At 40.8% G+C, this 111332-nt stretch overlaps 6 protein-coding genes and 1 long non-coding RNA gene across 17 annotated transcripts; 3 read left to right on the forward strand and 4 right to left on the reverse strand.

Annotated features, from left to right (window-relative positions):
* Nucleotides 1–11914: 11914 nt before the first annotated feature.
* On the reverse strand, nt 11915–40084 carry LOC139612616 (threonine--tRNA ligase 1, cytoplasmic-like). 6 transcript variants are annotated; one of them, XM_071468327.1, is made up of 18 exons: nt 27684–27885; nt 21155–21336; nt 20940–21054; nt 20450–20571; nt 19934–20042; nt 19010–19074; nt 18821–18899; nt 18060–18206; nt 17835–17933; nt 15997–16166; nt 15748–15910; nt 15008–15145; nt 14345–14422; nt 13508–13608; nt 12803–12904; nt 12618–12690; nt 12362–12476; nt 11915–12183 (listed from the first exon to the last, which is right to left on the reverse strand). In XM_071468327.1, the coding sequence occupies exons 1-18, from the start codon at nt 27735–27737 to the stop codon at nt 12041–12043; spliced, it is 2055 nt and encodes a 684-aa protein (XP_071324428.1). In that variant the 5' UTR covers nt 27738–27885; the 3' UTR covers nt 11915–12040. The 6 variants fall into 6 exon arrangements, 4 of the variants coding, with proteins under 4 accessions (XP_071324428.1, XP_071324427.1, XP_071324426.1 ...); XM_071468326.1 differs by lacking the exon at nt 27684–27885 and adding an exon at nt 22697–22883 and having other exon boundaries at nt 21155–21330; XM_071468325.1 differs by lacking the exon at nt 27684–27885 and adding an exon at nt 22697–22883.
* Nucleotides 40085–40249: 165 nt separating this feature from the next.
* Nucleotides 40250–47926, reverse strand: prpf3 (PRP3 pre-mRNA processing factor 3 homolog (yeast)). Of its 2 annotated transcripts, none has more exons than XM_071468328.1 (17): nt 47785–47926; nt 47187–47334; nt 46562–46692; nt 45874–46041; nt 45688–45774; nt 45292–45578; nt 45047–45165; nt 44772–44959; nt 44462–44628; nt 44213–44295; nt 43019–43162; nt 42831–42930; nt 42572–42685; nt 42343–42461; nt 41373–41450; nt 41224–41279; nt 40250–41118 (listed from the first exon to the last, which is right to left on the reverse strand). In XM_071468328.1, the coding sequence occupies exons 2-17, from the start codon at nt 47329–47331 to the stop codon at nt 40969–40971; spliced, it is 2136 nt and encodes a 711-aa protein (XP_071324429.1). In that variant the 5' UTR covers nt 47332–47334; nt 47785–47926; the 3' UTR covers nt 40250–40968. The 2 variants fall into 2 exon arrangements, with proteins under 2 accessions (XP_071324429.1, XP_071324430.1); XM_071468329.1 differs by having other exon boundaries at nt 47187–47331; nt 47785–47925.
* A 6688-nt stretch (nt 47927–54614) lies between these two features.
* Nucleotides 54615–60666, reverse strand: LOC139613467 (uncharacterized). The gene is made up of 6 exons (XM_071470133.1): nt 60492–60666; nt 58294–58646; nt 58050–58125; nt 57594–57672; nt 57031–57214; nt 54615–56911 (listed from the first exon to the last, which is right to left on the reverse strand). Exons 2-6 carry the CDS (start codon nt 58642–58644, stop codon nt 56294–56296), a joined length of 1308 nt encoding a protein of 435 aa, XP_071326234.1. The 5' UTR covers nt 58645–58646; nt 60492–60666; the 3' UTR covers nt 54615–56293.
* Nucleotides 60667–63878: 3212 nt separating this feature from the next.
* On the reverse strand, nt 63879–81609 carry LOC139613579 (uncharacterized). Of its 2 annotated transcripts, none has more exons than XR_011686781.1 (3): nt 81362–81609; nt 80828–80887; nt 63879–66954 (listed from the first exon to the last, which is right to left on the reverse strand). It is a non-coding gene; the product is annotated as an uncharacterized lncRNA (long non-coding RNA). The 2 variants fall into 2 exon arrangements; XR_011686782.1 differs by lacking the exon at nt 63879–66954 and adding an exon at nt 80023–80286.
* ca14 (carbonic anhydrase XIV) lies at nt 67182–80024 on the forward strand. 4 transcript variants are annotated; one of them, XM_071470352.1, is made up of 13 exons: nt 67182–67548; nt 67888–67911; nt 71277–71456; nt 71722–71867; nt 73226–73321; nt 73432–73498; nt 73876–74033; nt 75088–75214; nt 76121–76144; nt 76306–76390; nt 76591–76632; nt 77908–77961; nt 79104–80024. In XM_071470352.1, the coding sequence occupies exons 1-13, from the start codon at nt 67488–67490 to the stop codon at nt 79201–79203; spliced, it is 1164 nt and encodes a 387-aa protein (XP_071326453.1). In that variant the 5' UTR covers nt 67182–67487; the 3' UTR covers nt 79204–80024. The 4 variants fall into 4 exon arrangements, with proteins under 4 accessions (XP_071326453.1, XP_071326456.1, XP_071326454.1 ...); XM_071470355.1 differs by having other exon boundaries at nt 76591–76624; XM_071470353.1 differs by lacking the exon at nt 76591–76632.
* Nucleotides 81610–82233: 624 nt separating the features above from the next.
* LOC139613631 (uncharacterized) lies at nt 82234–83383 on the forward strand. The gene is made up of 2 exons (XM_071470434.1): nt 82234–82367; nt 82644–83383. Exon 2 carries the CDS (start codon nt 82656–82658, stop codon nt 83235–83237), a length of 582 nt encoding a protein of 193 aa, XP_071326535.1. The 5' UTR covers nt 82234–82367; nt 82644–82655; the 3' UTR covers nt 83238–83383.
* Nucleotides 83384–92704: 9321 nt separating this feature from the next.
* Nucleotides 92705–100131, forward strand: crabp2a (cellular retinoic acid binding protein 2, a). The gene is made up of 5 exons (XM_071470393.1): nt 92705–92956; nt 92987–93077; nt 97216–97394; nt 98004–98120; nt 99410–100131. Exons 2-5 carry the CDS (start codon nt 92996–92998, stop codon nt 99458–99460), a joined length of 429 nt encoding a protein of 142 aa, XP_071326494.1. The 5' UTR covers nt 92705–92956; nt 92987–92995; the 3' UTR covers nt 99461–100131.
* Nucleotides 100132–111332: the final 11201 nt, after the last annotated feature.

Genomic DNA, 111332 nt, shown 5'->3' on the forward strand with positions numbered 1-111332 from the left:
CATAACCGTTTAATCACAGTTGAACATTTTATATGATTTATATGATATAAACATGCTGTGTTTTGTCATAACTGTTTAATCACAGTTGCCAGACATGCTCCACCAATTTGGAGCTGGAGTAAGTGCACCCCAGAGACGTGCCACTTCTGAGCAGGAATTAAGTCTTTGTGTGTGTGTGTGTAGATGTTTGTGTGTGTGTGCGTGTACTTGTACTTGCTACATAGTAAGGACCAAAAAAAGTATTTTACTAACAGAGTGAGGACATTTTGGGAAAGTGAGGACATTTTGGCTGGTCCTCACTTTTTGAGACACCTTCAAATCACATTTTGAGGGTTAAGACTTGGTTTTAGAGTTATGGTTAGAATTAGGTTTAGGTTAAGGTTTGGGTCAGGGTCAGGGTTAGGCACTCAGTTGTGATGGTTAAGGTTAGGGTAAGGGGCTAGGGAATGCATTATGTCAATGAGTGTCCTCACAAAGATAGAAGTACAAGTATGTGTGTGTGTGTGTGTGTGTGTGTGTGTGTGCGCGTGTGTGTGCGTGTGGTCTGAAGCAGATGTGAAAAGGGCTGGATACCAACTTGTTTACACTAAGTTTATTTGGTTGTAATTCACTGATCTTCCCAGTCCGTCAGCATGGTTTTCTATAACTGAACATGGTAAAACAGCCCACAGGGGACAGAGTGACACAGAGGTGGGGAGGAGAAGAATGAATAGTTCTCTGTGGCATAAAGTCTATCACTCAATTTTTGAGGGAGCTGATACACAGCCATGATTTCTGATGTTTGAAACCATTTAGAGTAAGTTTTCATTCACGTTTGAAGAAAAATGGTTTGAAATAATTGGATCAGACCCACACTTATGGCCACCAACAGGATGCATTTTAACAATGCTTATCACAAAGATCTTAAGTTGCATAAATAAGAGCTGGTTTTCATCCTCTATCCATTGAGGTTGACAGACTCAATAACATTACAGAGGAAAATAGATTGCGTGAGAAAGAGTCACATTGTCTTCTGTATTGTACATCCTCTCATGATTTGACTGTCAGTTTTTAAAAACAGGAAATATTCTTATGGACAAATGACACGAACCAAAGTGGTTACTTAATTTTGATGTGTTTAAGTTTGCTAACTTTGTATGGGAAAAAGAAGAGTTAAGAAGACGGGTTATTTATACTTGATTTTGATTTCTTTTGATTCTAATAAATAATTTATGAACTTTGTTGAAGACATGAAAGTCAGTTATGACAGTTATGTGATTTGGTTTTCTTTATTTTCTTTGACTATTTGTAGAGTTGTCCAAAAATGTATGTGCTGTATTCTGGGTCTGGTTTATATGAATTTGTGGTTTAAGTCCCTTGAGGACTCAGCACAGTTGCATGCATGGCACAGTAATAAAAAACATCATCATCTCCATCATAGAAAAACAAGAAGAGGGGAGAGTTGATTCAGGGCTGATACAGAAGGCAGAGCTGGAGAGTCAAAGCAAAAATGAGGGAGAAGGGAGGGACAGAAAAACTAATGTGATACTAAAAACATTGTTTACTACTGATCCTCCGAGCCCAGCTCATTGACATAACAGCACCTCCAGAGGTGTCTCATTCAAGGACATTTCCAATCCTGTTCTTGAACCTCTTCCTTCACATTTCCCACCCTGCTGCCACTGCGAGGAGAGGAGAGGCGAGATGGCGGAAATGTGAGCGCGAGATCATGAGTGGAAGGGAGGGCGAGTACGTAGTGAGTTATGGTCTTACACATATTAACACACCCAGGGCTAGAGATGTCCCAGGGCCAGGCTGCTGCTTTTCTTGGACCGGCATCCTACAGCATGGGCGCAGTGATGGTGACGGAGATTAGCGACTTCAAAGCGCACTGCGAGCCAACAACTTAAGACTTAACCACATTACAGAAGAGGTTTAAGATTTGATCTGTCAAAATAAAAAAAAAAAGTTAATGTTAAAAGCGTAGCAGGAATGAAAAGGGTAGATTCCACAGGGTCGTACACATGCATAGACACATATGCAGTAGCTCAGGGTGTGTTTCGTGTGTGATTAGTGAAATGGATATCTATGTACTTCTAAGCAGCATGTCTATCAGTAACCACAATTAGCCAGAGGTCATTGCCATGGCCACCAGTGGTCCGTGACCACTTATAGCCCTCTGCCCCCCTCCTCTCTCTCTCTTTCCCTCTATCTGCCTCTTTCTTCTCCTTCTTTCCCCATCTCTCTTTCTCGCAATCCTTGACAAGCAATAACTTACATGTTGGCCTGTGGTATGCGCCACCAACCACAGAACTCTGATTAGCTAAATGTCTGTATCAACTAGTCACCACAACAAACAGATGTGGTGTGTGTGCCTGTGTGTGTGTGTGTGTGTGTGTTCAGGGAGGTCCGTATGTAGCGGTAGATCTGTTATTTGTCTCGGATGGCCGATCTTAGTAATAACACTGCAGATCAGAGTAGCTGGGCCCTCTGGGGGTGATAAATCACTCGAAAAACTTCTTGCATGTACACACACCCTATCTCCAGAAGGCACACATGCAGACCCCAGCCTCAGGCCCAGACACAGTAGGCCCGCAACCCCTTCATTGTTAAAGTTAACGAGGCCTCCAGGCTTCTTCAGGCCAGCAGAAGGTCGGGGCTCAGGGTTGGACCACTGCAGGCTGCCTCCCGTGAAGGCATCAGCGAGACAGAATGACTTAAATAGGCCAAAGAGGGGGAAGTACCATGAAGACCTGTCTGATGGTTATCATTAACCATTTTCAGACCACAGACTATCCCTGTTCATCTAGCTCAGCTCCAGTACTGATGACAGAAGAGCTCAGCTCAAAGTCACATAGAGAGAGGGAGCTGAAAGAAGGGTCAGCAAAGATGTATGTAATCATCTTAGTGCAGGTGGAAGGAGACTGTGTTTTTTCAAGGGACAGCAATGTTGGTTGGTTTGTTGGTCAGTCCAACAATTTGACTGAAATATCTCAACAACTCTGGAATAGATTGCCATTACGGTTGTACAGACATTTGCAGGGCTAAGACGTCAAATCTGACTGACTTTTTATCTCATCAATTTGTCCAATACTTGGAACAACAACAAGAACAGTTTGCTTGGACTCTTGTGGTTGTAACATGTTTCTCCATAGGCAATTGTGAAAATATGTTGGAGACTTCTGCATGAATGTTTATTTCATACTTACATGTATATAATCCATAGTGGAAGTCCAGTGCATAAAAACACACATTAACCAAGTATCCATCAAAATTCAACCAAATCATTCATATACCAAACCTTTTGTTATATTGCATGTTTCTATTTGATTTTGAGGTGTTTTCAGAGTTTTATGTGCAAATTGAAAATACACATAAAAAAGGTGGACAGAAATGCATCTATTGACCAGCTGGAACCAAAAGGTGAAAAATTTAAGGCTGGACTTTTTCTGTTTCCGTGTAGTCTGGTTTTGTAGATGAGGCAGCTGGCTGCAGCACATATGAATATTACATGAAAGTATGTTGGCATAAGCCTTCATGAAAGTCTCCACTCTTCACACAGTATTCTCAAGGTCTAAGGCAGTAGCACATAGTCCAACATACAGGTAATTTGAAATCAAAACTAGCTTTACACTGAGATTCTAAAGTCATGGATTCATTTCTGTGAAGGCATCTAATTCAGCTGAGAGGAGGAGGAGAGGCCTGACCTATCAGTACTGACAGCCTGAGAAGCCTGGAGAAGGGCACAGGGAGAGAGGGAGAGAGAGAGAGAGAGAGAGAGAGAGAGAGAGGGGGACACAAAGAGAGTGAAAGAAAGGCAGCAGCAGAGAGGGGATGAAAGGGAATTTGAGAGAAAGAGGTAATGGCAGATTAGACGGGAACTGAGCAAGTGTAAAGGCGAGTGAAAGAGAAAGAACGCAGGAAGGGGGAGCGATTTGTCTGGCTCAGATGGAGTCAATATTTGCTCCATTCCACCAATCCTGTGCCAGGGTCCGGATCAAAGCAGGGCGTGTGTCCTCTGGAAAGGCTGCAGAGAGCCAGAGAAGAAAACAGCTGAGATCTTTACCGTCTGGTCTGGATGTGGCTGAGATCACCAACAGAGATAACTTTTCCACTAAGACCATTTTAGTTTGAACTCAACCTCTGAGAATTCATAAGCACAAGTCCAAATACGAGCCATCGATGAACCTCGGATGGAAAATCTTGTTAAAAGAGAAAAAAGAGAAACTGTTCAAAAATGGTAGAGGAGGGAGGTAAGACGATTGACGGGTGGAGTGCTCTAATGAGGAGTCTTCACTGGTGAAACAAGGACATGAGAGGGAGGGGGAGAGAGAGAGGTCAGCTCAGTTGGACCCTAATTGGCTGACGAAACTGCTGAAATAACCTTGTTCCAATTATTCACACAAAGAACAATTGTTGCTCATTCAGAGAAGCCACTGGGCCACATATGTACACACCACAACAACAACAAACAACAAACTTTATGTCTGTGTGAATGGGCACGTATGGTATGGCTTGGCACAGGAGACACTGGGTCACAAGAGATAGAGCGGAACGACGCTGCTGGGTAATAAGAGCTTCGGTATGTTTACAGTCGATTGGTTTTAGAGTACTGTGTGTTGTATCACAGCCTGCAGTTCAGTTGAATTCCTGCCCGGTTCACTCATGGAGATCTTGGTCACTGATGACAGATCCAATGGCCATAAGTAATTTATTGTCATTATTTTCACATTACTGTGCTATATTTGACACGTCAAAGTTTTTGATCTCCAGAGTCTTCAAGTCTACAGCCAAGCTAGCAGCTCTGTGAGGCTGCAAGGCTTACTGTAGAGAAAAGCAAACCTTTACATGGATAAACCAAAATTTCACCTCCTCTGGGAAACATGAATATCTGTGCCAGTACATCCTTTAAATGTATTTCACTCAATAACTGCAAACTTTGACCTGTTGGTAGCACTAGAGAAAAAATCAGTGGGTCAACAAAGTGAATAGGCCTCATCTTCTGGGAACCATTACTGTCTGTACAAAATTTCATGGTAATCCATCCAATAGTTGTTGAGATATTTCAGCCTGGGCCAAAGTCATGGACTGACCAACCGTCAGCCAATGCCATCCTTGAAGCCGTACCGCCACAATGGCCAAAAATAATGGCAGAATGGATTTTATTTTCTTCATCTAACAAAAATGAGAAACAGGGTTTCATCAATAATAATGTATTTTTTTTGGCAGGTTCAGAGCAATTTCATTCATCATTTTCGGCACTTTTACTGCATGTGCCCCAAAGAAGAAGCCAACTGGTATAAGGAATTGCTACTCCCAGAACCACTACTACCAGTAATAGTCGTCATTGTAATCCAAATGTTTTGAGGTAGGGGAAAGTTGGAAAGGGAGAAGTGTTTCAAGACCCTATTTGGCATTTTAAAATGCCTTTATTCAATCTAGATATTCATTAGTATAGAAATCCCCCAAAGTGTCTTAAAAAGATCCTTTCTAGCTATTTACCTATGCATGTAAATCCTGAGCAGATTAATCCACTGTGGCAGACCCATGATACAAACGTACCATGACCCCACCCAACTGTTGAGTGAAGGGGCCCAGATACAACAGAAACGCAAGACTGGCTAATAATGCAGGACTCTGAGAGAGGCCCCTATCAGTTCAGTTGACACTGTGCCTGAATGTTGCATATTCCCACACAAATTTACATTTAATCAAATTGTCACATAACAAATGAAACAGGAGGAATTTGGGGAATACAGGGCCCCCAGGCATTTGGGGCCTTTGGGCAGTATACAGCCATGCCTGAATTGTAATCCAACCTCGATAGAAACAACTCTCGTTAAATATTATGTGAGGTCAAAACAATGTGGGAAACTCTTAATAAAAAGAATAAAAAAAACTATAGGGATATAAGTCTATGTCCCAATGCTAAACTATCTCTTTAATTTACTGGGCCATCAGATTTAATTTCAATTTTTTGATACATTTTTTATTTCATTGTAATTTTTCATTCTTTTTTATCCATCTGTCATGTACTTGCAAACCACACACAATATGTCTGGATACTAATGGGATAAAACTTTCTCTTTTAGAATATGCCATGAAGATACATAAAGTATTTTGTTACTGCTGTTACAATACATGCAGTCACTCACAACAACTCATACACATGCATGTACAAACACAAATCAAGCAGCTGGTTAAGCTGGTTTTATGCAAATTGCCAGTAATCACTCATATATCGATGTAAAGGTGTTGAAAATAAATGATTATACCACTACCATACACATAAATAGTTATGAAATAGTAATTGAGTTTCACAATAAACCCCTGCAACATTTTGAGTATGTGCTAAGCCACATCAAAGATTTGGCGGTGCGCTGCAGCACGCTCCCTTCCTTTAGCCCTGTATGAACTGACCGGCCCATCTCTCCTTCCCTCAGCCAGGTTTAAGTTACCCTCCAAAAGCAGGAATCTTGAAAACAACCTGAGGTCAAAGTCTGAGGTCAGCTTCTCCTCCTCTTACTCCCCAAGGCTTCACCAGTTTCTGCAGTGCACACTGAGACGAGGAGTGGGGAGTGAAAGTTTATACTGGATATGTTGCACACACAGTAGATCACGTAGAGCTGAATTTCTGAATGAATACCATCTGGTTAAAAAACAGGTTTACACCGTGCCTTCAATCACAGCTTCAGCATAGCTGGAAAAGAAGCAATTTTGTTTTTAATTACTTGATCTACTGTTGAATTTTATCGCAGAAATGTACTTGAATCAAGTGTCTGCAGTAAATGTTATCTTTAATAATATTTAATAATATTTATTTCATGACTGTGCAGTGAGAGATGAACAGGCCTGCGACGTTCCAGAAAATATCCCATCATTTTGATCTCCCTCACATCCAAAATGTTGTGCTTTTTGTTACATAAGCAAAAATAAATCAACTTGCAGCTATCTGTTTTCAGTTTTGAACGGTTGACTTGCAACTTGGAGGTCATTGAGTTTAGATTTATGTCCCACCCTCAGGTTTTCTTCTTTACTGCCCCTTGGTTTCTTAAGTCTGCCTTGGTTCTTTTGAGTCCTGTAAGATTTGAAACAACACTAGCTGTAGTATGGGATAGCAGAGGATGGGCGTCTTCCACGTGGGTTGGCACAAAGTCATGCAAGCAAATTCAAAACTGATGCCTGCCTTCCGAGCCTTTCCTTTCTTCACTGCTCCTCATAAAAAAATGTAAGAATTTACAGTGAGTTGCTGCGGGAGGAGAATGACAACTGTAAATATTTGTAAATTTACCTAGGGGCTGTTTTATTCTCCTCGCTTACTAAACTGGCCTGAGAGTCAACATGACCTCTGACCTTCCCCCGAACCCATAAACTCCTCCCTTCTGAGAGCGATTCCACAGGTTGGCTAGAACAATAAACCAAATGCCTCTTTCACTCAGGCTTTTGATTGGAGAAAGCTTCTTTCCCTGGCCTCTGTCTGCTCCCTCTCCTCTCTAGGTATCCTACTCTGATGAGAGCAGGATAGAAAATCAGGTCAGCAGTGTGTTGAGCATAGCAGACATACTTGGGAGCAGGCTGAGGCCAAGCTGAGACTGTACACTACTGTGCTGAGTTATGGGTTATCTGTGTGTCTTTGTGAGTGTGACTTCCCCGGCCTTGGCAGAGCCGCCATCTCAGCATGAGTGTGTGCATGCAGGAGCATCCATTACTTTGAAATTAAGGTAAAGCCAAGTGCAAGCATACGTCTACATGAAAGGCGTGAACTGTGGATTAGAGCACAGACTGGCTGACGGGTTCAGAGAGCAGCCAGATCAAATAAGCAGAAACATACCCAGAAACCCGGTTTGGAGAGTTGAGACTGAGCTGAGTTACTGGACCCTGAAGAGTGAAAGAGAGGAAAGGAGAGAGAGAGAGAGCTGGTGAAAGGGAATAGGAGCCGAGCCCGTTCGGCCAGGCAGTGCGGGTGGGCTGAGGTTTTGGAGTCAGAGAAGAAAGCTCTCTGACGACTTCATTCTGCTGTCTTAGATTTAAACCAAAGAATTTTTTTGTTTGATTGTTGCACAACATGGTACACAAGCAAACACGGCCCCACCCAGCTGCATAACGCTTCGCTGTGTGTTTGCATGCGTGCACTAGTGCTGCAGTGCTGTCATATATTTGCATGAAAAACATTTACCCCCGGCACACCTGTCCAACAGAGTAAACTTTCCAAATGATCCAGTGATATTCCCTCAGGTGGTAATTTACAAGCCCCTATCCAAACATTACTGACTCAAACACACACATACAACAGGGGTGAACACGTGCACACAAGCAGATGAGGTGAAATCATGTAGCCTGAATATTGGAGGGAGAGGCACCATTACTGCAGGCATGCTAGAATCCAAATCAGTGTGTGTGTGTGTGTGTGTGTTTGTTAAGAAGGGGTCAGCAGAGGGTTTTTACCACTGGGTCCCTGTCACTGTTTGGTTTTAAGCCTCACAGACCTCCTGTTATTGTTTTCAGTGGCTTCACTTTCTGAGGCTGCCTTGGTAGTGATCACATTTCTTTCTCTTCTCTGCTCACACACAGTCTTTGTTTCTTGCCCCTACTTTAAAATACACACACACACACACACACACACACACACACACATAAAATGCATGAACACTGGGCACACACACACACACACACACATGCAGACAGAGGGGTTATTTATAACATGGTGGAAGGGAAAGGCAGCCCGGCCTCACAGGGCCTATTTTGGGAGGTTCAGCCTTCAATCAGTCAGGCTGACAGCTTTTCAGTGATAGCAGGAGAACAATACAGAGCAGCCAGTTTATCTTCCTCTTCCCATGCGGGCCTCTGCCTCCCTGCCTGGGTCACCCTGCCTCCCTCCAGGAAAACTTGACTTCCAGGACAACAGTGATCTCAAAATCTGTCATTGTTGGGCTCCAAATATTTTCTCTAATCAGTTTTCTGCAGCCACTGTCATTATTGAACTCTTTGTCAAGGTGGTGATGTTCTATTTCTATTTCTATATAACAGTGATATTCTAAAAACGCAAAAATGAAAAGTAAAAATAACATCTTCAGGTATTATCCATTAAGAGTTAAGATTAGTCAATCTGCAACTAATGAGATAATTGACTAATCATTTAAGTCATTTTTTTAAGCAAATATGCCTCAAACATGAGGAGTTTATGTTTTTCTTCATCATATGTTATACTAAATTGAATATCTTTGGGTAGGCAAAACTACTAAGAAAACTACTAAGAAAATCATAAAATAATGAATATTGCAAATAATTGGCAGTTGTGGCCTGATTTGACACTGATTGCACAATCAGAACAAACAGATTCAGATTCAGATGTTGTTAAATCCTAAACACCTTTTTCCCAGCTGTGATCGGCTCACTTCAAACCAGGGACCAAAACAAAGAGAAAGTCGAGGTTCAGAAGTTTGGAATGTGAAATTAACCAAACTATTGTGACTTTAGAAGAAAATAGTATGTTGATATAGAGTCCCATAACTCATAAGAAAGAAGCTGATTTAGAAAATATGTTTTCAGGGCCTTTAACTTTAGCCTAGGACTTCATTCTTCTCATATCCTGCTATAGGAATCCATCTGTGCCTCCCTGAATTAATTCTCTTCATCGTCTCACTCTATACTTTAGTAAAAAGCTTTTGTCACTGCCCCAACAGCAGCTGTGTTTTTAAGTAAACCCCTTTAGCTAAAAATAATTTCCTATGAACTCTGTGCGACTCCAGATGAAGGATTGCTTTGCGTGTGTGTATAGCAGGGAAGAGATAGTCGGGTAGAGGGTGGGTGCAGTGGGCTAGTGAGGAGGGTGAAGGGAGCCTGATATTGTTATCTGTTCAGTAAGGATTTCAGGAGTGTTTACTGGAGCTAATGGCCTATGTCATCGCTATGCAACTACTGTGCAATGCTGGCTGGTTGCGTTGTTGTCTGAGGCTTATTTTATCTCTACACTGCACAAAGTTTTCACAAGTCAAAGCACAGGTTTAGATTATGACTATAGACATCATAGTCGTTTTCGTTAACAATTAATCTGTCCATTATTTTTTTCCATTTGATTTATTAATCATTTTCATCTGTCTATAAAAGCCTGAGTCCAAGGCGATGTCTTCTGTCCAACCAACAGTCCAAAACTAGAAGATTTTCAGTTTAAAGACATAGAAGACAAAGAAAACCAGCAAATACACATCAACAGTTGAGAAGTCCTTATCAGTAGATTTCTGGCACTTTTGCTTAAAAAGTGACAGTGATTTAATAATCCACATAATGGTGGATTAGTTTTCTGTCAACTGACTCAGTCCCTCAGTGATAATGATAATCAAGGATAAAGTAAGAAATAACTCATTCTCAGGGAAAAATATTTTCTTAAAGGGTCAATTCATCCAAATTAAAAAACATTCTTTCTTACCCCTCCAGCGACAAAGACGTTTTTAGTTTTACTTTCCAGTGTTTCAAAGTAACTTCTGCTGCATGCAAGAGAAGTGGATTGAATTTTATTTCTGAGGCTCTTTGCACTGAAAAATTACATTTTAAAAATTCGACAGTAACATCTCAGTCAGTGTCCACATTTCTGTGGATAATCCACAGCTATAACTGTGAACAGAAAAGAGAAACTCCCACTGAAAACTGAGGCGTGTGGATTATCAACTGTAACAGGGACACACTTTTCTAGCATCGGTGGTCGGTCCACCACTTTGGTCCACACTGAAATATCTTAACAACTATCTGATGGATTGCCATGAAATTTTGCACTGACATTCTTGGTTCCACGAAGATGAAGACCACTTCCTCCGGCTCAACCAGCAGGTTTAAAATTATGGTTCAAGACAAATATCTCAACAACAATTGGATGGGTTATCATGACGTTTGGTATAGACATAAATACCCCCCTCAGGATGAACAATGACAACTTCGGCCTCTTTGCCCTCCTGACTTTTCACCTACCCCCACACCTGCTATACTAATGACTTTTTCCCATCAGCCTCAGTTGTGTTTTGTCCCAATGGTGGAACAAGTGAACATTCAACATGAGATGATGATAGCATTTAACTATTACAGTCTCACAGAGTCACTACCATGGCTGTGGACTCTTAGTCTTGTTTCAGTGTAATTTTTCAGTACTGTTAGTCCAAAGCAAAATTCATTCATCATCGTTGTATTAGAGTAGCGCCAGAAGATGGATATGTCAAAACTTTGCAACACAAAATGTGAAAACATCTAAAATTGCTTTATACAACTTCTCCTCTACACAAGCTCCAACCTTCCGACCGCGGGTGACCTGAGATCAACTAACAGCGGATACTTCATCACGAACCTGCCTCACCTTTCCTCTCTGGCCCACTGAATTAACTCCGGAACAAGTAAACACACAATCCACACCAGCTCTTTCACAATCAGCTTTGTTGAAGCGGCTGCTTTTGTCCATTTGACTCAGTTTATTCTCACTGAGCCGACACCTCCCTTGCTCCCTCGCCCTCTGTGTCACTGTTGTGACTTATGTCTTTTCCATCCTGCTGCCCTCTCTCAATTAAAAAGGAAAAACTTCCAATCCCTTTGACCTTTACCTTGACTTGGCTGTTTCCACTAAATACACATGAAAACACACAGCCCTGACATGGCTGTTCCCTCTCCTATTTTAGTCAAATCCCCCTCCGTATCCTCCCTTTCTTCCAGTCTTTTAAAGGTATGCCTGGTTTTCCATTCTGATATCATGACACAGCCTTACATAAGCAAGACGTTTGCATATTAAATGGCTTTCAGTGAACAAACTGCATCTGTAGCTGAGTAATGCTTATACTAGACTGATAGTGATCTTAGAATAACCTGAAATCTCGTCTCTGTAGTTTTTAGAGCCCACACTTTCCAGCGAATGCCATTAATGAACAAATCAACAATGAGTGAAGAACATGGACACAAGTGAGTTATATGCTTTTATTACAAATTGTAGCAGCCACTTCCTGAGACAAAGCTGAAGTATAACAGCTTGAACATGTAAAACAAACATTAATTAAATGAGTGACTCATTATTTCCTGGATCCTTTCCTCAAAACTCGTCTTGGTTGCTCCTGGTGTCTCGTAGCTGTGTGAGGGATGTCAGCACCTCCTCTGTCGGTCTCCTCCCCAGCTGTTTACCCTGTCTGCTCCTCACATTCACTGTTCCACTTTCACTCTCCTTATCCCCCACCACTGGGAAAGGAATAACACACACACAGATGCCTGATAAATGCCTGATAGTCATAATCAATTATGGTTATGTTTAAAGTGATGACTGAGGAGTTTAAGATTGTGTAGTAAATTACAAAACAACTGTGACAAGCTTTAGTATATTATGTAGCCTCAGTCATCTTTGGTTATTCATCTTTACCAAATATGTAGTTGTACTGCGCCAGTTGAGCAGAGCGAATCTTCTTATTTAAGGTCGCTCCCTGATCGTCATTTAAATCTGCCATGAAGCCAGCTTCACGGAACTGCTGGACCACCTTAAGAAGAGAGAGGCACTTCTTTTATCTCTGTAATGTGCTTCTCACTTTAACAAGCAAATGAAAAATGACAGAAGGAAAAAAGGTCAGAAAGAAAGTTTGGTCTGCTGATGTACCTCAAGAAAATCACCATAGACTGACCTGCTTGGCATATGACTCACTGTTGCCCCCCACAGGAATAATCATGATCTGCGCCGGAGACAACCACAGCGGCCTAGACGAGTTAAAGATGGAGAGGCGATGTGTTATGGTACAGAGACAGCATCATAAGAGCCTGATAAAATGCATCTGACTTCATGTTCATGTGATAATTGTCGTCTTCGCACCATTTCCCTCCAAAGTTTTCAGCCAGTATCGCAATCATTCTCTCCAGTGACCCCAGCACTGCTCTGTGGATCATCACTGGCCTGTGCAACTGCCCGTCTTGCCTGAGAGGAAGCAAAAAAAGATTTATCCACAGAGTGATGGTTGGGTGATAGAACAGTATAAAGTTGACTTCTGTTTATACTGTGGTAACCATCCTTTAGTATCTCTGAGATTATAAAGTTATTGTTGCGAGTCAATGAGCCAGGTTGTTTTATTCATTTGTGCATAAACCAAAATCACTCCTTTCTGTCTGGTTATTTTATGCATGAATGTTTCTCAGTTGCTTCTCCAGAAAATGTAGTATCTCATGACATATATTAATGTTGAGATATAAAATTACATATATCGTGATAGAGGGTTTTATCCCCAGTTATCCTCCTAAACTGTGCTGTCAAAACTCTTATATAAGCAGACTATGAGACAAGTAGGAGAGGCAAAAAGAGGTTTAAGGCAGAAATGGGGAGCGTGCTTGTCTCAACTGATAAATTCAATAGAGGGCAAATCTTTCATGATCAAATTAGGTCCCTGTGCCTTTTTAACTTGAATAACAAGCATGAGGGATTATCAAACACACAAGCGAGTGGTACTAAAGTTCAGGTCTAAAGCACTGCAGATGTAGGAATGTTTAAAAGACTGAGAGCCAAATGCAGATATTTATGACTCACCCGACATACTGAAGATCAAATCTGATTGGCAGCTGAAAGTCCAACTGGATTGTGGCACACTGGTGTTGTCTGCCAATGGCATCTTTGATCTGTATGTCAATCTATGAAGAAACATGTAGAAGTGTTTGGTATCAGGATTTGCTTTTCTTTTCCAGCCAAGATCTACAAATGTCAGAGCTCTGAGACACTGCTGGTGGTAAACTGCATTTTTGTGGGCAGACATGGTTACAAATGAATCGCCAAGACAAGCTGCCAATAGCTGACAGTGGCTAAGACCCCCTAGCTAGACAACTTTGAGGAATGTTTGTTTGTTTCATGGAGCATGTTCATGTGTGTCTAACCCCACCCTGACTTGACCTATCTCCACTCTCTGTGACTCCACACGAGCTTGATCAGGGAATGTCTGCCTGAAGCTGAGCTCCTCTTCATGCTTATGGACTTCTTGTATGACTTAATGTGAAAATGAAATTAACAAAATGAAGAAAGTTAAACCAATTTCGCTCAGCAAAGAAATAAGTTGGCAGATAACCCATCATTTTCCACTTGATTTTTACGTATGCTAAGTTAACCACTGACCACCATACGGTGATAAACAGACAGGTATGACAGTGGTTTCAATCTTCTCATCTGACTCTCAACAAGACAGCTGGGGTAGCTCCCAAAATGTTGAACTATGTACTGCTTTAAAGTAACTTTTGGCATAAAGGACGACAGTGAAAGTGAATAAAGTGAGTGGAAGACCAAAGATGTTTTGGCTGTAGGTATTGTGCTAAAAAATAATATTTACTTATGTGTGGAAATCAGTTTTCTTTCCTGCATGTTGCCCTTCCCACTGACCTTTGGTCCATAGAAGGCTCCGTCTCCAGGGTTCAACTCCCAACGTTCACCAAACTGCTGCAGACTCCTCTCCAACTGCTGCTCTCACACACACACACACACACACACACACACACACACACACACACACACACACACACACACACACACACACACACACACACACACACACACACACACACACACACACACACACACACACACACACACACACACACACACACACAGAGCACAGCAAGTACGTAAGTAGGCCTAGTAGTGAATCTGAGCACATTACTGTACATAATGTTTGTGTTTGTGTGTGTGTCTGAAGGTGCTGTGGGAGCCTGGAACCATAATGTTCAATTACACTCAATTGAATCAGCTTAAATTGCCGCTGTGCCTATTTAAAAGGCGTCCGTGGAGATTTAGAGATATATATCTACCCAGCAGCCCGACTCGGAGCCGCACTCTATTGGAAAGTACCACTCACATGATTGGTTAAGTGGATATCATTATACCATGTTATTTTGTTTAAATAAGATTTTTTTTCCTGTAGCTGTGATTTACTGACTCCAGCTTACAGTGTATACACATTCAAACACCTGGCCTTGTCTGGGACCATGTCTGCTTTTTGGCATACCACAAGATAGAAAAGCATGTCTGAATGTTGTGTGTGTTTACCTGCTCAGCATTATCCCACTGTTCAGGCTCCCCTAGACACGGTGTAGGACGTGTAGACAGGAGGCAGTGGAAAGAAAACCCAAACACTTGATACACACTCCTCACAAAGTCCAAACAAGCCACAATCTCTTCTTCCAGCTGGGAAAGAGCGAAAAACAAAACAAAACAAAAAAAAGCTGAGGACAAGTATGACATGAGGACTTCATAATATAAATAACAGGCTCAATGAAGGTGAGAGACTAAGCACAGGAGTTCAGAGTTTTAAATTCCAACCAAGGTGGAAAAAGAAAAACAGCATATGTATTTACTGAAAAGCCTTGACCACTCCAAAGATTGAATTAGTATTTCAGACACTAACATAATAATGATTATCATGTGACTGTTATCTTGGTGAATGAACAGGATGCAAACACAGGGGCTGCAGGTCTACAATCAGGATCATGGGAATGTTCCAGGTCTCTCTGTAGGGCATCCCGATTACACAGACTGTACAGCCACATAGATGCACATATGGAGGTCTAATGTTTGAACAGCACAAAGACCTTCATTCATCTGGGCTAAGGCCTCCTGGAATGTCTCAAGTTATTTGTACAGCCTATCTGATCACTATAATATGCTTCCACGTGTGTCCCATTTACACTTTCTGTCCCAGTTACTGCACCTTAACAACTAGGCTGTCGTCTAGAAAAGGTGAATCTGTTACAAAACAATGTCTACATGATAATATGTGTCATGTGTACCTGCTCAGGGGTGCAGAAGATGTGAGCGTCGTCCTGGCAGAATCTGCGAACACGGGTGAGACCTCCCAGCGCTCCGGAGAGCTCATTACGATGCAGTGCCCCGAAATCGGCCCATCGCAAGGGAAGCTCCTTCCACGAGCGAACACGCTGCTCAAACATAAGACTAAACAAAAAAAAAAGAAGAGTCGGACACTGCTAAGCATTTGTAATAACACTTGGATACAGGAATGTGTGTGTGTGTGTATTCACCAGTGTGCAGGGCAGTTCATGGGTTTGAGAGCGTAGGTCTGAGAGCCCTCTGAAGTGACAGTAAACATGTTCTCGCTGTAGTGCTCCCAGTGGCCTGAGCGCTCCCACAATGCAGTGCTGTACAGAGTTGGGGTCACGACCTCGTTGAAACCTCGCCTTTGGTATTCACTCTGTAATACATCAGGAAGGAAGCATGTGTGTGACACTGAGCGCAGGGCAGGGTCAGACTGTCACAACAGTGCAGTAATTGAAGGCTAACACGAGCAATATCCTGACGACTGACATGAACATGTATATCCTCAGGACACAATCAGCGCAGCACATTTTAATACACGTTTGTGTGTCTGAGATTATGTTTACATGGATGTTATTACCTCTGCCAAAGAGGGTATGTTTTCATCTGTGTCTGTTTGTTTGTTGGTTTCTTTGTTTATCAGCAGGATTCAGCAAAAAGTACCAAACTGATCTGAAACCAAACTTGGTGGAGGAACGGGCCAGGGAAGAACCCATTAAATTTTGGAGCAGATCCAGATTATTTACTATGAATTTCATCTTTTTTTCTCTGAAGTCTAGTGTATGTTGTTTGATTTTGGCCTTGGGGGAGGTCTTGGCTCTGTGACTGCACCTACTGATTGACGACGTGGGTGCAGCCACCAAAAACCAGAGAGGCTGCTCACTGCAGTGCCAATAAATCTTACACTGGAACACATTATCTCACCCTTTCCAAACTAAATAAGTCTGGGTCACACACCTGCACTGCAGTAACTGAATGGGGACTCGAGGCTTCACTGTGAGCGGCCACCAATAGCCGGGATATGAGGCATATAGGGAACATCAGTAAATTGTAGCATCTAACAATAGACTGCATATGAACCATTCAGGGGGTAACTGTGGCAACAGGTAATAACCTTGGTTATAGTCTCTCCCTCTAAAACGCATGAGTCTCTGCACGCACATTGTCACATGCTGCACCACCCACCACAACAACTGAATCCTTAACCTCTGGGAAACACTGTAAAAAAATGCCATTGCCAAGAATGAAGTTGGGGTCAATGTTTCAGAATCATTCTTCCAGGATTGGGCGGAACAGGAGCATTTTTGTGAGAGTGGGATGGGACAGGAGTGAAAATCCCATTTCTTGTCACCCTCCAAATGAATTGTAAAAAATTACACTGGCTCAAAGTTGGAGTTTGCATAATCAAAATAAGACAGGGGACAGGGGATATTTCAGTTATATATTTCATATATATATATATATATATATATCATACTGTTTCATCATTTGCAGCCCTGTCTTCCAAAGGTATAGTACCAACAAACTGTGTCTGTGTGGCCATCATATGAGTGTTTCTGTTTGAAGTTCGATATTTTTTCCTAGAGCTGCCAAACAAAAAGTTGGTGTGTGGGTTCGTGTTTGAGAATCGGAGGGAAAGTCTGACATTGTAATGGAATATAGAGGTAGAGTCTTCAGACATTAATCAAGCTACAATCCGCTGCAGGTAATGAATGGAATAGTTCAATAAACCCAGAAATCATCTGATATTTAGAGAATGTAAAGGAAGAGTTATTCCAAATAAGAGAGGAATAGTTGAAGTTTAAAGCTTTTACAACTGAGAAATCAACTGGTATACCTGGTACTTATTCCATACTGTTTGTGACCACCACGGCTACCTGGTGTTTCAAAGTAAAGCTGAAGGCTTGTAACTGCATATATCTGCCTCTTTACGGAGTAACTCTACTCTTGTGTTCTTCTGTTGAACAATGTATTCCGTATATTGCAGGCCATTTACAGCACATGTAGTTAGTGACTGAGTGTGCAGTGAGTGCTGTTTGTTCACCTTAATGAAGTCAGTGAGTGTGTTGTAGATGTGGGCTCCTTTAGGCAGGAAGAAGCAACTGCCTGGACTCACATCATTGAAGAAGAACAGCTCCTGGTCCTGTGCACAAACATGTACACGTCGCATTTACAACCAGAAAACACATCTTTCAACATTAGATTTTCACCTGCTTCTTTCTATCTGATCTTGATTTATGCACATCTTCTAATTTAGATTTCGTCTTACTGTCCCGATGCGTCTGTGGTCCCTCCTCCTTGCCTCCTCCTGCTCCCTCTCCCACTCGTTTTTGTCCTTCTCTGCTGGAAAGGCAACACCGAACAGACGCATCAAATGTGACGACTCTGTCTGATTGGCCAATGTCACGGTCGACAGCTGTGATGTTACAGAGAGGGAGAGAAAGTAATGAGTGAACAAAAAGCTGGAAAGAGAGAGTGACTGTCAGCGAGAAGAGGAAAGGTGAAGCGATGAGAGCAACAGCACGTCTGATGGATGGCAGTGTGTTTGTAAGAGCCTAGAACAGGAAAATGGCCTCTGACAAAGACAACATCCTGCTGCTGGTATTTCCAGCCTGGCTGTCATGAAATTCCAGTCTTCCCAGTCAAAGCCCAGTATGGAAACCCCTCCCTCTCCCTGGATCAATAAAGACAAGGAAAATTCCATTTGCCCAGCATGTGCAACACACTATGGACGGTGCCAAATGAGTCCAAATAAAACATGTATTTAGAGATTAGATAAGATTCACCCAAAATTCATCTTTGATTATTGTATAGGTTATGTTTCAGTCTGTTACAAAAAAAAAAAGGTTATTACAAAAGCAAACTGGTACTGGCTATCAAGCCACAAGCTGAAAATGGATAAAAGAGCTGATGCACAATGTGAATTTGGGAGCGGTTGTGCAATAAAAATTCAAGGAAACAAGAGGAGAGAACAGAAGTAAAACCACAAAGAGGCAAACAGAGAACAGGACAGAACAGAAACACACACACCTGGAGCATCTTGAAGACCTTGAGGAGGCCAGTGTGTGGGAGGAGGGGGCCGTCGCAGACCCCTACGCTGTCTCCACACCTGAATCAGACAGAAAGGATGAAACACATTGAATCTCTTTCTGAGAGTTTAGAAGACACTGGTAGGTTAAGTCAACATCAGATACTGTCTCTGTGTGTATAAATACATGCCTGTATACTGTAACAGTGGGGCCATTCATCTGCTCCTCAACAAGCTTCAGTCTCAACTCATTCCTCTATAACAAGAACACCCACAAAACACACAGAAAATTCATATATCATCACATTTCATTATGGACAGCAGGGGTACAGGAAGGGACCTGACCTGAGTAAGTAAACACTGTGACAATAGAACATATCACCAGCACACCATTAACAGGAACCACTCCTACACAGTGAGAAATATCACTGTTACTCACATAATCAAGGGCAACATATATAAAGGGTGAGTGTTCAGAATCATTCTTCCAGTGTTTCCAAGGGTTTTTTCATTGCTGTAACATATTATTCTCTTAATTTTTATCAAAATCAAATCAGGTTTACTGTCACAACATAATTAATACAATAAGAAATTGTGAAATTGTTGGGTAGGAGCTGGTTTCACACAAAAAATTAAAAAAGTAATAGTAAGGTGCAATTTTAACATAAAGTATAAAACATATATATATATATATAAAAAAAAAAAGAAATAAATTGTTTCACTGTGATTTACAAAGATAGTTATGCTTGTCTAGAAGAAATTCACCTGCCCTATATGAAGATTTATTGGCTATAAGTGACATATAAATGCCAGAGAGCAGCAATACTAATCAACTATTCAATGTCTTCTCATTGATTAATAATATTGTCAGAATAAGTCTATTCCAAGGCAGACATTTCACATGTCATTGCAGCAAAAGCACAGGTGTAGTTAGTAACATTAATACTGGCAGGAGTCCATTCAGTTTCAACATTTCCAGGAACCTGGTTTAGGCATTTTACTGAGCAGTTTGAGCAAAAGTGTTGCTAGTCACTGTGCTGCTCCTGCTATGTTAACTCAGAATATCCACTGAGAAACTGGTGTATTGGTACAGCAGAGACATTGGTGTTACTGACCTGAAAGAGCTCTCGCACTTCTTCTATGCTCAGCTCCAGTTTGGACAGAGGAAGACTGAGGGCTGCAGCTTCCTTACACCTGTCCTCTACATCATTTAAAGACAAGGCACTGTGGGTAAAGACAGAAAAACAGAAAAATTAGCAGCAGACACGTCTAAGGGTATGAAGAAAGAATCACAAGCTTCAAGATGATTATGGGGGAAGAAAAGAGATCAGGGACTCTGTATATATTGTGAGTTGAGGAACAGGGGTCATTATAACAGCATAGAATAATGTATAGATAATGATTAAACACAGATGTGTCATTAAAAAAGAAAAAATATAATGTCAACAAAGGGGGGATAAATGTAGAGAGGCAAATCAAAACAAAGTCAGGATGGACCCTCTTCAAGAAAGAGAAGCCTAGAAACCACCACAAAATTTTATTTAAAAATATTCACTTTTTGTGTGGGTCACATTTTCAACACACATTATACTTGTGATCCTAAATCACCAACGGTTACATGAATATTTTACCTGTTATCCAACAGATGGTCACAGTAAAGCCCAAGGTCTGACGCTCCTTCTCTGCACACCTCGGCACCAAAGACCCCCTCCAACACTCTGCCAAGGACACACGCTCCTGTCCTCCATGCTGCCTAAGAAAGGGAGGGTGGTACAGAGTAGGTTAGAAGTAGTAAAAAAAGCGAGCAGCACTCAAGGTAACAGCTAGTGGAACTGTGCAAATTCCTTTACCACCTCCTTTGGCCAAGGAAGGAATTAAAGGATGAACAATATTCAGGTGTCAATTCATTTCAAATCTCTTAGCGGCATTACTGATGTTAAATTTTAAGTTTACCCCACCCATCTTTACCTGGACATTTTCCACTGAGGCCAATACAAAATGATTAGGGAAAGAAAGATGATGTAATCCTTTAGAATTTCAAATTCTACCTTAAAAGAAAACTGCTAAATTTAAGACATCTTGAACTATCTCAAAAGAGATTTAAAGGAAATGTGTAATTACCTGTTTTCCCTCTACTGTGTCAAACCCCAAAAGTTGTAGTTCACAGTCTGCCTCTAGTGGTTGTCCAAGCTCCCACAGCTCCCCATTCACCTTACTCACCAGTGCTCCCTTTGCCCTGCAATAACACATACAATAACACTGTTATGGCACTAAAGTTAAAACAGTTAAAAGAAACACAATAAAATAAAACATTTCTCTATGAATTATATATTTACCGAACACTCTGAGCAACAAAGAGAGGTGTGGTCACACCAGCGGTTCCTTTCACTGTCCGGCCATCAACCAGCCGGATGCTGAGAGGAGTCTCTGAAGTTTCAACTCTCTTCTTACTGCTTCGTTTCTCCCTGAGTGACTCAAAGACTCGCAGTCGCTCAGATAAAAGTGGGGACACCTGCAGCTGGACACGAAAGACAGAGATAAGCGTCGCATGAGGTGAAAAGGAAGAGAGGGTGATGGAAGTGAAATGCTATAAAGTAGCAGACAGAGGAGATTCTGTATCATGGTAGCATGATGGCATAGTTTTTAACTATTTTACAGTTCTGGAAGAGTGGATCCCTCACCTCTAGTTTATATTACATAGAATCCCCATTGATATTTAGGGAGGAAATGAGTATTCAATGAATCTGTCATTTTTAATGTTCATTTCAAAATGAGTCCTCCAAAACTTGAATTGACACCTCTATGAAAATGTTTAAGCAAAAACTAAACTGCAACCTTCATGAAGGTAGGAATTATTGCAGGACTGTTGTATTAGACTTCATACCTAATAAACTGGAAACTGAAGTGTATAACTAATACACCGACATCAACAGTCTACTGAAACAATGTGTTGAAGCTTCAGTTTTATCTTTTCCTCATCTTTATGGCCTCCTTATAATAAATGATACACATTCATAAGTTTAAGTACTGTTACATCTGCACAAATGAAATAACTAATTGAAGCACAGATAAATAAATGAAATGACTCCGCATCAGTCTGATGATTTTCTTCTATTTTTTCACTCATTCCTATTTAACATTGATTTGAATATGTAATACTGATGTGCTTATCCCAAATTACAAATGTAGAGGCATTCAGCTGATTTTTAAAAAATATTTTAGTATTAAGGGAGTCACAGGGAGGTGGAAGGTATGGATAGGTACAGTTGTTTTCATTATTTATTTATCTACCAGTTACTGTCTCAACTGAAGGATTATTTGTTTTGTCCAGACAGGATTTCAAATTTGTGAAGAATGTCTCTCTCTGTTTCCTAGAGTTCAAGGTGACATCTTCTAGGCTCTTGATTTGTTTAATAAACAGCCCAAAACCCAAGATTTTTAAGCTACAATGATATAAAACAGAGAAAGGCAACATCTCTTCACATTTCAGGAGCTGGAACCAGCTAATTCTTGCCATTTCTGCTTGAAAAGTAAATCAAATGACTACTGATCACCAAAATAGTTTCAGATTAGTTTTCTGTCAATTGACTTATGACTAATAATTCCAGCTGTAGCTACTGTATGTACCCCAAGTATACAACTGGTTTTTTTTTCAGACCCTGTCCAATGTAACTGAAAGTGTCAGATGAAAGCTGAAGAGAAATAAGGTGGACAGGCACTTTAGTAATCACAGCACAAAACAGCTTTATCTCCACAATGGACAAACAACAGCTGCAGCACTGCACACTGACAAAACACACACACACACACACACACACACACACACAGGCTAACGTTAGCTGTAGTTACTGTGCTGCAGTAAGGACAAGCTGGCGCACCTTGCTGTAACCCCTGTGTACTCGGAGATGAGCTGCCGGCCGACAGACAACCAGCCGGAACAGCTGTGTCACCGCCATCCTAAGCACACCCGCCTAAACACCCGCTCATTCCCAAATATCCCACATTACTGTCCCCTTCTCTGCGAGCGGCCATTAAACCGGAAGCACGAATTAGGACAGCAGCGGTGACGTCGCGGGCGGAAAACTGTGACGCTGCCCGTTAAACAGCGTGCGCGTTCCCGAGCGTCGGCACATGGGCGCGCTTCCACAGAGGAACTGCGCATACCGTTCAAGAGCGGGACATCTGCAGTTGTTAGAGAGGACAGCAAGTAATAACCCGATGGTAACACCTCCAGCCATGCAGCCAGGCCAGGTATTTCAGACTGGATTAAATATATACAGGTTGTTTTTTTTTTTTTTTAACTAAACAGTTCACACTTTAGGAGTTTGGGTGCAGCGCAACACAAACCCATCCACATGGGCAGGAGATGAGATTAAAAAAAAAACAAAAAAAAAAAAAACACCTGCCGTCCTGGTTGCAACCCCAAAGTAACTTCACACGCAGAGCTACCGACCTCAAGACTGAACTGCGGAGTCGGTGACCTCATTATGCAGCTGCGCACTCAGACTGAAGAGCCTACAGGTGTTACAGCTGCATTCAAGGTCTACTGGTTTACTGCCCGAAGCATTGGCATCTTTAAAATCTGTAGTAGAAAAAAAATAATCTAACCGAATACAATTACTTTACTCTCTAGGAAAAGCATCTTCACTGTAGCTAAATTTGTATAATACTATAATGTATAATAACTGACACAGTTTAAAGCCAACCCTGAGGAAAGTATTACAATAAACACAAAATACGTGAAGTTCTGAAATGTTAAACTTAACGCCTAAATGCAGCGGCCCCCGAATAAACTTGTTAACAGACAATAACCTAGAAATTGGCTGCTATGCCCCCGGAACAAAACTCAGAAGAAAAACTCAGTTCATTCTGACCAAGGGCGTGATTATGTTTTGGTTTTCACCATTTTCAGAAGTCAACAGTTGTACAGTAATAACAGTAAAACAAGACCTAACAACTGAAGCTACCACTGAACTGCCACTTGGGGGAGCTACAACACTTTCAGAAAGAGTAATGTCCGCCAACATAGTAAAGAGAGAAGACTGATTTCAATAATACAAGACATTTAAGCCTCTACTGGTATAAATACTGTGCATTGAGCCAGCGTCAAATATGTTTTCATGTCACCAATTCTAACTGTCCAAATCTTTTTACTGTGGCTGGACCCAACTGTATGGATTTTAAAATGTGGGATTAACCTTCATTATCTGCTCTCTCACTTCACCACGTCCATTGCAGAATGAAGTGGAAAGCACACATGTATGTGGGAGCTTGAAGTATAAACATGCTACATGTTTTTAAATTAAGAGGTGCTGTTGGCCTTTGTCAGAGAACTGCAGTGTAAGTGTTCAACAACGAGGACAGTTTAGCTGTACAATTAACAACACTACACTGCTCACTGTAGAATAATGGCCTGGACGCCATAATGAAACATTTCCCTTTGAATGTCTAATGTAGCAGAAAAGTTGTTGATACAACATGACTCCATTAAGTTAATTCATTGTTATATTAACTGAATGACACTATGTAAAAAAGCTTATCATCATTTACTGATAACTGCACAGCCATAGCTTATAGTTATTCTGTAAAGTTGTGACTGAGGTTACGGCTGCTGATTTCTAATGTGGCCTATGTAATAACTGTCAGTACCAAGCTGTAAAGCCAACATCTGTAGAGTTGCAATGATTTTAAGTTACAGTCCTAAAATATGGCTTTCCATCAACAGTGTGCATTGTAGTGTGCAAATGTTAAGTGGAAACAAAAAAGAGAAACAAAAAACAGTCTTCTCAAGGAGGTAATGAGAGAAAAGTGTGAGTTCAGGTCTTTGCAGAGGAAAAAAAGTTATAGAAAACAGCAAATCACCTCCCATGTTAGATTAAGACAGTGCACCGACTACTTACAGTCAGTGTTTCAACCACAAAATGAGATATATTAAATGTGTGAGGAAGATTGATGCAAGTCACTCCATGAAAGCATTTACAAAAAAGTCTTCCTGATAAAACTGTAATATGCACTGTAAAAAATTATAATGATGTATGCATATATTCACTGTGTCAAATAACTGCTGTAGCATGTGTGCATCACACCAGAAAGGATTGGACACTCAAAGACCAGTGATATAGCATCATTGATGAGAACAGCAGTAATAGCAATTGAACTTATCAAATACAGACCATCAACTTTGTCACTTCTTCAGTCATTTTCAAACTCATATAGTCAAAGTTGTCATGAGGTGAAGGGAAACGAAGAGAGGTTATTTACAGGGACAAGTAAAGTGTTGAACTTGGTAGGTGCTTAGTGAGCATGAATTTGTTAAACAATTAATCTAGCTTTCTGTGATCACACCAAACGGATTTGGGTTGATTATTAGCTGTTTGATTGTGTGACTGCAGAGATGACAGACATACAGTTTACAGAGAGTGGTAACAGACGTGTATAACATTCAGAACATCAGAACTCTGATGATGTGCTAACACTGTAGTGACAAATATCCTCTTCGTTGTTACATTTCTACAATGTATCTCAATGTGTCTTCATGTCCTGTACTTTCAAGGCAACTTGTAAATGAGCACAAGAGATAGCACACACTCCATGATCAGACAAACACAGGAGACATGAGGCTTTGACACCAACACTCAGCCTGCACCCCTCACTATGTGGATACACTACATCAGTGTGGGACAGGGGGCAGCATAATGGCAACAACTCCTGTACAAGAGAGAGGACTGCTGCCATTGTGTTGACCATGTTTTAACCCCCAGAAGTGTTGAGAGGTGCCAAAGTGTTTTTAAATGAAGCCATGTAAGCACAAGGGGGCTCGAGGGCGAAAGCATGAAATTAGCAAAGAAACAAAACAGAGGATGGGGCCAAAACAACCAGAGTATTTAAATAAACAATTTTCGAAACAATCATAATTGGCTCAAGTCTCTTCACCCCCCTGATATCATCTGTGGGTGCTGCTGCGGCTGGAAATGGAAAATTGCCACATCTATCTAATTGAAAAATACAGCGCAAAAAAAAAAAAAGAATCATTAAATGTTAATGCTATATGGAAATGGCAGCAGCTGTGCAGGTAAATGAAAACAGTTTCTCTGAAAACAGGCTGAAAATACAGCTGAACAGCGCAAATAAATTTAAACAGCGCAGTTTAAGTGATAAATAGTGACCAAATAAAATACCTCCCCCCCAGTTGAATTGAAACTCTGGATTTTATTCAAGTCAGTACATGTTGAAGCCTAGCAAGAGTGTGGTTCAAACTGAAATGCCTCCCCCCACCCACCATCGTCTACTGAGTATCTTCATGACTGAAGTCTAACTTGAAGCGCGCACAGGCAGACATTTAAGTTAGAAATTAAAATACATAGTTATCTTCACCCTCCTCTTCTGCGTGGTGGTTTCAAAAGGAGGACAGAAAGGTGCGACAGATACTGCAGAGAAATTCTTCTGGAGCTAAAGCTTATCCAAGGCCTCATTCACAGTAAAGACGGGGTGCGTGAGTGACCATTATTGTCCTCAGTAACAGAAACAAGAGCTTGAAGAGAAAAAGCTGTATCATCTCAGTTTTTTTTATATTTACAAGCTTAGAAATATACAGTGGGAGGGATAGAAAGGTGAAAAAGGTTGAGCAAGAGAAGAATATTATTTACAGCAAGTACTCCAGAAATATGATGTTAAATGTTAACCTCAGCTGCAACACAAATCTAAGCACTTCATGTGAGATATACCTTCTTAGGGCACAAAACACACACACACACACTCCTGGAAGAAGAGATTACTCTAGAACCTACTTTCATCAGTTACATGTTTTTTTAAGCAATAGTTTGACATTTTTGTAAATTTTGTCTGTTAAATATGAAACTGGTGATAGGGGATGGTTAGCTTAGCATAAAGACTGTAAATGGGTAAAAGGCTAACCTGGATCTGTCTAAGGGTAATAACATCAATATGCGTTCTGTAGCTGGGAACAGTAACTTCCTGGAGTCCTGATGTTGCTGTGAGGTTTGTCAGGCAACATCAACTCAGTGAAGTCACTGCACCCAGCCACAAAACTATCCCCTGTAAAACCACAATTTTTACACTTTTATATGCATTAAACAAACAAGAGAAACCAGCTTTAGAGGTGCTGGTACATTCATTTTTTTATAATTAAATCTTTTTTTTTTTTAACCTTTGAACAGAGTCAGGCCAGACATGTTTACAATCTTTATGCTAAGCTATGTTAATTTGCTGCTGCTTGTAGCTTCATATTTAGCAGACAGACTGATCTTCTCATCCAACTCTCAGCAAGGAAACAAGTATGCTTATTTCCCCAAATATCAAACTACTTCTTTTTTTTCTTTTCCTATGTATCCCATGATACCCACACCCTGCTGTTTGGCTCTCCTGCTGTCTCTCTCTCTCTCTCTCTCTCTCTCTCTCTCTCTCTCTCTCTCTCTCTCTCTCTCTCTCTCTCTCTCTCTCTCTCTCTCTCTCTCTCTCTCTCTCTCTCTCTCTCTCTCTCTCTCTCTCTCTCTCTCTCTCAGGTAGAGTAACTGAACAATCACACAGGTAGGCAAACTCAAAATAAAAGTATAGTTTCATTTCTGCTTTAACTATGTTTCCTCTCTATGGTTATGTCACTCTTGAAACAGACCTAGTGAAACTTCTTTTCTACTGTGTATGGAGAAATGGACAAAGGGACAGATTGATGGTTGTTACACAACACTCTGCACTATGTAACTGATAACCTCTTAGCTGTACTGTACAGTGTTAGATGACTGGCTGGCTACCTACCTCAAGCATGAAGATTTAATCAGCTATTTACACACGACTCAAGGTAGTTTTAATTCAAGCTAATTAACAGAGTAAAGATATCTGGGCTCATACCAGTGGGGCTAACACACACACTGCGATGCTAGATGTGTGGCTTGCACTTCTCATTCAGCTTGTCATAGATGACCACTTCAGTAGCGTGGGGGTAGGAAGGGTCTCTTCTGCGCATGATGGAATGGACCACCTGTGAATGGAGGACCGGGCCTCTTGCCCCCACGAAACCCGCCCATGAGGGGATCTTGGTTAAGCTGCTGAGACGGGGTTCGGCCTCGCAGCAGAGGTCTCTGTGAGATGGGGACTGAGAGGATTGGGGGCCGAGGAGCAGGCAAGTTGAGGAGAGGAACAGGGTTAGAGGTTTGGGTGCGGGGTTGAGCTGGAGGACTAGTGGGGGGTTTCTGGAGAGAAGGGGCAGCGGATTGAGCAGAGAGGCGAGCGGGTGCAGAGTCGACTGCAGGGGAATTAGGCGTGGAGGGAGAGGGTGTGGAGGATGTGGGAGAGGGAGAGGGGGATGGAAGAGGTAGATTCAGAGGCTCCTTCACTCTGCCCAGTAAAGGTGGAGGAACACCAGGTGTACCTGGGCGGTGGAGAGGGGGTGCATGACGTGGGACAAAAGGCTCTTTAACTGTGCCAGGACGGGGCAGCTGAGGGGGCTCGCCTAGCAACGATGTCATGAGGGGTGGAGGGGCCACTTTGTTTCCTCTGGGCCCCATTCCACCTCGCTCAACACCCTCAGGTCTGATTGGGGGAGGAAGAGATAGAGGACGGTCAACAGGGACCAACACTCCTCCCACCATGACTGCAGAGGGCACAGCAGGGTGGGTAGGTGGAGGGGAAGGGCGTTGTGGTATGGGGGGTGGAGGGGGTCGGGGGATTGGAGGAGGACCACTGAAGAAAGGGGATGTAGGAGGAGGATGCTGGTGGAGGTGTGATGGAGGAGGGGTCTGGATGTTCTCTGTGTGATAGGGCATTGGGAACTGAGCTTGGGGAGGGGGATGTGAATGAGGATGGGACGGAGGAGGGTGGAGGTGAGGGAGGAGGAGTTGTGGGTGAGGAGGAGGCATGGAGGGGGTCATGTCCTCAGTGCCTCCATGGCCAATGTTAAGAGGAGGGGGAACAGCATGGGGTGAGGGAGGCTGAGCTTCCATGTATTCCTCTTCTTCGTACCACATCATTCCCCCTGGCCGACTGCCAGCCCCTGCCCCTCGCCGGGAGCCTCGGCCAATCACGCGGATGCTCTCCACCGTCTTGATGCGTTCTCCAGATAGAGGCCGGTTCGAGTAGCCTAAAGTTTGAATGGGTGCGCCTTCAGTGCAGGGCGACACTAGTGTCTCAATACGATGGTACTGACCCTCCTTCCCATCCCCACGTGGAGACTCTTGACTTCTCCCCTTGTCCTCTCTTCTTCCACTCAGACCTCCGTCATCTGAGCCAGTGCTTGCCTTACGAGAGCCTGCTGAGAGTCTTCTCTCTCCCATCGCTCTGTTGATGCCTACCATCCTTAACTGGCTGTGTTGTCCATCTTTCCTACCCTTCATGTCATTACTGGGGGAAGAGGAGACCTGCCTCCTTACATTCATTGCTTCATCTTCCTTTAATTTTGTGCTGTTCTTTTTCCCAGCTCCATATCGTGAAGAAGAGGAGCCCAGAAAGTCTCCATCGCTGTTACTTCCTGATGGGGTGATCACAGCATCCCAGGGTTCGCTCCGGTAGGCTGTGGGTGAGAGGTTATGACCTCCAGAAGACCCAAGAGATTCCGGCACACTCCCAGGTGTGTCCATGATCTCATCCTGGGTAGGTGTGCCAGCAGCCTCATCTCTCACTGGGGTCCCATCCACCCCATCAGGACTGACGTCACCTAAAGCAAGACTAAAACCTGGATTACCCTGCAAGAAACTGTTGATTTTTGATTCTAGGCTGGGGGGAGAGACAGAAAGAGCTGGAGCTGAGGTACGAGGAGGGGGTGGAGGAGGAGGGGACAGCTGTATCTCTTTCTCCCAGTCTCTGGTTCTCCCAGGGGTGTCTCGTTTGAGGTTGTTCCCCAGATTGGGTTTTGTTTTTGGGGTGATTGGGGTGATTGGGGTTTTCACTGTGGATGATTCTGGGGAGGTTCGGGTGGGAGGAGCGGAAGCAGTGTTTGTCACACTTTGCAGGAGAGAGGACAAACCTGCACCAAGACAGAAACAAATTGGGGTAGAAAAAAGGAATACAAATATGAGACAAATAAGATCCTTGTATATCATTCATTAAACGTAATACTTCATAAATGCAACTTGTAATTAAAAATACAAGCAGTGTTTGTGTGTCTTACCTGGTGTGTTTGTTTTAGACAGAGCATTGAGAATGCCTTCAGGTGTGATGTCAACACGTGACAGGATGCTGGCCAGGGCAGGGCTTGGAGGGTTTGCTTTGGAGGCTGTCGATTGGGCAGAGGGGGTGGTGGGAGTCCCAGGTGATGGCCGAGGTGATGGACTAGCCGCTGAAAGGCACGCAAGGGCAGAGAGATGGGAAGATCAAAGCCATAGCACAAATCTCAGAAATGACTCAAGTGCATTAAATCAATCCAAAGCTCTTAAGTAAAATCCTGCACTTGTTACATCATGCAGTGCAGGTATACATTTTTTCAGGTCAAGTAAGAATTTCTTCTTATAAAAGAATAAAAAGCAGGTTTGACCAGAATTCTCACATTTAACATTATTTAAAGTTCATATACCTGTTCAATAAATAAATAAAATCATTTGAAACTTAAGTTGTGAAGGTTAACAAAATATCATAGCAGATAGAAATCACATTTAGTCTTTATTTATCCATCTAAAGCTAGTATTTCAAAATGTGCCTCAGGATTAGCCACGCCAGTGGTTAAAGTCATTTTACTACTATAGATGCTGCTATTCTAGTACATTGGGTTGTTACAGAAAAGTAATCCCATAAGTGTCATTACAGCAACATTTCAAATCCCTTGATGCTACAGTAAGGACAAAATCAAGTTTCAGCAGATAACACAACTGTTGTTACTTCTGGCTCATAAAAAGTTAAATTATTGTGATATTTCTCAAAAAATAAATTACTTACTTGTACTTAAAGCAATGTCTCAGTGCCTATTTGTCAGAATGAGGCCATGTATTTAATTTTGTTTCAAGATGACTTTGACAATCTCAGGAAAATTCTTAAATACATTGCTCCAACAGGCCTTGATCATTAATGCACCATTTTCTCCCAACCCCAAACACACCTGTATTCTTCATGGCCGATGTAAGGGAGCTGAGAATGGAGCTGATCTTTCCCAAGTCCACCTTTGCCAGGTTGACTCCCAGCGGGGTGGTTGGAGTACTTTGAGTAGTAGCAGAGGTGGGAGTCACCGGAGCAGATGTGGCAACAATGGAAGCATTTGTCTTAGAAGCTTTCGTAGGAGTAGTTGGAAGCTTTGACGCTGCATCAGACTTTGGAGCCTTGGAAACAGCAGTGGACGCCTTGTCTTTCTTCTCATCTGCTAGTGAAAATAATTCAAAGAGCTGATACATTTTCAAATCTGAATCACAACTCCACAATTGGGCAGCCTGATATGGATCTATATGGAGAAGAAAATTTTAAATACAGCGCAACCATAGATGTACAACACTCTGTAGCCACTAACCCTGAGCTGCGGCAGCGTCACCCTCTTCATCAGACATATCCATGTCCTCCATGTCTCTGTTGTCACTAGGTATTTCTCCTTCATCCATAGCCTTGCCATCCAGTTCCGGATCCACCTGGGCTCTGCTAGTCCCCAGTCCCATGAAGGGTGAGTCAGAGCCAGTTGGGGAGGGGGCATCTTCGGAGGGCGATGGGATTGGGGAGTCCTCAGGTCCAGGTAGAGTCGACTTGAGGGAATCCAATTTTCTTTTAAGACTGGCCACACGGCTGGCAAATGCATTATATGCCTGTGCAGAAAGAAGTCACAAAATAAAATGGGAGATAGAAGAAAATAAAAATGTCATTCCAACTTGTATCTATTGTTACAAAGGAGATGTATTGTTACAGTGAATGTCTAGGTCATCATTCTTTTTTACAGATTTCTTAGAAATAGAGAAACAATGACATTTCACATTAATTAACAAGTACCAAATAACATAACTGTCTACTAAATCATTTTAAATTCCTCTCTTCAAAAACAAATTCTCAAGATCTTTATGTCTTTGCATTTTAACATTGCACCCTGTGAGCATTACCAGGGAAAGTGACAATGCAATGATTTGATCCAACACTCACATTGGCCACAATCTTAACCTCCTTGTACTGCATCTCGTAAAAAATGTCTGCGTTTCCCAAAGCTTCCAGTAGAGGAGGCCCTGTTTTCAACTCCTTCTCCAGGAAGCTGACAAATTCCTGCAGCTTCAAACTGCCATCCTCAAAGTCCTTAGCAAACTTGTTCCCTCCTGCCTTGTCTAGAGGATGAGACAATTCACAAACAAGCAAAAACGTCAAATACAAGGCTCTTCTGTACATCTAAAATTTATTCTATTGATAATATTGTTCCATTTAACTTGTATAACCTCATCCATGGTCTATCCATTTAACTTTCTACTGATTACTATGTAAAATAAAGCAGTAATGTGTACTTTTTATGGATAATGATGATTGTCTCCCAGCTAGTATTGGACCTAAATGTTAATTTATTTGTCAAGTAAAATAAACCCTAAACATTCACATGATATTTGTAACTCAGTGTTCCCATGGTTTACAGCAGAATATATGTACTGAATCAACAGCATCAGTTAAAAAAAAATATTTTATTCAGGATAATACCAGACATTACTGTCATTTCAAAAATACTTTCTACTGAAGAAACATTAACAGAAATAGTATGTGGACCTCTCTCTTGTACCCACATCTACCCTCCACAAAGAGGGTACAGATAAAGAGTAGAGTATGTTTTAGGTCTAAGATATAAAGTGCACAGGATAATAAGTGTGAGATGATGCAGAAATAAGCTCAGTGACATCTGACCTTTAAGTCTCTTGAGGGCCTCTGTGCTGCAGACATCCACCCTGAGAGCTGCCAGCTGCTTCTCCCTGAACTCTTCTTCTGCAACTGCTCTCTTATACCTCGACAACTGTTCAATGAGGGAGTGAGGCTGGAAAAGAAACAGAGTGCAGATGAACATTTACATCACTGATGGCACTATCTGAGACAGATGTTTACATCACAAGACATGCAAGACAAAGCTAACACAACACAAACAATACTTACTGTGAACTCTGCTACAATCTTGGACTTGAGGGCAGCTTTGGTGTTGATTGGAGCTACAGAATAAAAGTCAAATATAAAGTTAATACGTACACTTACCACTGCATCAGGAAATAATGTGTAATCTATGATAATCTATTAATTGGCTGTAATTTAAGAAATCTATTGACTTTTATATTTAATAAACACAACTAGTTGCAAGCTGACCTTTTGTAGGTGGCATCTCCTTTTCTTTCTCCTTTTCTTTTTCCTTGTGCTTCTCTCGCTCCTTTTCCTTTTTGTTGAAGCTGGCTTTGAACTGGGCGATGACCTCCTCGGGATACACACTTCTCTCCTCCCAAATTGAAAAGATTCTCTCCACTGACTTGCGTACCTTTCCATCTCTGACATTGAAAAATGACATCAGAACATGCTACACTTCTTCGTTTTCTCATTAAAAAAAAACAAACAGTAATAGCCATGTATACTGAAACAAGAAACACATCTAATATTGCCCCAATACTACAGGTGAACACCAACACTGAGTACCCACTTGATGAGCAGGATAGCATTAGGAAGGACCTCTGCGAAGGCTGAACGAAAGACAATGGCGTTCTTCCTTTTGCAGTTTTGTATCACATCATTGGCAAGGTAGAAGAGATTCAAGCGATGATTGTTGTCAGCTGGAAAAAAAAAAAACAGACAAAGAAGACAGGATAAGATTAAGAGTATACATTACTCTGGGATGTCCTGATAACAAAGTGGTTAAGGCAAATATGACAAGCCAGGTCTGTCTGTCTGTCTGTCTGTCTCTCTCTCTCTCTCTCATATTCCTATGGGCACAAGATGTAAGTGATGGTTCAGGGCTAGAGAGAAAATGATAAATGGATATAGGCCAATAGTGGATTATCACAGATATATCATATTGGTGTATATGTCAGCTGATAAGCAACAGGAAGTGTATAACATCGTTTCCCCATTAGAGAGAACTGACAAGCTAATTTTCTTCTTAGTATGCATATTAGTCACAATTCTTCAAAAGAAAGAATGAAAGAAAGGAAGGAAGAAAGAAAGAAAGATTTTGAAATGCAAAACATCACAATACTCCTCTGGCTTTTTTAAACTCTCAAAAATAAATACTCATGTATGTAATATGCAGGCATTTGGGAATAATATATTCTGACAACTATACACACTTCAACTTGCATTTTTACAAGACTCATTCACTAACACGTGATCAGCTGTGATATGCCACCTTGCAAACCTGCTGTGCTACGTAATATCAACAATAATTGAATATATGGACAAAATCTTGCAAATGGTTGCAATGTTTCTAAATTGACATAAGGTATACATTCTGTATTATGTATTGTGTTTATTTCATTTATTTATTTTTTGTTTGTTGTGTGGGCATCATATACACTGATACAAATATATCTATTTTAAGTCAATATCAGCCAATAATAATGGTCTTTGTCTTTGTGTGAGTTGGGTCTCATCCAAAATCCTTTAAGGCATTAAGATTGCTGAAGTTACTGTAACAAAACAGCTATGATTAAACAGAAGGCTGAAGACTGTGCTTGCTTTTACTGTTTTAGTTCAATCATAAATCTGGAAATCTATTTCCATGATCACCTAACTTTAGTATTCATCCATCATCCATTTCCATAAGAAATACAATATCGACAAGGACACCAGAAACATTTCTACTGCTTCCTACAATAGATAATTTAGTAACCTGATTTTTATCAGAGTTAAATTACAGCCAGTAAACACAAGATTTAGCTAATGTTCTCTGCATTTCAGGAAGAATATACTGTTTTTAAATTTCTCTATTATGTCACATTTTGTCGCATTCCAGCAGCAGTTTAACATAATAGTAAACAAAAAACGAAACGACAAAGTGGTATAGGTGAGGCCAAAAAACAGATTAATTGAGATAATTTTTCAAACACTGTAAAATGTATGAATTCTTTTACTCCTAAATAATCAGTAATAATGTTAACCCCAAAATACATCAGGATTTTAAAGTAAACACACAATAAAAAGGATTCACTAAACACTTGGCTGACATTATAGTATTTTTTTTTAACCAAACAGATTCACACTAATACCTGAAATGAAATGAGAATATGGGAGGTGTATCTACATAGCATTGAACAACAAACGACAATTACCTATTAAGTCAAAATGCAAGTGCATAGACAAACACACAACAGTTATGACCACCAAACCACCAAAGCAATTACAATCTCCATTGAGAAGATGCGTCAAAAACCATAAAAGCATATCTGCATCCCCACCTGAACAGCAAGAGGTCACAGAAGAAACACAGCCTCTAAATGGCATTCAAAGCAGATAAAGAGACATCAGACGCATGAAAAGTTTAAAATATCCACCAACTCTACAGTACCAAAGTACTATTAAATATCTCAAATATGACATCTAATTTGTGAATGACCATTATGCTTTTGAAACATTACAAAACTTCTGCTTGTTCCTCACCTCCCCCCTTGTACAAGACAAGTTGAAAAACCTCTAAAAATCAGTTTCTGTGATTTTTATTTTGCAAATGTGAAATGTCATAGAAAAGATACTGCCTTTGGACAGCCTTTATAAATATAAATGACACGTGCATAACGAAGACTGTAAAATTATGTTTGATGTATGCTTCCCTTCAGTACACTAAAAAGAAACAAATAATAATCAGTCAACTGAAAACCTACTGAGTTGAAATAATCAACACATACAATCTCTGGAGTCAAGTAAAATTTCTAATATAGAGCCTGCAGCAATAAAATTAACAAATAACAGACCTCTTCTCGAACCCAAAACAATATCTTTCTATTACTTGAATTTTTTTTTACCTTATGAAAACTGATTTACACTTGATTTAATGAAGACCAGTCACAAACACAAGGACTATCTGATGGCTAGCATTAATTCAAATAACAATTAAACTGATCAGTTTTGCTATTGTGTATGTGTCAATTCTGTTAAAAATGTCCTTAAACATAACACGACTATAAAGTGATAATGCAAGTCACACATGAAATTATGCTTTACCTTAAAAGGGTAGGTTCTGTGTGTTTATCATCTTGTCTTAACGTAAAACAAACTAGTCACATTACTTAGGTAAAACTAGAACCTGCTTAATATCCCAACATTGCATTAATAAACATTGCAGCACTTTAAAGTACCAATCAAACAAGCTGATTGACCAAACACTCATACGGATACAACAGCTAAGACTGGTGCACAAACATAACCTATGCTACAAAAATGGCATGTTAGCTCTGAGACATGAAGGCATATTGCAGGAATTTAGATCACTCACAACACTCCTCCACTCATGACAAGCTTGTCAGTCTCTTTTCTCAACTGCAAATACTTGAAATAAAATAAAAGATGACATAACGTGGTGAAACAAATGTAAACTAATGTTTACCTGCAAGCTAGGGGAAAAGAAAAGTCTGCTTTGGAAACTGGCTGACATGGATTGTTCTGAAGTAAAATGCATCAACTTTATACCTTTTAGGATATTTATAGGTCATTTTCTGAGACAAGACCACACATCATAGTCTAGAACAAACAATAAGTGATGATTGGTAGACTCCCTCTTGGCACGGCTCTCAATCAGAGAACAGTGGCTCAGCCAGGGCACAGCAGTTCATTGTGTGTTGTCAGCATAAACTTTTATCATGCGTTCCTCTGATGCAGGTTGTTTTTTTTTTTTTTTTTAATGGCTGCATGATAGTTTGACGAACACTGGTGATTCAACTAGAAACTCCCTGATGTATAATTTAAATCTGCTTATTCTAGGGCTGAAGCCTAGAAAAGATCTGGCAAATCTTTTGGAGCAGAATATATGCATTTGTTGGTGTTGTTTCGGCAGCCAAATTTGCAAGACACTGTACTAGAAATTGAGCTTTTAAGAAACAAAGATTTCCCTCTAGTAAGGATTCCATTTCTTGTTCCAATGTGTATTATTTCTTTGGCTTGCACAATTTATATTGATATTTTTAAACACTTATAAGTTATATGTTTAATTTTTTGTCTTAAACATTTTCAATCAACACTTCCATGCTGAAAAAGATGAATGTTCTCAGCATAATTTTCTTAATGTAGCTTTCATGTAAATTTTCTTATGTTTTTAAATATACACACATTGTACTGGCTTCCATATATAATGACAGCAAATGCAGTCCAATACATCTGTTACATCCTGCTTCATAAACTTGAATAACACATATATTAAATGGTATTAAGCTGCTTCTAGGGTCTTCACTTCATGTTAATGGGCCCTAAATCTGCATACAAATCAAACAATGTTTGACATTTGGCATTTCTTTCCAAAGATGGGAAACTAAACCAATGCTCAGTGATGAGCAAATAGAAAAAGACTTCTCTTGTATAAAATAGTGTATAAACAGAAACATATACATAAACAGTGAATATCTTTCTGTGTGTGTGTGTACATATGATTTTTTTTAAAGCGTGTTTAAAAAAGCAAGTGTTTAAATCATAATGATCAACCAGCACACAAAATGTACAACATCTGTTTTGTGAATGCTTCCAACTTCCCTCTCCACTTATAAACAACATAAAAACTTACTAGCATATCCATTATATTCCATCATCTATTCATCAATATCCATGGCTAAAGAACAAAATATTATCAGGTAAAATATGTGGGATACCCCATTTCCTTCTGTTCTTCCCACATTCCACTAAAAACTGCATGAAATTGGTGTAAATCTACTCAAGTATTTATCACTCCAAGTTATAAATCCTCTTGGTTTCCACAAACTGTCTTACATCAGAGACCGTGTACATTTCTGAATCCTGTGTATTTTGTGTCCTGCACTATAAGACAGATAAATTCATACTGTGGTACAAAATACTAACATCAAAAATACCACATACAACTGGCCAAAATAACAGACAAGTTGACTTATGATTTCACAATGTGTGAAGTGAAGACATAAACAATATAAGTGGATGATATTGCAATCAATGATGCCAGTGAATTGCTCCAACCTCTGTGTACAGCTCGTTTAAAAGTGAAGCTGCACAACACCTCTTATCACTAATTGCAGTATTTCAAGTGCTGTGTGCAGGACTCACAAAACCTTATTGACTGTGGCTGGGAGTCATGTCCAAAGTGCTGTGCTGTAATTACAGCTTTGACGATCAGTACATTAATTGATTAGTCTGAAGCATTTAATCTGCAACTACTTTAATAATCATTTTAGCAATTATTTTAAGGGAAAAACGACAAAGGCAAACTTTCTCTGTTTCCAGCTTCTCAAATGTAATTTGATGCTTTTATTTGTCAAACACAATGTAAACTGAATATTTTGGGGTTCTGGACTGTTGGTTGGACACAACAAGCCATCTCAGGACATAACCTAAGACTCTATGAAACGATGGTTAGTTGCAGTCTGTTGGTGCTAATATATACTGTGTCAGCACATGTCAACGGCTCAACTGGGAGTTCCAACATTCAGCAATACAATAAGGATGACTCTGAACAGATTAGTGAATTAATGCAGAAGACCCCATGATGTAGAAATTAGGTTTAACACCGCAAAGACTATTAGGTGTCACTCTGTACTTGTGATGCCTCACCAATAATTCAACAATCCAAAATTTCTTCTTCTGTTTTTTTTTTAAATACATATAACCAACCCAGATTACCAACCAGGTTTAAATTACTTGAATACTTGTTTCTAAGTGATTAAAATTGCAATAACTTATGAAGTTATACTGCTTCCATTCTCACCAGTGGTCAAAGTGTTCAAATCTTTTGATGACATAAATGTAGAAATACCAGTGTGGAAATACTGCTTTCAAAGTTTCAAAGTACAAAAGTACAAAAGTATTAACATCAAAATATATTTGATGTGCCAAAAGCCTAAGTACTCAGTAAGCAGAATGGTCTATTTCAGCAAATATATATTACTGTATTATAGTTCATGTGTAAATCACTTAAGTGTTGCAGCTGGTAAAGATGGGGTTAATTTTAATTACTTTATATACCACCAAGTAACTTAAACATTTCCCTGCGAAAAAGTCTCATCTTATAAATGATGCATTATAATTTATTTGATGAATGGGTGAATGCGTTACATATTACTACTCTGAATCTGCAAATAACTACAGTAATCAAATAAATGTAGTGGAATTAAAAGTATGAACTTTGGTACAGTTTAAGTACAGAATGTAAATCTAATGTTAATAAAGTAAAAGTACATCAAAATTGAACATAAGCACAATACTTGAGTGATTATACTTTTAAAAAGGTAAATATACATATTTTCAGAATTGCTGCAAAGTGCATCAGCAAATTACAACATCAAACGGTCGCTCGGTTAAAACTGGTATTCTCCTGTTTTCTTAACATAAGTGTACTTTTTCAATCATAGGATGGGCTCTTACATTATGCTTTCGGTGGACTTTCCCTTTACTTTGTCCTCTATAAAATTAGCAAATTCACCACAAAATGAATCCTGCATGTCAGACCACAACAGCACTTACACACAGATCAAACTGCAAAGCAATAAAACTGTGACTAAATCTAGTAGAATAGGTTGTAACCACCTTTATCTCAAGAGTTCATGCTTTGAGATAAGCAGTGAGGTGCATGGTAATTCTTCGTAAAAAAGCACAATCATATATTTCCAGACCGTGAACCCCGGGAGGCCCAACCGTAAACAGTGCTAGCAGGGAGGCGTTAGCGTTAGCTTAGATGGTATTAGCGGCTAATTGTAAGAAGTGATAACAACGTCAATGTTACTTTTCAAAGGTGCAGGTGACTGAAGAATAAAATTCCCGCTGGTAATGAATCCGCATTTTTTTTCTGGTGCACTGACTCGCCTTGCACTCCACCGAAACCTACCACTAGTAGCTACAATAGTTTTACAACATGGTCAGAAATGTAGGCTATTTGAATTAGCTAAAGTGGGCTAGCTAGCGTGTTAGCTTCAGCAGCAAGCTAGCTACTCACATTTCTTGAGCCACTTCATCCAGTAGCGCACGATAAGGCCGTGTTGCTTCTTATTTTCAATGCACCAGGTCGAAAGTCCCTGTATTGACTCCATAGTGTTGGATACTCCTTGAAACCGCCGGTCCAGAGACGCTTCCAGAGCAGCAGTAGAGCTGCGGGCTCCGTGGCCGCTTGCAGCCCCAGAACCGGCCGCCATCTTTCCAGCTCTGTCTGCTGTTCGCTCACTGCAGACGGGTATGAAGGGGCCAGTGTAATGAGAAAACACGCCCCCGTGTTTTACTTTCTCATAAACACATAACTGTACAGTCTAAAACCATACGTGATAAAAGTGCTTCACAGCTTCTAATGTTTGAACAAGTCAAATATCGCAGTCATATCCAGATAACGGAAAAAAGCGGACACAGGTTGGTTAGATTTTGTTGTTTATTTAAGGCTGTGACTGTAATATTACAGAGAAATGTAGCTAGAGGCGAGTCAAAGATTTGCTTCTCTCAAGAAAGAAAAAAAACAAACATTTGGGACCTTTAAGTTCTGTGAAATGCACCTGGAATAATGTATTAAAACAATGTTGTAGCATTATCCACCTGTCTTTCAAGGTAGTTCTCCGTAGACTGTTTATAAAAAGGTGTACTCTAAATGTGTTAGCAGTCTTCAATGATGGGAGATTTTATTACCTGCTTGACTCACACAGGGATTATTATCAGTGTACATGGGGATTTCATCACAAAACGTCAGTCACAACATAATCTTACAGTTTCTCCTCATCACATAAAGCCTTGGGTAAGTGATTTGCATACTGTTATCTATACAATAACAGATAACAATATCTAACAGAAGAGCCTACCACCAAAGAGTTGAACACTGATGCAGGCGCACACACACACCAATACTGTCCTACACACGCCCTGATCTGTCACACATTCTCACAAAGACATCCACACAGGTTTATTGTTCCTCCTTTTTCTATGTTCAAGTCTCTTGATTAAGTTTCTGTCCCCAGTTGAGGGCAGCCAGCTAGCAGTGACAGTAAGCTGGCTGTGAGGCTGTTGGTCTGGGGGGGTTGTACGAGAGGTGGGGGTAGGTGGGTGGTCTGACGCTGACTGAAACTATGTGCTCTCCTGGCAGATTTCAGTCATCTGTGGTGTCCAGGACACTCTGGCTGAGAGCGAGGTCCCAATAGTGTTCTGTGCCGTGCTTCTTGAAGTGTTCTCTGGCCATGCTCTCTGTGGGGCACTGCTTAAACTTCATGTCCCCAAAACTACGCTCTTTAGCTGTTCCCTGAAGAACCAAAATGAATTATTAGACTTGAATAAGATCACAAATAAAAACATAATCCAAATTAATTCTAAAATATTTTTGAAAGCAGAATGTGCGAAGACTCACCTCCCAAATCAACCAACATTTGTTGTTTCTCTTTGTATCATCGTCACCATCTGGATCTAATAAAGAATAAATGGTAGAGTTTAGTATTCCTGAAATAAGCACAAACGCATGATAACTGTGGCAGGACACAAGAGACAAGCCACTCTTACCATCTCTTTTACTGTTGTGTTCCTCCCATTTGATTCTGTGCATCATCAGCCTCTTGAACTTTTTCTGAGATTTGGGGCCTAAAACAGAATAAAAGTAATTCAGATACAAAATACTACCACAATGAGTATATTTCTCTACAACTTTAATTCATCAAGGGGTAGCTGAGAGGTTAAATTGAATGGTGTTACAGTCCTCTATCCGTAAATAGATGTATCTATGCAATTTTTGAACAAGACCCACTATCAATTTGTCTTTCATGTTGTTATCAGCTGTTTACTCAAATTTGAATAATTACCTCATCACTTTATTTGTACATTGGGCTATCCTTAACACAACAATGTCACATAGGAGCCTGAAAAGCATATTGTGCACTAGGTTTTTTTCTTTTTCCTGATACTGCACACTTGCCAGAAGCCCAGTAATTTCCCTAATATTTTGTGTTCTATTGCAATCCTATTCCTTGAGGGTTTCTGGACCCTCATCCTCTATTACAAGCCCACAGTGACAGTGGTTTATTAGTTCTAAGACTAAGAATCTAACCAATGCAAATCTATCAAAATAAATGGATAAAAACATGTTGTACAAGGTTTAGAAGGAATAATTTTGGGGGATAAAGCACACAGGGGACAACATTATAACATCCAAAAATTGGTGTAATAAACAAAGTGGTTTAGGACAGAAAAAGTTCAGTCAAGTAGCCCACTAAGAAAATGTACTATATATAATGTACTATATACATTTTATTATCACTTTTTCAGGAAATTATGAATATGAAATAAAAAAAGAATGATGATTGGCAAAGTATGTCAACAATAGAGATTTTCTCTTGACAGTACCAAACATATATTACAAAGCTACTGTCAACTGTGGTATAGGAGAGAGAGAAGAAAATATTTAACTCGAAGAACCAACTGGAACTGGCAAAATACTGATGCTACTGTGAGCCTGAGACTCATTTTCCTCCCTTACCTCCCTCCACTACAACGAGGTTGACATCTTTGTGCAGAACTACTGTGCCCGTCAGGTACAGCTGGTTGGCATTAGCCTCCACTTTAAACTTCTTAGCAGGATTTTGCAGGTTACGGATCCTGTACAGGGAAGTAAAGGTGCTTAAATTAGACACATCTAGATTGCAAGACATAAACGCTTCACTATATATTTGCGCTGCAGTGTTTGCTCTCTTCCTACAAATACACACCTGTACACTGCAATGTGAACACCATCAGTGATGTCTTCTTTCAACTTCTTGACTTTCTTCTCCTTCCTCTGCTCTGCTGTGAGTTTGCGAGCGGCGTTGGCCTCTTCATGAGCCCTGCAGGGAGGAAAACAGAATTAGGAAAACCTTAAGGCTTTTCTTCTTCAAAGATTATAACACATTATATTATTCTGAATGGTGCATGAAATAAGGAGATGATAAATAAGGGACAAACAGTGTATAGGGTAATTGTGATACTAACTTCTGTCTTTTGGCCATCTGTGCTCTGACATGGGCCTCTACTTTTGTTGGGTCTTGAACAGCCTCCGTCCCCAGCACTCTCATCAGATTGGAGATGCGTACTGAGAAAATGAAACCAATCATCAGCTACATTCTGTTTAATCTAGTACTGAAGTAATTTTTAAATTGTAGAAATTTATGTGTGGGTACCTTTGGGTTCTGGTGGAGGCATTAGTCCCAGACGAACCTTCTCTTGCACTTCTTTTTGCCCCTCCCTTCGTGTCTGTCTTCTCAGTTTCTTCTGTTCTTTCTTTGTCAGGTAAACGCCCAATGTGACCGGCTTATCTGTGTCAACTGAGGAACCCACCCCCCCACAAAATATTGTAACCATTCCAGCAAATTGTTATGGTGTTAATGAAATAAATACCATTGAGACAGTTTATAGGTTGTGCCATGGCTTGTAGAAAGGGTAATGATGTATAATTGCCTTCAGAAATGAGAGCATGCACATCCAACATATTACTCAGGTGCAGAACAGACACAGAGTCAAAATCAGAAAATCTGCACATTGTTAAACCTGCTTTACAAATGCCAAATAATCAATTCAGACTTGTTAAAAAGAATGACAGAGTGCATGAGCTCATGGGTAACAAAACTTGGGATCAAGGTCTGATCCCAAGGCCCTCTAAACCTGAACTCCACATGATTTAATCAAGCATGCTCAACTTGCTCAATCTGTATTCAACACACACCAGGTTATGGAATTGCCTGTGCATCATCCATCTATTTTTTGTCTATTTGCATTGCATCTATTTGCATTTATGTATTTCTTCATTTACTCATTTATCCATTTTATGCAGTCTCAGCTAATTTAAAATTTTTTATATAATTAATATTAATACTTACAATTAACATTAACATCAACAGTGTGCAGATTTGATATGAGGCTATGAATTACCCAAGGCATTTGAGGCGCAATATTTATTTATTAATCTGATACAAGATGATAGTCAACATGAAGACCAATATCTTGTTCCAGTTGTATTGGCAGTGACCAAGAAGGCAATCACAAGGAGATGGTGTAAAGAAGATGCCCCTACTCTAAGGCACTAGAGGGACATTGAAGAGGTACATACAGATATGGAAAGAATTGTGTTCTGAGGATTCAACATTTAAAGAATAATGTGTAAATCAAAGAAAAATAGACTGCTTTTAACTCCCATATCAAAGATGAGATTAGTAAAAACATTTATATAAAGACTGAGATATCTTAAGTTATACCAGTGAGTTGTATACCTCACTGACAACACGTTTGTTTGTTTGTTCTGTAATAATAGAATGAAAATCAATAAAAAGTTAAGTTTAAGAAATGTTAGCAAACCACATTTAACCTCAAACACTTACCAGGAGGCTGGATTTGGGCAGGATGTTCTACCAAGTTAGTCACACCAAAGAGCTCCAGCTGTTCAAATTTTGTGTCAAGGGTTCTGTCAGGGAGGAAAACATGTCAGTTAACTATAGTATGTTGAGGAACTACAAACTACTACTACTACAAATTTGTGCTTAGTTTACTACAGAGAGGCACTGAAATGGGACAAAGGACATTTAACCTCACACAATATTAAAGTTCCTGGGTTAGCTGTGGTTTCTTACATGTCTATGTTTGAGGGCAGGATGAAAGAATCCCACCACTCAATGTTGGGCACCTCCCCTTCTCCAACCTCTTTCTTAGGAGCAATCAGGGCCAGTTTGGTGGATGCCTGGATTCCTGTCTTCTTCGCTGCCTGGGCAATCTCACACTGCAACCTTTCCAACTGGGCCTGATTGAGGTAAAGATCAGTGCAGGAGGGACAAAAGTCAAGTTATTGTGTGAACCACATTTCAACAGTTGCAAAATATTCCAAATAACCAAGCTCAGAGTTGACATCTGCTGACACTGAACATTTCAGGAGTTAAATCCAACCTTAGTTCTAATCCTCTGAGCAATCTTTTCAAAGCGCCCCTGGTCATGGAATTTGAAGCTCCTGCGAGGTCTTTGAGCTGGTGTTATAAACACACGTTGGTCAAAGTAGGACGTGGACTCCAAGTCCTCCCCTGGTTTCTCCTTCAGCTGCTGACGGAACTGCTCCCTCTTAACAGCTCGAATGTTAGCTAAACATTGAAAGGAAAATTAATTGAGAAACGCTCACACAAGAAAATAAGATTGTGTATGTGCGTATTGGGCCACTGTATGCATACCTTTCAGTGTGGGCATGCGATGTGTGAGTTCAACCTCTTTGCCGCTTGCATCCACAGTTCTTCCCTTCTCATCCAGAATAAGAGGTGTTGGCTTGTTCACCTCCTTGACTTCCACTTTCCTATAAAAAAGAAACACAAATAGAAAACAGTCTATTTTCACACTGCTACATCAACAAATAGACTTTACTACAATGTTTTTTCCTTTTTAGATTTGAAAATCCTTTAACTACTTTGGCATAACTCACGGTGGAGCAATTCCCATGGCATGTAGATTAGCTAGTGCCACTAAATTGTGAGGCCCAGTGTTCCCCAAGGCTCCGAGGATACCAGGTTTCATGGCTAACTGAGACTGGATGCGCGCTTGTAGCTCAGCAGCCTTGCGGGCCTTCTCGATAGCATCATTCATAAAGCTGGCAGCCTGGGAAGGGGCAATAGATGAGGCACCACCAGCAGCTGCATTAGTGGAACTGCCAAGAAGCCGTGATACTGGAGAGGCTTCCATTTGTGACTGTGGTGTAGGAAGGGGCAACCGCTAAAGTCAGGGAGAAATAAGAACAGTATTATACTGAATGTACTGCCTGAAAGGGCTCATATGTTGTGTTCAGTATGAGTTTTTTTGTGAGGAAAAAAAAAAATCTTACTGGTGAAGCAGGGACTGAAGAGCCAAAACTCAGTTGTTTTTTCCTCTCTTCAATCTGTCTTGTGGCTGCCTCCATCATCTGTTTAATCTATTAATGCAGAGAAAGGTTTAGTAAATGTAGAAAGTTTATCATAAAAACACATCTTTTGCTATAACCTTAATTGACACTGAGGGAACAGTATCATACCTGCATTTTGGTAAGCATGCCAGGGCTCTCAGATGGAGGTCCGGGTATGACCTCAGGCTCCTCCACCTCCTCAAAGCGAGGTACTCGTTTCCGCTTTGCTGCCGTCCCATCTCCTGCCTCCTGAGTTTCTCGCATTGCACCTGCATCAGCTTCATCACCAAACACATCCTGAGACCAACCAGTCAGAAAAACAAAATACCAATAAAATTTGATTATTACTGAGTAATGCCATATTACCATTAAACCAAATTTGAGAGTGTTTACACTTGGTACACTTACATGATTATTTTCTGCTTTTGTCAATAATCTGGTTTCATAAATTTTTGCATAAACATTAAACCCAGTTTCCATTCCATGGTCTCAGTCAGGGGCTGCTAGGTATGTCTGAGATAATAGAAAAATGTATGCAGGGGGTAAAGGCAGGGTTCTGATGACTCACTAACCTGTATCAACTGGGGTTGAAGTAATCAGACTACGGTCACCCAGAAAATGTATGCATTTAAGGCAATGTCTAATTTCTTGACTTTTCATGATCACTTTTGTCTGTCAGTATGTTATGTAGTCACTATAATTACTGGTTAATAAATGGAGTAGTTTTAGGTCTAATTATTTAGTTGTACCGTGATATAAAATATTATTAAAATACATATAATATAAAATACAAATATCCGCTAAGGTGATTGTCTACCTTCAGGTCTCTCTTGCGGTTCTTTTCTCCTGCTCCTTTGTTGCCACGGGCACTGCGGCTTTCCTCCAGTGCTTCAAAGAGACGCTCCACAAAACCTCCAGCAGAGTCATCAAGGAATGGACGCAGCTGGTCTGAGGGGAAAATGAATGTCAAACAATAAACACAAATCCAGTACTCCTGTGATCACTGTCATGATAAAATGACATGATCACAGAGTGCCTTTACACTCACACAGAGAAACATGATCAGTGTGAAAAAACTAAAATAAAGTTGATGTTTTAACTACAACATTTACATGATTCACCCCAACCTGACAACATAAACAGCTATTTTAGCAGTCAGTGCATGACAGTTGAGTCGAGATGGATGTGAAATACACTACGGCCAATTACCTTGTCAGTGCTGTAAAACAAAATAAGGGAGCTAAAGTAACAGGTGCTCAGGGACATTAGTAACCGTTTACGATCACTAATGTCTTTCTTACCTTCCTAGTTGATTCATTGGTTAGTATATCGTCATAATCGTGTGATGCTAAGAGCAAAGCGCATTTGGTCTTAACTCCATCTTAACTAGATGTTTACGTATCTTGAAAAAACAAAACGTCCCAGATAGCAAGAACAGTTACCTATGGTCTTCCTTTTGTCCAGTCCCTTTCCAACACAGTGCAAAGCTGCAGTGACCACAGTGGGCTCTGAGAAACCAAGCACCTTCTTCACAGTGCGCTCCACCCATGGCCTCAATTCCTCCACCTCCCGCTTTGGAAGAGACATCTTCTGATCCAGCAGAGAAAAATTACAATTACAACACATAAATTAACGCTAATTACCCAGATTATCATCAACTATGTCACCATGAATTTAAACCTCGTCATAGTTTGTCTCATCCCCTTTAAGTGAGAGTCCCAAATGGGGCATGTACACAAACCACCTCTGTCACCCCCCCCCCCCCCCCCCCCCCCCCCATGCACTTAGCTACCGCCGCGAAAACACAAACGTTCATCAGTTATTTACTCTTCAAAACACGCACACATTCAGTCCACACTGCTCGTCATCTGGTAGCTGTAATATTAGACTGACTAGCAAATGTGCTAGCCAGGAGCAACATACAAGCTAAAATCCATTACATCCGCCAAAACTCCCCGGCTGCCTGCTAACTAAGGTTAGCATGCTGCTGTCTGCCAGCTATCAACATCAGCGAATAACTGCTTAGTGAAGCGTACAAACCCTTCTATTCTGCCTTTATCTTCTGTCAGACCGCTTACGCTGTAAAAGTCAAACAGAAATCATCAAGTCTCAGACGCATAAAACACTCAAAAAGCTAAGTTTTCTGTGAAACTTTCTGCTTAGTCGCGCCGTTCACACAACGTTTCGGATCCAAGACCCGGAACAGGAAACATACGCTTCTTCTTCTACTCCTCCTAATTCCTCCGTAGCTTCTTCTTCTTCTTCGTGACCATTTTATTGCAGTCGTTTAGCTCAGCTGTTCAGCGTTACCACCCAGCAGCGTCGGAAGGGAGCCGTCACATTTATCTCTCCGTCTTTTAAAGTTTGTATTTCACCAAAAGAACATTTACTTACAAATGTATGAAAGAAGAAACCGTGGCGTCGTGACAGAACCGGGTAAAACAAAACGAGTTTTTTTTAACCATAGTTAAATAGAACCCTAAAACCAGCGCCATAGTGTTTCATGTTTATGAGGCGTATTTTGAATAGCGTCTTATCACAAACCAATTTCATTGAAATGTTGACCGAAAACAGTGGTGAAAAAGTGTTCAGTGTTCTTTTAATACTGTCGTCTGAAATGTAGTAGCATAAATTGGTATAGTTGTACAATACTTGATGACTCAGTGAATATATATACCACGGTAACATATACTACACAACAGGAGCAGACGAAGCATTTTATTTTTTATCACATACTGTTGAAAGTAATGAGCTAACTTCAATGGTAAAGTTAAAAAACATGTAAAACATGTAAAATTCAGTTCATAATGTGGTATGTTTTATGCCTCTAGATAAAGAGCTAACATCAGTATTATTTGTTCTTTGTTTCCTTGCCTCTATCACAAAGTCAATGTGTAATAAAGCATTCAAATTATAAACCAGAACATGTGGATCAGGGTTTGGTTTACATCATAAACCTCAACCTATCCATTATCTCCCTTTATCACTACTCAGTCTAGAGTGAAACATTGCCCAGCTATTGCCTAACTAACCACAGAGCTGTGAACCCAGTACCCGGGTGAAAACATGGGATTATCAGGTGATCTCCAATTCCTCCTTTGTAGGCCCGCCCCCTCATTTTTTTTTCTATCTTTGCATGATGTGGGTCAACTGAGTGCAGTTGTAGTAGTGTGAGCATGAATGCGGTAGTGAGCCTGAAGCTACACCAGTCTGCCAGATCACCCCCTCCCTCTACAACATTCCACATCCACAGTTTCACTCACATTGCTAATGTTGTCTATAAAGTGTATATAGTTTGCCAGACATGCTCTTTATGCAGAGTTATAACAATCACCATCATGTCAGCCATTCATTACGGCTACATGCAGTTACTCCGACTGAACAGCGCACTTCCATCAACAACACCCTCATCTGCTGATTCATCAAGGATACATGATTCACAATTTTACCTTCTGGCTTTCACTCACTCACTTTACCCAGTCTGTTTACATCCAGGTTTACATGCAGCCTGGTTTATGTGCATTTTGAATGGTTTGCAGTACCCAATTTTGGTATCTGGTGATATCTGGTAGCTTAAAGGGAACTCTTATTAACACTACAGAATAAAAGATTTGAATTTGAGAAACTTTCATTGTATATATTTTGTATACATTGTATATATGCTGAAACGTCAGCTTCCTTCACCACCACAAGCACCTTTGTGTATATAAATACAAAACTGGATCCAGTTCACTCTGTGGCCTTTCTGTTTTATATACAGAATCAAAACACCATAAGAAAAACTAAGGTGTATATTGTGCAAATGACAAAACAGGGCTGCATCAGTATCAGTTGTTTGGATAAATCTGTCTTTTTTCTTTTCTCAATCCATTCTTTTGATCTTGTGAAATGTTACAAATTGCGAAAAAATTTCCATCACAATTTCCTACAGCCCATGCTGATGTCTAAAGCTGAAACGATTCATTGTTTCATTTTTATGTATTTTTTAAGGAAAACTGAAAACAATCACAGATATCAGCTTCTTGAATGTGAGCAATTTCTACTTCGCCCCTGAACTTTTTGGGGTTTTCTAACTGTTGGTGTGGACTAATAAGAAATTTTATAACATTACAATGCTGACATTCTGTAGACCCAACGATTAATTGATAAGTTAAAAAAATAGGTTAATCAAGAATGAAAATTTTGGTTAGTTGCGGCCCTAGTGACATCAGATCGATTTTTTTCATTCTACCAGCCATCCGTAATCAAATAAATAAATAAATAAATCACAGTAGACATAGAATACAGAAATATAGCAAATCCTCACATCAAAAAGGTAGAACCACAAAATGTCTGGTATTTTCCCAAATAAATAAACAATTCTTGAATAGTTGTCGGCTAATTTTCTGTTGATCAACATGATGAATTACTTGTGTCAGCCCAATATCAGACAGTTATTTGCAAGATGAATATATAAGGCTGGTGTGTCAGTCGGGTAATTCTCACTCTAATTTTGCCCTTAATTTTCTTAAAACAATCTGATTAAATATGTGCATGACATTTACAAGGGTAATGCTTTAATCTGGTTGTAATCAAATGCTCAGCAGGCCGGTAAACAACACAAACACATACTCACATTTAACCACCCAGGAACCTCCACCACCACCCGTGATCAACCTGAATTCCTTGTTGGTACCTCACATGTGCTGTCTGCCACACTCCCACCCAACTCTATTATGTAATACAATACTACAGATATTTCTATACAACTACACACAGAAAAACAAAACACACACACACACACACACTCGCTTACACACTGGCAAACACAATGACTTGTACTTGCTACTAAAGCAAGCATAATACAGCATCATAGGACCCTTTGGTGAGAGTTGTATGAATTAATCTATTATATTACTGGAATGCCAAGCATTTAGTGTGCAGTTAATCTGAGTCCAAAATCTGCAAAGCACTAATTGTTGAGTCTTTCACATGCATCTCCTTTCATTTGAACATGAACAATTTTGCACAACGTGATGTCAGCTGAGTGTATTATGGTGCCTTATTGCTATGATATAAATATTACATAAGAGCATAATTTATGACTTTAGTTGAGATATTCTGTTGTTCCTTCACACGGATTTTTGATTCATCAAGTGTGCGGTTATGGTATATTTCATCATGCTGACCCACTTTTATTTCATTGTATCTGACAGGGGCTGTAAATCATCGTGGAAGATACAATCTCAGGGGATTCTGCCGTCTTTACACAGGACTTCAGTGTGTGTATCAGTGTGTGTGCACGTGCATTTACTAAATCCCAAGTTGTCTACTAAGAGTGTAAGCTTTTATCTCTCATTTTTTCCTCATTCATAACCTGCTCTGTTTGCCATCTCTGCCTCCTTTAAGCACCTCTTTTTTCTGTCCTCTGTATATTCTATCTGGTGATTCCCTTTCACTCACTACGCTTGAATAATTGAGTAGTCGTGTAAGATGGCGTCATCACGAGCAGACTCCCGAGAACACATTCAGGCCAAAGAAACTGATGGGGATGTTATTTGCCTGTAGCTCGGGTGTGCCCCAAATATCACACACAATGTCATGGGATACACGTGCGTCCTTGAAAATCTAGTCCTTGAATCTCCATCTTTACCATTGCCCCTGTTTTGTCATCATGTTGATGGGGACCACAGATGGTGGGCAGCACAGCTTCTTCAAACCCGCAAACGAAGGCCCGTCATTGCTGTGAGCTCTAGCAAGGCAGAAATTACTTCGAAATAGCTCTGATTTCCATTGCAGGGCTGCCCACTGTGCAATTTTAATGAGCATTGAGGCTGTTTTGGGACTGGTCGGCACTAAAACCCCCTGAGGATTTGGGGTGAGTAAGAGCATGTGTGCGAGTGTGTGCTCCAACTATAACGTTGCGTTTGTGTGTGGTTGTAAAGTCACAGTGTGGCTTCACCTCGTGAATTTTACTGGAGTGCAGTGAGTGAATAATGGGGGAGGGGATTTTGGAATAAGTGAATAAGTGCCTCATTGTGTCATTCCCTTCATTACACAGACAACACATATAGCAGGCAACTGGACAGACACCCTTTAATCATTAACTTGTTAAAACCAATAACGGGATGTGGACCCACAATTAAAACCTACACAACAAGGGATAAGAGGAACAGTAAGTTCATTATGTGCAATCCTATTGATGCACGGACACACATGCTCAATTAATCCAGCACATGCTTGTACTCAGAAGTGAAAACAACTGAGCACAGTAGTGATCCAATAACAATAAAGGATGTTTTTCTCAACCTTACACTAAATACATTTGTTAAAATACAGCATGCTATAATGAAATAAAACTTTTTTTCAAAATGAAATTGTAGAAGACAAAGAGAAAACACATAAACACAACATAAATTGGTGGAGCTAATAAATTATTATTAGAAATAAGTGAGAAAAACAATAAATGTCCTTCATGCTTCCCAAAACTGAAGTGATGTTGGGTCTCCTCCCTGTGCCCTCCACACATCCTCTTTCTGTCCTTCTCCTCTTGCCCCTCGTTTTCATCCTCCAGAGGAGAAAGGGGGGGTGGAGGGCAAGAGCTTCTCTGCTAAAAACTGCATGGATACAAGGGGGGGCCGAGAGGGAGGGAGACAGAGGGGAGGAAGGAGGGAGGGCGGTCTCTGTTGTTGTAACGTAGCACAGTCAGTGTGTCAGAGACAGGCCCATCACAAAATCAGCCAGTCAGTGTGTCAGGGTGTGTGGTGGGGAGGGGCGCACGCGTTTGTATCTGTGTTTTTAACTCTGGGTATGTTTGTGTGTGTGTGTGTGTGTACATGCAGCATAGCTGATTTCATCCCATCTGAGCAGGGAGAAATCAAACCACACCCTCTTAAAATATGCCACTCTCGTGCCCATGTGCACACAGTATCCATGGATGTGATGCTGGTGTTTTTACATTTTATTTATTTTATAAAGAATTTATTAATTAATCAAGAAAATAATTGCAGATTAATCAAGGAAAATAGCTGTTAATTGTTGCAATGGCGATGATTGATTTTCATGTCCAACCCACAGCCTAGAAACTAGTTCAATATACAATGATATAAAACAGAAATGTAGCAAATCTTCGCATTTAAAAAGCTGATACCAGACAATGTTCCAGATATTTTTGCTGGAAAATTGGTTTAATAATTAACAAAATTGCTCTGTTGATCAGCAAATCAATTAATTAATCATTTCAGCCCCATATGAGACACTTATTTGCCAGATTTATATATAACACAATGTGTTTGAGTTAGCAGCAAATTTGGGTTCTTCTTCAATCATGTTACAAGGTTATACTGTACAGTGAAATCACTCCTTATGTTATGAATAGACTCCGGCAACGTATTTATGTAGTTTCATGAACTTTCACACAGGAACACAGTTAATGTTTGACTTTCACCCTTTCATTTTTTCACCATGCCCGGAAGCAGAGATCAGGTTGAAGCAGCCCATGTTTGACTCCTCTATTTCAGCACCTGGGTTACAAGACTGACACAACCACGCCAGACTCCTCTCTACTCCCCGTAAGCGACATTTAGTCACTTACTCATTGTGATCTCATGAAATAAACAACCAACCCACATGAACACACATAAAAGCGTCAGTGGTGTTTGGGCTCTGTAGTAGCAGCTGGTTAGAGGATCAGCCAGCCCCCCCCCCCACTACTACCAGTCAGATTACCGAGGCTGTAGTCTCACACCCTGTCACCCCGCCTTCTCGCTACCCTCTCCTTCCTCCCTTCATCACCACCACTCCCCCACCACCCCACCCACACACGCACACTTCAAAATGTACAGTCTCTAAATCTGCACCCCATTGAGTCACACATCTGTTTTGTGAGACAGGCTTTCCAAAACCCGGACCTGCTCACATCATTTCATAGCAAGGAGAAACAACAACACAGATATGAAAATGTATGAGTGCATATACATGTGTAAACACTGTCATAGTGGGCACAAAATACAGGCAGACAGTTCAGCTTTCAAAAATGTGTCATTTATTAAAAGATTTCTTCCTTTTGTATCATTGAAAAAGTAGCCAGAAGAGTAATATCATGTAAAGATGGGGTGAGAGAAAGACAGAGTTTAGTTTAGAAAGAAAAGATACTAACGGGGTTGAGGGAGATGAAGGAGGGCAGGAGCAGACGAATGCAGCAGAGTGGGGGAGGGGAGCAAGGGGTAACTACAGTCAGCTTTTACAATGTAAGAAGAAGAGGGCAGCTAAAATAAACAGGACATATTATTTCTGACCAGTCAGCAGTGGTCGGTCGCTGCAGTAGAAAACATACATGAAAAAAAAGGAAACAATGAAAGATAAGTGCAATTGGTTTGTCTTTCTTACCACAACCGTATAAAAACAGGAGTTGGGTGGAGGACACCCCCAGCCTCTGATCGAGAGTCAGCGTCTGGAGCATCTTGCTGTCATTTTTAAAGAGAGAATGGGACAGAGACAATCTGACTCTGGGTCTGTGACTGAGGGGTTGAACACACCGTACTCCAAAAACATAGGCAGTAACATGGAGGCTGCCAGTGGCTCTGTGTTCACACATGGTGCTTTTTTGGAGAAGCCCCCCCCCCCCCCCCCCCCCCCCCCCGATTAATGTTAATAGCATATGAACCACTCATATCCACTCATACTCAATTTAAAAATACATTAGTCTAAATATTTACAATTCTTTTGCATTATATGTAAATCCAATCACATCGCTAAATCCCCTCCTACATTTATAAGAATATTGTGAGCAGATTTCCAAATAAAGAGAGAGCCTCCTATCAAACATCTAAATTAGAACTGGAATTAGAATAACAGTAGCAGCAGTAGAGGGTTACATTTATATTTTCTGCTTTTTTTTTTCAAGTTTTCCAGAGCACCAGCGATTAGTGCAGTTCAGTCTGTTCCTCTGTTGATCCGAACCAAACGAAAAGCCCCAAAGGTAGGCTACACTTTAATACAACATGACAAATAGTAGCCACTGCTGTTGGTGTGTGTAAAAGCTGAAGAGGATGAAGGCAGTTTGGATTAACTGTAGATGTCAGAATACTGGAGCTGGACACCGGTTATAAAGCAGTTGATAGTTGATGAAACTGTTGGTTTTGATGCTGTGTATAACTTCAGAAGCTAGATGAAATTGACTGCATGTCGGCTTTCATGATTGAATGTGTACTTGGTTTGTGTGAAATACAAGCAAACAATCAAAACGCAGTATGAGTGCACTAAAAGCACCAAAATGCTTTTTTTCTGAACACATCCTATTTGGTAAAAAGGCACAGTAGTCCAATAGTCCAATCGTAAGATTTCACTTCCTTCAGTTTTTTTTTTTCCTCATGATAGTAATAAAAACCACAAACAAACTGTCAACAGCATCTTCCCAATCGCCTCAAAAAACACAAACAAAAAAAAAAACTCTAGGCCAAACTATGCAAGCGCACAGGATGCGATACTCAGCTGCCCAATAAATAAATACAAACAATAAATAAAAGCAGTGTCAGATCAACACATGAATAAATTAACCGTGGGACTCCAGAGTCACATGTCCTTGAGTGGTCCTTATTTTTCCCCAGGCTGGTCTTTTAAAAGTCTTTCTTGGATTTTCATGACACTGATTACCTGTCGGTGACAAGAAAAGTCATGTGACCTCTGATCGCTGTGATGTCACTCCTCTCTCGATGCCTTGCCGCCGATCTGCCAGCCAAGTGCCCGAACAGTTCTTGGATTACATTCGTGAGTTGATGACATCATTCTTTCCACAAGTGTCCAATGACTCCAACACACCACACGTACAGTACAATGCTGCGTTCTGTACACTGTATTTCTCACATTTCTCACATCACTAGCTACAAGGTTTTCAAATGACTCCGATGTCATTTTCCTTCTGCAAGCCAGACACCTCAGTTCTATCTACAAGTGGATGTAAAGTCAACGTTTCCTCCTGCCGTAAGACTAGAATCAAATCCAACTCACTCTAGACCACGTCCTCGCTGGACTTACTTCATCAAGTAAAACCTTGGAAACTTTCATTCTGAACGTTGACATCAGTTTTTCTATTTTCTGATGGAGTATATCCCTCAAGTTGGATGTCCGCTGAGACAGTCATCTCTGAATATAGTATACCGATGAGGAACTTTTGTTGAGCAAAATTCTTCCAAATCTCTCCTATTGGTCATTAACTCATTAACCTGTAAAATAGCCATTAAGCTTTAGGAGTTCTTCCCTGTCCCCCTCAACCACAACCACTTTGTGCACTTTTTCATGGAATTGTGATTAACGGCTAGATTTGATTTCTTGAAATACACTATGACCTGTTGTTTGAAATAACTGTTGTAATTTTGGTGTTGACGATGGATTGTGTATCATCTATCATTTGTCATCAACATCTAAGCACCTACAATTCTTTCCTCCCTTTCCTCTCTTTAATGTATCTATAATGACAGGCCTTCAGCCTCTTCCCTTCTTCCTCTCACAGCAGCTTTTAGCTCGGTGATGTAACAAAGCGAGGCTGCCGGCTCTTTGCTTCTTCAATGCATCAGGTCTCTAAGGGGGTGGGGCACACCCTGGGCAAAGGCTTAAGTGTGACATGAGGAGATTGGCTTTGACCCTGGCAGGCCTTGATGGTCTCACTCTCACTCTGTTGTCCAGCAACAGGCTGGCTTTGGCACCGGGTAGGCTTCTTCAAATTTTTGGAGTGCTTTAAGGGTGTGGTAGATGAGACGGAGCTGTCTTGCGTAGCAGGGCTGCCCCTCCTGCTGGGTGGGAGGATGGCAGTGACAGGCTGGTTTTCATTGTTACCCGTCACGGTTGTGCTCTCGTGTGAGGGGCAGGCCTTTCGTGGGGACAGGATGGGGGCAACGTGAACCCACGTCAGGCTCGGCTCAGAGCTTTGACCTGCTTTGTACTTTGATAACTTGCCTAGTTCCTCGCTATCACTGTCCTTTCCCTTTGTGTCCTCACTTGGCTGGCCGTTACCTGCCACTTCTGGTGAGTTTTGACTGGCATCAGATGCCAATGATGGAGGAGGAGGAAGGTCGTCCCTTTCATCTTGATCTTGCTTCACCCTCTTCTCTTCGTTACCGATACGAGGGCACTTGAGAAGCACCGCTGAGGGCGTTGGAGCATCCGTGCCTGTCCAGCTGAGTCTGCGCTTCTGGAAAATGAGCAGGAGAGTTATTTGCAAGTGAATATAGAACTCTGGTGCTGGCGGTGGGGTTTGTTTGTGTGCGCACAAGTAGGCTGTTGCACACACAGGAATGCGTTTGTTCTCACCTTGACGGGAATATGTAACTGATCCCTGTGCTTGTGTGGCGGGGTGGAGCTGGAAGTGTCTTGGAGAGAGCGGGCAGGGGATGTGGCAACGCTGGAGGCTGCAGAGACAGGCTGAGTGGGGATCTGAGGAAACCAAAGCTTTAACATCATCTCCACCTGGAGCAGAGTGTTCAGGTATTTCTCCCTAGAAAAACAGACAGTGAAAAGGGGGAGATATAAATTTAAAGTGAAGAACAGATGGTGATGCAATTGTGTTACTGCTCAAGAAAACATCTGGATGTTTATTATGTTCCTGCATATAGATCTAGATAAAATGTCCTCTGAAGTTTGGTGTTTCTCTGCACCGCCAGTGGATGCTGTAACTCTACCTACCCCAAGGACTGTTCAATAAAACATGGAACAGGAGATTAGACTTGAAATAGAAGACCTCCACACTGGTCCCCTCTTGTTATAACTATAATTTAATAATCCAATCCAATCCAACTAAGATGTCATGTCTAATGATACACAAATTATTAGAAACACTGAGGGTGTATTTTGGGACGATGTGGATGGCATCTCACCCGCTGTTGGGTCTCTGTAAAACCCCCACGATCCTCTGGATTCGATCCATGGCAACGCTCTGCTGGAAACTACTCAAACCTGTCAATCAAAAACATATTCCTCCAGTCAGCCATTTACACTCTGAGACTCCGCAGTCACAGAAAACACATGCACATTTAGACGCTCAGTCTCTCTCTCTCTCACACATGCGCACACGCACCACTTTCACTTGTGAGATCAGTAAACTCCCGTGAGCTGATGAGTCAGCCCCAAGACTGTCGCTTCACACATGCTGCACTTTGGACTACATCAATAGACTGCGTCAATACAGACTGCTGCACATAAGAACACGTGCTTTATTGCAATAAATGGAGGCCAATCAGATCGTATAAATGTGTGCTCAGCATGTACACGTTCAGCTGCCAGTCTGCACATGTGCTCATCTGGAGACAGTGACGTGAGGTAAGGGTGCTTACCGCGGTCGAATCGACCCCTCTTCAGTCCATTCAGCAGCTCCAGCAGGGGCCTGACAAAACCCTGTAGCTCAGCACACTGACAGGAAGAGGGAGAGAAGATAGATTACTACAGAGTTTGGGTTAGGACTTGCTGTCTGAATCAGTCTGCTTGGCTTGTCTCTGCACACACACATTGCTCTGTCATCCCTTTCCCTCTCCTCATCACTCTCTTTTTCCGGGCCCTGCACCAGGACTAGCCCCTTACCTTTTGAGCAAACAGCAGATCTCCCTCTGATTTTGGGATTTGACTTGTAGGATCCGTCTCGTCCAAGCCGATGTGAGCTGCCTTGCCACCACTCTCCAACCTGTATGACTCCTCTTCTTCCTCTTTATCAGTGAAGCCATCGCATGTCCACTGGGACCCGGGACTTTCCGATCCCCCGTCTCCATTGGCTATAGGCCGACCTGCCCCGCCAATAATGACAGAGGATGAGCTGTCTGTCAGGAAGACGTCTGTGTCGTCTTCTGCCTGCTCCGAGTCGCTGAACAAGAGGCTGTCACTGGAGCTCAGGGAATCGAAAGAGGGCTGAGAGGAAGTGCTGCCCTGGGATTGCATCGCTGTTGGGGCAGTAGCGGGAGAGGGTTAGGGTTATTATGACAGTCACTTTGGCTTAGAAAGAAACAAAACAAAGCTTGACTGAAAACTCAAAACAAGCCTGTTTTTGACTGTGAGAGACGGGGCACGTGAAGACAGACAAGAAGTGAAAGGCACATTAACAAAAATGATTGCAAAAGAACTGATTTCCATTTGGCAAAACTCTTTTTTTTTTTTTACCTATCTCTCTCCCAAAAAAATAACCCCAATTACTCAAAATGGTGGAAATATCAGTGCCCTAGTTTAACATGGTGCAGAGGGGGACTGGGGCTAGGCAGTAGGCACACAATGGTAGTGCATGTCTGGCTCCCATTGAGGAGATTGGAGACTGGAGAGGAGAGTAAAATGTGAGGGGGATGGGAGATTGTAGAGTAGTGAAATCAGAATAGGCAGTCTCTCTCTCTCTCTCTCTCTCTCTCTCTCTCTCTCTCTCTCTCTCTCTCCCCCCCCCGTCTCCAGTGCTCTCTCTAGCCCCTCCTCTCTGTCTCGGGCTTGCTCTCCATCCCCCCTTGGATTCTCACACATACACACACACACACACACAAACACACAAACCTCTCTCTTTCCTCTCCGGCTGCATTTCTGTATGCCTCTCATCTCTCTCTGCTCTGCCTTCAGCTCATCCTGTTCGTTGTGCACACACACACAAACCCAGTGCTCCTCTTCCTTTCCTCTTCCACAGACCAGCCCTCCTCCTCCTCCTCCTCCTCCTCTTCCTCTCTAACTCACATTTTACATTCTGTATCTCTGGCCATGTGCCTTTCTCTCACCTCTCTTTTCCTTTCTTTCTCTCGCTCTCTGTAATCTCTGAGTGCCTGCTGGTCTCTGATCCCACCAACACAGCGGGGGAAAATTAGAGGGGTCAGAGGAATACTCTCAGCTGCTACACACACCAACACAGCTTTTATCAATGTGACAAAAATATAGTCCAAACACACAGACAAAGAAGAGCGATGCTGTTTTTTTTTTGGTTTTTTTTGTAGTGTGCCCACACAGACAAAAAGAGCAAGAATCACTCAGAGTCCACACTTCTCCCTTTCAAGAGTATAGAAAGATACAACCAATCCTGTTCAGCTTTTACAACAGACAAATGCTTTGCCATTCACATTTTATGTGTGCCTGATAGCTGGCTACCCTTCAGGCTGGTTGTTTTCTCTTAAAACCAAATGTCACGTTGTTTATACGCAGAGTCAACTGAAACAAATAGTGGAAGAAAACAGTAATTAAATTCGGTCCTGATTCCTATTTTTTTATTTTATTTTATTTTTTTTTTTTTAACGCCCTCTCTGATTTGGTCCATAGCCCAGAGTAGCTGGGATGGGGATGGAGACGGGGTGGGGTGGTGCATATGTCGTTCCAGCCTGCACAGGTAGGCATGGACCATGAGGCTGCGTCTCAGGTGTTGGCTGCCTGTCTGTGTCTGCCCACCACGATGCCCACAACAGGAACTAACACACCGCACACTTTCACACAAAATGTTCTGTACCTTTTGAACAAACCCAACATATTTTAAATATCTGAAATCAATCCGAGCGACGTGCCAACATAGCAAATGTCACACATATAAGCTGAAATATGATTTTTCATGATATTGTTCTGGCAATATAAAAGTCCTGTGCACTGTGAGGGTTACTTAATAAAAGATGGTTGGCAATAAAAGCTACATGAGGAAAAAAAAATATATATATATAGCTTTTGGCTTTCTCAATAAATTGTACACACAGGATACAGCGGGACAGGAAATTCCTTTAGGCTGCCATACGAACTTCGGGAAAAGGTTAAGAGACAAAACAAAAGAAAATACTCACCCTCAGTAATGTGAGATACAAACAGCAGCTGCCAGAAACCAGCGTTTACGGCTCTCTCCCCTACTTTGAAAAACCAGGTCCGTCAGTACACAGTCCGTAGCTGGAGCTGCATCGGGGCGCCCAGCCTCAGCTCTCTCTCTCTCTCTCTCCGCCCGGCAGGTCCTCGGTGTGTCTTGTTCTCTCTCTCTCTCTCTCTCTATCTCTCTTTCTCTCGTCACTTTACGAGCGTCAACATGTGCGAGGATCCACGTGCCCACGTTTTGCGAGCATCCTATTGGCTGCCGGCCCTGCGGCGGCGCACGCCATTGGTTGACCCGTCCAGCCAGTGATTGCTTTACTGGGCGCTGATTGGACGGCGGCCCGGGCACTCACGGTCCTACCCACTCATGTGTAGGCCGTGTGTATGGTGTCGGGCAGGGCTGCGCTACTACCGTGAGCGGGTGTAAACACATGCACGCAATACGCACGGCGTTGATCGGCGTTGGGAAACGCACTATATGTTCTATGCATCTGATACACACAGTATTGATGACCCCGCCCCCCCCCCCAATCACACCCAGAGCATAAAAACACACGCACTGTGTGAATGCGCAAGAAAATAAAAAAAATCTTATGCAACCGGGCGCCGATCACACTGATTTGGTTTAATGTAATAGATGCAGAACTAACAAGCACCAGAAAAACATCTTCCTCCTCATCTTCCGTGAGGATGATGCATGATGATGAAGAAGCCTGTAGTTCACAGTGGGAAATACATAAGGATATTGGTCTGGACTGTTGGTTGCTGGGGTGTAAAATCAGAAAAAAGTAAACACTTCCATAGCTCCCTGTTCTTTTCTTCACCTTTTCTATTAAGGCTCCCCGGGAATAAAGTCAGTCATCAATAGGGTTACGCTGTGTGTTTGACAGTTCTACAGGAGCAAATACCAATAAGATGTGACATTTCTGGTAACAAAAGAAACAGAAATATCACATTTTTAATGACTGGGGTTATGCAACATTGCCAGGAATAGGCCAATCTTTTTTTCATACATAATTTGTCTACCTCATCTGAGATATCTTGGATAATATAACTATTCTTCTAAATGTATTGTTGTATTTTTATGATATTCTTGCAGTTTTGCAATGGCAGATATGACTTTTCTGTATTCTCTTCAATTGTCTTGTAAGTTTAACTGACAGTTGATTTCATGTCACAAATATCCCTAAACATATAATAAATTAAAAAAATGTGTTATTATTCAGGCGGTACAACTGGAAAACAAGGCTCAAAATAGGAGTTAAAAAATGTATGAAAAATGTGATGTTTAATTTCATTTTATTAATAAATATGTTTTATTTTGTATTGTTTGGCTGTATTGTTAAATTGACATCAATAATATATCAAATGAAATGAAGCTTTGACCATAGTGCAGCAAATCAGGGTCTAGGTCCATGATTTATGGCAAAGAAGCAGCAAACCTCCCCCTCTGCTTAGGTTACTACATAGTGAACTCAGTGACCCCCCACTTGAAACATGCAGTGCAGTATACCAGCATGTATAGACCTCACACACACATACATCATCATCATCAGTCCCACACTCATCAGATGTATTAGTATTTTCTCTCCTCCTAAGGCTTTAACTGCAGGTCAGTTATTATACTGGCTTTTACTGGTATTTTTAGATGTGAAATACCAGGTTGAGCATGAGGAGTGGTGGATGCCTTTAAGCTCCTTGCATGTCAGGGACGAAGGGGCTACCCTTCCCCCACTATACATACAGCATACACATGAACCCACTGACCCTCTCCTCAACATGCACACAACAAGCTGTGTCCTTGTTTGATTGACAATACCTGTCTTTTAGCATTGTAACTATTTACAATCACTCAGTAACTTCAACACCAGGTGAGAAAACCACCCCCCTTGTTGTCCAAACACTATAATGGATAACCTTTGGTAATAGTAAACCAAGGGAAAGGTTGCTGCTTGTGTATACGTAACAGAGACCAGGTCAACAGAAAAAAAAAAAAAAAAGCTTTCCATCGCCAATAGCATTCCTCTGCAGCACATGAACCCAATGAACCTCCTCTGAGTTCATGGGAGCTGAAGACCACCCCCATCATTTCCATCTCCCATCCCCCTCATTCCCATCCCCCAACTGGTGTGTGTGTTTTTTCTCTCCATCGTCTTCTCATTACTGTCCCTTGTATTGACATGCTTGAGAATTCAATAGGAATGACCATGTTAAGCCTAGGCCTATAGATAGTGCTTTTGTCGATGAAGTGGGTCAAGGGGCTATGCATCAAATGGGACCCTAATATGGCAAATAGAGCCTTTCTCAGGCAGGTTACTCAAGGCAAAAATTGAGTTACACACATCTGGAATAAAATCAGTCATGTCGCCTCTGAAGTTACAATACAGTATAAAGGATTTGTAGATCTACTGCTCCAGCTTGTGTCCTCAAATGACATGTTGGCCAGTGCTGCAGATGATCTTGTGGTTCATGTCAGGATGAGGCTGAAAGAGATCAATGACAGCATATTCTTTCATACTGAATATCATAATGTTAATATGCCTTTACCTTTAAGTCTTAGTCATTGTGAAAGCGCACAGGCATCCAGGCAGTGAAAGCATGCAGGAGTTTCTTTAAGGCCAAATGCACAAACAGGTGTGGTCAGAGCCAGACACCACAACAGATACCCGATCTGCCTGAGGGAAGACAAAGGCCTAAAGAGAGACTAAACTGTAAACTGTCCCCCCACTCTCGTTGCAGAGGCCGAACAACATATCACGTTTCACCTGGAAACCAGGACAGCTGGGGAACAATTACACACTGCTGCTGCGTCCTCTCTGCACTGCACCTGTCTGCCAGCCTGTCTGTCTGTCTTCACCCTTTTCTACATTAAAGGAATTTAAATGATCATTGGCATATCACAGTTGGACACATTTTGACAAAGGACCAAGAGGAAATTATGTGCGTGGCTGCCTTGACAGTGCAGTTCATATTTCAGGGCATGACAAGCAGAAGCAGTACTACTAAATCATTATTATTATTATTATTCTTTTTCCAATTTAAAGCATTAATAATTTGGTATGAAACAGCCTAGCACAAAGTGATCACTTAGCTCCGCATAATTATTGACCCCTGTCTCTCTTTCAGTCATACAGATGGATTCTGCATTGGCATTTGGTAGAACAGCCAGTACCTCATCAGATCTTATGGATGTAAGTCCGCTCTACGTAAGTAGTTGTTCAACCATATTTATCTTCACCTAAAATCTCACAGCAAACGACTACATGAGCTCTTCTCCTCTTTTTACATGAGCTGTAAAAAGAACAAAAACATTGACGTGTATTCAAAACCAGTCAGACTTCATCCTTGTGCCAAAGCTGCACCGTCTCTCCCTGCTCACATTTGCGGAGCGGAGACATGTGTTCAACGGTATAAACAGAGGGATCTTCACATGTCGGGAGACGGTCCGCTGGTAGATTTGTGAATGAAATCAACCGACACGCCCCATGAGAAGGCTCGGCCAATGGCGTATGAATATATTCTGGCCACGCCCCCTCCATGGAACGCTGAGCGACCAATGGGAGGCCGGCGAAGGTTACCGCTGTTGCATAATTTGGCTGAAGCGCTTCACGTTTGAGCGGACTGGTACACAGTGTGAAAAGATGGAGCAGGAGACGCAGACAGAGGAGGGGGGCGTGAGTTCATGTGAAAAATATTCATCACCAATGAAACAAATTACTCTCAACAACATATACAAACCAGTTATTATTATTATTTTAACGTTATTTTGAAATTTCCTTGGTGATGTGATGACAATACCACATCCAGACAGTTATACCGATGCTGGCGAGCTCACGCATTTCTGAGCCCTTAGCTCACAGATGGAAAACAATAATCTATGGAAGTTTGTTGTCGGGTTTTCTAGTAAGGACGAGACCCAAAATCACAGAAACAACTGTAATCGATACTTTATTTGATTAATTAAGAGATTACTCATTAGAATAGGAAAGTTAAAATAATGAATCACTGGGTAAGTAACGGGCAAAACAGTTTTCCACTGGCTAAATCGTCTAGATGGATGATCAAGGTAGTGGCTCTTCCAGACTAGCCACTCACTGTGCAGTAAGTGATGTAACCTTTGCAGTTTTATTTTAATAGTTTTAAATTTATCCTTGACTCCACAATGTGATGTAATCCAGATCAAAAGACTCTTGGCTGGATTGCCACTGATTTTAAAGGGAACTCCACCCTGAAAACGCAATTGAAATTTATAGCCTATTCCAGTGATGAAGAACAAAAAAAGTGAAATGTTCAATTTAAAAAAACTTAAATTGGGAGTTTTTCCACTGATGATGAAAATATCGATGGAGTCACCAACGGCTCACAAACCAATCCTTACAATATAAAATGAATTAACGACACGGTGCTAATTTTGTTTTAGGGTGGATTTTCCGTTTAAGGAATCAGACCAATATGTCACATGGAGAGGGCTCCCTCTTGTGTTTAAATTGCAACAAGTCAATATAGTTTGTGAACAGCATGTTTATTTATGTAACCCTAATAGAGACATACTGTAAAATAGAAATACATTTTTTTAAAATATGTATTTCAGAGCCAGTCTTTGTTCAGGATACAAAAACAAACATATATAAAAAAATAAATCCTTTTGCTCTACACAGAATGATGCAAGTTTCTCTAATCCTAACACATAAATGCTGAACACTTACTAAAAAGGCTACACTGCATATCAATTTAAGGACTTGTGATATAGTTGGTTATATAGAGGACTGAAGATAAAAATAACAACAGGCCTCTTTTATTATTCAAGTATTAAAAGGCATATGGCAAACCATGACAGTGAGTATATTTACATACACAATGGTGTCCTGGTTTTGATCTTATCTGGAATATGCTGGATGGGAAATGTGTCATTCTAAGGCTCCAGGTTTGTGATCATCTGTGTGCTGTTGTGTCTTGATCCCTCACTATCTCAGCGTCTTTCTACTTTTTCAGAAACCTGGATGAGGTGTTTACATGCCACAGTATCCTGGTTTCCATTGGTGTCTTCCAGGTAGCATATCCAGGTTTCTCAAAACCAGGAGAAGATATTTACATGTGCCACACAGCTGGGATACTCCAAAAACCCAATCATGACCAGACAATGAGCTAGACTGCACAATACCAGGGCCTCAAAATGTACATTTACATTTCAAAACAAGGATATGGACCCCCCTTATTCAAAACAAAACTCTGTATGCAAAAATCATACAAATTTAATACATATTTCATACATTACATTTAGAGCTGCATCAATGATTGAATTAATAGATCAGCCGATCATCATCATTATCAGCAACTATTTTGATACTTGGTTTATTAGTTCAGTCACATTCTCTGGTTTCAACTTCTTAAACAGTATTTCACCCTCTTTAATAGCACATTTTACTTTTTTGTGATATCTAATAGGCAAAACAATTATTTGACTAACAAAAGTAATAATAATAATAATAATAAAAGAAAATAATTGGCAGATTTACTGATAATAAAAATAACTGTTAATTGCAGCCCATTGGTATTATTTTTATACTGTATGCTTCATATGTATTGCCACATGTAGCATTCATACCTTTATATAAATGAAAATGAAACAGAGGACACATCAAATATTGTTTATATATGTATGCAGTACTAAATTGGCAAAACACAGAGTATAAGTATTATTTTGCATATACGTTGTCTATGGGAACCTGAAAATAAAGATAAGGTCTGTAAACAGAGACTTGCCTACATATAACACAATTACAGATTCATTCATTTAAAATGGCCGTTTCCAACCTGGGGATCAGGCCCCACAAGGGATTTTTTGAGATGAAAGGAGGGAGTCACGAGATGACTACTGAGGTGGGAGAAACGGGATTATTTTTCAGACAAATGCTATGTAGTTTCACCTCTTCAGGCCTCTATAAATATTCAAGTTTACTGTCATCGTTATAGGATCAGTAGGAATCTATACAATACAATTGTTTTACCAAGGCACTTTTAGACAGCAATTAAAAACCAAAAAAATGGTATAACTATACAATACAGTATATTCAGAATATTTAAGATGTACAGTATAGAAAAGATGTCCCTCACATACAGTGTAGATTATATATAATACACATCTATATGAAAGATGTGTAGACTGAAGTGCAACAGCATAACATTATTTCAGTGGACGGTATGAGCAGCAAATCAAAAACAATGTGCAAAAGGAAAATCATCGGGAACGTGTGGTGAGGGGTCCAAAGTACTGGACTCCTTGGATTAGCAACAAATACTGTACCAGCCAGGATGATACATCCTCGTCCTCTCTTCTTCTCAAGCACAGTATTTACCGCACCAGAAATGAGGATGAATAAGATCAGGCGAAGTTTGCTGTCGAACTGAAGCAGCCTCCTCTCACCCAGCAGAATTTCTGCAACACTTTGTCCATTTTAGAAAGTTTGACAAGTCAGTCACCTCTTCTCAGATTCACACATTTCCCTTTCTCCTCTGTTGTGATCTGAGTATTTTTGCATCCTATGGCCCCTGTCTTTCTTTCTCTTTTATTCTCTTTTCTTTACCCCATCCCTATTTTTACACCCTGTTGTTCCCCTGCAGTAACCTCCTCCTCTCAGCCCTGCATTCTCTCCCTCTCACCCTCCTTTTAGTAACTAACACTGAATTCATTCTCACTCGCTGGTCTGTTTGTAGGCTCGTCTCTCTCTTTTCTTTTCATACCTTCTTTCTCTTCATCTGTCTCTTGCTCCGGTGCCCTGTATGCTAGAGTGGATTCAGCATGTAACATCCACACTCTGGCCGTTACACAGAGCTGTGGCAGGTGGGATTGCTGGACCCAGTCAGTCTCCCCTCCTTCTCTCTCTCTCTCTCTCTCTCTCCCTCTTTCCCTCTCTCACTTGCTCCTCATTTCTCTGTCCACTTTTATTCATTTCTGTGTATGGGCAAGGAGGGCTAACATGGGTCTTTTTATCCTTCTAATGCTTCTGTGCTTCCAGTGGACAGCTGCCTCTGCTGCTGGTAAGATCCTCATTAACATAATAATCAATCATCATGCGAGATTTTCTTTTGCTTTGATATTGGTGTGTTAGATTGTTTGGGTGTTTCAGTGTGAGCTGTAGTAGTGGAGCAGTAGTAAAATCCAGGAATAACAATCGGATTTGAGCACTATTTGAGGACTACAGTAGTATTGTAGTTAGGAATTGTATTGGAATGATATTAAGCAGCAGCGGCTTTAGATTAGTAGTGGTGAAAACGTAACATATGACAGAGTTAAGTGAAAGAGAGAATGATGTGAACTTGAAGAATGAAAATTGGCTAAAAAAGTTTTACATGTTTTTCTCTTTCATTCTTTTTCAGAGGAGATTACCTGGACCTACACTGGTAAGTTCATGTTCAAGTTTATTTGTAAAGCAAACCTCCCATGCAAAAACAATATTAACTATTGTAAAGAGTGATTTAAAAAAAAGTAGTAAATAAGACATAAAATGATTTGGATATGTTGTATGTATGTCAGATATGATGCATATTCTGACCAAGAGCAAAACCCTTATTCAGTTCTGTAATAAATGTGTAACAAGTGGTATTTGAGAAGTGGAATTTTTTGGTCCTGTCACAATATGAGCAGCTGTCTAATACAGAATGATTAGCATGGAGAAGTGGACACATTTTAAAAGAAAATAACTGCAACTGTCTGACCGACTGAAACTACTCAAACGTTTCCCTCTGACTTCAGTGTGGATGTTATTAAACCTGTATCGCCAAAACATTAGAACTATCATAAAAGCTTGTGTAAATTGGTTAGTATTTGTGCTTTTTTTCCCCCTTCATATCTCCCACCCCTTGTCCCTCTGTTTTCCTCTCCTTCCCCCTCTGTCTGTATTAGTTACAGTTCAACAAGCTGGCATGAGCACAGCAGTCACACAGAGATGATGAAGGGGTGGAGGGAGACAGAGAGGAAGAAAGTAGGAAAAGGGCTTAGAGAGAGGCTGGAGGAGGGAGGCAGGTGCACAGGGATGAAGCAGGCGAGAGAGGAGAGAGGGTGGTGGACAGAGCGAGGGAGATGGGACGGGATGAGGCAAAAGCATACCAGATCGTGCCCTGTATTGTTGCAGCGCACAAAAACCTATGTGTTTATTGTTCTGTGGATGCACACTGGCTGCCTTTGCCGTGGACAATGACATTGTGGGAATGAATGGGGCACACAGACTACCACTCTCTGCGTGTATTCAGGAGACCAACACCAATGTACAGTACATACAGAATGCACAGCAATCTGTAGGGGCCGTGCCTGGAGCAAACTGGTATCTATACATTGTCTATTTTGGCATTATTATAATAGATACAGAGGCAAGAATACTGTGCAGAACGTGTGGCGGAATCTCAGAGTGGCAGCTTGCATGTTGAGTGATATGTTTCCTGAAGTTTTATAGAAGTTATATTGATTCACCTTCAGTCCATACAGAGCTTGGATGAGTGAGAGTGTGTGTGAGAGATGCTGTGTGACACAGCATTGCATGAGGTGGCTGTTACTGAGCTGCTAGCTGAAGTGGAAAGTCAGTTTTGTTATGCACAACATTTTGTCACACGAAAGAGCAGAATTACATGGTTTGAGAGAAGCTTCTTTCCACGAGAGACGGGGAGTTATGTAAAGTAATCAAGGGAAAGTCAGTCTCACGTTCCATCATTGTCCTCATCATGCTCTGAGTGAGTGAGTGAATCTGCATATGTGTGTGTGTGTGTGTGTGTGTGTGTGTCTTTGTTCCTGGCTGGATTCAGGACAGCAATATCATGCTAGGAGAGGTAGAACAGGCGCACGGGGGTCAGAATTTTCGGCCTCCCGTTACCATGGAGACCTCCATGACGACCAGTAGCAGGGCTGTCGGACACACTTTTGAAGTTGAGTCGTGGTGTGGTGCTTTGCCGTGGAGAGCAAGTGAGGGGTCGGGGGGTGAGGTTGGGGGAGAGAACAGATTAGAAATGTAAGGTGGGGGTTGCAGGCACTGGGAGAGGAGATGTGGTATGTGTTTACATCACTAATATAGAGTCCCCTCCTCACATTGTACATGTGAGTGAAAGGAAGAGGGGATGAGGATGAACACTGGGCCCACTGTATTCACTGTATGCACGTAGATGAGGTTGTTAATATGACTGTGTTACAACCACACCACGATCTATCACGAATGTGACACAGTAATTGGGCTACATTCTGTCTTACCTTCTTCTTCAACTTTTATATATAAACATGCTTGTCACTAACATCTTGGATGCTTGATTTTGCACACCACTGACACATCTTTTGTGGATAAAATGTGTCAGTGGTATGCTAGTTTTCTAAAGCATTCCTTTCTTTGCAATTGAAATTCAGATTCCTCGGCTCACATGTCACTCTCTTTTTCATTCAGACTCCTTTTTCTAACTTTCTTTTATTATGCAATTGGGGAGACCAGTTTTTTTTTCCCTCTGTGTACCAAGGCCTCTATCACTTTATCCCCCCAACACTTAGCTTCCTAATATTTCTCTGTCCAACTTTTAATTAAATTCTTAATTTTTCAGTGTTTCAGTTGTTGTATGTGGATGAAAGAAGTGCTAATTAATGTGAAAACAGGTTGTTACATCTCGTCAGTTTTCAGCTTATGTTGGGTGCTGCTTTCTAAAATTAACATTTAACACAGGATTAATCAAAGGCTGAATTTCTCATTTGGAAATTAAAGTTGCCATTTTAATTTTTTTTCTGTTATTTCCTGATGATTTTTAAGGTATTTGAGAACTACATAAAACTGCAGTTGGTAGTTAATCCTCTCTGTTAAGACCACAAAAACATATTAAAAATGTTTTTGCTTTTTCTTGCCAGGAAAATAAATAAATAAATTTACGCATTAATATTCAGGCATAAATCTTTAAATCTGTGGTACTTCTGTTTGCAATGTAGCAGTGAGAATGTATTTATAACAAGACTACTGTTATATGCTAAAAAGCAAATCATTTGATTTGGACATTTGATTCAACAATGATCATAGTTCACAGTATTCATATAGAATTTTTTTTTTAATTATATCATCTGAATGTCAGGCTTTTTCAGAGAAGAAAAACATACTATTACTTAATGCAAGATTACATATTTTTTATTGTGTGACCACTGCTGATTTAGTATGTGTTCTAATGACTTAACAGCGTTTTAGTTTTACTATTATTCTCGACACCTTTCAGATCTATGTCTTCTGAGGCTTATCAATTGTAGGGCTTTTATGTTGTGGTTGTGACATTAGTTATTCAGTTAAAGTGCCTGAATTAGCTGCTTTTGTCAGCATATTATAGATATCACTGTGATTTTCTTTACTCCTCCATGCGTGTTCCTACGGAGACCAGTGTTGCTGGACAAAATGCAAATATATGAATCAATTCTGAATCACAATAAAAAGATAGCACCTTCTACCAGTAAAGATGCAGCTGATGTTAATTAATGGCCAGTGGAATTTCTATTTAGTGAAAAATCTATCAAGTTTTTTATTGTTTAAAAACATGTGAGTGTCTCAGTGTGTTTTGTTTGTTTGGTTTTTTTGTTTCATTTTTTTTTATCTTGGTCAAATTTACCACTGTGATGCGGCGAACTTAAAGAGAACGTCGAGGAATAATTGTCCTGCATAATTAGGGACTGATGAAGGGAGGCTTTTCACCAGAAAACTCAGAGTCAGTGAGCTGTATGATTGAGTGACATCATTTTTCTCCTATCTGTTCTCCTGTCAAAGGCTTGGTGGGTCAGTCTCAGTGGTCCGAGTATTTCCCTGACTGCAGTGGTACATCTCAGTCCCCTATTGATGTGGTAACCACCCAAACGAAATATGACCCCAGTTTGATCCCTCTGACCCCGCTGGGCTACAGTCAGCACGGCAACAAGCCCTTCACTCTGTACAATAACGGACACACAGGTAACTATAGCAGCTGATTTCCAGCTCCTAACATAACCCTCTCCCAGGTATCCCAGCAGCTTTACGGTTGATCTGTTTATACTGCACCATCTTCAAACATATCCTAGCAGTAAACTTTTTATTGCGCAAGGATAAATTCAGTAGATTAGTTTAAAAAAAAAAAAAAGAAAGAACCACTTTGTCAGAAAATATTGCAGTTTCTCATCAGAAAAACCAGTTAGAAAGAAGAAGTCAGCTGTTTTGTATCAATCCTTCTCTCTATCAGCTGTGATTGAGCTGCCAGAGTGGATGGGACTGGGGGGCCTGCCATGGCTCTTTACAGCTGCACAAATGCACCTCCACTGGGGCAGCGGCGGCCCGAGCCACGGGGGCAGTGAACACACCATCAACGGACTGAGTGCAGATGCGGAGGTACGTTTTAACACAGCCAACTGTCAACAGTAAAATCCACAGACAAACTACAAGACGAGTCACAGCCAGAGTCATGACCAGGAGTAAATGGCAGCGAAGGTCATGTGGTGTGATACCAGTGGTTTTCTAACAACGTCAAGATTTTATACAAAAGAATGAACTGTGCCCAGTTTCTCCTGGGAATTGTTTTTTTTTTTTTGGTTTTATTTTTTTAAATATAATCAAACAAAAAATAATTATGACGCCAAGACCTGCAATATAATCTATATAACTCTGTATATCAACAGAAAATTAATTATCAACCTTTATAATGAACTGATTAGCCATTTTGGCCATTTTTGAAATGTGCTGATTTGCAGTTTTTCTCTGTCATATAAGACAGTAAACAGAACAACTTGAGCTTTTAGAATGACAGGAGTAGTAAACTGAAGACATTACTGTGGAGAAGGTGATACTCTGAGAATTGTTTTTGCCACTGTTTTTAATCGAAGAAATAATCATCAGACGATTAAGGAGTTATGGCTCTAGTGACTCCTGTTGTTTGTGTGATTGAGTAGGAAGAAATGGGCACTCCACAGACAGGACAGCTGCAAAGCACTGAGAGATGAACTAACACATATTTGGCTTTTGTCTTTTTACAACATGGGCTTAGGTTCTGTCTTAAGGAGATTTGATCTTTCTTTCTTTCTCTCTCACTATTACCTTCTTTACACCTCATACTTTCTGTCCCTCTTTCCCACACAAATCTGTTACAGCTGAGTCAGCTTGGATCCCTGTTCTGGTTTACTGTGGGATAAAGGATGGCCTTTAGAGCAGGCTTACAGAGCAGTGCAGAGACAGAAGAGCAACAGACAAGAAAGTTTTGGGACAGACAGACAAAAAACCACAAAAAAAAAACCCCACCAAAAAACAAAGAGAGGAATAGATAAGATGTGTAAGTAATTGATTAACCTTTTTAGGAAGGACACAAGATGGAGAAATAGTGGAGCAAGGAGGGAAGGTTAGCTGTGTCAGCACCTCAGTTCCTGTCCATCTGTCACTGGTCAGGTATGCCAACGCACCACAGGTGTGAGGGTATTTAAGAAGACTGAAGATTAACATTATGCAGAAATTAAGAAATAATAAGAAAAAATACAAACAATAAATACGAGTGGTCTTATTACATAATGAGACAATTAAGTAATTTCTCATTCACATAAGTCTTTCCTAATTGTTTTTCATTTTTCTGCAGTCATTCTCACAGCCTTTCCTCTCTCTCGCTCTTTCCTATTTTTAACACTCAGGATGAGTCTCTCTGTCCTTCCTTTGTCACCTTCTCATCAGAGTGACTAAATTAGCTGTGCTCTTCCTCCCTCCAGCTTCACGTGGTTCACTACAACTCTGAACTCTACCCTAACATGTCTGCAGCAATGACACAGACAGGCGGCCTGGCTGTTTTAGGAATTCTCATCGTGGTAATAAAACCATAACAATGAAGAATTATGAAAGAATAAGAGGAGTTATTTTACACTTTAGTATTTTGAGAAATGTAATAAACATTCAAGACTGACTTTTGGTTTTCTAGACAGGTGAAGAGACGAACCCGGCATTTAACAACATCCTGAACTACCTAAGCCGCATCAGACATGCAGGTAACACCAGGATTAGATAGTTTTCACTCACTACTTTGTAATTTGCAGTTTACATTTCCATTTTTAGACTGATTAAATCAACAGTCACATACTGAACAGATATGATGACGACTATGTGTCAGAAAAGATGAGAATAATATGATAAAATATTTTCTTCAAAAGCAAACCATAAGAAGAAACATGTTGCTTCAGGTATTTAAAGATATTGCTGGAGAAACAATGATAACACAGTTATCAGTTGTTTTTCCTCCTGTGTCCTCCTACAACCACTCTTTCTTACAGTGTTTGGATGATACGTGACTCCAGAGGCAGTATACTGTATATAAGACCTCGCACACTCTTCTATTCTTCTTTTTCCTCCTTTCATCCACTATTAGACCAGAAAGCGTTCATCCCAGCCTTTGACATCCAATCCCTGCTCCCTAAGGACCTGGGACGCTACTATCGTTACAATGGCTCCCTAACAACGCCGCCCTGCTATCAGAGTGTGATCTGGACGGTGTTCCATGAGAGGGTTCAGATCTCAAAGGAACAGGTGAGGCTGGGACATAGACACAGCTCACCTGAAGTGTACAGAAACAGATCTTACTTGCCTCGACTCAACGATCACCTTTTATTCAGGCACTGATAACATTTTGATTCATGGTGGATCTTTTTTTAAAGCAAATTCCACTATGATCCAGCATGGATCGAAATGAAGACTAAGCCTAAATGTGCTTTATTATCACAGACCGATGACATATATTAAAACCTCATCTAGAAGTTTTATATTTTTTGTCTGTTTCAACCTACAGTTGCTAATTATTGGCCTCAGAAATTATATTCTGCAGTTCTTCTGCAGCATATAATTTTCCCAGCAATTACTCGATTGAATAATCCTATACTGTTATAAGAAGTAAAGAAAATGAGTCATCATCTCCTGGAGTGTAACTCAACTGCAGCAGATATTCAGTACATTAATGTGCATTAGTGTGAATTACTGTAAACTAAAAATTTTCTTCTTTGCTCCCTTGCACTGGTGGATTTACTGCAGTGTTTGCTGTTGAAATTGATTGATGCAATTTGTCTTCAAGTGGAGTATTTCATCTTACAAAAACTACATGTGTTAATGCATAAACTAAGTAGAAATTATATCTGAGTATTACGAATACTATGCATTTGAGTTACCTCTTCAGAAACAGGATTAATTTACTGGATTGAGTTATTATTTGAAATTATTTGTATTCCTAGTTATGATCAAAATGAAACTATTGATAACCATGGTAAAAATGAGCCTGAACACAACTCCAATACACTGTTTGTGTATTAGATTAGATAAAAAGTCTCCACCTCTTGCATTTCCAATCTCACAGAGTAGTAATTTTGTATTTAAATTGTCCTTATTTCAATGTTTGCTCACTGAATCGACTTACTAAGTGACTTTTACTATACTGATAAACTCTGATTGGACTATTCAGTTTAACGTCAGTCAGTTACTTGAGTTTTCGCTGCTACATCAGTCTATGAACTTACTTCCTGTTGTAAGCTGACTGCCTCAGGACCTCAGGACTTCTCACCATCTCTCTCCTCTCTTAATGTCTCCACTCCAGCTGCTGAAGATGGAAACAATACTTTACTCCAGTAAAGCTGATAATCCTGACAGGATGCTGCTGCAGGACAACTACCGTGCAACACAGTCACTCAACCACAGGGTTGTCTTCACTTCCTTCTCTGCAGGTTAGACAGACAGAGCGTGCATGAGGAGATATTCATGATGTGAAAAAATGAAATGCACTCCTACATGTTGACAGCTGGCACAAAAGACAAGCACATTCTGTGTTAGAAGTCAACTACTTTTTTTTTTGGTTTTACAAATATTACCTGATTAGTTTGATTTATAATGAGTATATTATCAGAGTTTTTCCTTTCAGATTGCACAAATGTAAAAGGTCTAAAAGGTCAAAGCCAATCTGCTTTGAACTCCAGTGTTTTACCCTAACAACACTAATACACTTGTGGATTGTGCTGCCAGCCGGCTGCTCATAATGCAAACCACAACAACAAGGCAGAGGGTGGCCATGTAGACTAAAGCTAGCAATTAGCACAATCCACGCAGAGAGTGAAAAGTGGAATGTGGGGAAAAATGTGGGAATATTAAGGATTACCAGTGACTTTGTCTGAGAGACTTAGGAAGGCAGGAGTAGAGAGAGAATGACAGAAAAAAGAGAGAGAGAGAGAGAGAGAGAGAGAGAGGCAGGGAGCAGTGTTTGTTTGCGAGCTGATTAGAGAAAAGGATTTTCGAAAACTAAACACTGACTCCATTGTTATCTCGTAAATCTAACTGAGAAATGGGGAGAGAAAAAAGAGACAGAGGAGTGAACGGGGGAGACAGAGTGTTAGACAAAGACAAAGGAGAAAGAATTTGTGTAAAGTGCTCTTTGTAGAGAGTGACTGAACTGGAAGGCCTGTGATATCAGCACTGCTGTCAAAGGCAGCAAGACTGACTAGACACAACATTTCCAAACAGCTGAACAGCAAATTCTGCTGAGATAAATCAACAATTCATTGTTTAATGACCTGTGTGACAGAAACAAAAACTCCTGTGATTTTCTAATGATTTATTCTTTCTTTTATCTGTTGTAGAATCAGGGAAGGAGCTCTCTTCTGGTAAGACTACATGGGATTTTCCTGCATGTTTTTTGCAAAAAATCAAAGTAACTGTTTGACTGATGTTACTGATAATCATGTCACTTCTTTAAATTTAACTGCTCTCATTTATTGACATGTTTTGAGAAGTTTTCGTTCATCTCTCATCCTTCCTTGTGCAGGTGAAGTCACTGCCATAGTGATTGGAGTAATGTGTGGCTGTGTAGGTCTGGCAGTAATCATTCGCTTCATTGTGAAGACAATACGGTAAGAAGTTATGCCACATTGCGTGATTGTTTCATTGGCCTGTTTGCCATTCTGTTTCTACCCTACCCTTGGCTGCGGCAGACACTTGCCACCAGTCTGCTGTTGGTTTGGTTTAACTGAACAATCTGCAGACACTGTGGGAGACGTCACTGTGGAACAATCCGGTCTCTTCTCATCCTCTATCTCCTATCTCTTGGCAGATTTTTTAGACTCCTCCACCGTGAAACAGTCGTGGTAAACAGGTGGCATACTTGAGCTCAGTACTGACAGAGATGCTCAACTAGCACTGCCTGTGCTGTTTGTGGCTCCTTTTTGTGCTTTTCAGATATCCTTAAGCGCAGATCTTGGATCAAAGCTGTGATATACAAATAATGTGCAGAGGCAAATTGGTTCAGTGACATTTGCAATGCATATGGACATTTTTTAATCCATGGTGAAATACTGTTGTATATTACCATGAATTATACCAAGAACCCTGGAATCCCTGCGGTCATCGCTGTGCTCTGCAGGGACATTTGAGACATTTGCTGAAAAACTGATTCAAACTGATTGTTTGTATGGCTGATCTGTTGGTATCAGTGTCTATATCAGCCAGTAAGTAATGAGAAATTACAGCATATACGGATACTGATACAGTTTCATTATAATGCAATTTGTCCACCAGAGAGCACTGATCCAAGTGTTTATTAATATATTTTCCAACAACTATAATTCTTTCTGTGGTCATCCATGAGTGGAGGCTGCTGTATGAACAGATAATGAATGAAAATAAGGGAAAATAAAATCACTGACACTTATCTTACATTAGGAAACACTTACACTGTACTTATATCTGCTTATAAACACATTATAGTTTCTTATAAACCCTATCTTATAAACCAAAACAGCATTTGTTGGGCTCTTGTGAAAATGTAAATGCATAATCCTCATGTAAGGTTTCAACATAAAAGTTTAAGGCAATCCTAGGATCAGCGCTAAGGATAATCTGATCTTCTGACCTCTGCTGCAATAACATGTTTTTTTCCCATAATTACCACTGATCAATTAAAGTATGTGGTGGGTTTCCCCCTGTGTCTGACTTGTAAATGATTTAACCCTTCCTCTGTTTTGATCAAAGGTTCCCAAAGTTCTCATGTATGTTCAATTCATGGTCTGAATCTATTCATTATTGGTTTTTATTGTTAATAGAACTGGAATCCTTTTGATGATTGGGAGAATTAAACCACTGATCACAACCTTTCTGTAATCTTCTCACACAGGGGTCCTCTGGAAATCTTGCCAGGGAGCATTCAGCAGGCCCCCTATAGGTCACTTTGGGAACCTCTGGCTTTCATAATGTCAATCAGCCCTGTGCAATTATTTTGAAATGTCACCTCTGATCCTTCTGTCTAATGAGAGCAGCGGAGGGGGAGCAAATGAGATTTTGAAATATTTGCACACCATTACTTTGAAATGTTAAATCAGAGAACATCTCTCTTTTTCTGGTCATGTGATTCTGTCTTTTGATCTTGTAACAGCTCTACCTCTAGCTGGGACGTCCTGCCCAGTAACCGGCCTGCTCCCATGCCAAGGTCACCGTTCAAAATTATGACCTTTGACCTCAAAACATTAACTTTGACATCTCAGAGTTAGATTCCTGAGCATATGTCTTTGTTTGAACTACCCATTCACATTGTCTTATCCTCATAGATTAGACCCTAACACCTCTGTTAGAAAAAGAAATTCCACAGGTCGTGAGGAAATTCACTTTTACATTACAGATCTCCCTCTGCCTTTAACATCTATCTATCTATCTATCTATCTATCTATCTATCTATCTATCTATCTATCTATCTATCTATCTATCTATCTATCTATCTATCTATCTATCTATCCATTCATATTGTCCTTTTGTCCCCAGTTTTTAATGCTTGATGCTTTAGGAGTTTTTAGCAGTCTACTGATGCTGTGCACCTAGATTGTAACTCCCACTGTCCACTGGATGAGGGTGTGATGTGTCTGTTTTTTGCAGCTGCCTCTTTAAAGCCAGATATTTTACTTGTGAGGAGCGAACACAAAAAATGTCCTTGTCTCCTGCAGAAATTTTTTGTGCTTCCAATATACACTATCCAGTACATACAGATACAAGATGACACGGCATTAAACTAAGCGAAGCACATGCAGCAATGACATATCTGTTACCACATCTAAATGAGCTGCACACATATTTCCATGCTTGTAAAACATTAAAAATATCAGCAAAACAACTCAAAACTATATTGGAAATGTGGCTGCTGTAGAAAAGACACTATAGTTTTAACAATTCACTTTGCAATGTGGATGTGATGATCCAGTGGGCATCCTGGTTAACACGTCTCCCTCTCCTAGTATATTCTAATCTGATTCATTGTAGTAATTTATCCACTTAATGCCATATAACCACTAATTAACTACAATATCATCATGTGTTACTTTTCTATTACACATGTATTTTTCTCTGTGTTCTAAAACAATTTTTCTTTTTTTGCTTTAAATCTTATTGTCTTATAGTGGACCACTAGTTGTCATTTTATAATGAACTGGAACCCTAAAATCAGAACTATGTTCTTGACAAAGAGGGGCCTCTGCTGGACAATATAACTAACTACACCAACAACTAGAGGCCTATCATCCAGCCAGTTTTGTAGCACATGGGATGACTCAGTAGGTCTGACTCTTCTATTTGATGTTTCAGGATGAAGGAACCAGAGAAAAAACAAGACATGGCTCTGAACTCGACCTCTGAGGCAGAAAAGAAAGAAGAGCCCTCACCGTCTCTTCAGACTGAGCCCTAGCTGACAGCATAGACCACTTCAGGCTTTGTTCAGACACTCAGACACTCTCCTTTTCCCTCTTGTCAATGATGTTATCACTGATCCATGTCTCCTCGGGTGACAGAAACGTGTTTTCACAACATGTTATTAAAAGCAGCCGAAAAAACATTTTATAAACAGTGGGGGGAGGACATAAACTGGACACAAGACAAATCACCTGCTGCCCTTATCACTTCACTGTTTTCAGAATTTTTTTTCCACCCAAATTCAGAGATGTTGGCAGTCTTGGTATCAGACATTTCTTCAGTTTGCACTTGAAGCATGTGGTGTAAATATGTCAGTTTGCTGGCTCTGAGTTGTATGTTTGCTCTTGCAATGCCTGGGATGCATGTTTGGTTCATGTAAATACTGTAAAATATATATTTTGTTTTGTTTTGGGTTTTTTTTTAACGTTTGGCTGTTATTGTTTATCCTGCCTTGAAACACACAAACGCACCGTATTGTATGAAATGTTATAGACTTGTTTATTGTTTAAGTAATATCAATGTGATGTTGACATTAAAACACACGAGAGTTAAAGCAGAGTAAACTAAAATTCTATGATTAAAAACTAAAGTGATTTGAAGCACATGTTTGATTTGTATATACTGATGCTGTCCAAATATATTGGCTCTGAATTTAAATCAGCAGATTACGTTGTAAATGGATGAGGTATATTTATGTACATGTGTTCATTCTGTCATAAAAAAATTTTTTGGTGCCATATCATAATTGTCTGATTGATGTTTTTGCTTTATATAAATTGTCAGTATGGGCACCACATTAAAACACCTGAATATCCAGCTCACCTGTTTTTGATTTTTTTTTTCATTGTCTGAGAGTGACAGTATCTGGATCTGATTACAGGTGAAAATCACCACCTCATTCTTGGTGGCAAATGTGTTTTCATAAATATACAAAGTAAGTATGATTTTTACAACTGTGTGAAGTTTTTTCTAAAATTTATTTGTACTGCAGCACATACAAGGAGCAGTAACTCAGACTCAGAAAATTCTAAAAGAAAATTCTCAGTCTGGATCTTTGCAGGTAGATTGCAGGGGAAAGCTGAAGGGGAAAAAGCATATGAAAACACTACATAACTGAAACTGTTTTGGGTGGACCAGTATAAGAAAAGACTGAATGACTAAACGAAGGAAATATGAAGCACAAAGTTAATAGAAATATAGGCTAAGCATGTATGTTCAGCATATTAATCCCACATTATTTTATCTTTTTACTATCTTGCAAAATCTATTTTATTTCACAGTTCAAACTGTGGTGAACAAAGCATTTGCATCATCCCAGACTCCCGATTGGCTTGTTCAAATTAAAGGTTCCACATTGTATAAAGTAAAATGTCCATGTCTTTTTGATAATAAAGCAGGTCTAGGTTCTATATTTATACTGTCAAAATATCAAAGTGCTCGGTCCACAGTGAAATGCACACATCCTGTGTTCAGAAACTGTGCCTTAAAACGAGCCGTCAGGACTTTAGCAACTTTATGATGTCACAACAAAGCAGTCACTGTTCCCAGCCATGCCCCAAGCCTGGCCCACAGGCACCCACCACCCAACCTTGCAGGTTTTGGTTTCTCTGGGTGCTTACCTGAAATCTGCTATATAGTCACCAACGTGTTGTTACTAGAGCTGAGCTCCAGAGAGAAGCCTGAGAGAGAGGATGTGAAAACCTTAAAACCTTCTTAAAACCAATAAACAAATATATCTTCTTATGGATATCAAAACTTTAAATAAAACGCTGGAAAAGTGTAAAATATGGGGCCTTTAAAATAAATTAGACCACAACTTAATTTAGGGATTGAGAAAGACTAAATTAGGTCACATCATTATTTGAATATTGAAGGGAAACCAAATCAGGCCACGCAGACTCTTTCTGGGAAAGCCTTGGTCCGAATTTGAACATCGGTTGTTTTGTCTCTTCCTGCATCTGTGTATGTGTGTGTGTGTGTGTGTGCGTGCGTGTGTGCATGCGTGTGTGCGTGCATGTGTGCGTGTGTGTGTGTGTTTGTGGATGATGAAAAAACAAAACAACAACAAAAAAAACAAACAAAAAATATGTGGCTCCATAATGAGAGCTGCTCATCACTGTGCTGCGGTTCGCTCTCTGCTGAGCTAAACTCACCTGAATCGTGATTCGATAGAAGAGGTCAGGGGGGCAGCACATCTGTAGGTCACAGCACATCTGTACCATCTGGTGAGTTGCATGTCTGTACAGAGAAGAAGTGAGCCAAAGAGAGAGGTCTGAAACCAGACAAGACAATGAGGAAGTTATAGTTATATTTTACTTCTGAAAGCATTTTTATTTTTTTTATTTTTGATATAGAAGCCAACTCACCTGTCATCTTTTTCTGCCGAGAGTGATGTCGTAACTGCTATTTAATTTACCATTAAGCTTATTTTACATTTATCTTTATTTCATGCGATCCTTGTGTTTGAGTTAAGGTGTGTTTCATCCAAATTCACCTAATACTGACTCCCTTGCCTCTTTTAGTGTCTACTAGCCATGAAGTTAGAGATGTTCCTCTCATGTCACCTAAACACAATGCTTGCATCTTGCTGATTTAATGGTTTTGCTTTATTATGGCATATTGTTTTTGGGTTGACCGGGCGGTCATTTATAATTTATGTTGAGATTACCTTGCTTAAAAATGATATTTATCTGTCTAAAACAACTTAAAGTATCGAAATAGTCTTCCCTTAACTGTGGCTGTAATAGTAAAGATTAGTAAAAAGTAATTTTCCAAGATTTTCCCTGATAACCCACACACGGCCAAGTGTACATTGAAAGTTACATTAAATATATATTATGAGGTGCCATTTGAGAAACACAGACAAACAGCATTGCTGAAGGCAGTGCACAGACACTACACATCTAAATAAAGATGATTGGATCTTCAATATGTATTTATAGCCGTAACTGGATCACCTCTCTCCATGACTGCTGCTCCAAAGCACAGCCATGTGGACAGAGTTACGTAATGCTGTTGTGCACATGACGTTTAGGCCACACCCGCTCACGTCTCACAAGAGAAATGAGGAACTGCAACTGAAGGACAGAAGAAAGACTTCACGACCGGAGCTTTTAGGACACTTGGATCTCACAGAAGCCGACACTCTGCTAAAATAAGGTAGGGAAGTTCTCTCCTCCAACAGCTGTTCAACATCCTCTCCTGCTTTTCATGTTTAAAAAACCTGCACAGACACACAGCTGTGGCTTTGTCAAACTGGGCTCTCTTATGCACACCGTTTACTTTATTGCGTGTCATGTAACTCAGTTTTGTAAAACATGGTAACACAAAACAAAAGATGTGACTAAGTGCTATGCCATGATAGAAGTAGAAGGCTGCATTAAATGTAGTTTTTGTTCATACTGTTATGACTTTATTGTTTTTGTTCCACTCCAGATCTGCTGGGGAATGGCTGCTCTCAGGGTTTCCCTCATTCTTGCCGTCTGTCTCCTGCTGGGACATCAGACTTTTGCTAAAAACGATGCTCCCTGCCAGCTCTCCAAATGGAACAACGGCTTTAACACCTTTGTCAAACGGCATATTCCCGGTGGAATTCCTACCTCTCTCGACCAAAACGAATGGAAGAAGTACATCATGAACAACGGGAATTGTGACAGACCCACACAGTCTTTTCTTCACCAAAAAGACCTGGAGAGGGTAAAGGCTGTGTGCACGAATGCAGGGGGGAAGACGCACAAGCAGAACCTGTGCATCAGCCAGCAGCCTTTCAATTTTGTCACGGTGAGGAGTGAACAGGGGACCTGCGGGATCAGGAGCGTCCGAAACGAAACTAAACATCTGATCCTGGCCTGTGAAGTGCTGCAGAATCAGTGTGTACCTGTCCATTTCGAGGGAAACCCTGACAGTCTAAAGCCTGAAAACAATGCCAGAGGCTGCCGGGACCCACAGATTAAAGACCATGCTCCCAGCTTTAAAATGACGTGGTTCCAGTTATTGTTGGTTCTTCTTATTATTATTCATGGCTATTAACTTTGATTAATTTGAGGAACTATATGGCAATGAGGTTTTTAGCAGGGGACATTTTGTTCTTTGGAATCTTCCCCCGAATGCATTTGTGCAAAAACATTGAATTTGAAATGTTTTTTTAATTATTATTTTAAAATGGTATTAAATTACAATCAAATCAACTATATATCAATCACATTTTTAGAGGGCTTCCAGTTTTTAAAAAATGTGTTCTTATAACCACCATCATAACTGTGTGCCTGTGTCTCTGTGTGTTTGCTGTAGTGCCTCTATCTTTATGAGACACTGGGAGCATTGGTGCTGTAATGTCATTTCATTTAAAGTTTCCGTTTGGCCATTGATGGTGCAGATGCAATCATTCACGTTCATGTTGTCCATATTTTATATTAAAAAGGTGTAAATGTAATTGCTAAACGCATAGGACTGAATTTGATATAATTTTTGGATGGTTTAATAAACTGAATTCATCTACAGTCACTTCCACCCTGGTTTCCTTTTAGTGCTTCATGTGTGATACAGATTATTCTAACAACTTAACTCTGAAGCATGATGTGTGAAGATAAAATCCATAGCAGACAAATAAGATGCTGCTCTGTAAAGACATAAAGACAAATCTCTCGATCTTCCAACAACAATCAATGTAAGACTAAATGTGTGGACTCTATGATGCAGGAACTCAAGGCTCATTCAACACAAATTACACTGTAACACCATGTCACTGAAACCATAAAAGCTGCGGAAAAGAGATCCAACTGTGCTGATGCTCTGAAAAGATTTTCTGTCTCCAAACCAAAACCAATATCACTAAAAAGGTCTTTACTCAGATCCATAACTGGAAAGTTAAAGTCATGGACCAGTTCTACCATCCAACTTGTATTCAAAACGAATTCACTTAGTGCTTAGTCACTTGCTTAGTACTCTTACTGTAGCTCACTGAGGAGAGTGGAAAGCCAAAAGGCACATTGAACATTAGACCATCAGATCATTTCACACACTATAATTAGCTTAAATGCTATATGCTATATGGTGAGACTGTCCACACACAGATGATGGCAGTAATATACATATTCAACCAAAAGAGGACAAAGAGAAAAAGAGAGTCACTTTTATATAATTTGAGATTCTCTGCATGTAAACCGTGTTTTTAAATGCATGTGTCTAGTTGTGGATGTAGGCTGATTGGTCATCAGGTAGGTTGGTTTTGAAACTATGTTTTTTCTAATATCAGCTGTTTGCATCTGCCAAATTAGAAATCCCCAATATTGGAGTACATGATGCTTCTATCACTTTCCCTAAACCTGGCCTTTAGAGGAGTACTCCACTGATTTAGCATTCACTCCTATAATATTGTAAACTCACAGTGGACAAACAATCAAAATCAGAGACAGCAGAACCAGAGAAGAAGCATATTTTCAAGTGACATCACTTGAGACAAATTATTTATATACTTTCACATATGCAGTGGTACTCCTGGAGCAGAAATGAGCCGATAGTTTGTGGTAAGCTGATTAAACATAATTATTCAGTAAGATTCCCCATGTAAGCACAATATGTACAGAAATAATAAAAGCCTTAAGACTGGATTTAAACTCCAGGCACAACAGCAAGATACAGCCTCAAGATCAGGTAAAAATCTTTCACCATCTCAGTTAACAATGTGCTTAAAGGATGCATGCAGTATTAACAAATACATTTTCACTGGTTTCTAACCCAGCCTTGACCTCGAACCTTTTTCATCACATAACTTTACAGTAACCTTGAGCTAACCTCATTTCTAAAACTTAGTCCTAAAAAGCCCTCTAGCACCTGGAGGCCTGTGTGGATTACAGCACTCACAAGTTGTAATCACTCTACAGCTCTCACAGTAAAATTGGTTCTCACGGAAACAGACACACGCAAACACACACACACACACACACACACACACACACACACAGTTTTCCAACAGTTTTCTGGAGAAACTTGCACGTCTTCTGACTGCACCTGTCCCTGCAGGGATTTCAGTGGGTCTGTGTGTGCAGTCACGCAAGCTGTGTGCACCAAACAGAAATAAACATTAACAACAATAGTTTGATCAGTTACAGTAGGTCAGCATAGCTGCACATGCCCAAACATCTCCCACATGTAAAGCCAGAAAGTTTCAGGTCTGAGTCAGGAGACGTAGCATCACCTGTTTGCCACCACTAGATGGCAGGAGAGCTACTTATTACGCACCACAGGAGCCCCAGGATTCAAGTGAGGATCTGATCTTTGATGAGGCCTGTCCATTTGTCCAACAACTTTTTTGTCTTTGTACTTGGCCTGCAAACATTGCATTATCTAGGTATGATTACTTCTGAAAATGTTCCCACCGAACATCAGGAGAGATGCTAAAATCCTGAGCACCAAAGCAGATTATATTCCCAGTGGAAATATCTCCAAAAAAATATGAAACTTCTGCAAAAAGCTATTTTTACTGCAGAAGATGATAAGAGATAAAACCTGAGTATCCAAAGCCACCAAGAGGCTCTAACTTTGCTACAGGGCTGTAGCATAATACTGTTATAATGGCAAAAGAACTGACAACATATTTAGAATTTGATGCTTGTCAAATTGTTAAATTGTTTCTGTTGTACAGTGACACTCTAGGCATCGACTGCATATGTGTCTGAGCTAGTAGTAGTAGCTAGTAGTCCAGATGATCCCTGAAAACTTCCACAACTTTCCCTAATTTTACATCCTTTCATTTTCTCTGTAGTCAGCTTCTATAATTTTCTGCCTTGAGATTCTGTTGCAGAGACAGAGAAATTTTTTTTTTTAGTTTGTAATTCAGCTTTCTGGTTTATGTTCTTATCCTTTCATTTTCTCACAGGCCTTTGGCAAAGTCATGAGATCACGGAGAAATCACAGGACGCAGTTAAACTCAGTGTTGTTTTTTTCTGTTTTTTGCCCAGAGGTACAGGGAAGGATAAGTCTGCTGAGTGCTATTCAGAACAACAGCAAAACAATAACACATAAATATCTCATCATTTCATCAGGTAATTCTCAGACTTCAGGGACTCACACAGGTCACATACAGTAACAGTGACCAGAGGTTGACCTCAAGTGAAGTTAACTATGGCCATACCAAATCCATGACATCATAACGTCTCTCTCTCTCTCTCTCTCTCTCTCTGTCTCTCTCTATCTCTCTCTCTCTCACACACTCACACACACACACACACACACACACACACTCATAAACACAGTATACATAGTCACATGCACTCATACAGGCTCATAAGCATCAGAGAAGAGCACCGTCTGCTGAACTCAAAGACACACAGTGACTCGTGACACACACACACACACACACCATCATGGCTGAGGAAAAAGCCAAAGTGAACAACAATCGTTGACTCGGGGCGAAAAGGAAAGGCTGCAGGAGAATAAGAGAATGAGTGCAGAGTGAGCGGCAGTGTGAGGGTGGAAGGGGCAGAGCAGTAGGATGCGAGAAGAAGGAGGGGTGACACGATAAAACCAGAACTGCACTTTTATTGAACTTTTTTTGGTGGTTTTTAGAAAAACAAAACACATGGACATAAAATAAGGTGAAAAGCAGGGAAAGTATGGGAACCAGGGCTTGTTTTGCTTCTCAGCTTTCTCTCATTCCCTCATCTTCTCCCATCTACTTTGACTCACGAAACTTTACACAACTTTCCTCACGAACGTCTCCATCTATTTCACTTCCTTTCCTTACATATCTGACCTCCCTTTTCTCCTCTTTTATTCTAAATTCTTCCCTTCTGTTGTCGTCTGTCTTCCTGTCGAGTGCAAAGCAAATCAGCATCAGTTTTACAGTGCTGTTGTCTCGTAGCACCTCGGAGGAGCCCGTGGGCTCGTTAAACTGCAGTTGGCAGTAGACAAACTGCAAAAACAGAAGGGAAGTTTGGAAGAGATGGACACACACAAGACCAAATTGAAGATAACCTCAAGAAACTAAACTTTTCTTGTCTATCTTAATTTAGAACATACAGTATCTGTAGTGCTTCTCCTTGTTAATCTAACTTTTCTCTAGCTCTCCCGCTGTCCAGACCAATTTATAATGAGCGAGATAATTAGAACCACAAAGACTTGAGGGGGAGGGTGGGCGGGGGTGGGGGGGGTTGAAGGACAAAAGGAAACGAGTGTGAGTAATACAGGCGTCTGGCTGCAACTGCCCAGGCATCTGGGGGTTTAGTCTTGTGTACACAAGAAGACTCAGCTCACGTCATGTACACACTCACACCCACACTGTGCAATCTGATATGCTGATGCTTTAAATAAATAGGAAATTCTGGGTAATGTGATGTGGTGAGTGTGGGGGTAGCTTAATAATCTGTTTCTGTTTGATTCCTGTAAGATACAACTTCATCCTAGAAAAATAAGAAAATTAGTAACAAATGCCTGATGGAACCTGCATGAGCACATTTATGTAGACACAGCAGAGGCATCCTGTATTTACAGGATTCACATGGGGCTGGTCTTGAACTTTTGCCCAAGTTTTTTCAGGATTTGGCAGTGATTACACATATGACATGCACAATATCACAAACACACAAGGCACACGCACATCTTCCTGTACAAGCCTCCGCTCTCTTTCTCAGTTCCTCCTTTCTTATCTTTTCCCTGTCTGCTTGTTGGTCTCTCACATGCTCTGCCTCTCATTTCCACGTATGTAGTTAAATGCTGCCATCTCCTCTGCTCTAATCAAACCCACATGGTTTGGTTGGTCAGCACGCCAGCGGCCCGCAGTGCTGTACACACTTTTGGCTGTGAATGTGTGCGTCACTGTGGCAGTTTGTTGTGCAGTTGCTGTGCACATCACACAAAACAGTGACTCCCAAACCTTTTGGCTTGTGACCTCTTTGACTAAAACATCCTCTTGCATCTGTCACACGGTATATATATATGCCGATGAGCTGTGAGTGGTTTTTGCATTTCACATTGTAATTTTTAGGAACCTAAGAGGTACAATTGTCCAGTAATTTACAAGGAAACACTAAAGATTAGAGAAAAAAAACCACAATTTGTTTTACAGAAATGTTTTTTCTTCTTTCATGTCCAGTTAATCTTCCCTCGACCTATTAGATTCATTTCACAACCCCTTGGGGAGGTCTACACCATACGACTGACACAGAGTTAAATCATAAGAGAAAGATAGAGTATTACGTGGTGGCACTTTTTTCTGCATGCATTTGCACTTCATGTCCAGTGGCTTCCTCTGAGGGTAAAGGCCAGTGATAATGACTTCCAGGAGTTGCGATGGGGAAGGCCAGGGTCAAGTTCACATCTGGGATTACCGGGGTTACTGGGGTGAGAGGTTTTTACTGGAGGTCATCAGGATGATTAAGTGGAGAATGCCACTGAAGTGCGACTTTACTACAGGCCGATCACACACACATTCACACGTACAAGCTCCAACATGTGCAGACATGTTGCTCCTTTTCAAAAACTTTGATTGCAACATGAATGTGATAAGGGCAACAATTTGTAATAGGACACGACACTAATCATACTGCACAAGGTGCCCCATTATTACACTTAAAGAGCTATTTGTAAGTTTTGTTATTGCTACATAGTCAATGTTAGCATTAAGCATTAAGCATGTTAGCTGTTTACTGACCAGTCTAGAAGTTGCGAGTTCAGCTTCAAACTTCATTCCTTTACTCACCAAGACCTGTCTCGGTGGAAAGCAACCCATTTATTTTACTTCTGTTTCTGTCATGTCTTTTCTTCTCCTGAAGTTAGCATGCTTACCAGCTGATCCCGGGCTTGGTCGGACTGTCAATGTAGTGTCCAGTCTGCCCTGAAGAAGTAGCGATGCTCATAGGGTGTATTATTATCTCTTGTATTGTAAAGACAATGATGGCTGAAGCTCTTGGCAAGACTGGTAAGTCAACAGCTGATGCTAATGCCAAAAATTACAAAGAACTCCTTTAAGTGCAATATGGTGAGTTTAGTTTCCCATTCCACACCCAGATAGAGGTTATTTGGGATAATAAAGAGTCTGTGGACAGTTTAGATGTTCCTCCGATATGGTTCAAATCTGTGTCATTTGAATGAGGGGAGGAAATAGGAAACAATAAACTGCACAAGAGGAAGTGAGCATGGCACATTTCACCTCAGTGAGAGTGCTGGTACAAGGTTCAGCCTGATTTGAATGAGACAGAATCATCTCAAATCCAAACAGAGAGACAGAGAGAGAAATACTGCGACTTATGGCCTCTCTGCTGCTTCTGATTTAACTGGTTTAACTAGTTTTTTGAAAATTGTCAATTTGTAGTTGTCTGATTAAATTACAGAAGACAGACATGAAGGGAAAGGCATTGAATATATAGATTTTTAAATGTCAAAGCTGCAACTATCAAGTTTTGTCATTGTTGTTTTGTCAAGTTTGTTTTTTTTATTAATCATTTTGCCTATATGATGTCAGAAAATAATGAGACATGCCCCTTTGAGTTTTCCCATAGTCCAAAGAGATGTCTTCAAATCATTTGTTTTGTCTGCCCAACAGTCCAAAGGAGGGAAAAACAACAAATCCTCACTTTGAAGAGGCACGAAACAGCATGATTACCCACATAGTTGGCAATTTTCTTTCAATTGATAACTATCATTTCAACACTATAAAATATTATTTTAAATATCAGGATACCCAAAGGGGAAAACTCTCCTTTCCTTCTTCTTTATTATTACTGCTGTTTATTAATCTTATTCTTTCTAGTAATACTGAGCGTCTTTGCTGTGAACTTGGGCTGGTAAGAGTCAATCACTATTGTTAACAAGTCATAATACACTTTGTTTGCCTTACACATGGTACAACCTGTAAATCTTTGAGTTGGCAGTCGGTGATATCAGTTACCAGCAAGGATCTTGTTTTGAGAGAGAACACAGAAAGATGAAGATAACAAAACAAAAGAAGTGAACAGTATATGTGTGGAAAATAGTTGGAGGGGAACATAAGGAAATGAAGATGAGTGAAATAAAGTTGGCAGAAGAGAAGCAAACTAATACTTTCCTATGCCTCCAAAGACAGAGGAGTCTCTCTTTACATATCTGTCGTCTTCATTCTTTCAGTTTCTCAACCTTTCCGTCTCTGTCACTATCTGTTTGCCTTTGATCTCCCAGCTCTCTCGGTCTCTGTCTCTCTTTGCTGACTCACTCTCCCTATCCTTTTCTCCACAACAATGAGATAAAAAATGACCTGCACTCCAGTCTCTAACTTTCTCACTAACTTTCCCCCTTTTTCTTTCTTCTCCTTTCCATCCTCTCCCCTTCTGTTTTCCCCTTCTCCCTCTCTTCAACGTGCTTGAGGAATGTGTCAGAGCAGCACAAAAGAACAAAAGCTTGACAGGAGGAGGAGGAGGAAGAAAAGGAGGAGAAGGGTGGTGGGGAGTGGGGGAGAGAAAGTTGCGTGAGGTAAAAGAGAGGCAGAAAGGAAAAGGGGGGAAAGGAGGGAAGGAATGAGCGGAGAGAGAAAGGTTGAGAGGAGCAGAGCACGGTTGAATGGATCTGAATGCTGAGCGGTGCTTTGTCATCACGTGCTGACATACAGCATCACACACATTTCAGAGCTCTTTATCAAGCGTTCCCTCTGTGCAGCAGGCACACAAGATGGGTGAGGCTGTCACTGTGCTATACTGCACGGATGCCTGTTTGATTCAGCGGCCTTTGATGCATTTCTTGTTATGTCATGGTAATACGCTAAAGGCCTGTGGCGAGGCTGAAGATGAATTTTCCCCGACACTAGACAGCTCTCTATTGTAACCTTTGCATTTGCATCAGTCACTTCTGAACTGGGGGCATGATCAATTCCCTTTTTTCTGAACAGACCATGTTCGACAGACCACCACAGCAGCAGTAAGTCAGACTAATGCTGTGCTTTAATGGTTGGACTGTGTTAGAATTGGACCCACCTGGCCTGTAAATGATACTTTTCTGCTTTCATCAGACAGATTGTTTTGTTTCAGTACTGTGAGAGCAAACCCTTAAAGGGTTAACATATGCAAGACAGCTACAAAAAGTGAATGACAGGAAAGAAAAAGAGACAATGGGAAATTGGAGTGAAAATTACAGCTCTGATATGGCTGGGATCACCTCTGCTGTTTGGACCAGGAGGAACTTGTGAGGACATGCTGTGATTGCGGCATGGTGTGTGGCCAAAGACGTGTGTGAGTGTGACTGTGTGAGAGAGAGAGAGGGAGTGAGAGAGAAGGACACAATGTGAACAAGCTTTGTTCACATCAAACAGACCCGCCAGTCGATGCAAACCGCTGGATTTGGATACAGGTCTGTGCGTAAAAGCGCATATCGCGTTACCATATATCAATCTGAGGCAGTTATCCACCTTTGTTCGTCAGCGTGTCTTTGTTGTATGTGTGACACTGAGCCGGTGTAATAGTGTGTGTATGTGTGTGTGTGCGTGTTGCCTACATGGTTTGCTGAGGGACCTTCTCTTGATCCACCGCCCCACCCTCCTTCCTTCAAGTCGCCCGGGTTACTTCGCGCTAATTCGCCGTGCAGTGTAGCGGATGGGATCATCCATCAAGAGTCAATAGTTAACGTCGGCTTTGTCCCGTTACCATCCATCATCAGCGTGTGCGTGCGTGTGCGCATACATACAGTGCGTGTGTGAGCGTGTGTGTGTTCTTTATACCTCCGACCCCGTGGGCCCCTGACCCTGGCCCGTCTGACGCGCTGTTCAAAATGCCCTCGCGTCTCCTCCTCTCCTCCTCCTCACTCCCCTCTCTTCCGTCCGAACAGCGGGAGGCGAAAAGCTCTGAGGAGACACCGCGGGCCTGCGCCAGTCCCACCTCTTATTTTAATCTCCTTCTTTCTGTCCACCCCCCCATGGGTTCGTGGTGTTTTTTCCTCTGACACAGGCCCCGTTAAATGGATAGTCCACCGGTCGAGGCCAGAAGCTGTATCCCATTACCACCGCTTTTATTTTTATGACACAGCGCGGTGGCGCACAGGAGGCTTGGGGGTGAACTTGGCCTCTCTCTTCTCACAAGTACACACACACACACACACATACACACACAAACTCTCAAACTCACACACACACTCTGCCATCCATTCAGTCTGGCAGTTGACTGGTTCTTCCTTCGCACCGCCCTGCCAAGACGACATGTTCTGTCAACAGACTGGCCTGGCTACATCCTCCCTCTTTTGCACTAATAACGTTCACCGCACAGAAGTCATTCCTTCAACCAAGCCATTATTGACTGTATCAACAAAAACAAAACACGTCGTGCACTAAACTCTTTTAAATATCATAAATCCTGCAGCGGCTTCTCCAGAGCGCACAAAACCATCACAGCACGGTCACTGTGGCTGGTTCAAGGCGTGCGCTTGGATGAGAGGTTCAGCTCGGTGGCGTACATGCCGCCTGCAGAGGCGTGGCCAGGTTGAGGTCCTTGCCTGTTGGTCCCTGGGGCGTGTCCGTATAAAAGGAGGCGTGTGCATCCCGACACAAGTACCTTTGCTCTCAGTGCCATTCATTTGGTGCTCAGCCGCTTATAACGTGCACCGGCACATAGATGAGAAAAGTGCTTTGACAGTCGGCCACTCATCCCGGGAAGAGGGCAGAAGTAACTGGACAGAGTCGGACCATCCGGCGCGGCCACACACCCAGACCAGATTCCGACGGGACAAGTTAAGCCCTTTTGAGGCACAGACGCGCACAAGCAGCATCGCAGGGACCAGACTTGGACCTGACAGTTCACCTCCGCAAACTACCCGCAAACTACCCGCAGCCTACCATGGAGCGCAAAATCCCTGATTTCTCCGGCACCTGGGAGATGAAGAGCTCTGAAAACTTCGAGGAACTCTTGAAAGCGTTGAGTAAGTGATGGAAGTTATGATTAAAAAAAAAAAAAAAAAAAACCTTCATGGCCTAATGTAGCAGCTTGACTCATTTATTTTTGCGCAAGAGTGGTTTCTTATGTAGCTTGTATTTCTGTGCGTGGTGACAGATCAGATGTGTCAGCTCAAACGGTGGCGTTCTCAGCACATTGTGGGTCAAATCTTTCTCTGTGTCCCTGCACCAGCGAGGATCACCCTCTGTGCCGCATGGGTGGGTGGTGCTGGGGGGGGGGGGGGTCTTTGTAATTCTGCACAACCCAAAACTCTGTGCTTGGCCCCTCGCCAGCCTCACCCCTCTTTCTCTCCTCTCCCCCTTTGGCCTCCCCTGCTAACACAATAGAGACAAACGGTGGCACATCTGTCTGTGTCGCTGTTTCAGATTGTCTGTGTGTGTGTGTGTGTGTGTGTGTGTGTGTGTGTGTCTTGCAGAGGACCGTTAAGACACGATACAGTGCAGGACAGTCTCATCCTTATCTGAAGTGACAGTCGGGGCTAAGAACAAACACCTGCTGCTGAGATTCACAGTGTTTGGTCTGCGTCTGTGCCCCATCACTGCGATAACTGTTGTCTGGGCGGGGTAAGGCTGTGTGTGAGTGTGTGTGCGCGTGTGTGAGTGTGTGTGTGCGTGCGTGTGTGCGTGCGTGTGTGTGTGTGTGTGTGTGTGTGTGAGTGCGTGCGTGTGCGTGCGTGTGTGTGGAGTCAGAGCCGTCTGTCGTTAGTAGCCAATTCCCATTGGATGACTTGCCAGTACACACCTGGAATTCATATCATCATGTTTCTGTCTCTCTCTCTCTCCCACACCCACACACGTATTGTCTACTGCATGTGGAGCTTAATAAATAGCTGTCAAATGACACTTTTGTTCTGAATATAGACACATCACCACTGAGCCAGAGCACAAATACCACTTTTCCTGTTTGACAGACGCACCAATTAGCGTTTAATGTGTATGTAATTATTTCTGTTCACCTCCATGTCCCTCTGTCTGTGTGAGACTGATAGAGATAGAGAATATGATTAAGTGTGTGAGTAAGAGTGTGTGTGCGTGTGCGTGTGTGTGGGGGTGTCTATAACAAAGGGAAAGATGACAGTATAATGAGCGCAATGCTGAGAGGACAAGGACTGTTTGTAGTCATTTGTACATTTTTTGAATGGTCCCTATACATAGTATAAACATATTTTTTATTTGTACCAGTAGATTGTGTGTCCTTGATGTGAAAATAAAGTGCAAGAGTGACAAAGACAAAAGTGCAACACAAGAAATAAAGGAGGAGGAACTGCAGGAGGAATGCAGGTTAAACTCCACTGATATTGGTGTACCTTAGCCAATACTCTCTCTCTGTCTCTCTCTCTCTCTCTCTCTCTCTCACACACACACAGACATGTATCACAGCATGTGTTCCTATAATGTCCCTTTGCATTGGAATGACTGACAGAGAGGAATGACCCCTGGTTTCATTGGGGGCCAGAGCGCAGCTGGACACAGCCTGTCAGCACCCAACCTCCTCCTTCCCTCCATCCTCTCTTCCTTTCCTCACTCCTGCTCTCCTCCCCTCTTCATTCGTCTCCCCGTGTCCCAAATGCTTCCTCTGCCCTCTGCTCTTTGACCTTTAACCCTGACCCTGACCGTCTGTCTATCTGTGTGAGTGTGTGTGTCCTCGTGTGGGCAGGTCTGCATGAATTTAAGCATTTTGGTCACAGGTTTGCGAAAGTCTCTCCAGGTAATTTCCAACTTCTAACAACTGGCAGTTACTTGAGAAGCTTCAGTCTCCTCTGTGGCTCCCAAATGGTCCACAGGCCAGCAATTTACTCCTGTGTCCAAGCCAACAGACTGAGGTCAGTTACTATCTACATGTCAGCTTGTTGCCTGAAATAATCTAAACCTTTTGTAAGGACATTTTCCTCAAGCAGAATTGCATTCTCAAAAAAAAGGTTTCTCCAACTATCATGCATTTTTGTAGCAATGTACTGTGTTTACATTATATAAAAAAATATATTTTAAGGCTAAATCCATAAATGAAATAATTCTTTATTTTATATTTTCCATTTTTTTTGTTGTTACTCAACAATTGCCAACTGGAATCAAGCCTATCAGGCTGCAACTAACTTTAATTTCCATTATCAACCAATCTGTCTGATAAATTGTTTAGCCTGAAATGTGACAAAATGGTCCATGTCCATTCTGACATCTCAAAAGTGCTAGTTTGCAAAATCTTCGTGCCAAAACAAAAAAAAAAAACATTTTTAGAAACTGGAACAAGCAAAAACTTACTAATTTGCTTGAGTTAAATGATTGATTGATTATCAAAATGGGTGGACATTAAATTTACACTCCACACTATGCAAATGGCCCATATTTGGATCATTATTGTAATGTATAAATGCAACCACCATTTTAATGTTTTATGTTGTAATGATGAGACTTTGTGGGATTTTAATTACTGTATGTACAGCTAGGTGGATTAATTTATAGTAACGCAGCACATTTTATCAACAGGTTGTATTTCTTGGACTGCACTATTTCCCTGTGAGATGTAGAGGAAAAGTAGCATTTAATTTAAGCACAAGTTCCTCAAAACTGCATTTTAGCACAGCACACTATACACAGTGCAATTTGCAGGAAATTCACAGTAGACAATGACAATGCATGTGCACACTGTGCTGTGTGAGCGGTACATGCAGTGCACACGGCGAACAGCCTGGACATCCTGATGTATGCTGAATGACTGTGCATTTCTGAGTGTGTATATATTTACCCTTGGTGACAGGTGGGAATGTGTGAGAGGTGAGAAGTGCGAAACCCAACTCGACGGCAGATACACGCTGGACGACGTACACACACTTCCCCTCACACTTGGACAGGGATCTTCACACACCACACACAGACCACTGCCCCTTGTCTGTCTTACTCCCTCCTCCTCTCTCCTCCCTCCCTCCTTCCACACCGATCTGCCTCTTGCTCCTCTCTTTTCCCACGCTGTATCATCAGTTTCCCTCCTTCCCTTTTTTCAGATATACAGTATCTGACAAAGCTTCCCCCTCTCCTATTTTCTCTAAAATATTTATTATCATTCTTATTTAATATATATCATTTTCTTTTTGTCTAAAAGAGGTTGGATCATGGTAGCATTTATCATCAACTGGAAACAAATTTGTAAATTTAGAAAAATAAAAGTTTTGTCCATTTCTTATAATTTCTTATAAATAAATATATTTATATAAAGTACATCACATAAGTCTGGTACTTCTGCAACATCTGAACTAGGAGGTTTTAAAAATGGGTAAGTTGTGCAAAAAAGATAAGGTAGATTTAGGTAGCTTAGCATCATCTAAATCCCTGTTCTCTCCCTGCTTCCTGTCTGGTGGGTGTTGTACTCTATAATAATCACACACACATGCATCAACATACACACAAAGGGGATGAATATACTAGAAATTGTGAGTGTGTGTTTACCTTTGTGTCTTGGCAGGGTACTGTATCACACTATGTGAATATGTGTGCTTTCTCTGTGTGTTTGCAGAAGATTAAAGATGTAATTCAACTACAAATGTATTCAAACCACAGATCAGTGAGTAATCACCATAGTAGTCTGTCAGTTTGAGTCGCGACTCACAGTTGTAAGTCTGTGCGTGTGTGTGCGTGTGTGATGAAGTCTGGGGGGAGTGCAGATGTGCTGGGCATGCTTTGTCATATGACCTCATTGTTTCCTCTGTCATCATTACTGGACAGAGCTGTGCAGTGCAAGACTGCTCCTTTTACCCTGAGTGTGCAGGAGAACACAGAACAAACGGCAACTCCACACAAACTCTCTCGCCCACACACACACTCACACCACATGTCCCAAGGCCAGTGGTTTTGCATAATTTGGTACAAACAGGTTTAGTTTGCCTTGCTCCTTAAGGCTATCCTATAAACCAAATCTGTGTGACACAAAAAAAGATCGGTCCTCATGAACTGAGTTCACCTCTTGTAGGTGTGTGCTGCTTGCATGGGAATATTCATTCAAAGCAGCTACAGCACATTGTGTAAGTGTTTGCTTGTGCTGTCCTTTACATGAGCTCCACATCTGTTCTTACACACTCATTCTAGCTTTATCATTATCACCTTGTCTTTTAGATGTGAATGTGATGCTGCGCAAGATCGCGGTGAAGGCAGCCTCCAAGCCACTGGTGGAGATCTCACAGGACGGAGAGACTCTATCTATTAAAACCTCAACCACAGTCCGCACCACCCACATCACCTTCACTGTGGGGCAGGAGTTCAACGAGACCACGGTTGATGGACGTCCCTGCACGGTACGCAACACATGGACACGGACCTATCCCTAAATGTTCTCTCAATACTACTTTCTCTGCATATGCACACACACACAACCAAACACACACACAGCAGTAATGGGCGTATAGGGAGGGAGCTGTGCATATTACATCAATCTGTTTAATTTGGCTTTTCATCGTATTTGGACTGATAGCATATCTCTACCCCTCCTGGTCTCTGAAGGCCTATCATGCTACACTACGCTCCTTCACACCCTTTACGACCCCTTTCAACTTCCCCTCTTCCCTCCTTCCCCCTTTTTGCCCTTCCTGCCCTCCGTCCCTCCCTAATTCTCCCCGTTGCTCTCCTCGTTTTCCCATAGACGGCCTCTGTTTGGCCGTCTCCAAAGCAAACACATGCAACCAGCCAGCACTTTGCTGTACTAACGATGAGCGCATCACAAGTTATCACCTCTCAGTGATCACCCTGCTCTGCCTTACTTGTTTTCTCTTCCCATTAGCCACTCCCTCAGTATCCCCTCTTCCTTCTGAATGGCATTGTATTAATCTGTGCATTCATTCATCTATAGATGCAACAATTAACATGTCTCTAATGTTTTTTCTCCTTCTCTCTCTCTCTGTCCTCAGAGTTTTCCATGCTGGGAAACAGACAGTAAGATCAGCTGTGAGCAGACTCTGCAGAAAGGAGAGGGACCTAAGACATCCTGGACCCGAGAGATCACCAATGACGGCAAGCTGATCCTGGTAAAGCACACAAACTATCCACTATGCAAAAGTTTAGAGATCAACAATGTTAACACTTCACTGTAGATTAAAAACCACAATTTATAGTGTATCTATCTGTAGAGTTTTGGACTCAGGGCACATTACTTGGATTTTTGGATTTGACTTAAAATAATTGGACTCCTTCCAGAGGAAAAAATTTAAGTTTATTCTTGAACTTGGAAAGAGTAGCTTGACAACAAGACGAAAGAAAAACTTAACTCAAGGTCTACTGACGAACTTTTTCAGGAGTTTTCAACCATATCTCACATACTGAGAAATGTAATTAATCTATGTTGTAGTTATTTAATACCCTGTTCGCCATGTCTAAAAACGTCTAAAGAAAGTACTCTCTGAGTTGACACCTGCATGTTACTGTACCATGCATCAACATTCAAAAGCTACCTGGTAATTAAAAATACTTGCAGTTTATTTTTTCAACATGAAAAATTATTATTTATTTTAAATTTTCAAACCTCTGGTATTTCCCCATTGTACTGACAGTTTTTTGTACTGATAGCTGCTAGAAAGTATTTTATCAGTTCCCCCATTTGTAAAACAGGATTACCCTGTAATTTGCAGGCAAATGTTGCCTTTACAGTAAATGTATAATTATATAATCGTCGTAAGAGTGCCATAACGGCAAACTAATTATTCTTCTGGCAGAGGATGAAAGAGCATCTGTCAAGATTACAAAACGCATGTACAGGCATCAGCTTCAAGTCACGAAAGTGAGCGTGCAAACAGCATCTATGCTGTTGATGTTAATGTAACCAATAATTACATTAGTGCTGTTTAAAGCAAAGGTTGATAAGCTGCCCACCCATCAACAGATCTGTAATTAATTAGAAACTCCACTCAGCTGAGACTTCAGGCTGACTGAAACAACCTTTAAGAAGTATTTCAAATATTATTTGACCCAAGTCTATTGGTAAACCAGTCCAACCAGGTAAACCAGAGCCGACACTCTCTCTGCTGTAAATTGTTTCTGAATTGAACAAACTGTAAATAGGTAAGTATTTATGGGCCAACGCTTGCTTGAGGGTCTAAGACTCCTGGTGTGCTTTTAAGAGCCAAACCCAAAACAGTTTGTCACAGTGTGATTATGTTGGAGACATTACAAATAGCTCAGTTTGGAGGTTTGGAGAGTATCAAAATTAAATGCTTGTTCTGTGAAATACTTTTAATAAGTTTTAATATAATAAAGTGTTTTTGCCACAGTGCGTGCAAACATCCACATTAAGCATCCACATTCTCCTCTTTCTTTTCAGACCATGAGAGCTGATGATGTGATTTGCACCAGAGTCTATGAGCGACAATGAACAAGAGCACTTCTCACTTTTCCTCCTTCCAGCCCTCCTCTCCTGCATCACGACTTGTGCCACTACTCCCCTTTGTCAAGGCAGCGCTGGGAAATAGCAGTCTTCAGTTTTATTCCCCTGTTAGCTTCACTGCATTATGAGTGTAGTAATTGTATCTAGTATGTCATATATCTACACAATAGTCTTAGCTTCTGAGTTATCTGTCTCATTCAAACATGACCAGCTGGGTTTTAAGCAGGAAAATGTATGTTGCATTGTTTGTTTGAATTGCCTAGGGAAAGCTCATGTAGTTGGCATTGTGTGTATGTGTATGTGTGTGTGTGTGTGTGTGTGCGCGCGCGTGTGTGTGACAGAGAAAAAGAGAGAGAGAGAGAGAGAGAGAGAGAGAGAGAGTGGCAGCAGAAGAGGTGTGAGACTATTTGTAGACGTGTAAACCAATCTATGAGCTCTTCCAGTTTCAGGTCAGTTTTGATGTGTCCTTCTTCTGTGTTCCTTTAGCCCTGTCCCACAACTTAAACCTTTTCTATCTCATGATGACATTTTGTATTTATTACTACACCAGAGTCTGATACAGAACTCAAGGTTTTTACTTTGTGTCTCTTTTATATGAAATGTGATCATAGGAAACAACACTTTCTATGGGAAAAAAAATAAAGCATGATATTAACTCAGCTGGACGTCAACTCTGGGCTCTCCTGTACTGAAAACCATTTAGCATTTAACAGTGCATATGTTTTATGGTTTGTGAGTGTAGCAGAATATGTGCACATTAGATGGCTCCATCTTATTTTAGGCTTTCTGTCAGCTGTCTGCAACTAGAATAACTTGTCTGTCCCCTCCCTACCAGCCTCCCTCTCGGTTTTTCTGTCTTCCCATCCCTGCCTTCCTACTCTCTCTGTCAATCATCTCTGTGGCAAATGCCCTCGTTCTTCTATTATCACTATGCGTCAGTGCGGAAAATGTTTCCATTTCATTTTTTCTCTCTGTCTGCTCACTTTTATCATACATTTCATGTGGCTCTGCTCATCCTGCAGTTTTCCCTGGCATGTGAAGCAACGCACTGAGAGCCAACATCTACAATGCCACTATTACACTCTGCTCTGTTTTATTTCCATTTGACAGTTGGTTCTTGACTCAAAGGAGTGGTTTGACATTTGGCAAACAAGCTTTCTTGTCAAGAATAAGCAGAGAAGAGTGATATCAATCAATCAATACTTTCAGTCTGCACAGTATCAATCTTTTCACTGACTTCTGGGCAATAAACAGGATAACTTTAAACATCCTCATGTAGGGAACATCTGTTGTTATGGTAACCAAGTAGTGTGGTGAGACAAATAGAGGTCAACCTGGGACCTTTGTGGGTCAGACAGTAAACTAACTGACCAATAACCAAATGGTCAGAGACTGAGGATCAGCGGGCGTGTCCCTAACAGCAGGAAATGCCAATTGGATTACAGGGTAAGGCTGATTGACAGCAGATGTGCTTAACAAGGAGTGGGCTGTTAAGGGACCTGGAAATGGAAAAGGGGCTGGGGAGAAAGATGGATGACCTGTAGTCAACATGCATGCACACACACACGCACATACAGTTACACAACAAGTAAAAACTAGAGAGGGACAGATTCCTGAGATAGGAATTTAGTGATGCTAAAACTTTTTTTCACAAACTATCTCTTTTTTATTTCTCTTCTTGCCCTGCAGCTGTGTGTAGTTACAGTGTGACCCCAATAAAGTATCCTCCTCTGCCTCCTGCCCTAATAAAAGGGGTAAATAACTACCCCTCCCTCTCTGTTTATTACCCCCTGGGGCAGTAAAAGGCAGCTGTCTGGCCCCCTTCAAAACGCCTGGCCTGTACCGGACCCCTGTTAAAAAAAAAAAAAAAAACCACACACACACACACACAAACACACGCTCACATACCATAAAAACACACATTCTGAGAACTCTTCACATTTACCACCAAACATTCACACTGTACACGCAGTTCATAAAACACCCAAAAGGTGAGCAGACAAACTACATTGTGCACAAAACCCTGTGACAACTCCTCAAACATGTAACACCACAAGAAGGTCTGAAAAACGAGAACAATCCAAGCACACAATCTCTGCCGCTGACATCCTGACAGCACTGTTATCGCTGCAGGTTGTTGGCTTTGCAGAAAGCGGAACAAGCAACAGAAAACACGTGAATAGTTTGGCAATATCAGGACAAATATACCCCACGCCTGTGTTCTGTAAGCCAAGAGCTAAACAGGGATATACTGTAGAAAAGACTAAACACACACACACACACACACACACACACACACACACACACACACACACACACAGACAAAATAAAAAACACCTGTATGATGAATGAATACACCTATACATTACTAATGCATGTCAACCATCAAACTTAAGTAGAAATCTGATATCCTTTAACATGTCTAACAAGGTAACCAAAGGCAATCAGCAGATATCATAATAAAAACCCAACATTGGTGTGAGAGTAGATTACTTTAGGTGCCCCGGGGCCACGGCTGAGTCACAGTGCAGTTTGAAGACTTATGTGCAAGGAGGAGTGGAGTGTGTACTTGTCTGCATTCTTGAGCGTTGTCACAAAAGGCAAGATGGGTGATTTGTGATCTGGTTGAAGCAATTATTGCCATGTGGGTCAAATACATTCTGGGTTAGATAGTAAAGAAGTGGGAGGCCTTGTAGCAAAAATGCCCTGCAGGTGGCAAAGCGGGAGAGCATGATGGGTAAAAAGAGGCACAAGCCCCCATATCTTCGTGATAGTCAGTTTTTGCACATACACACACACACACACACACACACACACACACACACACACACACATTCACAGCAAGAGCATGCATGTGACAGTGTGATGACAGGTGAATGTCATTAAACACCCTCACATACTGTACTGTCTCTGTTCAGGATATTGATTTACACTCACACACACCTGCAAGCCTGCTCAAACTGATACACACAACAGTCATATGCACTTTACAGTGGTAAAATTGCACCAATCTCCTGTGGCAAGCGCAATTAGACCACCCAGGAACCTTTGAGGCCTCTTGTAAAACATTGGTCAAGAATAGTACACATGAGGGCATACCACACACACAGCCGCTCTTACATCGTTATAGTTTGAATATTTACGGGACAAAGTAGAGAAAAGAAGTCACCAAAACCACACCAGCCTTCTTTGCATGCACATAAACCACATGTTCATATACAGAAATTAGGTTTTACATATGATTTCAAAAATCCCTTCTTTCTCTGTCAATATGCAGAGTTAATGTGACACAGGAAAGACATGAGAGAGTGGGGAAGGCATGCAGTACAGGCTTGGTTTGGCACCTTAGCCCATTGAGCCACGCAGGACACTAAAAACCAACAACCTTCAAAACCTCTTCTCTTTAATGTCTGGGCACTGAATCCTTCCATGAAGGAAAATAAAACCAAAGAAGAGTGCAATGGACAGACATGGAGAGGCTGAGTCAGACAGTAAAGAAGGGGGTGAGGTAAGGCCGAAAGTTTCCTACCAACTTCCTTGTCTAATTTTATAAAAGATGATTGATTCACTTATACACAAACTAAAGGTTAATTCAGATATTTTGCTCATACATCCACAGATCTATCTTCAGCTCAGTGTGGAGAATCCCCAAACTGATACCACTGGTCTGACATGAGCGTCATCCTCCTCCTCCTCCTTCACTAACTATGGGACAATGGTCTTACAGTATAGCAGAGGTAAGCTGAATGAAGTCTTTGTAGAGATGAAGAATGTAATAAGTAATCTGATTATAGACGCTGACCTCTGGATAGGCAGAGGGAGATAGGGAAGATGGAAGACGCTGTTTGAAGAGAGAGTACAAGCGAGGTCCACAAACTGATGATATTGCAAGCTCCCAAAAATTTAAAGATTTACCAGCTAAACCTTCATGGTCATTTTCAGGCAAAGATAAATGACACATCCACCTACAATTGGGAGAAAAAAGCATAAAAAATAACCTTCATCTCAAAGCTATTTACAATACATGAAAAGCACATACAGGAATGTCCAAAAAAAGACTGTGGCCTATCAAGGGTAGACTGTATGTAGTGCACATTTGATCAATACACATTTTTTTATAATAGCAGGTAGCATATGTACAATATGTAGATTGCACACATTGCTCTTACATTTTTCCCACCATATTTCGACACTAGCTGACAGTTTTGTCTGCATATACACCCAGTGGCCACTTTATTCATTACACCTGTACAATCTATTGCAATTCAATACAGCAGCTCTGTCAAAACAGCTGTCTTTACAACGTTTATAATGTTCATAAAATCTGAAAAAAAAGAACAAATATATGACTATTAAAGATGGTGTTGTACAGGACCACATTATATTAAGGCATTTCAAGTTTTTGGCTCTAGGGCAGAATGGAGGTATTAGGTTGCAAAGGTGTGTTGAGTGTACACTCAACACATATTACTCATTATCTCTAACTGTAGCTGTCATCATTTTGATACTACAGCCTACCCTTTGTTCATATACAGTATGTGTGTGTCTTGCTCTTGAAGGTTGAAATGCTGCATCACATAATTGTGGGGGGGGGCTTGCAATATTCCCCAGTATCTCTTTTGTATCACCACAACAGTACACTCATATTTGATTGCTGAGCATCTCATTCCAAAACCATGAGCATTAATATACTACTCTAACAGCACACATTTCACAACATTTGGTGAGCTGGTTGCAGGGATTTACTCCCATTCAGCCAAAAAAGCATCAGCATGGTCAGTTTGGGTCGCTGCCATATTCAAACAGGACAACTGATGGCACACTTTTGTCTAAAACATCAGTATTTTAAATACAGATGGAGGTTGCCTTTGCTGATATAACATGTAAACAATGAGATATGTAGAGAAGGAGAAAGTAAGAAGGGAGGCGCCCATGAGGATCATCAGGCATTACAGGGTGATCAACTGTCATAACTCCATGACTCATTCCTTTTTTTTATAGTATCAGCTCACTGTAAAGATACACACACACACCAGTGCACAAAGGAACACATGCACTCAGGTGCACACACACACAGGCCTATTCCCATTTCACCCAGGACTTGTTTTGTTAGTATAAATGTATCCTTCATAGCTCCCATGCTTTTGTTATGGATCAACTGATTCTTTACTCAGAATAACCTGGAGATGAGTGTTTTTGATCCATTAAGCTTCAAGTGATCCCTGAGAGCCCCGAGGGAATCAAACAGAAGGTCTAAAGGGGTTAAAGATTAAGAAAACTTAAAAGGAAAAGTAGTAGCTGGAGTTAGATCAGTGTTACTTTTAAAGAGCCTGCATCTGATTACTGCACACATGAGGTTCAGCTTGTCACCCTGTCTCTCTCTTTTCCTCTTCTCCCTCCCCTACCCTTTCAATCGCTTTCCTCTTTTGACCAGCTCCAGACAGCAGCCAAGCCAAAGCATACCGAAGACCAGCATGTCATAGCTGGACACAGTGTAGCGCTGGCTGAGGTGTGCTGTGGTGTCGTTTGATTGGTTGCAGAGGACTGTGATTTGAAAAGCAAGGGTGGAGGAAGTACACCTTGTAAAAGAAAAAAAAATAATAACCTGTTGGCTGCTGCATGCAAACTCACACATACACACACACTGAAATACATGTGTGCCCGAAAAAAAACTAAAGCTGCTTCCCACAAGTTGCTGTTTGTGCAAGAGAGGAAAAAAACAGTGTGTGTTTTCTTAAGAAATATCAATGCAGTGCACTTTTCAAGCCCTACACACTGACAGAAAGTTATCAGGTTAACCACTGGTGTAAAATGTTGGCATGGCTCCTGCCAAACCCAACAGGAGTGACGTATCTGGAGCACCTGGTGACAGATAGAAAACAGGCTTGTCTACTCACACTACGTTGTCACTACCGTCTATCTTACCCACAAATCACAGCAACTGTACTGCACTGATAATATGTAACACACTGGTGCTATGGTCTCCTACTGCCCTCCATCTATCCATCTACACAGCCAAGTTCTATCTCTGACGTTGATTTACTGATCATCCAGCAAGCAAAATATCCCATGGACATGCCAACTAATGTAGTGTACCGAGCGGACGTTTCTTTTGCTGCTCATCTTAGAAAAAGTGCACTTTCCTCCAAAGGAAAAGGTGGGCACACTGAGCATTAGATGTTAACATCCAATCTCTGCTGATAAAGCTTTCATGCAGTTTCACAACATTTTCTAAATGCATGATTCTATATTAAAACAATATGCACAATCAGGAGCAAAACATGCATCAGAGAACTACAATAAAACACTAATTAATCAACACTTTTAAAATGTATATAGAAATATTGAGACAAATCTTAAATGGTTAATCAGTGCAAAAAAAAAAAGTATGCTGTCCCCCTGTATTCACTATTCACTCTACTGTGCAGCAGTGGTTTATAAAAGCTTTAAAAGTGATCTAGTCTGCATTGAACTGTTGTGTTGTTACAGCAGCCTAACTCAGAATTAGATTTTATGCCTGATGTTAATGGGCTCCTGCATAGCTCCCACTAGTGTGAAACAGACTGTGTGTATGTGTGTGTCTTTTGGCTCTCACACGGGTTCCACCTCAGTGGAGGAATCTGTGGTTGTGTACAGTGAGGCTTGATTGCGTGTGAGCTAGCACATCAGACTTTACATAGAGCTGCCACTCAGTACGACTATGCCTCCAGTCGAGTTACAGTTACAGCCATCTGCCAAAAAAAATGATAATGTGGGTCACTGCAAACGTAAAGACTGTATGTGTCTCTTGATGTGAGTATTATAGATTTTTTATATACCATCAAATGCTGCTCAGTAGATGAACTGAACTGAAACGACTAACACCCAATAGAAGGAATATAGAGACATCATAGAGAAAAAGAAAAAGAAGAGGGAGGCAATAATAGCAAGGACACTGATGTAGACCAATGTCAATTAGGCAGTAACTGCAAGAGCAATGATGGAGAGACCGAGGTCAATTATCCAGTAATCATTATCTTTTCCCCCACGTGGATTTATAAATCAAAGCTATTGAAGCTCTTTCCATTTCAAGGCATGTTGGCCACTTACAACTGTACTCTCCAAACTCATTGCACTCTCTCCCAGTCCTGGCTGAAATCCATCACCACATGATGAGCCTCTACAGGGAAAGCTGATTTACAAGAGACAGAAAAAGACATTCAGCAACATTACTACAAATGCAAAAGGGGGAATTCAGCATAATGTGAATCTGACATCAGTTGATCATGATTAGTCACAAATTGGCCCTGGATGATCTTTGCAATTAGCTACAAAAACAGATGCATACCATGAGGCTGTTCAGGCAGACGTGGAACATACATTAGTTGAAACAGAGCGGCACCAAGTGGTGACAATTGAAAATTGCTTCAGCAGCAGCCAACAGTACCACATTTTATCTCAACTGCTGTTTCAACATAAGGCCACATTTTCAAAAATTGCAGGCATGACACTAAAAAAACTTCAGTGGCTAATACACAAACATCAATTACATGTACCACAACAACACAAAACATGCGGACTAGCTGTTGATAAACTAGTAACAATATACGTTTCCACAGGCATTTCTATACGTAGAGTATGGTCCTGCCACAGTGGTGAATGCCATTTGATCCACTCTGTTTTGTCTATTCAGTTTTAAAATGTGAGTGTACCAACTAATGTTTGTTAATGTTTGTAATCACACTTTTTGTGTTCTGGACACTGATTTTTGAAAACATGATTTTCTGTATATTAAGAGCAGGTTTTGTTTGTCTTTATTTGCAAAAGAGGTCAAATTAATTTGCCTTTAGGATGAAAACTGAGGGACACCACTTTTTCTTGCTGAAATACAAAACAACATCATCATACCAGAAGGCCTCCAGCTACTCCAGTTGATCATTTTCCATTACTCAATACAGATCCAGTACCATAGTATATTATCCTGTTTTCAGGATCTTGATTCCTATGTCAACAGAATCAGAATCACAATCAGTTTTATTGCCTAGTATGTTTCCACATACAAGGAATTTGTGCTGGTGTTTGGTGCCAAACAGTAACATAAATAAACTTAAGTTAACGTAAAGTTAAAAATTAAAATCAAATATTTACAAAGATGTGGGGAATGTAGTGCAAAAATATAGAAAATGTAAAAAATATATAAATATATACTGTATGAATATTTACACTGTGCAATGTAACATGAATGTGCAGTAGTTCTATAGGGGATCAGGGGGATCAGTGACAGTGGGGCTCTCTAGCCTTGTAGATAAGGCTGATATTCTACAAGCCCAATTGGGACAGGATTAAGGACACGGACCTTTACATTAATGCAATTCTTGACTTGAACAAATATTAATAAACTAATGAAATTTCTCTGTATCAGACATTGGCCTGCACAATTTAGGATAACTTAGCAAATGTACCCAAATAACATGGAGTGAACCTGTGGCTCTTGGGACCCCTGGGGATCTGGTGTCTGCCCACTTTTCCAGTTCCAAAGTTAGGGCAACACTATCTTTTTCATGTTTTTCTTAATAGCTTCAAAGAAAAAGATCTACACTCAGGACATACACTTTTTTTTGCTTTTTTGTGACGGTTGCTCCCATGTACAACTGCTGTCAACTAACTTTTATACTAAAAATGAAGCTTTTACCTCGGGGACACTGGTTTGTAGCATAATGGCAAGACATTTCAATACAACAGAGCCACTATCACAGAATTACCAACGGCATAACTAGAAATTCTCATACACATACAGAATCAGAAATAGACTCACACATGCCCATACCCATTTCTCATATCTTGCACCACAGAAAGCTGGCCAGACCAGCTGGTCGTCCTGCTTAATTATTATGCACATCATTTGTTTACTGAAAGCCTCAAAACATGGGAAAGCTAGCCTAATTAGTGTGTATAGAGGTGGAAGTATATCAGTCAATTTTCATAATTGTACTTACATTGTATGCTAAACGAGGTTTAAATGATTTAAATGATAAATCTTATGTTCTTAAGTCCTTTAATACCTCTAAGACATTTCATAATAAACGGGAGAGCTGCTTGTGGGAACTGTGAGCACGGCGTTTTACACTCTATACACAATGTTTGTGTAACGTCACCACTAATGTCTGTTGTTCGGATTTGAATCTCATTTGAAATCTTATTAAGAAAATCTCTTCGACACAACCACAATTTTTTCACATGCTCAAACTTGAATTTCTCATGCAAATATATTGTGGGTGTAGACATGCCCATGGCTTACCATTTCTTGCTGGTTGTGAGGGACCATTCATGTGGTGGCCTGTGGCCTGTGTACAAGTTCTCCATCTGAGGAGAACAGAAACCAGTCACCAGCTGCAGCCCAAGATGGCAGAGTTACAGTCCTCTCATGGGAAGAGATGCCTGCCTGCAAGCAGGGAAACAGGAAGCAGGACAAGCCAGTTGCAGCAACTGACCTTTCAAATCAAAACACCTACAGTACATATAGCACCTCATAAATAACAGCGCTGCACTGTCCATAATACTCTATGCAAACTAAGCAAAATGCATGATTGGTTGCGACACAATTTGTCAACAGAAGACAGCATACGTGCTTAGAATCGCGAAGGGCAACAAATATCCAAAAGAACCATCAAAGCGGTGGAAAGATACAAATTACAACTTCCAGTCATGACTTTCTCAATAGAATTCAGAGCAGAAACTGGGTGATTGTGTTGAGATGGTGGATTGAATTCTACTCAAAAATGTCATATGACTACTAGTTTCACACTGAAGTTAAAACTGATATTGAGCCTAATGTGAGTGTACAGAAGCCACATGTGAGTTTTTTTAGAATTGAAATGAGAAAAGTCAGAGTTCTTAAAATAAATAAATAAATAAATTCACATGATATTGGAACATTTGATGCATAGAAAATATATCTTTATTGCTTTTACAGTAATTACTATTCGAATATAAAATGCAACCATAATTTCCCTTATACAGTGATATTTAATTCATAATATACAAATGTTTGCATTTGCCTATTTTTACACTCTGCCCAGTAGCTATACCTTTAACATGAAGCATCAAGACATGAATCTTTTCTGAACCGATCTGCTGACAAAGTAAACTCAAAACTTACATACATGGACTTACCTTCAGTAAGGCAGTAAGGGCAGTTGATTTCTTCTGCAAACAGGATCTAACAGCTTTCTTGCTTTGCCGATCGAGGTCCGGTTTGTTTGGAGACCAGCGAGATGAAGTGGAGGATGCAAAAAGACTGTACACAGAACCATGCATTTTCTGTTCACTGCCACCATCATGGGTTTTGTCATCTGTATTTAAAGCAATGATGGCAGGATTTCTGCCAAGTGCCCCTATGTTGACCCTTGATAAATACAGGTGTATGTGCTGTTCTCTTCATATTACTCTGGCAAAGACTTGGCCGGATCTGCCATTATCAGTTCTGGCTTTTGTCAATTCCCTCCCTACCAACCATTCCCTTAGATGCAGAATAGAATCATGTTAGAGAGAAATTACTTTTTATTTTATTAAATAACACATTTACACAACAGTACTCATATTCTCATGGACACAAGGAGTAAACCAGCAAACATGAAGCAAGAGTCTAGAAAAATATCAGCTGCAAGTGAAACAAAATTCATAAACTATGCAAAAATGCATAGAATGCAGTCAAAAGTGCCGATAAAAGACCAACAGCAGCTGAGCTTAAACTTCAAGTTGGTAATGAATTCTAATCATAAAGATACAGTTCATTCATTTTGAAGCAATTTTAACTAAATAAAAAAGGCTTAAATGTCGCATATGCTATTCCTGTGCCCAAGGACAGTTAAGTCTGCATTAAGAAACATGCATCACTCTGTCCTGAAGCCAGAAATCAAGAGAATCCTCAAATCAGGATACTCTGCAGACAACACAAGGGACACTGACCAGGTGTAAAAATGATATCAGGTTGACGTGCATTTGATCACTTTTAATGTTGACTGCTCAGAAAACTCAGACTAACAAATCTAAATAAATGCAGGTGAAACAACTTGCAAACATGTTTGTTGTCCTCATTTTGCAACATTTAGAGTCACTCAACAATCACTGTGTTTACACTTATTTGACTGATAAATCATAGTTTAGGTGCACACAGTCGTAGTTGTACTGCTAAAGACCTCCAGAGAACCGGTGTTCGCTGGCTGAATATGGTAACAAGAGCTCACCTACCCTGCCATGATAAGGTTACTTTAGACACTATTTGTAAATTAGTGTGGCTGAAATGTTACAAGACATCTTTTTCCAGTACATACTCCTAAAATATGTGAGCTTACAACAAGGCCCAGACAGGGAACAATCCTTTATGTATTATTGGTAACTTACAATTTAATGTCTTATACTTTTTTTCTAAATAGCTTCTATGTCATGTGACCCACTGGTTCAAAATCTATTCTAAAATGTGTGGAGGTCCTTTGAACTGAGTGACTGTTGAATATCCAACAAATGTCCAACAACAACAGTGATGACTGGATGTTGGTAAATGCTTTTATTAAACTCAGATGTAGTTTCAGTGACTTAGTGAACAAAATAAACGCCTCCCTGCATAGACAACTGTGATGAAATGAATGTCCTGCAAATAGAATCACTAAAAAAAGCAAGTGACCATAATCACTCCCTTTCGGTGTAATTGTATCTTCGTGTCTTGTGCCACTGTGGCCACATGGAGGAGTAACAGTTGAGGCCTGAGAGTGGCGCCCAAGAACTTTACAAGAATATGCAAGGCAGGTGAAGGGCAAATCAGTATCCATGTGTCACACATGTTGAATAGCCTAATGTTTTTTTATTATGTATGTATTTGCAT

The sequence above is a fragment of the Trachinotus anak genome, unplaced genomic scaffold, assembly GCF_046630095.1.
Source record: "Trachinotus anak isolate AG129_WGS33_773 ecotype Australia unplaced genomic scaffold, CSIRO_AGI_Tana_v1 ptg000032l, whole genome shotgun sequence".
In the NCBI taxonomy this organism is placed as follows: Eukaryota; Metazoa; Chordata; class Actinopteri; order Carangiformes; family Carangidae; genus Trachinotus; species Trachinotus anak.

What these genes read in the sequence shown, in the direction of transcription:
- LOC139612616 (XM_071468324.1), bottom strand. Translation starts at nt 40,036, where the DNA reads ATGGCGGCCGGTTCTGGGGCTGCAAGCGGCCACGGAGCCCGCAGCTCT. An exon ending in AATGCTATCCTGCTCATCAA is followed by an intron (nt 33,236 to 33,384) that starts GTGGGTACTCAG and finishes TTTCAATGTCAG; the next exon opens with AGATGGAAAGGTACGCAAGT. An exon ending in AGATTGTAGCAGAGTTCACA is followed by an intron (nt 32,740 to 32,855) that starts GTAAGTATTGTT and finishes TTTCTTTTCCAG; the next exon opens with CCTCACTCCCTCATTGAACA.
- LOC139613467 (XM_071470133.1), bottom strand. Translation starts at nt 58,644, where the DNA reads ATGCAATCCCAGGGCAGCACTTCCTCTCAGCCCTCTTTCGATTCCCTG. An exon ending in TTACAGAGACCCAACAGCGG is followed by an intron (nt 57,215 to 57,593) that starts GTGAGATGCCAT and finishes CTGTTTTTCTAG; the next exon opens with GGAGAAATACCTGAACACTC. An exon ending in AGTTACATATTCCCGTCAAG is followed by an intron (nt 56,912 to 57,030) that starts GTGAGAACAAAC and finishes CTCATTTTCCAG; the next exon opens with AAGCGCAGACTCAGCTGGAC.
- ca14 (XM_071470352.1), top strand. Translation starts at nt 67,488, where the DNA reads ATGGGTCTTTTTATCCTTCTAATGCTTCTGTGCTTCCAGTGGACAGCT. An exon ending in GTACAATAACGGACACACAG is followed by an intron (nt 71,457 to 71,721) that starts GTAACTATAGCA and finishes TCTCTCTATCAG; the next exon opens with CTGTGATTGAGCTGCCAGAG. An exon ending in CGGCCTGCTCCCATGCCAAG is followed by an intron (nt 77,962 to 79,103) that starts GTCACCGTTCAA and finishes TTGATGTTTCAG; the next exon opens with GATGAAGGAACCAGAGAAAA.
- crabp2a (XM_071470393.1), top strand. Translation starts at nt 92,996, where the DNA reads ATGGAGCGCAAAATCCCTGATTTCTCCGGCACCTGGGAGATGAAGAGC. An exon ending in TTGATGGACGTCCCTGCACG is followed by an intron (nt 97,395 to 98,003) that starts GTACGCAACACA and finishes CTCTGTCCTCAG; the next exon opens with AGTTTTCCATGCTGGGAAAC. An exon ending in ATGACGGCAAGCTGATCCTG is followed by an intron (nt 98,121 to 99,409) that starts GTAAAGCACACA and finishes CTTTCTTTTCAG; the next exon opens with ACCATGAGAGCTGATGATGT.
- prpf3 (XM_071468328.1), bottom strand. Translation starts at nt 47,331, where the DNA reads ATGTCTCTTCCAAAGCGGGAGGTGGAGGAATTGAGGCCATGGGTGGAG. An exon ending in GGACAAAAGGAAGACCATAG is followed by an intron (nt 46,693 to 47,186) that starts GTAACTGTTCTT and finishes TTTTCCCCTCAG; the next exon opens with ACCAGCTGCGTCCATTCCTT. An exon ending in ACACAACAGTAAAAGAGATG is followed by an intron (nt 41,280 to 41,372) that starts GTAAGAGTGGCT and finishes ATTCTTTATTAG; the next exon opens with ATCCAGATGGTGACGATGAT.
- LOC139613631 (XM_071470434.1), top strand. Translation starts at nt 82,656, where the DNA reads ATGGCTGCTCTCAGGGTTTCCCTCATTCTTGCCGTCTGTCTCCTGCTG.